The sequence below is a fragment of the Microcaecilia unicolor genome, unplaced genomic scaffold (assembly GCF_901765095.1).
Source record: "Microcaecilia unicolor unplaced genomic scaffold, aMicUni1.1, whole genome shotgun sequence".
Lineage (NCBI taxonomy): Eukaryota > Metazoa > Chordata > Amphibia > Gymnophiona > Siphonopidae > Microcaecilia > Microcaecilia unicolor.
Genome location: NW_021963283.1, coordinates 1,959 through 126,370, shown reverse-complemented (window position 1 = coordinate 126,370; position 124,412 = coordinate 1,959). Strand labels below are relative to the sequence as shown.

At 45.0% G+C, this 124,412-nt stretch overlaps 1 protein-coding gene across 1 annotated transcript; it reads left to right on the top strand.

The window, feature by feature from the left end:
- Positions 1 to 5,120: 5,120 nt before the first annotated feature.
- Positions 5,121 to 107,920, top strand: LOC115459145 (armadillo repeat-containing protein 4-like). The gene is made up of 7 exons (XM_030189019.1): positions 5,121 to 5,144; positions 18,270 to 18,411; positions 59,633 to 59,779; positions 73,837 to 74,046; positions 74,206 to 74,442; positions 81,525 to 81,635; positions 107,849 to 107,920. Exons 3-7 carry the CDS (start codon positions 59,672 to 59,674, stop codon positions 107,918 to 107,920), a joined length of 738 nt encoding a protein of 245 aa, XP_030044879.1. The 5' UTR covers positions 5,121 to 5,144; positions 18,270 to 18,411; positions 59,633 to 59,671.
- The last annotated feature ends 16,492 nt before the right edge of the window (positions 107,921 to 124,412 follow it).

Here is a 124,412-nt window from a genome sequence, read left to right as displayed (position 1 = left end):
GTTATAAAAGGTTGAGTGGAATCATGGATGTAGTTTGACAGTTTCATTGGAGGGGGGGGGGGAGAATGGGGTGTGGTATTAGTATATTCATTTGCATATATACATCTCATCCATATCCAGGTTATTAAAAAAAGACAGACTGAATAGGAAGCCAGTATATCAAAACAGTGAAGATATACATATCTATCTATCTATCTATCTATCTATCTATCTATCTATCTATCTATCTATCTATCTATCTATCTATCTATCTATCTATCTATCTATAGATGGATATAGCTATGGGAAATTTCTCTCATCATGCTCCCTCTCACAGTCACATGAATTAGCAAGGGGGGAGTACATTTTCCCTGTCCCCCTCCTTAGGCCTGACATCAGCACCTTCCCCTTTTTTCCCATTCTGCATAGATATGCTACAATGACAATGGATCACTGTATGTAGGTTGGTCTGTTCCACAGGATCAAAGTCTGTAAAGAACTGGATCTGCAGGCATTTTCAGTCAACTCATTGAATAGCACCAAACCTGTCTCATGAAGTAGGCAAAGGTCCTTCACTGTTTGGGACGAACGATGCAACAAAATCCTCAACAAAATAGCGCCTTTCATACAAAATCAGCACAAAAACGCAATAAAATACTCTGGTTTAATGAAGAACTAAAAATTCTAAAAACCAAACTAGAAAATTAGAATGAAACTGGAAAAACCCCAAAAACGAACAATCACTAAAGGCCTGGAAAGAAACTCAAACAAAATACAAATATAAAATAAGACAAATCAAAAGAACTTCTACAGGAACAAATAGGCACAGATTACAAACACACAGAAATTATACAAACTAATACAGTTACTTAACACCAAAACGGTAACTACACCGAATGCAAACCTCCCACATGCAGACAATCTTGCCAAATACTTTGAAGAAAATTACCAATCTACGCAAGAATCTGCATCAGGGAAATATTAATCCAGAAACCTTCATAAACTAACTAGATCTGAACCCAAGGGTACCTGGCAGACCGTATTTGGAATAACTTCACTCATCTAAGCACCGAAATAATAGCTCACGCACTCAGAAAATTCTCCTCGCCCTGCCAACTAGATACCTGCCCCAACTATATAATGAACCCCCCCCCCTCCAATCAATACATCACAGAACTCACCACCTTAATTATCTATTCAAAAAGGCCTATTCCCACAGGACAGAGGAAATATCCTACTAACTCCCATCCCAAAAGACAGAAACACTCGAATTACAGACCGATAGCATCCATACCCCTAACAACCAAATTGACAGAAGGCATAGTCGCCAAACAACTAACAGAATACCTCACTGATTTCAACATACTGCACGAATCTCAATCTGGCTTCAGACCTCAGCACAGTACAGAAACAATACTAACCACACTCCTGACCAGATTCAATCAGGAATAGCAAGGGTAAAAACATCCTCCTACTCCAATTTGACCTATCAAGCGCATTCGATATGGTCGACCCCCATAGTACTGAGAATCCTCGACAATAGGAATTACAGGAAAAGTACTCTCCTGGATCAAGATTTCTGACATCCAGAACATACCAAGTCAAATCAAACTCAGATATATCTCCACCTTGAAAGCGGAATGTGGAGTACCACAAGGATCACTGCTCTCACCTATATTATTCAACCTAATGATGACACCACTGGCTAAATCTCTAGCCAAACAAGGCCTAATCCATTTCTCTACGCAGATGACATCACCATCTATATTCCCTTCAAACAGAACCCACAGAAATCACCAAGGAAATAAAACATGACCATCATGGAATCCTGGGCATTGGCATTCAAGTTAAAACTCAATAGAGATAAAACCCAATGTCTCATTCTCTCGTCCCAATACAATAATGTTCTCCCTCGGCAATTAACGCACAGGGTTCATCCCTCCCAATCTCAGACCACTTGAAAATCTTAGGCATAACAATTGACCACAACCTAAGCTAGAAAGCTAAGCTAAGAACACACGAAGAAAATGTTCCACACTGTGAGAAGCTCAGACAATAAAACCTTACTTTCCCAGGGATTCATTCCGCAACATGATCCAAACCATGGTGCTAACCCATGTAGACTACTGCAATAGTATTTACGTAGGCTGCAAAGATCAAATCATAAGAAAACTACAGACAGCACAAAACACGGCTCCCAGACTCATCTTCAGAAAAACGCACTTCAAAGTGTGAAACCCCTCCTAAGAAGCTTACATTGGCTTCCTATTAACGCTTGCATAACTTTCAAAATATGCACAATAGTCCACAGAATCATCTACGGACTGCATCAGATTACATGACAGAACTTATCGATCTACCAATAAGAAACGTGACTAGAACAGCAAGAACCTACCTAACCCTTCACTACCCAATTGCAAAGGTATAAAATACAAATCTTCACATGCCACCAGCCTCTCGTTTATAGGCACACAACTTTGGAACTCACTACCCAAAGACCTGAAACTCACAGAAAACTACCTACAATTCAGAAAAAAACCTGAAAACACTCTTTTCAAGAAGTCTTTCCCCTGTGGATCTGCCTAATCCCACACCACCATACATCATGAAAAGTTCAGAAATGGAACACAATAATATTAACCTGTCTCACAATATGCTAAAATATCAACCTAAGCGTTTATTGTACTTCTGTACTAGACTTCTACAGATCTAAATTTTGTAACTGCCTTTTTAGCAATATGTAAGCCTCATTAAACCTGCCATATTGTGGGAAATGTGGGATCCAAACACAATAAATAAATATTGAAACAGCACCCCTCATAGGAAGGAATGTAGGTAAGGACTCCTGCACAGCTTAGAGGAACATTGCTTATCTCCCTATCTCCTCCCATCTCGTTCTTTCCCTTTACACCTTCACTTTTCATCTCTGTCCTTCATCTTCCTTTCTTTTAGCCTTCTTCCTCCATCCTTCCTCATCTCTTCCTCCTTTACTGTCTATGCTTCCTCATAACTCTCCCATCACCCATATTTCCCCTTTATGTTAGTACATAAGTACATAAGTAATGCCATACTGGGAAAAGGCCAAGGTTCCATCGAGCCCAGCATCCTGTCCACGACAGCGGCCAATCCAGGCCAAGGGCACCTGGCAAGCTTCCCAAACGTACAAACATTCTATACATGTTATTCCTGGAATTGTGGATTTTTCCCAAGTCCATTTAGTAGCGGTTTATGGACTTGTCCTTTAGGAAACCGTCCAACCCCTTTTAAAACTCTGCTAAGCTAACCACCTTCTCCACTTTCTCCGGCAACGAATTCCAGAGTTTAATATACACGTTGGGTGAAGAAACATTTTCATCGCATGCCCCCTAGTCCTAGTGTTTTTGGAAAGCGTGAACAGACGCTTTACATCCACCTGTTCCACTCCACTCATTATTTTATATACCTCTATCGTGTCTCCCCTCAGCCGTCTCTTCTCCAAGCTGAATAGCCCAGCCTCCTTAATCTTTCTTCATAGGGAAGTCGTCCCATCCCCGCTATCATTTTAGTCGCCCTGCTCTGCACCTTTTCCAATTTACTATATCTTTCTTGAGATGCGGCGACCAGAATTGAACACAATACTCAAGGTGCGGTCGCACCATGGAGCGATACAACGGCATTATAACATCCTCACACCTGTTTTCCATACCTTTCCTAATAATACCCAATTCTATTTGCTTTCCTAGCCGCAGCAGCACACTGAGCAGAAGGTTTCAGTGTATTATCGACGATGACATCCAGATCCCTTTCTTGGTCCGTAACTCCTAACGTGGAACCTTGCATGATGTAGCTATAATTCGGGTTCTTTTTTCCCACATGCATCACCTTGCACTTGCTCACATTAAACGTCATCTGCCATTTAGCCGCCCAGTCTCCCAGTCTCGTAAGTTCCTCTTGTAATTTTCACAATCCTGTCGCGATTTAACAACTTTGAATAACTTTGTGTCATCAGCAAATTAATTACCTCGCTAGTTACTCCTATCTCTAAATCATTTATAAATAAATTAAAAAGCAGCGGTCCTAGCACAGACCCCTGAGGAACCCCACTAACTACCCTTCTCCATTGTGAATACTGCCCATTTAACCCCACTCTCTGTTTCCTATCCTTCATAGGACATTTCCCCTATCCCATGACCCTCCAATTTCCTCTGTAGCCTTTCATGAGGTACCTTGTCAAACACCTTTTGGAAATCCAGATACACAATATCAACCGGTTCCCCTTTGTCCCCTTTGTTCCACACCTGTTTCACACCTCCCTGGGCCTCTCTCATTCTTCGTCTTTCCTGTCCCTCATCTTTCTCTTTCATCTCCTTAGCATCCTGCACACTCTTCTCTCCTCTTCCTCACATCCTTTCTGTCTTTCTAATCCTCTCCTCCCCTATGCCTGGTTAATGTTCCTTATCCTCATCAGGTCCCCAGAAAACCCTTTCCAGATGACCATGTCTCCTTCCACTCACCTCAGAAGACTTTTCTCCATCCTCTTCCCCTAGTCACTTTATGCCCTCCCCTTTCCTGATCTGCTAAGAAGTATGGCTGGCCTTCATTGACTTACTCCGTCTGAGGGGCTTGCTGGAGTAGCAGTGGTTCACACAAATCACAGTTCTTTGAACTTCAGGGTGTCAGTCTTGCAGTATTGCTCTGAGAACTGTGGGACCAGCTGTATGGCTCATATGGCACCACAAAACTGGTACCTAAAGCCCAGAAAACTGAATCTTTTTGAAGGTACCTCTTATACAGGCTGCATTAGAGTTCATCTCTGCTCATTGCCTCTCTGCCATTGCAACTTGCAGGCTGCTTCAGGACTGGAGAATTGAGGGACAGGGGGAGACTTTGACTTTATATGTTATTTATGTTTCTAGTCAAAGGGCTGGTGTGAAAACTGAGTAATCAAAACTACCTATGTTGATATTTTTAATGGATAGTATTAGACAATGAAAGTAAAACACTAAATTCCAGTAGATTAATAAATTGCTTTTTTGCAGTGTCAAGTGGAAAGCAAAGGAGAGAAAGATAAAAGGATAATGGAAACAACGAAACCTCTAAAGATGAAAGAGCATCGCAAGTCTTTCAGTCAGAAAGCAAACATAGAGCTAGTTGAGCACCTCAACTTCTAGAAAATATTCGAAAAGGTGTGTTTGATTTTATTTACACATATTATTTTGTAAGGTTTTTTATTTGATAGTTTTACTGAGGAAATGATTTAAGCATAATCTTCCCTTTTTAAAAAACATTCTTGGCACAGATGGAGATTAAAGTTGTATTAAAATTTAACATGTATTGTATAAGCTCTGCTTGGAGTGGAGGAGTAGCCTAATGGTTAGTGCAGCAGCCTGCAAACCAGGGGAACCCAGTTTAATTCCCACTGCAGCACCTTGTGACTCTGGGCAAGTCACTTAACCCTCTCTTGCTGCAGGTACAAAATTAAGTACTGTTTCCTTGTCATCAACACAGTGGCGTAGCCAGAAGTCAATTTTTGGGTGGGCCAACAGGTTGGATGGGTGGGCACTAGACAGTGGTGTGCTGGTAAATGTTTAACAACAGGCTCTCTCCCTGGTCCACCTCTGCGCCCCCCCCCCCCCCCCCATCCCACCTGTGCACCTCCCCTCAAGATTGCAGAGTTGCAGAGCTGGCTATAGCCGGGGAGAGAGCCTGGGGGGTGGGGGAGGCAATGCATTACTCTCTCCAGGAAAAAAAACATTAAATGATCCCAGGTTCAATCTAATTCATGTTTAATGTGGGATAAAATGCCATAAATAAGTAAATAAATATAAACTTTAATGTTGAGCACCTGATTCTCAAAGTGGACATGTTCCAATTATTATAATGAAAATAAAATGATTTTTTTTCTACCTTTGCTGTCTGGTGACTTTGTTTTGCTGATCATACTGGCCCAGTATCTGATTCTGCTGCTATTTGTCCTCTTTACTCCGTTTCCAGGGCTTCCTTTCCATTTATTTCTTTACTTTCTGCCTTTCTTCTTCATTTCTTGCTCTGGGTCCTCCGTAGACTTGACTGTCCAGTGGATCCAGCTTCTGCCTATTTTCTTCATCCATGTGCAATTTTCTCCTCTCTTCCTTTTCCCTCATCTCATCTCCTTCCTCACTCTTCCCACCCCTCCATCCATGTCCAGCATTTCTTCTCTCTCCCTTCCCTCTCCTCCATCCATATCCAGCAGCCTCCTCTCTCCTGTCCTTCCTTCCATCCATCCATGTCCAGCAACCCTCCTCTGCCCCTGCCCTCCCCTCCATCCACCCATGTCCAGCAACCTTCCTCTCTCCTCTTCCCTCCCCTCCATCCACCCATGTCCAGCAACTCTCCTCTCCTCTCCCCTCCATCCATCCATACCCAGCAATTCTCTTCTCTCCCCTGCCCCTATCAATCCATCCCCAGCAATTCTGTTCTTGCCCTGTCCCCTCCATCCATCCATTCCCAGCAATTCTCTCCTCTCTCCCTGCTCCCACCTCCATCCATCCATCATCCCCAGCAATTCTCCTCTCTCCCCTGATCCCCACCTCCATCCATCCATCCATCCCCAGAAATTCTCCTCTCTCTCCTGCCCCCCACCTCCATCCATCCATCCCCAGCAATTCTCCTCTCTCCCCTGACCCCCACCTCCACCCATCCATCCATCCATCATCCCCAGCAATTCTCCTCTCTCACCTGACCCCCACCTCCATCCATCCATCCCCAGAAATTCTCCTCTCTCCCTTGCTCCCCACCTCCATCCATCCATCCATCATCCCCAGCAATTCTCCTCTCTCCCCTGCCCCCCACCTCCATCCATCCATCCATCATCTCCAGCAATTCTCCTCTCTCCCATGACCCCCACCTCCATCCATCCCGTGACTCTCCTCTCTCCCCTCCCGCTCCCATCCATGTGTCCAGCGATTCTCCTTCACCCCCATGCATCCTTCCCTCCCATTCCACCTGCCTGCCCTCTCTCTGACAGCAGCGCTTCCCAGACGCTGCCTACCGCCGCCACGATCTACCTCCTCCCTCTCTGTCTCACTGTCAACAGCAGCGGTAGCGTCGCGATTCAAACACGCTACCTCCTGCTTCTAACCTGGAAGCGTCTCCTCTGCAAACGTACAAACATTCTATACATGTTATTCCCGGAATTGCGGATTTTTCCCAAGTCCATTTAGTAGCGGTTTATGGACTTGTCCTTTAGGAAACCGTCCAACCCCTTTTAAAACTCTGCTAAGCTAACCGCCTTCTCCACTTTCTCCGGCAACGAATTCCAGAGTTTAATTACACGTTGGGTGAAGAAACATTTTCATCGCATGCCCCCTAGTCCTAGTGTTTTTGGAAAGCGTGAACAGACGCTTCATATCCACCTGTTCCACTCCACTCATTATTTTATATACCTCTATCATGTCTCCCCTCAGCCGTCTCTTCTCCAAGCTGAATAGCCCTAGCCTCCTTAATCTTTCTTCATAGGGAAGTCGTCCCATCCCCGCTATCATTTTAGTCGCCCTGCTCTGCACCTTTTCCAATTCTACTATATCTTTCTTGAGATGCGGTGACCAGAATTGAACACAATACTCAAGATGCGGTCGCACCATGGAGCGATACAACAGCATTATAACATCCTCACACCTGTTTTCCATACCTTTCCTAATAATACCCAACATTCTATTTGCTTTCCTAGCCGCAGCAGCACACTGAGCAGAAGGTTTCAGTGTATTATCGACGACGACACCCAGATCCCTTTCTTGGTCCGTAACTCCTAACGTGGAACCTTGCATGATGTAGCTATAATTCTGGTTTTTTTTCCCACATGCATCACCTTGCACTTGCTCACATTAAACGTCATCTGCCATTTAGCCGCCCAGTCTCGTAAGGTCCTTCTGTAATTTTTCACAATCCTGTCGCGAGTTAACGACTTTGAATAACTTTGTGTCAACAGCAAATTCAATTACCTCGCTAGTTACTCCCATCTCTAAATCATTTATATATTAAAAAGCAGTGGTCCTAGCACAGACCCCTGAGGAACCCCACTAACTACCCTTCTCCATTGTGAATACTTCCCATTTAACCCCACTCTCTGTTTCCTATCCTTCAACCAGTTTTTAATCCACAATAGGACTTTTCCTCCTATCCCATGACCCTCCAATTTCCTCTGTAGCCTTTCATGAGGTACCTTGTCAAATGCCTTTTGAAAATCCAGATACACAATATCAACTGGCTCCCCTTTGTCCACATGTTTGTTTACTCCTTCAAAGAATTGAAGTAAATTGATCAGGCAAGAATTCCCCACACAAAAGCCGTGCTGACTTGGTCTCAGTAATCCATGTCCTCGGATGTGCTCTGTAATTTTGTTTTTAATAATAGCCTCTACCATTTTCCCCGGCACCGACGTCAGACTCACTGGTCTATAATTTCCCGGATCTCCCTTGGAACCTTTTTAAAAAATGGGCGTTACATTGGCCACCCTCCAATCTTCCGGTACCACGCTCGATTTTAAGGATAAATTGCATATCACTAGCAGTAGCTCCGCAGGCTCATTTTTCAGTTCTATCAGTACTCTAGGGTGAATACCATCCAGTCCAGGAGATTTGCTACTCTTCAGTTTGCTGAACTGCCCCATTACGTCCTCTAGGTTTACCGTGAAGTCATTAAGTTTCTCCGATTTGTCCGCTTGAAATATCATTTCCGACACCGGTATCCCATTTTGTTTTCTGTATTTGATGGCTGCTGAAGGGGTTAAGCGCTGCTCCCACTGTGGGAAACGCAGATCAGCAGCAGGGCTTTGCAGCACACGCTGCCTAGATGCTAATGCTGGCATGAGCATGGCAGGTGGTGATTCTTACTGCCCGATGGAGTTGCAGCGGCCGCCAATCTTGGAGGCGCTGCGTGACTCGACCCTCCTGGTGGAGGGAGGGGTCGCTTTGAAAAATATGCAGGACCGGCGGCTGTAATCTGCGCTGAAGTGGTCCTTTGAAATCTCGGGCCTTTCCTTACGGGTAGCTATTTGCAGTTCCTATGCAGCCCGGGCCTGCCTTTCCTCGTTGCAGCAGGTGGTTGAGCAGCCCGCCAATGGAGCAGGTTCCCTCGCTGAGGTCGGCCCGCATATGGAGTCTGCCCTGTCTTTTTTGGCTGATGCCCTTTATGATTTGGTCAGAGCTTCGGCTAAGCAGATGTCTGTGGCGGTTGCTGCCCGCCGCCTTCTTTGGCTCCGGCATTGGGCAGCTGACATGGCCTCTAAACAAAGGCTGGTGAGGTTACCCTTTTGGGGCCTGCTTTTATTTGGGGAGGATTTGGAGAAGATTGTTTAGGACCTAGGGGAATCTAAGTCCCAACGGTTGCCTGAGGATAGGCCGAGGCCTTCTTCCAAAAGTCCTTCTTTTCCCTCCTCTTCCAGGCCACGTTTTTGCAAAGCTCACAGGTATTGCCCGGGGCGCTCTGCGGGGTTTGGTCAACGTACCCATTTCCAGCAGAGGAACTCCTTTCATTCGGACAAACGCGCGGCGGCGTCCGGGCAACGTCCAGGAGTTCAGGGGCATCCTCCAAAATGATGGTACGCCGGTCTACTCATTGGTTCCCGCAGTAGGGGGTTGTCTCTCCCTCTTTCTCGAGGAGTGGACCGAGATTACTTCGGATCAGTGGGTCCTGGATCTGATCAGAGAAGGTTACCGACTAGAATTTGCTGCCCCTGTGGAAGACGCGTTTCTGGAGTCCCGATGTGGCACTGCCGCCAAGCGGGCGGCGGTAAACGAGACCTTGCAGGTGTTGCTGAAGCTCGGAGCGGTGGTTCCGGTTCCTCCCGCTGAACGCAGCTGCGGTCGCTACTCCATCTATTTTGTGGTGCCTTGAAAAGGCGGGTCATTCAGACCTATCCTCGACTTACGCAGAGTCAACGAGGCCTTAGGAGTGCGACACTTCCGCATGGAAACCCTGCGCTCCGTCATTGCAGCAGTACAGCCAGGAGAGTTTCTCAAGTCACTGGACCTCAAGGAATCGTACTTGCATATTCCCATCTGGCCGCCGCATCAGTGGTTTCTCCGGTTTGCGGTATTGAGCCAACATTTCCAGTTTCGTGCCTTGCCTTTTGGCCTGGCAACTGCCCCTTGGACTTTTTTCAAGGTGATGGTAGTGGTGGCTGCCTTTCTCAGGTGAGAGGGTATCAGAGTTCACCCTTGTCTCCACGACTGGCTCATCAGAGCGGATTCGGCAGATGAACGTCGACTTGCCACAACCAGAGTGTTGTTACAGTTCTTCAGACTCTGGGCTGGGTATTCAATATGCCCAAAAGTCACCTGATACCCTCTCAGTCTCTCGAGTATTTGGGGGTCCGGTTTGACATGGCTTTGGGGTTCGTTTTTCTTCTCGATAGCAGGAGGCTCAAGCTTCAGAATCAAGTCCGCCTGCTCCTGCGAATGCCTCGCCCTCGAGCTTGGGACTGTGTTCAGCTCCTGGGATCGATGACAGCCACCATAGAGGTGATTCCCTGGGCAAGAGCTCACATGAGGCCGCTGCAGCTTGTTTTGCTTCAGCAATGGTCTTTGATTTCCCAGGAATACCAACGCAGACTAAGGTGGCTTCCTGCGGCCCAGCACAGTATGGATTGGTGGCTTTCCGACAGCATGCTTTTTGGTGTCTGGTGATAACGGATGCCAGCCTTTCGGGCTAGAGTGCTCATTGCCTGGGATGCTGTGCTCAGGGTCTGTGGTCCACCGCGGAAGCGGGATGGTCCATCATTCGCTTGGAACTGAGAGCGATCTTCCAGGCTCTTCTGGCCTTCCACAGGATGCTGAAGAGTCTTCCTGTCCGAGTTCTGACGGACAACATGACAGCAGTGGCCTACATCAATCGTCAGGGCGGCACTCAGAGCAGGGCCCTGGTTGCGGAGGCGTCTCAGATCTGCAACTGGGCCGCGCGCAACCTAGAGCTGCTGTCCACGGCTCACATAGCCGGTCCAGAGCAACGTACAAGCCGATTTCCTCAGCAGACGTCAAATCGACCAGGCGGAATAGGAACTGGCAGAAGAAGTTTCTCTTCAGATTTGTGCCAAATGGGGGACTCCAGGCTTGGACTTCATGGCGTCAAGCGTAAATGCCAAAGTCCCTCGCTTTTTCAGCAGAAGGAGAGATCCTCGCTCGGCGGGGTTGGATGCTCTGGCTCAACCTTGGCCCTCGGGTCTCCTGTATGTGTTCCTTCTTTGGCCCTTGATAGGGCGAGTACTACTTCGGATTCGCCTGCAATGAGGATTGGTGATTCTCATCACCCTGGATTGGCCAAGGCGTCCGTGGTACGCGGATCTCCGGCGGATGCGCCTCTTCCTTTGCCTTAGGTGCTGAACTTGTATGTTCAGGGTCCGGTGACTATGGAAGATCCTTGCCGCTTTGGTCTTACGGCCTGGCTCTTGAGAGGGCAAAATTGAGGGACAAGGGCTATTCTAATAAGGTTATTGGGACGCTCTTGCAGGCTTGCACGCGGTCTACCTCTGTGACATGCTCGGCTGTGGCGCACTGTTGAAGCGTGGTGTACTCCAAAGTCTATCTCGCCGACTCTAGTGACATTCTTGCTCTTGCTGGACCTTTTGCAGGACGGGCTACGAAAGGGCCTGGCCTACAGTTCCCTTCGAGTTCAAGTGGCTGCGTTGGCCTGCTTCCGGGGGAAAGTCCCCGGCTTGTCCCTTGCTGCTCATCCGGATATTGTCTGATTTCTCAGAGTGGCGCTTCATCTCCGTCCTCCTTTGCGGTCGCCTTCTCCAGCTTGGAACCTGAGGCTCATGTTGAAGGCGCTCCAGCAATCTCTGTTTGAGCCTCTTAAACGGGCTTCTGAGAAGGATGTGACTCTCAAGACAGTTTGTTTTGTGGCAATGACGTCAGCAAGAAGAGTGTCTGAGCTTCAGGCTCTTTCCTGTCGGGATCCTTTTCTACAGTTCTCGGAATTCGGGGTAACTGTTTGTATGGTGCCTTCCTTTCTGCCTAAGGTGGTTTCAGCTTTTCACCTCAACCAGCCCATTTTTCTTCCTTCCTTCTGTAAGGAGGAGTTTCCGGACTCCTTTGGGCAATTGCGCCTTTTGGATGTCCTCAGGGCTCTGTGGTAGTATCTGCAGATGTCAAATGAGTTTAGGAATTCTGATCATTTATTTGTTCTGTTGGCAGGTCCCCGACAGGGGTTTCTGACGTCTAAGGCCACTATAGGCTGCTGGCTTAAGGAACTCATTTTTTCTGCTTATTTGCTTTCAGGACGGTTGCCACCTGAAGTGTTTAAAGCGTACTCTATGAGGGCAATGTCCTCTTCGTGGGCTGAAACAGGTGTCTTTTCTCTTTAGGAGATCTGTCGTGCGGCTACCTGGGCTTCTCATCTCTTTTTTGTGCGGCATTACAGGCTGGATGTGGCAGCGCAGCAGGATGCGCATTTTGGGGCGCAAGTGCTTGCTCACGGAGTTGCCTGTTCCCACCCTACTTAGGGAGTGCTTTGGTACATCCCATCAGTTAATGGATTCATCTGCTGTTGATGACAAGGAAGGGAAAATTAGGTTCTTACCTTGATAATTTTCTTTCCTTTAGTCACAGCAGATGAATCCATGATCCCTCCCTGTCTGACTTTAGTTTTTGTACAGATGTTGCATACAGACATTGTGCCTCATCAGGAGTACTTGAAGACAAGCTATCAGAGTTTCTACATGCTGTTTTTATTGCAGGAGGTTGATAACGTCCCTCCTTTGTTTGGTTATTGCTCCAGTTCTGGGGCGTTTGTTCTCTGTGAGGAAAGTTTATGTTACTTTGCCTTTCCTATTCACTCTGCTTTGAAAATTTTATATACTGAAGGCAGAGGGGGCTGGGCGTCCAGGAACACCATGTGCTTTCAGTGTTCTCTATCTCCACCTGCTGGTAGGCGGATACAACCCATCAGTTAATGGATTCATCTGCTGTGACTAAAGGAAAGAAAATTATCAAGGTAAGAACCTAATTTTCCCATATAATATGTAAATTGCTTTGATTGTAACTACAGAAAGGTGGTTTATCAAATTCCATTCCCTATTTAAATTTCCTGTATGCATTACATAGAACCAGAACATTTTCAGCCTACTTTTAAGTTTCAAATGTCAGCATGTGCAAAAGAGTGTCAAACACTTTGGGGTCCTTTTACAAAGGCACGCTAGTGTTTTTAGCGAGCGCTAATAAGGGCACGCTAAATGCTAGAGACACCCATAGGAATGAGTGTCTCTAGCATTTAGCGTGCGCTAAAAACCCATATAAATGAAACTTTTCAGATCATTCTCTTGAAATTAGAAGTGTCATAGGTTAGCGAGTGTTTTTTTCACAGAGCCAGAAAACTGTACCCAGAATTTCCCAGGAATATTCTCTAGTTATTTAGATGGCAGTTCTCCCTACAGCGCTTGTAGGGACTTTTTAACCACGGGACTGCAGAGACTTGCTAGTTTATTTTCAAATAGAAACTGCTCACACATGACTTAATGCATGATCTTTGCAAACGCTTCAAAGCAGACAGAATCAATGTAGGCAAATACAAAACCTATGTTTTTTATTGACCTGCATTTTCAATGGAAAACTCTGTGGACCTGCAAATTCACTGCTGAGGCTGAAAATTACTCTCTTTATAGTTGTTCACTTACAGTTTGTAAGGAAATAGAAAAGTAGCTATCACAGTAATAGCTTAGCTATGAAAAGTAAATTGCATGAGGAATGTGGATTTATATTGCATTTGAAAAGTTGATTCAGCATTTAGGCTCCCAGGGATCCTTTTAATAAGTTGTGGTAAGTGCTACCGAATGCTTACTGCAGCATAAAAAGGCTTACTGTAGGACAATCTAAGGCATCCTGCGGTGTTCCTGATCTGCACACATAAACTGCTTTCAAAAAATATTTTAATTTTATTGTTGAGGGAGCATTTCTGTGCTAATCAGTTAGTGCAGCTACATTACCGCATGCTAACTGATTAGCTTGGGATTATCGTGTGAGCCCTTAACACCTACAAAATAAGTGTCAGTAAGGGCTTACATGTTAATTTTTTTAATTGGATGAGCATTAATGTCAGCATTAGCGTATGGCCTTAATCGAAAAAATTGAAAATTTTACTCCTGCAGTAAAATGGCTTTAGCACTCAGGACATACACTAAGGGCCCCCTTTACAAAGTGGTAGTACACGTAATGCTGCTTTGCTGTTTGCCAATCTGGCACTACCGCAGGAGCCCAGCAGTAGTGCATGCCCCCAAAACACACCATTTCTGGCGCTGAAAAAATAGTTTTATTTTTTGAGCACCAGGGGCTTACCCATTGGTAATTGGGCAGCCTCACGTTCTGTCCAGTTACTGCCATGTTAGCGTGGGAGCTGGTAAAGGGCTCCCCCCGGAAATGACTGTGGTAAAAGGGGGCCTCGGCATGTGGCAAATCCACACATCGATTTTACTGCAGGGCCCCTTTTACCACAGCTTTGTAAAAGGGACCCTAAGGCCACTTTTTACTACAGTTTAGTAAAAGGGCTCCTTAGTTACTAAAGGTCAGAAGGTTTTGCAGGCACCATGTGTTAGTTACCAAACTTTATGCATGGTAATGCCAAAACCTCCGCATTAATTATTGGAGTCATTTCTAACATTTTCGGGGGAATTTTTGAAAGAGAAGGGCGCCCATCTTTCGACACAAATCGAGAGATGGGCGTCCTTCTCTCAGGGTCGCCCAAATCGGCATAATCGAAAGCCGATTTTGGGCGCCCTCAACTGCTTTCCGTCACGGGGACGACCAAAGTTCACGGGGCTTCAGCACCGTACTAAAGGCGGGACTGGGGCATGATTAAGAGATGGGCGTCCTCGGCCGATAATGGAAAAAAGAAGGGCGTCCCTGACGGACATTTGGCCAACTTTACTTGGTCCCTCTTTTTTCACGACCAAGCCTCGAAAAGGTGCCTGAACTGACCAGATAACCACCGGAGGGAATCGGGGATGACCTCCCCTTATTCCCCCAGTGGTCACTAACCCCCTCCCACCCCCAAAAAATTTTTTAAACATTTTTTGCCAGCCTCTATGCCAGCCTCAAATGTCATACCCAGCTTCATCACAGCAGTATGCAGGTCCCTGGAGCAGTTTTTAGTGGGTGCAGTGCACTTCAGGCAGGCGGACCCAGGCCCATCCCCCCCTACCTGTTACACTTGTGGTGGTAAATGTGAGCCCTTCAAAACCCACCACAAACCCACTGTACCCACATGTAGGTGCCCTCCTTCACGCCTTAGGGCTATGGTAGTGGTGTACAGTTGTGGGGAGTGGGTTATGGGGGGGTTGGGGGGCTCAGCACCGAAGGTAAGGGAGCTATGCACCTGGGAGCAATTTGTGAAGTCCACTGCAGTGCCCCCTAGGGTGCTCGGGTGGTGTCCTGGCATGTGAGGGGGACCAGTGCAGTACGAATGCTGGCTCCTCCCATGAGCAAATGCCTTGAATTTGGTCGTTTTTGAGATGGGCGTCCTCAGTTTCCATTATTGCCGAAAACCGGGGACGACCATCTCTAAGGTCGACCTAAATGTTGAGATTTGGGCGTCCCCGACCATATTATCGAAACAAAAGATGAACGCACATCTTGTTTCGATAATGCTAGTTTCCCCGCCCCTTCGCCGTGTTTCGAATTGGGGGGTCCCGAGCCCCCCAAGAAGGCTAGAGTGACCTCAATCTGACTCCATCTGTAAATAACACTAGTACTGGGGTAATCCAGGAGTTATGAGGTTTTGGAAGGAATTGCCACTGAGAGAGACGTTAGGTCTCAAATACCGGCATTAGTCCGCCTCTCAGCACTGGCAAGGAATAGATACCAGCCTTATGACAAACTGGATTTAGGCTACAGGTTATATAATGCAGCGAATGATAGCCTGATGTAGCAAAAGCATTTGTACTTACAGCCTTTCATCATTAAGTGAAGCCCACAAACCATCATTTAGAATGAAGAGTTTATTTGCATATCAGACTTTAATCAGGTACATTCATCAGACAAATTCTGGATTCAGCTGACCGGAGCTCTGCTGCTTCCGAGGCGTTGGAGAAAAGTTCTCTCGAGGGCTTGCATGCACCCTGCTTTTATACAATTTGGTCACTATACAAGTCTATGGAGAGGGATTTTTTTCTCTAATATTGCTTAATCTATGAGTCATGACCTCCGGCCAGGTGCTCTTCCGTTTTAGTATTGCAACTTGTTGTGCAACTTCCCTTTTTGTAAACACTTCCTTAGATACGGACATCCAAACATCAAAACATGAACAAAACAACTTTTTTATGAAGATATCTAAATTTGGATATATTAGGTTCATATCATTTTGTGATCTGGGTTAGGATTTTAGCCATCAATTCCTTGATCTTGGCTTTTGCACTGCTTTTGAATGTCACACCAAATTCTAATGAGGCCTAGTCAGTGCCTTTTAGCAGTTTAAGCTGTTTAAGGTATGTAAATTGACCCACCACTATTCCAGTGGATGGATCCCAAGCGGGGACACATATTAACTTACAGGTAAAGCACGTCCTTGCTCAGCCAGTCATAGATTTTTAAACCTAGCTGGTATTTTTACAGCCTGAGTCCTAAAATCTGGCCTTCCACCCTTCCGGTGGGCATCCAGTGAGGGCCTCTTGCTGTAGTATAATTATACAGCCGGAACGTCCTTAGAGATGGGCGCCCTTAGAGATGGTCGTCCCCGTTCGAAAATGCCCCTCTTTGCCATTTAATTAACATGGAAATCGTTCTTTACTGTGTATTAACTGAATGCCCGAATACATTATTCGTATTTGGCCAAGTAACTATTTGAATTTGAATGTGAATACTCCGAATACTACTGAAATAAACATTTAAAGCTCTGATTTCATGTTGCTTCTTTTATTATTTGTTATGTTAAAAGCTCAGTGCTCATTATTTGTATCCAGTATTGATTTGATTGCTTTGAATACATTATTTGTATTTGGCCGAATAGTGATTTATTTATTTATTTTATTTTATTTACATTTGTACCCCGCGCTTTCCCACTCATGGCAGGCTCAATTCAAATATGAATAATCCAGGGCTCTATTATTTTAAATCATACTGAAATAAACACTTGATCTCTGATTTCACGTTGCTTCTTTATTTGTTATGTTAAAGCTCAATGTCCATTATTCGTATTTGATATTTGGCTGAATAGTAAAATATGCAGTTCAGTACAGCTCTAACTCTTGCAAATTATGTTATTTGTGAACAGGTGGTCACTACCTGTTAATAGGCATATTTGCTCCCCTCCAAAAAAGAGGACACATGCCCCGCCCCGCCCCGCCACACCCTTCCCCACCCCATTTCATACCCCATCCCACCCCATGTCACATACTGCCCCACCCCTTTCACCCCCCCCTCCCCCCGGTCACACATCCACACATCCCTAAGGGTGTCCTATTTTCTCCTCTCCTTACCTTACTATACTGCCCTGGTGGTCTAGTGACCTCTTCGGGGCAGGAAAGAGCCCTTCTTTCTTGCCCGGAGTGCCTGCAATACTGTTCCTTGCTGAATCCGGTCCTGGCACCAATTCAAAATGACCACCGAGAGTTGAAGCGGCCTTGCGAGACTTCAACTCTCGGCAGCCATTTTGAATTGGCGCCAGGACCGTCAGCAAAGAACAGTATGCAGGGTGCTCCGGGCAGGAAAGAAGGGGCACTTTCCTGCCCCGAAGAGGTCACTAACCACCAGGGCAGTATAGTAGGGTAAGGGGAGTGGAGGATAGGACACCACCAGGTCCACCAGCCTGCCTGTTTGTCCGGAAATCCGGACAAACCGGCAGGCTGGCAAAACTCGCTCGGTTGCCCGGCCATGTCCTCAAAAAGAGGACATGTCTGGGTAAAACCGGACATATGGTAACCCTACCTATGCATCAGCTGTAAGAGACATTTCCCAACCATTCCATGCCCCCTTCCACATTAAGGGCCCTGTTTACTAAGCTGCGCTAAGGATGCGCTAGCATTTTTAGTGTGCGCTAATAGCACTTGCTAAACGCTAAGTTGCCCATAGGAACATATGGGCAACTCTAGCATTTAGCGTGCACTAAAAATGCTAGCGCATCTTAGTAAACAGGGTCCCAGGTGTTTAACACAAGAGTTACTGTATGCTGTTAGGATGCTGCATTAATAGATAATCAACTTAGTAAATAGGGGCCTTAATATAAGAGGTTTAGATTGGCATGTTCCATATCTTGTAAGCACAGTATTAATAAAACTGTTTCTGTTCAAAATTATTTTTTATTTATTTATGTGTTTATTTTTTTGCTGTTTATCATTTTACTGCTCTTAGAGCTTCTGGAAAGTCTGAAGAATTTAGTGAAAGCTCTACAGACAGTGAGGAAGATGAAGAGCAGCCTGAATGGCATCAGGAAACAAACACTGATTTGCCATCCGAATACTGGCAAATTCAGAAACTAGTGAAATATTTAAAGGTAAGAAAAATAGAAAATATTTTTTTCTGGAAACTGTCTCTTTTCAAAGAAAATGAAGGGATTGATATTCAAAATAATTAAGCTGGCAGGAGTGGCTTCTGCTTGCTTAAATCATGCTCTGTGGGCTATCTGCAAATATTTAGTGTCTCTTAACCGTTCAGTGCCACAGGATATCCCCAGAGACTGCAGATGTCAAGTCTAGGAAGAGTCTGGGTGGTCCAACAGCAGAGTCGAGGAGGTGCCAACAGTTAGGTGGACATGGATCATATTTGGTGCTGGTACCAGCGTAACTTAGAAGCCAGATAGGACTGCATATAAAGCAGTCCTAACTTTCACCACTTAGTTATGCGAGTGCTGGCACTGAATATTGGCTGGTACCTGCATAACTTCAAGGCCGCCGATCAAATATCTCCCCCCTTTCAGGCCCCCCTGTTCCAGTCTCCCTCCCTCCTGACTCCCCCCCCCCCAAAAAAAAAAATAGCACTGACACCTCTCCCTTCCAACTCCCCAGAGCAACATTAAAAAAAAAATGCTGACTGCCACCAGCTGAATGGTGAATGTTCTGTGTACGTTGATATGTTTCAGTGTACACCATGCTTCATATACAAAACAGATGACTGATTTTGTCTTTGCTTTTAACACACATTCACTCAAAAAAAACTCTTTCAAAACATCAGCTTGAAGTACTTAACAATCAATAAACCACTTGTGGAGTACAATAAATTTGGAAGGGAAAAAGCCTCAGTACCCTCACCCAGTCGCGTAGCCAAGGGTGGGCTTGGGTGGGCCCAGGCCCACCCACTTTGGGTTCAGGCCCACCCAGTAGCAGCATACCTATGATGTGGCTGGCAGGGATCCCCAAGCCCACCCAGCTGAAAACTCCCAACAAGTGTCCCTCCTGTATACCTTGTAAGTAGCAGATCTTCGCCTGCACTGAGCAGTGACATACATACTGCTTGCACCGGCCCCACAGCCTTCCCTCTGATGTATTTCTGCCTAGGCAGAAACAGGAAGTTGCATCAGAGGGAAGGGTGTGGGACCAACACAAGCAGTGTGTATTAGTTGCTGCTCGCTGGTGGTGAAAATCTGCTATTTAAAAGGTATACGGGAGAGGGGGGATGTTTGAGAGACCATATGGCATGCAGGCGAGAGAAGGAGAGACCAAATCACCTGTGGGACAGGGCGAGGTTCTTCTGCCCACCCACCTTGGGCCCAGGCCCACCCAAAATTGAGTGTCTGGCTACGCCCCTGCCCTCACCTCCACCCTTTTAAACTTACAAGGTGGCAGGACTTAACAAAAAGTCAATTCTCATCACAGGCATAAAACACTTCCAAAAATCAAATGTTAAAACTCCACTCATGTTCAATTGCACTGAATCCATAAAACTAATATGCCCAGCTGGAAAAGATGAACTGATGGGTCAAGATGGCATCGGGAGCAGACGCTTGAACGCGTTGCTCCTTCCTTAACATTGAAACTGGTTGACGCTTTCATCGGACTCAGCTGATTTTCAGTATGGGAAAACGGAAAGGAGCTCCGAGGATTTTTCCTCCAGCCTTGGGAGCTCCGTGGAGTCTAATTCACACTGCTCTGGCAGGAACAGTGACGCGCCATGCTGAAACAATGGCCCCTGCTACGGGAGGACTGCCGAGGGATTTGGCAGACCTTAGCTTGGATCAGGTCTTGCTGATCCCGGAACAGAGGCCAATCCCCCCCCCCCCCCTGCAACCCAGAAGTGAGCTCACAGTACCTATGGGCGAAGGTTCCCCTTCCAAAGTGGTTTCAGGGAACACTTTTCAAGGAGGGATTGCAGAGTTGGAGCCTAATGGAGCCTGTTTGGCAGTGGAGAGATCTGGTCTGCGAGAAGCTGGAGGACGTTCCTTCTGAAAGTAACATACTGGAGCTAGGGGAGGTTAAGAAACTGGCTATAGTGACTTTGGATACTCTTTGGTAGACTTTCAGAGCCATTGACACCAACCTAAAATAGGCAATGTTAGAAATTAAGTTGGATTATGGGACTATCTCTTCCAGGGTGGAGAAACAAGGAGATTTGTTAACCTCATAGGGGAAACAACTGAAGAAACAGGCAGAACTGGCTGAAGTGAAACAACTAGAGCTAACACTAATAAAGGAAAGATCCTTAATAGGAAGTTAGAGTACATGGAAAACCAATCTGAGGTTTTTAAATTTTCCTTATTTCACCTATGGAAATGGTGTGGAGATATTTTCAAGATGTTCTGCAAACACCATCTGAAACTATTCCTCCATTAGTAAGAACTCAATATTTGACTTTGGAAGGAAAACCTGGTAGTTCTACTCCTGTTGGTGTAAAGGGTGAGAGGCCAGAAGAAAGCTGACCCAGATGTTTAGGCGGGCAGCCACACAAATGGGCAGTGGCCCAGCATGGCAAAAAAAGAGGTCTGGGGGGGAGGAGGACAAGCAGGTAGGAGTGGGTAGGTTAGATATAAAGAGGGGAGAGGTGAGTTAGGAAAGACAGGGGGAGGAGGCAGGAACAGAAGGGGGAGGTCCAGGAGACAGGAAAAGGAATGGCTAGTGGAGGCAGCAAGAGTAGAAATCACCATTTTGCCCTGCTGCTCTAGCAGTTCAACAGCTCACCACATTTCTCTGTGCTGAGAGGTTCAAACGCCATCCCTATGCTCACAACCTTCCTGGGGTCAGCTTGACTCGTTAATGGCCTTGTCTGGCCCCTGCTCCTGAGGATCTCTATAGTCTCCTGGGCATGCCCGCTGAAATCAGTCCTCTCCTGTGGGCCTGCAATGGCATGCTAGTTGGCCTTGGCCACTGGTGACATGTGGGGCATGATACTTAAAATGGGCCCCTTATCTTTCGACTTTTCTCTGCTGCTGGAGCCTGGGTTGGTATGCAGGCTGAATTGGGCCACCGGTAGTCTGCCCATATTGGGCCTTCAGGTCTCTGGAGATCCCGAGGATTTGTGCTGGGGGGCCCTCTGGCGCCAGCCACTTTCAATTTGGGTGTGCCGAGTGGTGTGCTGAGGACAAGACTGACCTTTTTTCACAGTGTCAATATTTTGATGTCAGACACAGCTTTTAAAAGGATGTGTTGCCATTAGCATCTGGCTTGGTTGTGGGGGGTAGGAAATTACTTCTTGTGTTGCAACTAGTGGAGGTAAGCTATGACCCTGGGCGGAACAACACAAAAGAAGAAATAGGGTGATTTTGGATATGCAACCTCTATTCCTGGGTCGCATGGCATACTTTCAGCTTACACATTGTGTATTTGATGCAACTGTTCATACCTTGTATTTGTTCATACTGGAATCAGCCAACACCGTTTACGGTACATGTAAGCCACATTGAGCCTGCAAAAAGGTGGGAAAATGTGGGATACAAATAAAATAAAATAAATAAACATCCTAATTATTGGTAACCATATTCAGCATGTGTCTCCTATTGTGAAGTCAGATCAACAGTAGGTTTTATTCTTAATGGGTGCCATATGATTAATTAATTAACAACCTGCATAAGTAATTATTAACCTGTTTTTTTGTGTTTTACACGGAAAGTGGTGTTGCAATGGTGTGGAAAAACCAAGGCAGATGCTAGGCTGGCTAGTATGGCCTGGGTCATAGATATGGCAGTACAAGGGCTCCTATGGAAATTCAGGTAAGTTCTTCTGTGGTTTTACGTCCCAGAAACGCCCAAGAAAGATCATGGTTCTCCGTGAACCACGTCTCCGTGACCACCACTAAATTGAAAGTGGCTTCTACCATTACTGCCTCTGGATCCAGCCATTTGTTTCCCATATCACAGGCATTGGTATACAAGGCTCTCCACATATTACTGTTTTTTCCCTTACATTCCCGAGAGTTGTTAATGGCTTCGGGTCTTTTCTCAACATATTGAGTAATTGAGGCAGACTGGAGGGACAGTTCTGGTCTTGTCTGCAGTCACTTACTATGTTGGTACAATATGACGTATTAGGGCCCAAAGAAGTTTCCAATTATGTTATGCGCTTTGTAGGTATCCAGAGGTACTTAGCTGTCAGAACACTACTAAATAGCAATTATTCTGGACTCGTGTCTAGGGGAGCGTACCTCTTTAGTATCCCAATGACAAGCTAGCTGTGCTGGAAAAAGGAACAATGCCACAGATGGATTATATTATTATGTATTAAGTAAAGAAATATATATAAGTAGTTCTTCAGCAAAATGCCAAGCAAAATACAAAATACTTGCTATAAAAATAGATTATCACCAAAATAGATAGTGAAATATGATTATCCTAATGGACTAACTAAATGAGTGATTATACAACCAATCATAAAACTGATATCCTAATGATTAGCATTAGAAGTTGCACCACACGTCTTATGCAAAATACCGTTAGCAGCTAAATTCATAGACCATAAGCCATGACATAAAACCCATCTGTCACAGACAAAGCAAAGAACTAATTATCCCCATACCATAGGAAGTAAATCTTATCTCACCCTGCAGTCTGTAGCAGACTTCCAATGGTAGAAACGGAATCCTCTTCTTAGACTCGAGCTGAATTCTCAGCGAGTCTCTGGGTCAAGGGATTAAGTCCGAGATCTGTCTTCTGGACACAGATTCCACAGTCATAAGTAAGGCCATAAACTGTAGCTAAGCGAACCTTGTGAATTTGTTACAAGGTGTGCAGTTCACTGGTGTTTAGGACAAACAGTCTCTTGCTCTTACGAGCCTTCTATCCACCTGCCAGTCTTCCGGTCGTCTACCTTCTTCTTTCTTCAGTCCAAACTTTTGGTATCCCACGGTCAGGTGATCTGTGGGCCAATCACAGATGGTGTAATCATGTCCAGCCAGCTTCATGGTCAAGAAGCAAGCCTTTGTTCTAACAAGCAAACCTCCCCGTCTGCTCAGATAGTCCTGGAGCCATGTATGACTCTCTCCTCCAATCTTCCCAGGAGATAGCAGCCAGTTTGCAACACAGAATGTGTCCTTGGATGAAATCATCTTGCTATGCTCAGCAGTAATGTTCCTTTGACGTAGCTGGTACAGGCCACAAGCTGTAATCCATATTGTTAATGGCTGTATAGGCCAAGACCAGCAAAGGTGAGATCTCAGGTAAATACTCCTACAGCTTATAGTAATGTTTTTTTCAGACACAAAAATAGCTTCAGTGATGTGCTCCCGGACATCGGCCCAAGTGCAAAAGGCCCCCTTTGATGGTCTCCCAGGTATTTCCTCAGATGAAGCACCAGGTACTGACTAGTCCATTACCTGGAATGTGCCTAGGTTGCTCAGAGGACAGCTGTTGTGGGTGGCACCTCTAGGTCGTACAATCTCTATGAACAAATGTCCAGCTCATTTGTTTTCCCATTTCTTAGGTAGCACCAGCTTGAACCAGTCTTGATGCATTCATTGCCATCCCAGTTATAAATGAAGGACCCAGGTTTAATTGAGTGGAGGAGTGGCCTAGTGGTTAGGGTGGTGGACTTTGGTCCTGAGGAACTGAGTTTGATTCCCGGCACAGGCAGCTCCTTGTGACTCTGGGCAAGTCACTTAACCCTCCATTGCCCGCTGCACAGAGCCTGCCATGAGTGGGAAAGTGCAGGGTACAAATGTAACAAAAAATAAATAAAAAATTATTTGAGACTGAATAGATTGACCTATTCTAAGTAGCCTTTATGGCCTTGGTGTCTGTTTTTCATGGATAGTGGAATGGTCAGCTGTTATAAACTCTTGTGTTCAATATTGTGTCATAATACTACCAGATTTCAAGGCTGTTAGTTGAGGTCATTATCATTTTCATGGGTAATACAAGGAAATAAGAGGTTGTTATTCAAGGATAATTATTAAATTGAAATTTCTTCCCTGTTAACAAACAATGCAGATTATTAGAACCAGCATTACATGATTTTGGTTAAGTGATTCATCCCTGAAAGGATGTTTCCCCCCTTTCATACATGTCTTTTTATATGTGCCTGTTGTTGATGACATATGCTTACTAGCGCTTTACATTCAATTCACACTTTTTAAATCCTTGGTTTAGGATATAATCCATAATAGTCTATGCAATGCATTCTGTCCAATTGATCAGCATATCAACAAATTACTCATATCCATCTTTGCGTTGAATTTTTGGTATTTTAAGTTTTGTCGAATCTGTTTTATTTCACAACATAGTTGCTTTGACTTATAATTTTATATTCTTTTATTCATACAGCAAGCACTGTTTACGTTACTTACAAGCAACTGTCCGTGTTTTTGTTTTATTTTCACTCTTGATAAATATCTCAGTAGCACTTAGATTTCTGGACTATTTATTATACATTTAGCCTCAGATGTTGTATTTCTACAACTGAAAAGCTTTTAATGTATTTAATATATGCTACTTCATTCGGGTGATACATAATATTCAGTTTGTCCAGTATCAATGGCTTTTTACATATTGCCTGTCGATGTTCCTTTATTCATAAAATTCTCATATCAATGTCTCCCTTCGTTATTAATATGTGCTGATTAGGCTACCTTATATCTTCATTTTTATCGGACAAGTTCTTTGGTTTTAATGTAGAAATTACACTATTTATGCTCTTTCTTTTCATGTTCAAGATACGTTTGTGATGTATACCATGACCAATATACAGTTTATTTTCAAGTGATATTTTAGATATATCGGATCACTTTTCTACTTTCTTCACTTTTTTACTTTAGCATAGTCAGGTGACACACACTTTATTTACTGCCTTATCGGCAGCGTTTAGACCTTGATCATTTACAAAGTATGTAACTGTTTTGGATCTCATTTTTATATTGTTGATTTTGCTGCCATAAGATACTTACCTCACTGCATAGCTGCCTGTTTGCATCATTTTGAATTGTTTCATTTTTGACATTTTATATTCTTCAGTGCATTCTCACTCACTGAGTTTTGTGCAAGTTTGTGGTTTCATACAGTGGGGGAAATAAGTATTTGATCCCTTGCTGATTTTGTAAGTTTGCCCACTGACAAAGACATGAGCAGCCCATAATTGAAGGGTAGGTTATTGGTAACAGTGAGAGATAGCACATCACAAATTAAATCCGGAAAATCACATTGTGGAAAGTATATGAATTTATTTGCATTCTGCAGAGGGAAATAAGTATTTGATCCCCCACCAACCAGTAAGAGATCTGGCCCCTACAGACCAGGTAGATGCTCCAAATCAACTCGTTACCTGCATGACAGACAGCTGTCGGCAATGGTCACCTGTATGAAAGACACCTGTCCACAGACTCAGTGAATCAGTCAGACTCTAACCTCTACAAAATGGCCAAGAGCAAGGAGCTGTCTAAGGATGTCAGGGACAAGATCATACACCTGCACAAGGCTGGAATGGGCTACAAAACCATCAGTAAGACGCTGGGCGAGAAGGAGACAACTGTTGGTGCCATAGTAAGAAAATGGAAGAAGTACAAAATGACTGTCAATCGACAAAGATCTGGGGCTCCACGCAAAATCTCACCTCGTGGGGTATCCTTGATCATGAGGAAGGTTAGAAATCAGCCTACAACTACAAGGGGGGAACTTGTCAATGATCTCAAGGCAGCTGGGACCACTGTCACCACGAAAACCATTGGTAACACATTACGACATAACGGATTGCAATCCTGCAGTGCCCGCAAGGTCCCCCTGCTCCGGAAGGCACATGTGACGGCCCGTCTGAAGTTTGCCAGTGAACACCTGGATGATGCCGAGAGTGATTGGGAGAAGGTGCTGTGGTCAGATGAGACAAAAATTGAGCTCTTTGGCATGAACTCAACTCGCCGTGTTTGGAGGAAGAGAAATGCTGCCTATGACCCAAAGAACACCGTCCCCACTGTCAAGCATGGAGGTGGAAATGTTATGTTTTGGGGGTGTTTCTCTGCTAAGGGCACAGGACTACTTCACCGCATCAATGGGAGAATGGATGGGGCCATGTACCGTACAATTCTGAGTGACAACCTCCTTCCCTCCGCCAGGGCCTTAAAAATGGGTCGTGGCTGGGTCTTCCAGCACGACAATGACCCAAAACATACAGCCAAGGCAACAAAGGAGTGGCTCAGGAAGAAGCACATTAGGGTCATGGAGTGGCCTAGCCAGTCACCAGACCTTAATCCCATTGAAAACTTATGGAGGGAGCTGAAGCTGCGAGTTGCTAAGCGACAGCCCAGAACTCTTAATGATTTAGAGATGATCTGCAAAGAGGAGTGGACCAAAATTCCTCCTGACATGTGTGCAAACCTCATCATCAACTACAGAAGACGTCTGACCGCTGTGCTTGCCAACAAGGGTTTTGCCACCAAGTATTAGGTCTTGTTTGCCAGAGGGATTAAATACTTATTTCCCTCTGCAGAATGCAAATAAATTCATATACTTTCCACAATGTGATTTTCCGGATTTAATTTGTGATGTGCTATCTCTCACTGTTACCAATAACCTACCCTTCAATTATGGGCTGCTCATGTCTTTGTCAGTGGGCAAACTTACAAAATCAGCAAGGGATCAAATACTTATTTCCCCCACTGTAAATGCGATATCCATTATTCAATGTTCATGGTTCCTGACATGGACCATGTTTCACCAATGTATTGGCGTCTTCAGGGGAACTAATCTAAAAGCAAGGTAGGGAGCAAGGTAGGTAGTGCTATGATGGTGGCATTGGTGTTTTTACATATCTCGAGTCTTCAAGTTGCAGTAAAACACCAAAAACAACTGAGCACAATTTGAATTTTTATTCACATATACAGTGGTGGAAATAAGTATTTGATCCCTTGCTGATTTTGTAAGTTTGCCCACTGACAAAGACATGAGCAGCCCATAATTGAAGGGTAGGTTATTGGTAACAGTGAGAGATAGCACATCACAAATTAAATCCGGAAAATCACATTGTGGAAAGTATATGAATTTATTTGCATTCTGCAGAGGGAAATAAGTATTTGATCCCCCACCAACCAGTAAGAGATCTGGCCCCTACAGACCAGGTAGATGCTCCAAATCAACTCGTTACCTGCATGACAGACAGCTGTCGGCAATGGTCACCTGTATGAAAGACACCTGTCCACAGACTCAGTGAATCAGTCAGACTCTAACCTCTACAAAATGGCCAAGAGCAAGGAGCTGTCTAAGGATGTCAGGGACAAGATCATACACCTGCACAAGGCTGGAATGGGCTACAAAACCATCAGTAAGACGCTGGGCGAGAAGGAGACAACTGTTGGTGCCATAGTAAGAAAATGGAAGAAGTACAAAATGACTGTCAATCGACAAAGATCTGGGGCTCCACGCAAAATCTCACCTCGTGGGGTATCCTTGATCATGAGGAAGGTTAGAAATCAGCCTACAACTACAAGGGGGGAACTTGTCAATGATCTCAAGGCAGCTGGGACCACTGTCACCACGAAAACCATTGGTAACACATTACGACATAACGGATTGCAATCCTGCAGTGCCCGCAAGGTCCCCCTGCTCCGGAAGGCACATGTGACGGCCCGTCTGAAGTTTGCCAGTGAACACCTGGATGATGCCGAGAGTGATTGGGAGAAGGTGCTGTGGTCAGATGAGACAAAAATTGAGCTCTTTGGCATGAACTCAACTCGCCGTGTTTGGAGGAAGAGAAATGCTGCCTATGACCCAAAGAACACCGTCCCCACTGTCAAGCATGGAGGTGGAAATGTTATGTTTTGGGGGTGTTTCTCTGCTAAGGGCACAGGACTACTTCACCGCATCAATGGGAGAATGGATGGGGCCATGTACCGTACAATTCTGAGTGACAACCTCCTTCCCTCCGCCAGGGCCTTAAAAATGGGTCGTGGCTGGGTCTTCCAGCACGACAATGACCCAAAACATACAGCCAAGGCAACAAAGGAGTGGCTCAGGAAGAAGCACATTAGGGTCATGGAGTGGCCTAGCCAGTCACCAGACCTTAATCCCATTGAAAACTTATGGAGGGAGCTGAAGCTGCGAGTTGCCAAGCGACAGCCCAGAACTCTTAATGATTTAGAGATGATCTGCAAAGAGGAGTGGACCAAAATTCCTCCTGAGATGTGTGCAAACCTCATCATCAACTACAGAAGACGTCTGACCGCTGTGCTTGCCAACAAGGGTTTTGCCACCAAGTATTAGGTCTTGTTTGCCAGAGGGATTAAATACTTATTTCCCTCTGCAGAATGCAAATAAATTCATATACTTTCCACAATGTGATTTTCCGGATTTAATTTGTGATGTGCTATCTCTCACTGTTACCAATAACCTACCCTTCAATTATGGGCTGCTCATGTCTTTGTCAGTGGGCAAACTTACAAAATCAGCAAGGGATCAAATACTTATTTCCACCACTGTATATATTTTTTGCACAATAAGTTTGTTTTATAAGACAAACATTTAGTTTAGGTTGTGATTTATTTTTTTCTCTTTGGTTTCTGTAAGAATTTCAAGGAATTATTGAATACAGAGCCAGTTTTTCTCTTCATTTCTTAACATCTGACATTTTTCAACAAGGTATGCTATTTCTATTAGATTATCGTTTTTTTGGATGCACTTATATATATTCTATCATCTCTCTTTGTAAATCATATAAGAACTTTCTATATTGTATTACATATAGCAGCAATGGGATTATATAAATTGTTTTATTTTTCTCAAAATGTAATACCATTACTCTGAGTCAGTTTACAAGAAAGTACAAACACAGATACCTCGATCTATGCCTTTTTGTTTATATCCTTGTAGTTTTAATATGTCTGTTTTTAGATGTGTTTCCAGTTTTTTATGTTTCTTATGATTAAGATATTTTATCATATATTTATTTTATTTTATGATTTTAGAATTATCTGCCCCTGAGGCAGACACATGGAGGAGCATAATCGAAAGGGATGCCCAAGATTTGCTGAGGATGTCCTCACAAAACGTCCCGGTGGAGGGGCGGGGAAACAGGTATTATTGAAACAAGATGGACATCCATCTTTCGTTTCGATAATACGGTCGGGGACGCCCAAATCCTGAAGTTTAGGTCGTCCTTAGAGATGGTCGTCCCTAGACTTGGTTGTTTCTGATTTTTGGCGATAATGGAAACCAAGGACGCCCATCTCGGAAATGACCAAATGCAAGCCCTTTGGTCATGGGAGGAGCCAGCATTCATAGTCCACTGGTCCCCTTGACATGCTAGGACACCCACTGGGCACCCTAGGGGGCACTGCAGTGGACTTCAGAAATTGCTCCCATGTACATAGCTCCTTTACCTTGTGTGCTGAGCCCCCCAAAACCCACTCCCCACAACTGTACACCACTACCAAAGTGCTAGTCAGGGGCACCCTTTTTTTTCCATTATGGGTCGAGGACGCCCATGTGTTAAGCACGCCCAAGTCCCGTCTTCGCTACGCCTCTGACACGCCCCCGTGAACTTTGATCGTCCCTGTGATGGAAAGCAATTGGGGACACCCAAAATTGGCTTTTGATTATGCCAATTTGGGCGACCCTGTGAGAAGGACGCCCATCTTGCGATTTGTGTCGAAATATGGGCGTCCTTCTCTTTCGAAAATGAGCATGATAGTGTGCCGAATCAGAGTTGTGTCGGGTGACTCTTGTTTTAACCCACTAAGTACAATAAACAATTATCTGGTTTCAATCTTCATTGGCTGGCTCCACTTTTTTCTTTTACTTTTGGTTTGCCCCACATGTGGAGTTTTTTCCTTCTTCTTTTTATATTGATTATTTACAGGAAGAACAAAGGGGTCCCATGGGTAAAATAACAGATACTTTTCAGCCTGCTCTCAGTCAGGTCCATGTTACAGTTGATATGAATGAATCTGGCCATCATATGTGCTCTTCAAAGCAGCACATTGTAGCTTGCTTGCATCTACATTTACCCCCCAGGTTTACTAAAGCTTAGCTTGAGTTATCTGCAGCAGGGCCCATTTTATTCCTATGGGCCCTGCTGCGGATAACTTGAGCTAAACTTTAGTAAACAACCACCTTAGTTTTTATTCACACACTGATTAATTCCCCAACACAACTGCATCCTTAGGTGTATCCATGTAAGGGTCACTCATGAAAGTTTTGTTTTCTTTTGGTTTGGTGATTGCATGGCCTCTGGGCAGGAGTCATGCCTACCTTTTGATGAACAATTTTCTATACCAGGTTTTCTTTGCAAACCTTATGTCGGTCTAAGCTTTACATGGAGGTTTTATTGCATTCACATCAGTACAACACAGGCTAACCTGCATTCGTGGCTGATTTTTAAAAGTAACAATACACTATGGAGTTAGCTAATTCCAGTGGCAGTAAGAGAGGCTCCAAGGAGTATATGGAATCATAAGTCCGGACAAATTTGTTACACATAGGTGGATGGGGTCATTCACCAAGGTATTTGCTCACCAGATCAGGTTTCCAGTACACTGGCTGGTCGTTACTTGAGGACTACACATAGGGTATGATCTAAAGGGCTTACGGAGCCTTATTGTGTTGTCAGTGTGGACTGCTATCATTACTGGGTCAAATTCTACTACTACTATTTACTACTATTTAGCATTTCTATAGCGCTACAAAGCATACGCAGTGCTGCACAAACATAGAAGAAAGACAGTCCCTGCTCAAAGAGCTTACTATCTAATAGACAAAAATAAAGCAAGCAAATCAATTAATGTGTAGAGGAAAGAGGAGAGGAGGATAGGTGGGTCGAATGGTTACAAGTCAAAATCAATGTTAAAGAGGTGGGCTTTCAATTTAGATTTAAAGATGGTCAAGGATGGGGCAAGACGTAGGGGCTCAGGAAGTCTATTCCAGGCGTAGGGTGCAGCGAGACAGAAGGAGCGAAGTCTGGAGTTGGCAGTAGTGGCGAAGGGAACAGATAAGAAGGATTTATCCATGGAACGGAGTGCACGGGAAGGGGTGTATGGGAGGACGAGTGTGGAGAGATACTGGGGAGCAGCAGAGTGAGTACATTTATAGGTCAGTAGAAGAAGTTTGAACAGGATGCGAAAACGGATAGGGAGCCAGTGAAGCGACTTGAGGAGAGGGGGGTAGTATGAGTAAAGCGACCCTGGTGGAAGACGAGACGGGCAGCAGAGTTTTGAACCGACTGGAGAGGGGAGAGGTGACTAAGTGAGAGGCTAGCAAGAAGCAGATTGCAGTAGTCCAAACGAGAGGTGACAAGGGTATGGATGTGGGTTTTGGTAGAGTGCTCGGAAAGAAAGTAACCCCTACTAGGTTACTGGCATACACTGATGGGGGTAGTAATAATTACAGCTCAGCATTTCATTAGACAGTGGCTCTAAGTGCTCACGTTAGGGTATAGGAAGGATTTCAGGTCCAAGTGGTTTACTGTTGTGTTTACCTCAAGGCATAGGCTTTGATCTCAAGGGCTTAAGAAACCCTCATTGTTTTCATAAATTAATTCCCAACTGGTTCCTGACATTGATCACTTTTATTGTGTGTTTTCATTTCAGCAATATACATTGAATAAGGGTAATAGTAGTGACATCAGCACAGCATATTACAACTACTGGATTACACCTCATGCACCTCAGGATATCTAGTTCTTAATCCAGTACGCATTACATTTTTGTGCATTCATCAAGGCAGAAGATGGTGTTCCTCAATGGGTAGTTGCATAAACCATGCTTCTTACAAGAAAAGCACTGATGTGCATACTGCATCCATTGTTGTGCTTCTTGTTGGTAATAAGCATTGGCCATTACAAATTAAAGCTAAAATCACTCAGCATTTGCACATGCTGCTGCAGTTTTATTAAAGATACCGTTGCACACTACTAGGGACATTCTTACAATCCCAGGCATGGAATATAATTCCTGCACGTTCCACTCCTGCATGTGCAGGACACGCTAGATAAAGAGTATACTTGAGATTACTTTTTGTTCTGTTACACCCCACTTGACTACTGGCCCGTTTGGTTCTGCCAACCAATTTCATTCGAGGTGACACAGCAAGTGGTTTTCTCAATATAGAATGCTACAGGGTAGGTGATCCCCAACATTGGTGGAGGCGGCAGCGAGCACTGTATTCATGCTGTTAAGTAATTGACATAGTCGCAGTGGTAGCTGTAATATTTTCTTCGTGGGTTCATAACTGCATAGGCTAACGTGTTAGGGTTTTCAACACTGTTGTGATTCTCTGGACCATTAGGTCCTTGCCAGATATGAATAGTAAACAAGTCCTGTGCTTCCTCATTAATAAGGAATGGGGTGATGAACTGGCTTGCACGAACGTTCTGATTGCTATACACAGTAGGTAATCAAATTCCACATACCATTCTGGGACTCTACTATAGGAGGGAGTTATAGCGAGTGACATTAATCAGAGGTTTCAATGAGCAAGCTCATACCTAATATAATATGCAGAATAGGGAGAGGAGTATTTAACACATTTGTTTATTTCTGGCCTCTTTTCCTTCAGTATTTACGGCCACAAGTCCCCACAGTGGTAATTGCAATATTTCCTTCGCCGGTTAGAAAGCCACATAGACTACATATACTCCGTACTTGGGTTTTCCACATGGTTGTTGGTCTTAGGACCAGTAGGCCATTTTCAGATGTGCATAGTACACAAGTCCTATTTAATAAGGAAGGGGTGCTGAACTGTCTTGCACCCCATTCAGGATGCATTCTGGTGCATTCTAATATCTATTTAGAGTAGGTAATTGAAATATGCATACCATTTGGGAATCTACTTACATGAACACCAATAGGCCCAGTTCACGGTACCCTCATGAGTACACTCACAGCTGGAGTACTTTTATCCCAGATACAAGTTCACTTACCAAAATAAGTAAGATTATCTAAATGTGCATTTCCAGTGTTGCTTAATAATTCTAGAACATTAGTTACTTGTTGCCATCCGTGGTCAAGGTGAAGTGTGACCATATACACATATATAGAAATACTTGGGACCTACCCAGGTAGCAGACATATATATATATATATATATATATATATATAACCAGGTGGCAGCAATATAGAGACAAATAACTGGGACATGACCAGGTGCAGCCATAAGCATACATGCGCAAGCTTTTCTGCAGATTACTTCTTGGCAATGCTGTGTACAAAATAGCACTGGTTGATCTACAGACAAGGTAATGTATACAAAGATAGTTGCTATATATCCAAGGCACAGCTATCTATAAGTGAGGCTGTTCAATTTATATGGAGACCTTCCTGGTGATGCTTACCTAAAAAAGAAAGGGTATATTTACGCTCAACCATATGTACGGCACAGCTGAACCTTAACTGGGCTTACAGCTTTGTGAGTACAGCTTACTTTTATATGAGTTAAGGATATAGTACAGCGAGGCTGGACCTTGCACGAGTCAAGACTGTAGTTAAGTGACACTGACACTTAACTGGGGAGCAGATCAGTAGCTCTGGACTTTTTTGAGTACACAAGTCAAGGGATGGCTGACGCTAGGGAGGTTTCCCTGACCTGGTCTGTGGTGGTGGGTCCTAGCCTAATTGAGCACACAGCAATATGTGGCGGACCAATTCAAGCTGAAATAGTGGTCAAACATGAGTTGTTTTGTCATATGCTATTAGTAGCATGGGTGATGTCAAAACCAGGGGCAGTCCCTCTCTTGTACGGAAGAGAACCAGTGCCAGCGTAACTGAATGTCGATGGTGCCTACCTCAGACTTGGACGGGATGGGGAGGCATTTATGGCAACCCCTCATCAATGATGTTATAGTAGTGCATTGGCATGTCAACGGTACATGCATCAGACTGAGCATGAAAGTGCCTCATGAGTAAGGCGGAACTCAGTAGAGCTGTGTGACTCAGAAGGCTAGACACCCTGGCCAAAATACTCTAGACAGATGTATTTGATTGCTAGATATTTTTGACTGTATGCATGTATATTATTTACATGGTACTGTAAATGTCTTCATATATGTAAGTAAATGAATGCTGAGACCATAGTAAATTCCACTTTTCGACTTGGACAAGGTGTCATGTTGGACTGTGTTGGAGGGATGAAAGGAAAGTGCCACGGTGCCACCTGCCCTGTTTGTTAGATTTAACAACCTTTCTGGAAAGCTTCTTGGAGGTTATAAAGGCACGCTGAAAAATGGCCTGCGGTAGTGTAGACACGTGTTTTGGGCAGGCGCAGAATCATTTTTCAGCACACCTGTAAAAAACGCCTTTTAAAAATTTTTGCCGAAAATGGACGTGCGGCAAAATGAAAATTGTGGCGCGTCCATTTTGGGTCTGAGATCTTATCGCCAGCCATTGACCTAGCAGTAAAGTCTCACATGGTAACTGGGCGGTAATGACCTACACGTGTCAAATGCCACTTGACGCACGCCCCAAAATAAAATTTTTAGGATGCACATATTGGATGCGTGCCAAAAATGAAATTACCCCAAGATCCACGTGGTAGCTGGACGGTAACTCCATTTTGGCGCACATTGGGCATGCGTAGACACTTATTTGGCTTAGTAAAAGGGCCCTAAAACAGCTAGAATCACACTCCTAGTGACATTCGCCTTGGAACATGATAGGGATTATGTCTTGAAGTTATATTTTTGACATTTAAATGAGCAGTTTTGGGGTTCAAATATTCGTATATTTCCTAATTTGTCATAAGCTACGCTGAGGCGTAGAAAGAATATTTGACTCTCAGACCAAGAGTATTGGCTTTGGGAGCCACATTTATTTTGAAATTTCCTGTTTTAGTGTTGTATTTTCTTCCAATTTAAGAACGACCTTTTTTTTTAACCCAAACAATTGAATAACTTTATTGTGGACAGAGAAGGAATTGGTGTAGTTGTGGGTTTGCGACCAGCCTCAGAGTTAATGCGAACCAGCTGCAAGAGTTACTTTGTATATTTAGTCAAGCTGCTTCCTAGTGTGTGTGGGTGGGGGGGGCCTTCCCCTCTTCTTTTCTTTTTTCCTTTGCTATTTTTCTTCTTTGAACCCTAAATATGGTGGACTAAATAATTGATAGTTTGCTTTTGTATTTTTTATTTTCACATACATTTTTCTAATTCTATTCAGGTTTATGGATAATTATATACCTGATTAATAAATGTAATATATATATTTGCATACATGATGCGCGCACATTTATGCGTGCCGCATAATTATAGAAGTCTTTGGTGTCTTTTTAAATGTCACACTGGTGTTGACATTACTTTTTGCAACTCCTGTGCAGCTACACTTTGTAGAATATCAGGCTTATTTTCGAAAGAGAAGGGCGCCCATCTTTCGACACAAATTGGGGGCCAATTTTGGGCGTCCTCAACTGCTTTCTGTCGCGAGGACGACCAAAGTTCACGGGGGCGTGTCGGAAGCATAGCGAAGGCGGGACTGGGGCGTGCTTAACACATGGGCGTCCTCGGCCGATAATGGAAAAAAGAGAACATTGGCTGACTTTACTTGATCCTTTTTTTTTTTTTTTACAACCAAGCCACAACAATGTGCCCTAAATGACCAGATGACCACCAGAGGGAATTGGGGAAGACCTCCCCCCTACTCCCCCAGTGGTCACTAACCCCCTCCCACCCTAAAAACATTTTAAAAAATATTTTTTTAGCCTCTGTGCCAGCCTCAAATATCATACCCAGCTCCATGACAGCAGTATGCAGGTCCCTGGAGCAGTTTTAGTGGTACTGCAGTGCACTTCAGGCAGGCGGACCCAGGCCCATCCCCCACTACCTGTTAAACTTGTGGTGGTAAATGTGAGCCCTCCAAAACCCACCACAAACCCACTGTACCCACATGTACGTGCCCCCCTTTATCCCTAAGGGCTATGGTAGTGGTGTACAGTTGTGGAGAGTGGGTTTTGGGGGGGCTCAGCATACAAGGTAAGGGAAGCTTTTTCTGAAGTCCACTGCAGTGCCCCCTAGGGTGCCCGGTTGGTGTCCTGGCATGTGAGGGGGACCAGTGCACTACGAATTCTTGCTCCTCCCACGACCAAAGGGCTTGCATTTGGTCGTTTCTGAGATGGGTGTCCTCGGTTTCCATTATCGCCAAAAATCGGGAACGACCATCTCTAGGGATGACCATCTCTAAGGTCGACCTAAATCTTGAGATTTGGGCATCCCCGATCGTATTATCAAAACGAAAGATGACCGCCCATCTTGTTTCGATAATACGGGTTTCCCCGCCCCTTTGCGGGGACATCCTGCGAGGACGCCCTCAGGAAAACTTGGGTGCCCCGTTCGATTAAGCCCCTCTATGTGTCATAAAGGATTTTAAGCCAAGTTAAGTTTAGATTAGATTATTTTGTATCAATTATCTATTTTATTTTCTCTCTCCTCCCTTGAATGTTATATTTGGAGACTGATTTTAGCACCTGCTATTTTTGGCGTTTCAACATGGCAGACAATAGCAGGTTAATAGTCACTTTTATAATCAATTATATAGATCTTTTCAGTTTGAATCATTATGGCATCACATGCTTAAATTTGGTGCATTTGCATGCATGCATTTTTATGTGCCTGAGATAACAGTAAGGAACACACAATATATATTTTTTTAAGAGTGTAGCATTTAGCATGTAGGTTACTATGGGAATATATAACCAACTTTTCATGTCCCTCTAAGGGTTTTTAATGGATATGTGGATTTCATATTCTATTATTTTAACTTTGCTTGGATGTCTTGTATATATTTGTGATGGGTTAAAATTACATGCTACCACCAGTGTAAAAAGGCTCTTATTATGGCACTGCGTGTCATGTTTTGGCTCATGCATACACGCTTTCTTTAAGCGCTTGCACTATTGGTTTACAGTGCATTTAGGGGGTCTTTTACTAAGCCATGCTAAAAAGCAGCTAGCGCTGCTGTCAATGTGTGGGTTTCCCATGTGCTGCGGCCACTTTTAGCTTGGCAGTAAAATAGCAGCATTTTTTAAAAAATGGCTATGCGATAATTTTCCCATTAGCAAGTGGCCATTACTGCTGAGAGCCTTTACCACCACCTATTTAGGAGGTGGTAAGGACTCCCGCGCTACTCCTGTGCTGACCGGGCAGTGGATGATAATGTGCCTGCAGTACCCGATTAGCTCACGCATGCCTACTGCGGCAAAAAATAAAACATTTTTTTTTACTGTGGGAGTAGCACACGCTGATGGCCAAGCTACCGTATTAGGCCTAGTAAAAGGGTCCCTTAGTGCTTGGCCTTACATGCTAATATATTTAAAGTTTTTTTTAATGTTTTTTTTTTAATGTGCACAAAGGATTCTAGATTCTGTTTGGCGTTGGATGCCCTGTATACTTACGATGGGTTAATATTATGAGCTGTTTTATCGGCACATATTTTTACAAGAAGTTTTTGTTTCTTCTCTATATACTTTTTATATATGTGTTTTTAGGTCTATAGCGTGTTTGCTGTTTCTGCAGCGCACTTTTGGTTTGGCTGAGATATTGTTACGTAACATCTTTGCATAGACATATTCAGATCTTTACATCCATTGACATGGTGCTGCTCTTAGCAAAGGGAAAGTTTTGGAGTATTTCCTTGTGCTACTGCCAACACATGCAGGGATTTCTTGCTGATAAAAAAAACAACAGTTCAACAATTATCAAGTTCTTCTTGGTTGGTAGATATGGCCTTTCTAACTGATATTACAGATCATCTCAACCAACTCAGTTTGAAATTACAGAGTTCACATTTCATCACTGAACTGTATAGTTCTCTGAAGACATTTTGTTTAAAAGGTTGGACTTGTTTCACTCAGAATTAAGTGAAGGAGAAATGAAGTATTCTCCCAATTTAAATCAAATGTCTGTGAATATATCACTTCCTCTGAAAGAAGAAGAATCAAAAAATACTGTTGAGCGGGAATTTAAAACCAGGTTTATAGATTTTTCACAATCTGAACCCATGCTGGACTTTGTCCTGAATCCATTTGTGGCAGATCCAGAGTTAATTTCTAAAGTGGCGGTTGATTATGGGTTGGCAGACAGTCATTTTGAACTGGAGATCATTGAACTTCACAAAAACATTGAATTTAAGGAACGCCATAGAATTTGTGAAAGCTTCTGTGATTTTTGGTAAACTGTTCCTAATTATCTTGTGTGTTCAATAATTGCAGGAAAAGTTTCTTCATTTTTTTGGATCCACTTACCTTTGTGAAAAGAGATTTTCAACTATGTTATGTTTTAAAGTCAAAACTGAGGAATAGACAAACTGCAAACAATCTGTTAAGTCTATTATGAATGTTCAAGATGAATTATGAACCACAGTTTTGCTATGTTGGTAAACGATAATCAAATTCATGTGTCTTATTAGTGATATTTGCTCTGTTGACAAGCCACAGTAAAGTGAGTTCAAATATGTCCTAGCTGTGTTGTAAAATCAATATTAGTATTAGTACTAGTATTTAACTAGTATAGGCTTAACTGCAGTGGCGTAGCCAGACTGCAAATTTTGGATGGACCTGAACCTAAAGTGGGTGGGCACAAAATTTTCTCTCTACCCCTCTTCCCCAGCAAAATTTAGTCACACTAATCAGATGCATTTGTCACACAGGGGTAAAGTGCTGCTTTTCAGTGCATCAGGTTTCAGAAAATAATTTATTTAATAGCCTAACACCCTTTTCAATGAGCTTTCAGAGGCCAAAACCTCCTGCCTCAGGTCAGTATAATCATAGGAGCCAACTTTTCAAAATTATTGGGGGTGCTAAGCCCAATGGAAATGACCCCTCCCTGGACACATACAAGGAATTTTCTCAATATTGGGGGTGCTCAAGCACCCACAGAGTCGGCTCCAATGAGTATAATGCTGTTATGGTATCCTCTCCTGACCTAAGGAAGGAAGTATTGGTCTCTGAAACTTTATTAACACAGCTACCATATTACTTTATCCTAAATTAAAAATAAAATTATTTTCTTTACCTTTGTTGTATGGCCATTTACTTTTTTTCATTGTGTTGCTCCCAGTCTCTAGATTCTGCATCCCTTCGTCTTTCTCTTGCCAGGGTTTCCTGTCCATTCATCACCTATGGCTTTTCATCTTTTCCTCACCCTTGTTCTCCACATGCCCCTTCCTCTTATTCTCCAGTCTTTCCCTACTCTGTCCTCTTCCTCTTTCCATCCAGCAGCTCCCCTCTTTCTCTCCCCATCCTTCCAGTGCCTCCCCTCTTTCTTTTGCATCCAGCATCTCCTTTTTCTCCCTACCCTTCCATCCAGTGTCTTCCCTCTTTCTCTCCTCATCCTTCCACCCATCTACCCTCTCTCCTGATCCTTCCATCTAGTGTCTCTATCTCCCCTCTCCTTCTATCCAGTGTCTCTCTATCTCTCTACCCTTTTCTGTTCAGTCTCCCCTCTCTCTCTCCACATCCTTCCAGTCTCTCCCCTTTCTCTCTGCATCCTTTCATCCATCTCCACTCTTTCTTTCCCTATCCTCCCATGTCCAGCAGCTCTCTCCCTTCCCTCTAGTCCCTTCTTCCTCTTCCTCCCTTGTCCAGCAGCTCTCCAGCCCCTTCCTCCTCTCCCTCCCATGTCCAGTAGCTCTCTCCCTTCCCGCCAGTCCCTTCTTCCTCTCCCTCCCATGTCCCAGCAGCTCTCTCCTTTCCCTCCAGTCCCAGCAGCTCTCTCCCTCCCATGTCCCAGTAACTCTCTTCCTTCCCTCCAGTCCCTTCTTCCTCTCCCTCCCATGCCCCAGCAGCTCTCTCTCCCGTCCCTCCAGCCCCTTCCTCCTCTCCCTCCCATGTCCCACTCCCAGCAGCTCAGCCACTTTCCCTCCAGGCCCGCCCATCCACATCCTTCGCATGCTGTCGCTGCCCCTTTGTCCCGCGGAGGCAGCATTCAGCGTTTCCTTCCTGCCCTGTCTTCTCCCCAGGCTCCGCTGCATCGGTCCCTGCAAGTGAAATCCTTCTCCTTTTCGCCCGTTGCGCTGCGCTGCCATACACACAGGCAGCTTCGCTCCCCCCTGCCATGTTCATCCAGTCCTAAACAGGAAGTGCATCAGAGAGGGCCAGATGGACGCGGCAGGGAGGAACGAAGCTGCCTGTGTGAATGGCAGCGCAGCTTGACGGGTGAAAAGGAGAATGCACTTGCAGCGGAGCTTGGGGAAGACAGGGCAGGATGGATGGAAACACTGAACGCTGCCTCCGCGGGACAAATGGGCAGCGACAGCGCGTGAAGGATGTGGATGGGAGGACCTGGAGGGAAAATGGCTGGGCCTGGGCCCATCCTGGCCCCTGCTTAAATGTGTAAATCTGAAATCTTTTGGTGGCCATCATAGCTTTTTCTTATTCACATTGTGGCCCTTTATATGAAAATGGTTGGATACCACTGACCTAGGAGATTTAGCAGGTTACAGCCCACACTCCACTTTCAGCATAGACTTGTGATTTTGCCTATTTTCATCTGCACCACATTTGCCAGCAAGCTGTTATTAATGAGTAAAAAAATCAATTTGTAAATACATTGCATGTGACAATGAAAAATAAGGTGTACTCTGCGTTGGTGTGATGGAACATCCACCAAAGATCCACTAGTCTGTTAGAAAGTATGGAAGTTAGTACTTTCCAGGATCTCATTGTTTGACATGGTACTCTAGAAGGCCTGTCCAACATAGGGTATACTGCCATCTTAAAGTCACCACTTATTACTCTTCCCATCTTCTTAGATCTTTCCGTGGCATTTGATTTAATTGACCATTCTCTTCTTTTGTCCCATCTGTCTTATTTAGATATATCTGGTACTGTTTTGACTTGGTTTCATTCTTTTTTTAATGGATCATTTGTTTAAAGTACATACTGCTTCTGAAAGATCAACAACTAAACAACTCTATTCCAGTGTCCCTCAGGGATCTATTTTATCAACTACACTGTTCAACCTCTTTCTGAGCCCTTTGACCACACTTATACAAGAGGCTGGGGGAGGGCTTGTCAAGATGGCGGTGTGACTGGACGGTTTGTGAGACACTGCTACTCAGCTGGAATTAATGAATAATTCTTTACCTTTCAAAATTATGCCTCATACCAAATGGAAAGGGACGGTGAGGTTAGTGCCCCCGCCTTCCTCAACTTTGTCTCCGATCCAGCCGAGTTTGGAGCGCTTCTTCGCCGGGACCTCCCAAGTATTGAGGGAGCAGATCTCATAGTAAGGGAATCTGGAGAAGCGGAGCCCTTACGGGTAAATGAGACATCCCTCTTCTCTCCTTCGACGTCGCAGATTCCTCTGTCCCCAGTGTTAGCAGCTTCGCTAGAGGGAACCTGGAACGCCACCGGAAGTGTGACGGAGGTGGAACCCAGCAGGGGACTAGCGTCGCTACAGAAGTCGCTGAGGTCTGAGGCCCAAGAATCGCTTGGAGCTTCAGAGAAAATTCCGGAGGTTAATCTAGAAAGGATCTGGCTGATGTTAATCAAAATGGATTCAACCTTGCAGAAATCTTCAGGTGAAGTAAATCTTTTTATACTAAATTTGAAGATGTAAAAAATACAGTGGACTCAATTAAAGAGGAATTAGCCATGCGAGTTACACAGCTGCAGAAAGATGTTGAACATTTTCAAGAATTTAAAGTTGCTGTAGCTAAAGATAATCTGGATATTCGTAGAAAAATTGATCAGATAGAGAATTTCAACAGACGTTTGAATCTGCGCCTTCTGAATTTTCCCAAGCTCTCTGGGACTAGTCCACTGGAACTATTCAGAAGATGCTTAACAGAAAACTTAAAGATACCACTGGAAGCTATCCAATAAATAACATTTTCTATTTACCTAGTAGCCCCAGGGGGGAAGAAGGAGAAATAAGGGGCACACAAAATGGGAACTTTGATGTGAATAATATATCTGCCATACTAGAACAGTCTTTGGAAAATGTAACAGAGAGGGCTACACTCTTAGAGGCATATTTTCAAAGCACTTTGGGAGGCTAGGTTCCATAGGTTTCTATGGAACTTTGGGAGGCTAAGTGCTTTGAATTAGATTGAATTAGTCTCCTTTATTTTCGAACAGGATCTTAATTCTGTCCTGAGACTTTATTTTAAGAACACCAATTCTCATTTTGGAGGTGGGAAAATATGGATATACCCTGATGTAACAAAGTTGACCCAGCAGGAAAGCCATTTTGGCAATGAAACCAAGGACGGTGGAAGTGGGGGGATCCTTTTTTCTCGCCTACCCTTGTAAATGTATTCTCCGAGGACAAGCAGGCTGCTTGTTCTCACTGATGGGTGACGTCCACGGCAGCCCCTCCAATCGGAATCTTCACTAGCAAAAGCCTTTGCTAGCCCTCGCGCGCCGATGCGCACCGCGCATGCGCGGCCATCTTCCCGCCCGAAACCGGCTCGTGCCGGCCAGTCTTCTTTTGTCCGCGCTCGGTACGGTCGTGTTTCGCCGTTCGTGCCCCGGAAAGTTGACCTCGCGCGTCGTTTTCGACTCGTTTCTTCTGAGAAAGTGTGAAAGTGTTTCGGGAAGGCCTTTTTCCATTTTTTCCTTTCCCGTATTTTGAGCTTTTCGCCCCGGTAAGTTTTCTTTCGTCGTCGGGGTAGGCCTTAGTTAGGCCTCGGTCGAAATTTTCTTCTCCCTATTTTTGTGGTGCCAATTTTCGCCATTTCGAGTTTTGATCTCGCCGGCGTGATTTTTCCGCCCATGACAACGAAGCCTTCCAGCGGCTTCAAGAAGTGCACCCAGTGCGCCCGGGTAATCTCGCTCACTGACAGGCACACGTCGTGTCTTCAGTGTCTGGGGGCTGGGCACCGCCCTCAGGCCTGTAGTCTGTGTTCCCTTTTGCAAAAGCGGACTCAGGTAGCGAGGTTAGCCCAGTGGAACATTTTGTTCTCCGAGGACAAGCAGGCTGCTTGTTCTCACGACTGGGTGACGTCCGCGGCAGCCCCCACCAACCGGAAAAGGCTTCGCGGGACGGTCGGCACGCAGGGCACGCCCACCGCGCATGTGCGGCCGTCTTCCCGCCCGTGCGCGACCGCTCCCGCCAGTTCCTTTTTTTCCGCGTCTGGAGAGAGTCGTGCCTCGCCGCTCTCTCTGTTTCAGCCGCCGGATTTTGATCGCGTTTACGCGGATCGTGCTTTTTCTTTGTTTCACTTTGATTAGTTATCGTCCGGTTTCTTTTAAAAAAAAAAAAAAAAAAAAAAGAAACCCTGCGCGTGTGGAGCACGCGCTCCCTTTTTCCCTCGCTTCCAGCGGGGACGCCACATTGCGGCCTAGTGGCCGCACGGTCGTTTTCCTTTTCGTGGTGTGATTTCAGCCACCATTGACGACTTTGACTTCGCCGACGCGATTTTTCCGTCGATGTCCTCAAGGGTCCCGAGTGGATTTAAAAAGTGTGGTCGCTGCGGCCGGCCGATCTCGCAGACCGACACCCACGCTTGGTGCCTCCAGTGCCTCGGGCCGGAGCACAATATCAAGTCGTGTTCCCTGTGTCTCGGTCTCCGGAAACGGACTCAGGTTGCGAGGCAAGTTCTGCGGGACCGTCTTTTTGGAACTTGCGCCAGCCCCTCGACGTCGACCTCGACGGCATCGGTATCGACGCCCGGCCCTTCGGTACCGGTATCGATGCCCAAGACATCGGCACCGATGGCATCGACCCCAGGAGAACAGGTCCCGTCGGCCCGCCGGTCCGCTGGCGAGGGTAGAGGTGAGCGGCCGCGTGGGCAGTCGGCCCCGGTCACTCCCTCAGCCCGTGGCCCTCGGGACCGAACCCTGTCTGACCCGGCTCCCCGGGACCGAGGGGGATCGTCCTCCTCCTCCTCCATACCTCCCGGCACCGGTGACGCGCATCGGAAGAAAGACAAGAAGCGTCGTCACCGGTCGCCCTCGGTGCATCCGGACATCGGAGAGGAGGTGGCGCCGAAGCGTCATCGTCGAGAGGAGAGGTCCCCGTCGGTCGTGGAGGTACCGACGCGTCAGGGTTCCGGCACCTCGGTGCCGTCTCCTGGCCCCCATCAGCTTCTGGCACCGACACCCCTACCGGCCCCACCGCCTTTCCCGGCAGCGGGCCTGGACGAGTGCCTCAGAGCCATCCTTCCGGGGATCCTGGAAGGGCTGATGCGCCAGGCTGTGCCGGCGCCGGGGGTGCTTGCGCCCTCGGCGCCGATGTCTGTGGCGCCGGTGAGCTCTAGCCCGGCGCCGGGGCCGTCGACACCGCCGCCGCTTGCGGCGCCGGTCTTGACCGCCACGCAGGTGGAGTCCCCGTCGACGTCGATGGAGGGAGCTCCGTCCCCGCCGGCGCGGGAGTCCACCGCTCGACGACACCGAGACCTCGGTGCCTCGATGTCGAGCCGGGCCCGGTTCAGGACTCAGCTACATGAAGAGGAGGACCCTAGATATTTCTCCTCAGAGGAGTCTACGGGCCTTCCCTCGGACCCCACGCCTTCACCGGAGAGGAAGCTCTCACCCCCCGAGAGCCTCTCCTTTGCCTCCTTTGTGCGGGATATGTCTATCAGCATTCCCTTCCCCGTGGTCTCTGTGGAAGAGCCGAGGGCCGAGATGCTCGAGGTCCTCGACTATCCATCGCCACCTAGAGAGTCCTCCACGGTGCCGCTGCACAATGTCCTCAAGGAGACACTGCTTTGGAACTGGGTGCGACCGTTAACTAACCCCACCATTCCCAAGAAAGCAGAGTCCCAATACAGGATCCACTCCGACCCAGAGTTAATGCGGCCCCAATTGCCCCATGACTCGGCGGTCGTGGATTCTGCTCTCAAGAGGGCACGGAGTTCGAGGGATACCGCCTCGGCGCCCCCGGGGCGGGAGTCTCGCACTCTGGACTCGTTTGGGAGGAAGGCCTACCAATCCTCCATGCTCGTGACCCGCATCCAGTCATACCTGCTCTATATGAGCATCCACATGCGGACCTTTGTGCAACAACTGGCGGACCTGGTCGAGAAGCTCCCGCCGGAGCAGTCCAGGCCTTATCAGGAGGTGGTCAGGCAGCTGAAGGCGTGCAGAAAGTTCCTGTCCAGGGGTATCTATGACACCTGTGACGTGGCATCTCGTGCTGCGGCCCAAGGTATAGTGATGCGCAGGCTCTCATGGCTGCGTGCCTCTGACCTGGACAACCGCACCCAGCAGAGACTGGCCGACGTCCCTTGCCGGGGGGATAACATTTTTGGTGAGAAGGTCGAGCAGATGGTGGACCAACTGCATCAGCGGGAAACCGCTCTCGACAAGCTCTCCCACCGGGCGCCTTCAGCATCCACCTCAGCAGGTGGACGTTTTTCCCGGGCCCGGCAGGCTGCACCCTATTCTTTTGCAAAGCGTAGGTACAACCAGCCGGCCCGAAGGCCTCGTCAGGCACAGGGACAGCCCCAGCGCGCTCGTTCCCGTCAACAGCGTGCGCCTAAGCAGCCCCCTGCGCCTCCACAGCAAAAGCCAGGGACGGGCTTTTGACTGGATCCACGGGAACATAGCCGCCCTCAAAGTGTCCGTACCGGACGATCTGCCGGTCGGGGGGAGGTTGAAATAATTTCACCAAAGGTGGCCTCTCATAACCTCCGACCAGTGGGTTCTCCAAATAGTGCGGTGCGGATACGCCCTGAATTTGACCTCCCTGCCTCCAAATTGTCCTCCGGGAGCTCAATCCTTCAGCTCCCATCACAAGCAGGTACTTGCAGAGGAACTCTCCGCCCTTCTCAGCGCCAATGCGGTCGAGCCCGTACCACCCGGGCAGGAAGGGCAGGGATTCTATTCCAGGTACTTCCTTGTGGAAAAGAAAACAGGGGGGATGCGTCCCATCCTAGACCTGAGAGGCCTGAACAAATTCCTGGTCAAAGAAAAGTTCAGGATGCTTTCCTTGGGCACCCTTCTGCCAATGATTCAGAAAAACGATTGGCTATGTTCCCTGGATTTAAAGGATGCATATACTCACATCCCGATACTGCCAGCTCACAGACAGTATCTCAGATTCCGCCTGGGCGCACGACACTTTCAGTACTGTGTGCTGCCCTTTGGGCTCGCCTCCGCTCCACGAGTGTTTACAAAGTGCCTCGTGGTGGTGGCGGCGTACCTACTCAGGCTGGGAGTGCACGTGTTCCCATATCTCGACGATTGGCTGGTCAAGAACACCTCGGAGGCAGGAGCCCTCCGGTCCATGCAGTGCACTATTCAACTCCTGGAGCTGCTGGGATTTGTGATAAATTACCCAAAGTCCCATCTCCAGCCCACCCAGTCTTTGGAATTCATAGGAGCTCTGCTGAATACCCAGACGGCTCAGGCCTTCCTTCCCGAAGCGAGGGCCAACAACCTCCTGTCCCTCGCTTCGCAGACCAGAGCGTCTCAGCAGGTCACAGCTCGGCAGATGTTGAGACTTCTGGGTCATATGGCCTCCACAGTTCATGTGACTCCCATGGCTCGTCTTCACATGAGATCTGCTCAATGGACCCTAGCTTCCCAGTGGTTCCAAGCCACCGGGAATCTAGAAGATGTCATCCGCCTCTCCACCAGTTGCCGCACTTCACTGCTCTGGTGGACCATCCGGACCAATTTGACCCTGGGACGTCCATTCCAAATTCCGCAGCCCACGAAAGTGCTGACGACGGATGCATCTCGCCTGGGGTGGGGAGCTCATGTCGATGGGCTTCACACCCAGGGCCTGTGGTCCCTCCAGGAAATGGATCTGCAGATCAACCTCCTGGAGCTCCGAGCGATCTGGAACGCACTGAAGGCTTTCAGAGATCGGCTGTCCTACCAAATTATCCAAATTCGGACAGACAATCAGGTTGCAATGTATTACGTCAACAAGCAGGGGGGCACCGGATCTCGCCCCCTGTGTCAGGAAGCCGTCGGGATGTGGCGTTGGGCGTGCCGGTTTGGCATGCTCCTCCAAGCCACGTACCTGGCAGGCGTAAACAACAGTCTGGCCAACAGACTGAGCAGAGTCATGCAACCGCACGAGTGGTCGCTCCATTCCAGAGTGGTACGCAAGATCTTCCGAGAGTGGGGCACCCCCTCGGTGGATCTTTTCGCCTCTCAGACCAACCACAAGCTGCCTCTGTTCTGTTCCAGACTTCAGACACACGGCAGGCTAGCGTCAGATGCCTTTCTCCTTCATTGGGGGACCGGCCTCCTGTATGCTTATCCTCCCATACCTTTGGTGGGGAAGACCTTACTGAAGCTCAAGCAAGACCGCGGCACCATGATTCTGATAGCGCCCTTTTGGCCCCGTCAGATCTGGTTCCCTCTTCTTCTGGAGTTGTCCTCAGAAGAACCGTGGAGATTGGAGTGTTTTCCGACTCTCATTTCGCAGAACGACGGAGCGTTGCTGCACCCCAACCTTCAATCCCTGGCTCTCACGGCCTGGATGTTGAGGGCGTAGACTTCGCTGCGTTGGGTCTGTCTGAGGGTGTCTCCCGGGTCTTGCTTGCCTCTAGGAAGGATTCCACTAAAAAGAGTTACTTTTTCAAGTGGAGGAGGTTTGTCGTTTGGTGTGAGAGCAAGGCCCTAGAACCTCGTTCTTGCCCTGCACAGAACCTGCTTGAGTACCTTCTGCACTTATCAGAGTCTGGCCTCAAGACCAACTCAGTAAGGAATCACCTTAGTGCGATTAGTGCTTACCATTATCGTGTGGAAGGTAAAGCCATCTCTGGAGAGCCTTTAGTCGTTCGATTCATGAGAGGCTTGCTTTTGTCAAAGCCCCCTATCAAGCCTCCTACAGTGTCATGGGATCTCAACGTCGTCCTCACCCAGCTGATGAAACCTCCTTTTGAGCCACTGAATTCCTGCCATCTGAAGTACTTGACCTGGAAGGTCATTTTCTTGGTGGCAGTTACTTCAGCTCGTAGGGTCAGTGAGCTTCAAGCCCTGGTAGCTCATGCTCCGTATACCAAATTTCATCACAACAGAGTAGTGCTCCGCACCCACCCAAAGTTCCTGCCGAAGGTGGTGTCGGAGTTCCATCTTAACCAGTCAATTGTCTTGCCAACATTCTTCCCCAGGCCGCATACCCGCCCTGCTGAACGTCAGTTGCACACATTGGACTGCAAGAGAGCATTGGCCTTCTACTTGGAGCGGACACAGCCCCACAGACAGTCCGCCCAATTGTTTGTTTCTTTCGACCCTAACAGGCTAGGGGTCGCTGTCGGGAAACGCACCATCTCCAATTGGCTAGCAGATTGCATTTCCTTCACTTACGCCCAGGCTGGGCTGGCTCTTGAGGGTCATGTCACGGCTCATAGTGTCAGAGCCATGGCAGCGTCAGTGGCCCACTTGAAGTCAGCCACTATTGAAGAGATTTGCAAGGCTGCGACGTGGTCATCTGTCCACACATTCACATCACATTACTGCCTCCAGCAGGATACCCGACGCGACAGTCGGTTCGGGCAGTCGGTGCTGCAGAATCTGTTTGGGGTGTAAATCCAACTCCACCCTCCAGGACCCGAATTTATTCTGGTCAGGCTGCACTCTCAGTTAGTTGTTCTTCGTAGGTCAATTTCTGTTGTACCCTCGCCGTTGCGAGGTTCAATTGACCTGGGTTCTTGTTTTGAGTGAGCCTGAAAGCTAGGGATACCCCAGTCGTGAGAACAAGCAGCCTGCTTGTCCTCGGAGAAAGTGAATGATACATACCTGTAGCAGGTGTTCTCCGAGGACAGCAGGCTGATTGTTCTCACCTACCCTCCCTCCTCCCCTTTGGAGTTGTGTTTCATATTTTATTGCTTGTCATTCAACTGGCGGGAGCGGTCGCGCACGGGCAGGAAGACGGCCGCGCATGCGCGGTGGGCGTACCCTGCGTGCCGACCGTCCCGCGAAGCCTTTTCCGGTTGGTGGGGGCTGCCGCGGACGTCACCCAGTCGTGAGAACAATCAGCCTGCTGTCCTTGGAGAACACCTGCTACAGGTATGTATCATTCACTTTCTCGGGCTCTTTGTCGGCATCGGCACCGGGGGTATCGAGTGCATCGACGTCTTCAGCGTCCAGACCTTCATCCTCGGCTGCCAGTGCATCGAGTGTATCGAGGCATCGACCCTCTGCGTCGGCGCTGAGACATCGGACGACTGTATCGACGTCGGTGGTACCGGGACCTCGTCTGCTGATGTCGTCGGATGGTGGTGCTTCGTCTGGAGTGCAGGTGAGGGCTGTCCATTCCCCTGCTGGTGGCGGTGAGCCTTCGGGTGGGTCTCCCCCTACCCTGAGGGCTCCTGCGGTACAGCCCCCCCCGAGACCGACCTTCGGCATCGGCCCCGAGGAAGAGACGGCTGGATTCTACGTCCTCCTCGTCGGTGCCGGGACGCTCCGGTGACGTGCTTCGTTCCAAAAAATCGAAGAAGCATCGTCACCGGTCCCCTTCCCGTGTCGGCACCGAGAGCTCTGGGTCGCCGAGGGACTCGGCACCCAGCAGACATCGGCACCGAGAGGACCGCTCACCCTCTGTCCAAGAGGTGTCGATGCGCTCCACTCTGGACAGCCCGGAACAGCCTCCACGCCCGGAACAGAATCTGACATCGACGCCTGCATCGACCTCCATGCCTTTTTCTGCAGCCGCTCTGAACGAGAGCCTCCGGGCCGTTCTCCCAGAGATCCTGGGAGAGCTGTTGCGCCCTACCCCTCCGGTACCGGTGGTGCTTGCGCCACTGGTACCGTCGAGCATGGCGCCGGCTGGTCCATCGCCCGGGGTGAGGTCTCCGGCGTCGACTGCGGTCGCCTCCCAGGAAGGCTCCCCGACTACGTCAACGGAGGGAGCTTCGCCGGTGCGGGCGAGGGAGTCTACCTCTCGACGCCCCCACCGTGGCCGTGGTTCCACGGAGTCGAGCCGGGCACGGTTGCAGACACAGGTTCGTGAACTTGTGTCTGACACCGAGGGTGAGGCCTCGTGGGAAGACGAAGGAGACATCAGATATTTCTCTGACGAGGAGTCTGAGGGTCTTCCTTCTGATCCCACTCCCTCTCCTGAAAGACAGCTTTCTCCTCCCGAGAGTCTGTCTTTCGCTTCCTTTGTCCGGGAGATGTCTACGGCCATCCCCTTCCCGGTGGTTGTGGAGGACGAGCCCAGGGCTGAAATGTTTGAGCTCCTGGACTATCCTTCTCCACCTAAGGAAGCGTCCACAGTACCCATGCATCATGTCCTAAAAAAGACATTGCTGGCGAACTGGACCAAGCCTTTAACTAACCCCCACATTCCCAAGAAGATTGAGTCCCAGTACCGGATCCATGGGGACCCAGAGCTGATGCGCACTCAGTTGCCTCACGACTCTGAAGTTGTGGATTTGGCCCTAAAGAAGGCCAAGAGTTCTAGGGAGCATGCTTCGGCGCCCCTGGGCAAGGACTCTAGAACCTTGGACTCCTTTGGGAGGAAGGCCTACCATTCTTCTATGCTCGTGGCCAAAATTCAGTCTTACCAGCTCTACACGAGCATACACATGCGGAACAATGTGCGGCAGTTGGCGGGCTTGGTGGATGCGCTCCCCCCTGAGCAAGCCAAGCCATTTCAGGAGGTGGTCAGGCAGCTGAAGGCGTGCAGAAAATTCCTGGCCAGAGGGGTGTATGACACTTTTGATGTTGCGTCCAGGGCCGCTGCTCAAGGTGTGGTGATGCGCAGACTCTCATGGCTGCGTGCCTCCGACCTGGAGAATAGAATCCAGCAGCGGATTGCGGACTCGCCTTGCCGTGCGGATTACATTTTTGGAGAAAAAGTCGAGCAGGTGGTAGAGCAGCTCCACCAGCGGGACACCGCATTCGACAAGTTCTCCCGCCGGCAGCCTTCAGCCTCTACCTCTACAGGTAGAAGATTTTTTGGGGGAAGGAAGACTGTTCCCTACTCTTCTGGCAAGCGTAGGTACAATCCTCCTTCTCGACAGCCTGCGGCCCAGGCTAAGCCCCAGCGCGCTCGCTCTCATCAGCAGCGTGCGCCTCAGCAAGGCCCCTCGGCTCCCCAGCAAAAGCAAGGGACGAGCTTTTGACTGGCTCCAGCAGAGCATAGCCGACATCCAAGTGTCAGCGTCGGGCGACCTGCCAGTCGGAGGGAGGTTGAAAGCTTTTCACCAAAGGTGGCCTCTCATAACCTCCGATCAGTGGGTTCTCCAAATAGTCCGGCAAGGATACACCCTCAATTTGGCCTCAAAACCTCCAAATTGTCCACCGGGAGCTCAGTCTTACAGCTTCCAGCACAAGCAGGTACTTGCAGAGGAACTCTCCGCCCTTCTCAGCGCCAATGCGGTCGAGCCCGTGCCATCCGGGCAAGAAGGGCTGGGATTCTATTCCAGGTACTTCCTTGTGGAAAAGAAAACAGGGGGGATGCGTCCCATCCTAGACCTAAGGGCCCTGAACAAACATCTGGTCAAAGAAAAGTTCAGGATGCTTTCCCTGGGCACCCTTCTTCCCATGATTCAGGAAAACGATTGGCTATGCTCTCTGGACTTGAAGGACGCCTACACTCACATCCCGATACTGCCAGCTCACAGACAGTATCTGCGATTTCAGCTGGGCACACGTCACTTCCAGTACTGTGTGCTACCCTTTGGGCTCGCCTCTGCGCCCAGGGTGTTCACGAAGTGCTTGGCTGTAGTAGCAGCGGCACTTCGCAGGCTGGGGGTGCACGTGTTCCCATATCTCGACGATTGGCTGGTGAAGAACACATCCGAGGCAGGAGCCCTGCAGTCCATGCAGATGACTATTCGCCTCCTGGAGCTACTGGGGTTTGTGATAAATTATCCAAAGTCCCATCTTCTCCCAGTGCAGAAACTCGAATTCATAGGAGCCCTGCTGGATTCTCGGATGGCTCGCGCCTATCTCCCAGAGGCGAGAGCCAACAACTTGTTGTCCCTCGTCTCGCGGGTGCGAGTGTCACAGCAGATCACAGCTCGGCAGATGTTGAGATTGCTGGGCCACATGGTCTCCACAGTCCATGTGACTCCCATGGCCTGCCTTCACATGAGATCTGCTCAATGGACCCTAGCTTCCCAGTGGTTTCAGGCTGCTGGGGATCTAGAAGACGTGATCCACCTGTCCACGAGTTTTCTCAAATCCCTGTATTGGTGGACGATTTGGTCCAATTTGACTCTGGGACGTCCTTTCCAAATTCCTCAGCCACAAAAAGTGCTGACCACGGATGCGTCTCTCCTGGGATGGGGAGCTCATGTCGATGGGCTTCACACCCAAGGAAGCTGGTCCCTCCAGGAACGCGATCTGCAGATCAATCTTCTGGAGTTGCGAGCGATCTGGAACGCTCTGAAGGCTTTCAGAGATCGGCTGTCCCACCAAATTATCCAAATTCAGACAGACAACCAGGTTGCCATGTACTACGTCAACAAGCAGGGGGGCACCGGATCTCGCCCCCTGTGTCAGGAAGCCGTCAGCATGTGGCTCTGGGCTCGCCGTCACGGCATGGTGCGCCAAGCCACATATCTGGCAGGCGTAAACAACAGTCTGGCCGACAGGTTGAGCAGGATTATGCAACCTCACGAGTGGTCGCTCAATTCCCGTGTAGTGCGACAGATCTTCCAGGTGTGGGGCACCCCCTTGGTAGACCTCTTCGCATCTCGAGCCAACCACAAAGTCCCTCAGTTCTGTTCCAGGCTTCAGGCCCACGGCAGACTGGCATCGGATGCCTTCCTCCTGGATTGGGGGGAGGGTCTGCTGTATGCTTATACCTCCCATACCTCTGGTGGGGAAGACTTTGTTGAAACTCAAGCAAGACCGAGGCACCATGATTCTGATTGCTCCTTTTTGGCCGCGTCAGATCTGGTTCCCTCTTCTTCTGGAGTTGTCCTCCGAAGAACCGTGGAGATTGGAGTGTTTTCCGACCCTCATCACACAGGACGAAGGGGCACTTCTGCATCCCAACCTCCAGTCCCTGGCTCTCACGGCCTGGATGTTGAGAGCGTAGACTTTGCCTCTTTGGGTCTGTCAGAGGGTGTCTCCCGCATCTTGCTTGCTTCCAGGAAAGATTCCACTAAGAGGAGTTACTTCTTTCTGTGGAGGAGGTTTGCCTTCTGGTGTGACAGCAAGGCCCTAGATCCTCGCTCTTGTCCTACACAGACCCTGCTTGAATACCTTCTGCACTTGTCTGAGTCTGGTCTCAAGACCAACTCTGTAAGGGTTCACCTTAGTGCAATCAGTGCATACCATTACCGTGTGGAAGGTAAGCCAATCTCAGGACAGCCTTTAGTTGTTCGCTTCATGAGAGGTTTGCTTTTGTCAAAGCCCCCTGTCAAGCCTCCTACAGTGTCACGGGATCTCAATGTCGTTCTCACCCAGCTGATGAAACCTCCTTTTGAGCCACTGAATTCCTGCCATCTGAAGTACTTGACCTGGAAGGTCATTTTCTTGGTGGCAGTTACTTCAGCTCGTAGAGTCAGTGAGCTTCAGGCCCTGGTAGCCCAGGCCCCTTACACCAAATTTCATCATAACAGAGTAGTCCTCCGCACTCACCCTAAGTTTCTGCCAAAGGTTGTGTCGGAGTTCCATCTGAACCAGTCAATTGTCTTGCCAACATTCTTTCCCCGTCCTCATTCCTGCCCTGCTGAACATCAGCTGCACACATTGGACTGCAAGAGAGCATTGGCCTTCTATCTGGAGCGGACACAGCCCAACAGACAGTCCGCCCAATTGTTTGTTTCTTTTGATCCCAACAGGAGGGGAGTGGCTGTAGGAAAACGCACCATATCCAGTTGGCTAGCAGATTGCATTTCCTTCACTTACGCCCAGGCTGGGCTGGCTCTTGAGGGTCATGTCACGGCTCATAATGTTAGAGCCATGGCAGCGTCGGTAGCCCACTTGAAGTCAGCCACTATTGAAGAGATTTGCAAAGCTGCGACGTGGTCATCTGTCCACACATTCACATCTCATTACTGCCTGCAGCAGGATACCCGACACGACAGTCGGTTCGGGCAGTCAGTGCTTCAGAATCTGTTCGGGGTTTAGAATCCAACTCCACCCCCCTAGGCCCATGTTTGTTCTGTTCCAGGCTGCACTCTCAGTTAGTTGGTAAATTTTTTAGGTCAATCTCAGTTATGTCCTCGCCGTTGCGAGGCCCAATTGACCATGGTTGTTGTTTTGAGTGAGCCTGGGGGCTAGGGATACCCCATCAGTGAGAACAAGCAGCCTGCTTGTCCTCGGAGAAAGCGAATGCTACATACCTGTAGAAGGTATTCTCCGAGGACAGCAGGCTGATTGTTCTCACAAACCCGTCCGCCTCCCCTTTGGAGTTGTGTCTTCCCTAGTCTTTGTCTTGCTACATATGAGACTGGCCCGTACGAGCCGGTTTCGGGCGGGAAGACGGCCGCGCATGCGCGGTGCGCATCGGCGCACGAGGGCTAGCAAAGGCTTTTGCTAGTGAAGATTCCGATTGGAGGGGCTGCCGTGGACGTCACCCATCAGTGAGAACAATCAGCCTGCTGTCCTCGGAGAATACCTTCTACAGGTATGTAGCATTCGCTTTGTTCGGTTGGGTCAGATGAAATATGTTTTCTTTTCTCCTGATCAACTGAAATCCTTTCTAGATTTAAAACAGCGAAAATAATGTCTGTTTAAATTGTGTTGGAGGATTGCACGTAGCCTTAATTAAGTTATAATTATTTTTCTTTGTAATCTTCTCTAATTCATTAATGCCCTCACTCAGTGTGTGGTCTAAGAAAGCGGAATAATTGTGGTCTAAAAGTGAACTAATATTCTTTGATTTTTCTCTTTTGTACTTATTTTCATTTTACTTTTCTTGTATCTTAATATTACCTTGCTGTATTTCAGTTGACAAGTGTACTCTTGTTAAAAGAATTTAAAATCAATAAAAAATAAAATAAACAAGAGGCTGGAATTTCTTTCCATATCTATGCTGATGACATTTTAATTCTTTTTCACACTGATTTTGTCAATCCAGACATTTCACCCCTGAATTGTGATAAGACTGTAGCCTGCTGACTTCTGGCCATCTTCCTTACCCAGACGACATCTTATCTTTGTTTAGTACATCAGTATTTCCAGAATATACTTTTCGTTATCTCGGTGTCATTCTAGACTCTCATTTGACTTTTGCTTCATACATTTCTGCTGTTTGCAAGTCTGGTTTTCTCATATTAAGACAATTACAGTCTATTAGAGCTTTCTTTACTCATGACGCTTTTCATTCATTCTTGGGGGCCCTTTTACTAAGCTGTGTAGGTGCCTATGCACGCCCAACGTGTGCCAATTCGGAACTACCGCCCAGCTACCATGTGGCCCTGGCAGTAATTTCATTTTTTATGTGCCCACTACGTGCACTGGAAAATATATTATATTTTTGGGTATGCATCGCTAACCGGGCAGTAATTGGCATTGTACGTGCATTGACAATTACTGCTGGTTAATGCGTGAGACCTTACCGCTAAGTGGTGGTGTTAAGGTCTCAGGCCCAAAATGGATACGCACCAATTTTCATTTTGCCACATGTCCATTTCGGCCCCCCCCCCCAAAAAAAAGCCTTTTTTGCAGGTGCGCTGAAAAATGGACTTGCACGCGTCCAATACACATGTCTACACTAAGGCAGGCCACTTTTCCGCACACCTTAATAAAGGACCCCTTGGTCTCTCTTTTCACCACCAGGCTGGGTTATTGTAATATCAGTTACCTTGAGGTATCCAGCCATGTGCTTAAGAGATTACAAATGTTACAAAACATTGCTATGCTCCTTCCATGCAATTTACAAAAAATGGATCACATTAGTTATGCGTTAAAACAGCATCGCTAGATAACGGTCACATTCCATATTACCTTTAAGCTTTTATTACTGACTTTTAAAGCATATCGGTTAGGTTCCCCTGTTTATTTGTCATCTCTTACGATGTACAAAAAAAAACAGAGGAAAACTATCTTCACAAAAATCAACAATACACAAAACAGCGAAGATGACTCTAAAAAATGAGGTAAACAAAAATGATGAAAAATGAAGACGGTACTCCGATGGTGAAGATTAAAAAATTTATTAATCATAAAAGATATACAAAATAGGGGAGAACAGGACTCGACACAGCTGTGTTTCGGCCAGCAAGGCCTGCGTCAGGAGCGAATATAAAACAAATCAAATCATAAATATTAAAATGAGAAACAATGTATCTCCGTTTCGGTGTTGGTTGATCAAGACGTGAAATCTAGCATGATCACCCGGATGAGTTATGCTTATCCATACAGTTTATATAAATACATTCACACTCGTTTTATGCTCTCCACTCCGTTTTTGCTTACAATTATATTGTATTTTGCTATACAAAGGGTGTATATATCGTTACACAACTGAGAATATGTACTTCTTCTAATTTCAGACAACCGGAGACTTGCTTTTAAAGACGCATTCAATTTAATCTAAATCTACGTTTTAATAAGGTGATATTTAATGTTTCTATCATTCATAAAGTTCATAAAAATCTTCCTCATTTCAGTTTTTTATCATTTAATCCATATTTCATTACACTTTCTCTTAGATTTAATATATCCAATGTAAAACAGGGAAAGATAACCGATGTAGTGAGAAGGTAATATATTTTCATGTTGTTTTATTTTATAATTTCATCACTACACACCCCCATGCCACTAATGCTGCATTTGTTTTAATGTAGATAGCAGCTAGAGAAGATTATTATATAAAAAAAATTTTAATATATCAATAAAGGTAAATTGTCTTATGTATCTTACATTTATGCAAACTTTTTTTTTATTATTTATAGACTGTCTAATTGAAACGTTTTGCATTACTTGTTGCTACATATTTTTTATTTATTATTCTCTTTATACTCATCCACATTTCTTCTGCAATGTATAACGTTATTTCCTGTATTACATTCAATTTGTTTAATTTTCATTACTGTTGCTCATCTGTAAAACTTTTTTAGATATCCAGCCCTTGCTTTATTATTATGGTTTGATACCTAATTTTGATATGAGAAATACTATATTGCTAGACTTCTTTGATGCTGCTAATTATGTTCATAATTTTTATATATCCAGTCCTTGACTTACTATTATGGTTTGATACCCAATTTTGATATGAGAGATACTTTATTGCTAGACCTCTCTGATGCTATTAATTATGTTCATTATAAATGTAGTCCTTTTCTGGTTTCATACAAATATTCTTGTTTCATACTATTTCATTAATCATTTCTAATTGCATATCACTTTCATATATAAATTATGGTTCCATATTATTTCATTAATCATTATTTTAATTGCATATTATTTTTATCTACTATGCAATCATGTTAATGTACAATCATCATGCTTTTGAAATATTCTCAGGTTCAAAAATATTTTTCTCTTTTCTCTTTGTAATTTTGAATATTTGGTTTCTTGTGTCTTCAGTTGTATATGTTCTGTTACCATTTAAGGGATTTACACAGTTATCAGTCTGTTTTATCAAACATTTTGTTAGTCATACATACTGTTTTCTCATTTTAATATTTATGATTTGATTTGTTTTATATAGACTCCTGACGCTGGCCTTGCTGGCCGAAACACAGCTGTGTCGAGTCCTGTTCTCCCCTATTTTGTATATCTTTTATGATTAATTCTTTTTTTAAATCTTCACCATCGGAGTACCATCTTCATTTTTCATCATTTTTGTTTACCTCATTTTTTAGAGTCATCTTCACTGTTTTGTGTATCATCTCTTATGATCCCATATTTACCAACCTGGGTTCTTAGATCTCTAAATGATCATTGTTTTTGCCCAATCCTCGCGCAGCCCAGTTAGAAAGTACACGTCACAGTTCATTTTATTTTAAGGCCCCTGTAATATGGAATGCCCTCCTTCTGGCCATTAGAGGAGAATTACCTCTCAAACATTTTAAGGGTGCAGTGAAGGCCTGGATTTTTGAACAGACATTTACAAATTGACTGACTGGTGTGATCAAAATTGAGTAGCACTATCTGTGATATGTTTTCTACTATCTCTTTGTTTATACTGAGTGGTCACAATCTATACCATCTCTAAATGGAGTTCCTTTTCTACATGTCTCATTTTTAACATTGTCCCTTAATTCTAAATTAAGCATTCCTCTGATTTTGATGCTTGGAACACCAAAGTGATGTCAGGATGATTCTTTACTAATGTAACTCCATTGCGCTTGCCCATTGCTGGGGAAAAGACTGGGTACATAGACCATTTAGTCTTAATCTTCTGGGATTCCCTATACGAAAGATGCATTCCTTAGAGTAATACTATATCTGGAGGAAAATGATTTGCATACAGTAATTCTATATTTTGATGGGATTATCAAAACCTTAACCACCTAATATTCAAAGCGATTTAAGTGGGCAGAAGAAGCTCCTGCCCACTTAAATCACCTGTGGCTGTCTAACTGCTGATATTTAATAGCACTTAACCAGCTAGTGCTGCTGAATATCGGCACAAAAGGGTGAAGTGGGCAGGTCAGGGACAGCGCAGGGGGGAGTTGGAGAGTTATTAGGGGTAAAGGGTCATGGATTTGATATACTGTCTTTCTGTGGTACAACTAAAGCAGTTTACATTGGTTACATGCAGGTACTATCTCTTGTCCTAGTGGACTCACAATCTAAATTTTTTGTATCTGGGGCAATGGAGGGTTAAATAACTTGTCCAAAGTCACAAGGAGCTGCAGTGGGAATCCAACCCAGTTCCTCAGGTTCTCAGCCCACTGTACTAACCATTAGGCTACTCCTCCACTGCACTCCTCAGGTAATTTTATAAAGGCTTTTTTGCACATAAAGGCCATTTTACACATAAAAGAGCTTTTATAAAACAATGGCAGGGGTTACATATGTAAAAGTGCATGCGGTGGTGAGAAGGCCTGTATTTTTATGCAATCTTAATATAGGAGTGTTCAGGATGGAGTTTGGGTAGAGTCATGATTTACACAAATATTTTATAAAATAACCACATACTTTAAATGTTAACATTTACAACTGCCCCTGAACAGGCATAAATGCTTGCAGTTTCAATCTAGGTGAGATTTTTACTGTTTACCCCAGTATTGTGTCTAAAGATACTTAGGTGCCCATGTGTCATTTTTAAATAGGCTTAAAATAGGCGCCTACATGGCCTCACGCATAGGCAGCCTGTTATAAGATAAATAGACACAACATACACAACTTTCTAATTTTCTATAACTAAATAGTTAATATTGTAAACATTGAATATCCGAGTCTTTTGTAAGATTGTTCAGAATATATATGATTCAATATTTAATAAGAACTTCCATATCTAGAGTAAGGAATATTCTTGTTTCCCCTTCCATCATCTTAGGTGTAATAAAAATATGAAATTCACACTTTGATGAGTTCTCATTGGTCCATTTGTAGCATTATACTAAGAATAAAAGAGCACCAGTGTAAAAATTGTATAGTAATAAGGGTCTCACACAGAGATTGATTATCGTTTTAGGGTGGTAACCAGACTGCTACTGTAATTGCCTTGTGCTCAATGAAAGATTTTAACTTGGCTCAGGAAACATGTCAGTGGGCAATCAGAGATGTTGGAGGCCTTGATGTGCTCATTAACTTGCTTGATACTGAAGAAATCAAATGCAAAGTGAGTATTTTTATTTCAGTATGAACATACTTTTTGTGGCACTGAAAAATGTGTTTATCATTAAGTGGTTATGATTCTAAGATTAAAAGAGAACTATGGTGTAGGTTTTTTTTCTGCTTCTAATGGTGCCCCTTACAATAAGACAGGACTGCTCTAATAAACCTGTGATACCTAATTTGATAAGTGGCATCATTTATAAGTTTTCTGTGTCCAGCCTTAATGAATCTGTCGAACTGTAGGGGTCCACACATACTTTATTTTCTCCATAGAAGAGCAGGATGAATCAGCCACATTAATGAGGTGACCTTAACTGACTGTGCTTTTGTGCTAAAGCATTTTCTGAAAAGCTCTGAAAAAGCCAAGGCTTTTCTGGGCATGCACAGAACTTTGCACACAGCTGCTTCGGCATGGGACTTCCTCAATCTATTTTTTTGCATAGTGATGCTGGCCTTTTTTTTTTCTTCCTCTCTGCCATCTTCAGCACAGGTTTCTCTTCACATTATGGGTATCCTAAGCTTCTCCAAAAACCTGGTAATTTTCTTAATTAGTTTACTGGTTTATATTAGATTTTATAGTTTATTTTATCATTTGTTACTTGGCCGTGAAGATTGTTTTTGTTGGGGGGGGAGGGGTGTTGGGTTTGGGGGAGGGTTGGATAATGTTGGTAGACAGCCTGTTTTCAGTAACCTCAACCTGCCCACTTTTTTCTACAAATATTTCTCATTTTGCCTTAGCTATTTTCCTTCCAGTGACTGAAATGAAGGCTAGTATCTTCAAATGTTGCTCTGTGGATTATCACGAGGCCAGAACATGATATCCTTGTGTGTTTATCTGTTCATGTTTTCCACACATGGCCATCAAGTTCAGTGTCAGACTAGGAATCTCTGCAGTCATCAGCTACTAACAATGTTTGATAAAATGCTGATTTATTTACATGAATGCTTGAATATAAGTAGAACTTAGATTACACTTACTGCCAGCACAAAAGAATAGGTAACTAAGAACAAGACTACAAACATTCACAACTGAGGAAGGCTTTAATGGAGCCCATAAATCCAGTCCAGGGTTTAAGTTAATGTCAGTCTTCCTTTTCACACACAATAATTTGATAATTCTTCACTTTATGATCAGCTTCAGACTAATGTGTCAACATAACACCTTGAAATCAGAGCTCATGCGTCTGCACCAGGATCCATCCAACTATTTGACCTCTTAGCCTTCTAAATGTTAGGAATGCCTTCCTGGCATCCCAGCACCCTTTTTAATTTTCTAGGGGTCAGTCTCTCTCATCAGGGGCATAGCCATGTAGCAGGCTATCAGCTGCCTAATATATTTCTTTGTGAACTAATATGTGGCTCTAATCATATCTCTGAACTGAGCAAAGTTCAGTTCAGAACCAGTTGTCACTTTTTGTTCTACCATTCCATCATTTGAGAGTTCAGGGAATCATTACTGTAAAAGAGTTGTAGCTATAGTCCATCAGCTGTGTGGTACCAGAAAACCTAGGAGTGCCCTACTTGGCAATGAGATTGGAATGCAGGATTAGAAAGCTCTCACTGCTTTAGTGTTGTGGTTTCTTAGACTTACAATCAACTCTGAGGAAACCATTCCAATATTGAAAGAAGACCATGAAGCATTTACTCTGATCTCTGTCAGTGTGTTAATCTGAGAGCAGGGAGAATGAGAAATTGTCATATCCATCTCCAAAATGGCTGTGTCAAGAGCAAAGCTCATCTTCCCTTTTAGAGTGGTAGCTGTGACAATTTTCTATTTTTCAATTATCAACTGTTATTAGTTCTCCCTTGGAGGACCCTAATAGCCAAAGAGTTATGAGGCCATAATTCTAGAACTGATGCCTTCAGCTCCATTCTTAGAATATGATTCTAAATCTGAATAGTCCTTGTAATCCAAACATAGATCTGAAGGATTTGATCTAATCTGAAGATTATTTTCCTGATCTCAGGCTAGTGGGTGCATCCTCTTGAAAGGGCCTGTACATTTAATTTGGATGTAACATCATAAAAGTTCCAGTGATCTGTGCTGTCTGAATTATCCTTGCTATGCAGAGTTCATTCAATGTCAGTGTTTTCTTTTCTGGTCTCTGTAGATTGGCCAGCCAGTAGGAAGAGGCTGTCTGCATTTTGCAGCAGCAATTTTCTCTATCCCCCTAGCACTCAGCAGATAGACAAGTTAACTTGGAGCTATTCCATTTCATCATGCTGATCAGTCCATAGACTGGTGGGTTGTGTCCATCTACCAGCAGGTGGAGATAGAGAGCAATCCTTTTGCCTCCCTATATGTGGTCATGTGCTGCCGGAAACTCCTCAGTATGTTCTCTATCTCAGCAGGTGGTGGTCACACACAGCAGCAGCTCTGGCTAGGTCTCCAAGCCTAATTTTTAGGTTTTGTTGAGTACCTGGGGTTGAGGGCTCTTCTTGAGCAAGTGCAAACCTGGTGGCGCCAGGTCCCTCCTTTTCTCCCCCCTCCCGCTGGCTCCGTTAAAAAAAAAAAAAAAAATTTTGGACGTCCTTAAGGGCGTTTATTTCGACGTTTATTTAAATGTTTATTGCAGCTACTCATTGGGACATCAGGTCGTTACAGCTCGGAGTGAGAAGCAAGTAATTTTTACCTTTTTATAGCGGGCAGGGGGTTCCCCGATCGATTTCCACGTGGCCTATGGTGTCGGAGGGCGAGGGCACGAAGAATCGCTCCCCGGACCGCGTGTGCGCTGTTAGCGGGGATGCGGGGGTCTTAAAGTCTGATTCGCCCTTGTTGGGTGTCAGTTCGGAGGCCGGTCAGTGTCCCGGGTCTTCCTCCGGTGCGGCGGTTTTTCCCGCCATAAACGCCCATCCCCCGCTGCTCGCCTCCGCCATCTTGGCCGGCCACTCTGCTCGGACGGCTTCTTCTTGGGCCGCCCTTGAGCTGGGAGACGTTAATGCCATGGCCGCCCTTGATTTGGGCGACGGCAAAAAAGCGGCTAAAGTTAAGCGCCGTTCTTCCCGCGCGGCTCCTTCTCGGAGTGTCGCGCCGGACGCCATCTTGGATGCGCAGCATGTTTCTCCCCCGCTCTTGCGAGCGCCGGTTGAGGGTGCGTCTAGGGCTGTGGCCCAGGCTGCTGAAGTGCACAGTCTGGGGGGTTTCTCCCCCGAGTTTATTTTGCTGCTGCATCAGGCCTTTCTTATGCAAAACGCTGCCCCTTCTCCCTTGTCCGATAAAGGGGTTGAGGCCCACGGAAGTAAACGCCCTCGGGTGGATTCCCAGGCCTTAGAGGACTCTGTTTCCTCTGATGTAGATGAGGGCAGCTTATCTGAGTTCTCCCAACGGTCCTTTGGGGATTCATTGGAGGAGACGGATTCCCGCTCGGATGGAGCGGATGACCCCTCTGCAGCACGGATCTTTCGCTCAGAGGATTTGCCCAACCTGTTACTGCAGGCCATGAGCATTTTGAAGATTTCCTCTCCAGAGGACGTCTCTCCCTCAGCCCCTGTTGGCTCCGCCATTATGCTGGGGACGAAGTGCCCGCCTAGAACCTTCCACGTGCATGATGCCATGCACACCTTAATTTCGGCTCAATGGGATGTCCCAGAAGCGAGCCTTAAAGTGGCTAGGGCTTTGTCCCGCCTCTATCCTTTGCCTGAAAGTGAACGGGAGGCCTTTCTTTGGCCTACCGTGGATTCTTTAATCACTGCGGTGACTAAGAAAACGGCGTTGCCGGTGGAAGGTGGCACGGCCCTAAAGGACGCCCAAGACAGAAGATTGGAGGCGGCCTTAAGGTCGTCCTTTTGAGGCGGCTGCCTTAAGTTTGTAGGCCTCAGTTTGCGGCTCCTACGTGGCCAGGGCGTGCCTGACGATTGTGCAGCGGGCTTCCCCCTCGGATCCTTCCTTGAGGGCTGATTGGCCGGCCCTGGAATCGGGCTTGGCTTATTTGGCAGACTTACTGTATGATGTCTTGAGAGCCTCGGCTAAAGGTATGGCTCAGACAGTCTCTGCGCGGCGGTGGCTTTGGCTGAAACATTGGTCTGCGGACCACGCCTCTAAGTCCCGCCTGGCTAAGTTGCCTTTTAAAGGCAAGCTGCTCTTTGGGGTCGAGCTGGACAAAATTGTGACCGATCTCGGCACGTCTAAGGGCAAGAGGTTACCAGAGGTCAGGGCTCGGGCTAGTGCTCGCCCCGGTAACTCCAGAGGACGGTTTCAAGAAGCCCGTCGGTACCGCCCGGGCAAGTCGGGCTCCTCTGCCCCCTCTTCCTTCAAGAGGAACTTCTCCCCCAAGCAGCATTCCTTTCGCAGAGACCGCCGTCCCGGAGGTGCGCCCTCCGGTCCTCCCCCAGGGTCTCGCACCCAATGACGGGGTCCTGGTCCATGGCCCAGTGCAGGTTGGAGGACGCCTGTCCTCGTTTCTGGGCGAGTGGACCAGGGTAACTTCAGACGCTTGGGTGCTGGAAGTCATCAGAGACGGCTACAAGCTAGAGTTCTGCCGACCCTTAAGAGAAGGGTTTGTACTCTCTCCCTGCAAGTCTCCGGTCAAAGCTGTGGCAGTGCAGCAGACCTTGGACAATCTGATCCGCCTGGGCGCGGTCGTTCCGGTGCCAGAAAATCAGCTTGGCAAGGGACGTTACTCCATTTACTTTGTGGTACCAAAGAAAGGAGGTTCTGTACGGCCTATCCTCGACCTCAAAGGGGTCAATCGGGCCTTGAAAGTTCGGCACTTTTGCATGGAGACTCTCCGCTCTGTTATAGCGGCAGTGAAGGCAGGGGAGTTCCTGGCATCCTTGGACATCAAGGAAGCGTACTTGCATATTCCCATCTGGCCTCCTCATCAACGCTTTCTGCATTTTGCAGTCCTGGGCCGACACTTCCAGTTCAGAGCCCTCCCGTTCGGGTTGGCTACTGCTCCGCGGACCTTCTCCAAAGTAATGGTGGTCATCGCGGCCTTCCTGCGAAAGGAAGGAGTACAAATCCATCCTTATCTGGACGACTGGTTGATCCGAGTCCCCTCTTATGCAGAGTGCGGCAAAGCTGTGGACCAGGTGATTGCTCTTTTGAGCTCCCTGGGGTGGATCATCAACTGGGAGAAAAGCCAGCTGCGCCCGACTCAGTCCCTGGAGTATCTGGGAGTTCGATTCGACACCCAAGTGGGCAGAGTGTTCCTGCCGGACAATCGGATTGTCAAACTTCAGGCTCAGGTGGACCAGTTCCTAGTAGCCTCTCCTCTTCGGGCTTGGGACTATGTGCAGCTGTTGGGCTCTATGACGGCCACGATGGAAGTAGTGCCCTGGGCCAGGGCTCATATGAGACCACTACAACTCTCTCTGCTGCAGCGCTGGACTCCGGTGTCGGAGGGTTATACTGTGCGCCTTCCCTTGGACCCAGCAGTGCGCAAGGCGCTGAGCTGGTGGATGAAGACAGATAAGTTGTCTGACGGGCTGGGGAGCCCACTGCATGGGAAGGACAGCGCAGGGGCTCTGGTCTCCTGCAGAGGCAAAGTGGTCTATCAACCTCCTGGAACTCAGAGCCATTCGGTTGGCGCTTTTGGAGTTCCTCCCGGTACTGGCGTTGAAGCCAGTACGGGTCCTGTCGGACAATGCCACGGCTGTGGCCTATGTCAACCGCCAGGGAGGTACCAAGAGCGCCCCTCTAGCCAAGGAAGCCATGAATCTATGCCAGTGGGCGGAAGCAAGCCTGGAACAGCTGTCAGTGGCCCACATTGCCGGAGTCATGAATGTCAAGGCGGACTTTCTCAGTCGCCATACCTTGGATCCCGGAGAGTGGCAGTTATCGGCTCAGGCGTTCTTGGACATCACGAAGCGCTGGGGCCAGCCGAGCCTAGATCTGATGGCGTCATCGGCCAATTGCCAAGTGCCGCGCTTTTTCAGCAGAGGACGGGACCCTCGATCTCTGGGAGTAGATGCTCTTCTCCAACAGTGGCCGACACAAGAGCTTCTCTATGTGTTCCCGCCCTGGCCCATGTTGGGCAGGGTACTAGACCGGGTGGCAAAGCATCCGGGCCGGATAATCCTGATGGGTCCGGACTGGCCCAGACGTCTCTGGTATGCGGACTTGATCAGGCTCTCAGTGGACGACCCTCTGCGACTGCCAGTGGAGCAGGGCCTGTTGCATCAGGGTCCCGTAGTGATGGAGGATCCCTCCCCCTTTGGTCTTACGGCCTGGCTATTGAGCGGCAGCGTCTGAGGAAGAAGGGCTTCTCAGACAAGGTCATCGCCACTATGCTGAGAGCGAGGAAGCGCTCTACTTCTACTGCTTACGCCAGGGTTTGGCGTACCTTTGCAGCGTGGTGTGCAGCAGGCTCACTTTCTCCCTTCACTGCTTCGATTTCTTCAGTGCTGGCGTTCCTGCAAGAAGGTCTGGAGAAAGGCCTGTCGCTCAGTTCCCTTAAAGTCCAGGTAGCGGCTCTGACTTGCTTCAGGGGCCGCCTGAAGGGTGCTTCCCTGGCTTCGCAGCCAGATGTGGTACGTTTTCTCAAGGGAGTTAATCACCTGCGCCCTCTTCTGCGCTCAGTGGTGCCTGCGTGGAATCTCAACCTGGTGCTAAGAGCCTTGCAGAAGCCGCCTTTTGAACCCTTGTCAAGGGCATCTCTGAAAGACCTGACGTTGAAAGCAGTCTTTTTGGTGGCTATCACTTCAGCCAGAAGAGTTTCCGAGCTCCAGGCACTCTCATGTCGAGAGCCTTTTCTGCAGTTCACTGAGGCAGGAGTGACTATTCGCACAGTGCCTTCCTTCCTGCCCAAGATTGTTTCTCGCTTCCATGTGAATCAGCAGCTCTGTCTCCCTTCCTTTCGTAGGGAGGACTTCCCAGAGGAATACTCTGCTCTCAAATATCTGGATGTGAGACGAGTCATCATCAGATACTTGGAAGTGACCAATGATTTCCGGAAATCGGATCATCTGTTTGTCCTGTTTGCAGGTCCTCGTAAGGGTCTGCAGGCTGCTAAGCCTACAGTGGCAAGATGGGTCAAGGAAGCCATTGCAGCGGCTTATGTGGCCGCGGGGAAGGTGCCGCCTATTCAGCTGAAGGCTCACTCCTCTAGAGCTCAGGCGGCCTCGATGGCAGAGGCCGGGTCCGTCTCCTTGGAAGAGATTTGCAAGGCGGCAACTTGGGTATCGGCCCATACCTTCTCCAAGCATTACCGCTTGACTGTGGCTGCTCGGGCGGAGGCCCGGTTTGGAGCTTCAGTGTTGCGGTCAGGGATTTCAATGTCCCGCCCTGGGTGAGTACTGCTTCGGTACATCCCACCAGTCTATGGATTGATCAGCATGATGATATGGAAGGTAAAATTATGTATCATACCTGATAATTTTCTTTCCATTAATCATAGCTGATCAATCCATAGCCCCTCCCAGATATCTGTACTGTTTATATTCTGGTTGCATTTCAGATTCAACTTTAGTCTTTAGTTCCTGTTGAGGAGGACTTCGTGTTCAAGTTTTTTCAATTGGATTCTTCAAGAGTTGAGACGAGTTTGTGTTACAGTGAGCTGCTGCATTCCTCTCCCCTCCGTTTTACGGGGCTGGATTGAGACATAAATTCTGCCGGCGCTCCCTCCCGCTTCGTGCGGCTGTAGGGCAGCTTTGTACCCCTCCCGCTTCGGCGGTGTTAGGGTCAGTCAGCTCCTCCCGCGGTTGCGGTTGCAGGATAAGCCAGATCCCCCCGCATCGGCGGGGTGGTGTCCCTCCCCCGCTCCGCGGGGATGAGCTGGACGGATTCCCTTCCCCCACTTGTGTGGGGATGAGCTGGGTTAATTCCCCTCCCCCGTTTCGGCGGTGGTGAGCTGGGCAGAGTGTCCCTTTGTGGGTGTAATTCTCTAAGTGCTGAGTCCTGCGGATGGAGCTTGGATATCGACATACTGAGGAGTTTCCGGCAGCACATGACCACATATAGGGAGGCAAAAGGATTGCTCTCTATCTCCACCTGCTGGTAGATGGACACAACCCACCAGTCTATGGATTGATCAGCTATGATTAATGGAAAGAAAATTATCAGGTATGATACATAATTTTACCTTTCTTCTGTGGCCTTTCTGTGAACTCACTGTTTCCAGTACCTGTCAGGATATGACTTGTTCTGGCACTAGAAGCTTCCAGAGAGGGAGAGAACTAGGGGGGAAGTGGAAAAGTCTCTGGAAGCTTGTGGCACAGTAAGAGGGTTTGTAGAAATAGGGGGAAGGAAGCCTTCTGTTTCCCCACCTAATTTGTCTTGGGTTCCATCTCCCACCTTTGACCCAGTGCTATGAGGGAGATCCCTCCTGCCCAGCCTGATGATGTAACCTGAGAGCAGAATCAGCCTGCTATACCCCCACCCATTGGCACTCTGAGGACACTTGCTGCTGAGCAAAGATTCATTGGACCAAGGGATAAGCATCAGATCTGAAACTCAGTTGCTGGCTTGTTTTAGTGGGGAGTATGGGGAATCTTCCCATCCAGGTAAAGGAGAGAGGATTAATTCAGAGTAGGTGCTGTGCCATCTAGGCATCCTCCTGTTTTCAACAAGAGCATGCAGGAGAATAAAGAACTGTTTGTAAATGTGATAAAGTAATCACTGCAGAGCCACTGTGTCTATCTTCTAGATACATAGGAGCTTAAGTGTTGACCATCTGATTAACCCTTTGTAACAGCTAACATCTGCTTACCAAGAACAGCAAGCGTAAAGAACTGTGCATGCCATGCCCCTCACCTATCTGGTGAGCTGAATTGAATACCAAGGAGAACAAGGAGTGTCTGTTTTGTTTGTGTTTTGTGTATGACTTGCAGGGAGGACAGCATCTATTGTATATAGTTGGCCATATTTTTTCAACAGTTGTAGCTATAGCTTCATCAACTGAAGGACAGTAAAGAATCTGGTTTCAGCAAAAGAACTGGTGTGGTCTCACTTATTCAAAGAAGTGTGAAATCTGATGCAGAGCTTGCTTGGCCTCCCGGGGAAATCTTGGTCCTGCCCTGGGTTTACAACCAATAAATAATAATGTGCACCCCCCTTGTCCAGCTATCCCAGGTATAGCCTAGGCAACCACCTCAGAGCAGGGGTTATATGGAGATAAAGGATGAGCCAAGAGCAGGTTTACTCAACGTCCTTAGATTTTGCACTGTTCCTAAAAAATAGATATCAGTGCCTTTCCATGAGCTTATAGGATCTACAGATTAGAATGTGGGAAAATCCACTCTCAGTACCACTTGTAGATAAGAAGACACTGACACAAAGTACTGTTTCTAATCAGCTCCCCTGGTCAACAAGTTTCAGTTGCTACTAGAGCTGTACCGAATAGCATATTTTACTATTTGGCCGAATACAAATAATGAAAAATATTATTCGGTCAAATACAAATACCAAATATGAATAATGGGCATTGAATTTTAACATAACAAATAAAGAAGCAACATGAAATCAGATATCGTGTTTATTTCAGTAAGATTTAAAATAATAGAGCTCTGGATTATTCATATTCGAATTTAAATCACTATTCAGCCGAATACAAATAACGTATTCAAATCAAATCAATTCTTGTATGCTACTAATATCCCCTTTCCAGGGTTCATTATGGTTTACATTCTAGGTGAGACAAAAGCCGATAATGTTAGTATGAGGTATGAGAACAGTTAGAGACCATTGGTATAATGCATGAGACCTATTCAGGGCTGAATTGAATACAGATATTCGGTACAACCCTAGTTGCTACACTAGTCTGTGGTTGTTGAATCTGCTGTGGAAAGCGCATCTGGGTTGTTGATCTGAGCCTGGATCTTTCCAGGAGGAGGTTATTTCAGAATGCTATGCTCAGCTCTCACATAGCAGCCTAACAGATCATCATGGTTGAGTATATGAATGTTGTACTGGAAGGGGCAAATAAATTCTTAGTGTGTCTCCCTGAGGAGAAATAAGAGAAATGTCATTGTCTGTTAAACAGCAAAGAAAAGTTTTGAGAAACATCTAGTCTGACCTACAATAATTTTGACATGACATCAAGAGCTTCCATATGGCTGTTGGTGCCCACAGATTCTTGTAGTTGTAGACTTCAGATAGAATGTACAAAAAAGAGTCATAAACATGCTCTGCAATAGAGAAAATGGATCAAAATAGCAGTGAATTTGATAAAAGCCCATTGTTTGATACTCAAAATGTTCTCTCCAGCCAGCCATCATCAATCTACCATTCAACTCAGGGAGGTTTGAGAATGGATCCATGAGGAAGACCCTGACCTCCATCCACTCATTCAAGTCTACCACTGAGCAAGATTATGCCCTTGTGATCTAAGAAGCTCAGAACCCTACATGGTGACTCTGCCAACATTAGGGATGGGTTTAAACTGGATCTAAAGCACATTGCCAGTATTCCAGGAGAAAAGTTTGGGGTGGTGACATTTTATGCAGAAGATTCACCCTTAATATAAATCTATCTGTTCATTAGAATTTATAATTTCTGACACTGGATTCTAAATTGAAAAGAAAAGCTACAAATTAAATTAATTAAGAACTTGGAAAATTCTCCACTGATAGGGTGTTTAAATCCTTTTTTGCTTTAGGGCCTGCTGTAAAGGATATATCTTCCCATTTACTGACATATGAAGTTATTCCTGTTCCATACAGAAATAGAGGCATAGTTGCCGATCAGGACACAGATCCACTTCAAGCTGTGTACTATGGTTTTTAAAATTTTGACAGAGGAAGCCCCTTTAGATGTGATGAACTTATTAGTATTGCTGCAAGATTGTCATCTCAAGGTATGACACTTGGAATCCTGTTGCATTTTCCGAAAGCTACTAAGTTAAACTCAATCAAACACTTTACTGCATCATTACAGTACCAAACGGCAGAAATTTGGAATTCATTACCTTTATTTCTTAGGGCCTGCAGACATTATCTAAGTTTCAGGAAAAATCTGAAGGCTCTGTTTTTTTTGACAAATTTGGCCTCTCAAATTCAAATCTTGATTAATTACTGATTATATATTTTTTATTTCACTGTGTCATAGTATAGTGGTCCTCTTGTCTATTTTGTGATGTAATTCCTGGACCTAGTGGTTCAGCATCTTGTTAATGTAATCTGCTCTGAACTGTGGAGGTAGTGGCAGAATAGAAGACATGATATAACATAATATAACATAACAGTAATTACCCTGCTCCCAAAAAAGACCAAATGATTCCATTCCATCCTAGCTCCAGGAGGCTTGAACAAATTTCTGTTAAGCAGAATGTTCAAGATTATTTCACTGAGCATCATTATTCCAGCCTTTAATAAAAGAGATTGGCTGTTGCGGTCATTTTAGAAGTGCTGTTTGTGCTTTAAACATCCCAATCTCAGCACAATTATAAGCAAAAGCAGCCAGAATGTATAAGCTGATATTTTACAAAAGGGCAAGACAAAACGTTTAAGCCACAAAAACGTATACGACCAGCAGTGATGTGTTGAGGCCCGTGCTGGAGAGTGTTGCTGTGTCAGCAATGTCTCTTCCCGATTCCGAATAGCATGTCGACGTACATCTAACATCAGATGAATGTCAAGAATTAGACCACCTTTAAAGCTCAAATAAGTTCTGCCTCCGCATGTTCCTGTGCTGACTGCGAGAGAGCTGAGAGCGTCTATAAGCCTGATTGCCATTTCTGCTCACCAGGTCTGTCATCTGAAACCTCTCCGTCTCTACACCTGCTACCTCCCAAGTGGTTCCCTTCTGTGATCCTGTCTAATTCTCAGCGTGTTGATCATTCTGCTCACAGTCCCTTGTACTATGAGGCACTGGAACAGTCCTCTATCACCATGGCAGATCCTAACCTTTTGTGTGGTGTAAGTGCTGAGCCTTTGCCCTGCCACAACAAAAAGATGCGTGTGGTGTAAGTGCTGAGCCTTTGCCCTGCCACAACAAAAAGATGCTTACAGTGTGTCAACATTCCCCCCCCCCTTCCCCCTGTGCACACACATATGTTCACCTTATCTGAGGTGAGGTTTTCCTTGTGGAACATGAACTGCTGCTTTGAAGTCCTTGTGAGACAGGAACTGCTGCTTTCAAGCCTAGTGTTGTTCAAAGTACTATGTTAAAGTACTCAAGTAAAAGTAAAAATAATATATATTTTAATACTTAAGTAAAACTACAGTGAAGAATACACAAAATAATTTACACTTAAGGTATTGCCTAATACAGTGGTTCCCAAACCTGGTCCTGGAGGCATCCTAGCTAGTCAGGTTTTCAGGATATCCACAATGAATATTCATGAGAGAGATCCGCATGCAGTGAAGGCAGTGCATGCAAATCTCTCTCATGAATATTCATTGTGGATATCCTGAAAACCTGACTGGCTGGTTTGCCTCCAGGATCAGGTTTGGGAACCATTGGCCTAATATACTACTTTTTGAGTAAAAATTAAAAGTACTGCAACTACATTGAATACAACAATTATTAACATTTTTCTTCCAACAACTTTATTGTTCTACAATTCAATGCGCTTTGCTTTTAGTAAAACTAAATTTTGAAAATGACTGTCACTCATGAGTGTGCTTGTGAGTCATGTGGATAAAGGTGAGGTGGTCAGTATTGTGAATCTGGATTTTCAAAAGGCATTTGACAAAGCCCCTCATGAAAGACTCCTGAGGAAATTAGAAAGTCATGGAATAGGAAGTAATGTCCTTTTGTGGATTAAAAACTGGTTAAAAAATAGATCCCCAGGGGTCTGTGCTAGAGCCACTGCTTTTTAACATATTTATAAACGGGCAGTGCTGCTGAATATTGGCTCTGCTGCCCAGGCACAATATGGGCTGTGCTGGGATGGTTCAGTGGTGGAGTCGGGAGACTCAGAAGTTATACAGACAGATATAAGTGCATAAAAAGCAGTCCTGTCTTTGCCCGGTTAGGTATGCAGGTAGGTGCACTGAATATCAGCCGACAGCCTGTGTTACTTCCTTCCGAAGGAATATACAAGCCACTTGATTTCTGGGTCTGCTGAAGACCCGGATATTCAGGAGCATAGTTATCAATGTGGGCTACCATTAAGACATATTTTTTTACCTCTAACTTGTACTATTTTAGCATAGGTTCCATTTTATGCAATGAGACCTAGTTACTAATAACTGGGGTTAACAGTCAAATAACACATCTTAATGGTAGCTCCCTCAATGCTGCTGTCAGGACATGGCCTGGCATTGAATATCTAGGTGTAACTCAGCATACAACTGTCAGCAGCTTTAAAACCGCTGTCTGCTGTGGCCTGAATATCACCAATTAATTTGTTAAATCAGAGGCTTCTTATTGAACCTGAAAATAAAGCATGTAAATAGTTCACCAGTGTCTTCATTTAAGGTAAAGGAATTTAGTGCTGAGTTGCTATCCCACAGAGCTAACCCTGAAGAAACCTTTAACTACAATATGTTAAATCTGAAACCTGCCCAGGGAACACCTTCAGAGATACCCCTTTTCTATTCAGCTAAATTTATGTACCTTAAAATTTTAAAGTCAAAGGTTTAGGGAAAAATTGTAAAAGACATTTCAACGCATAAAATAGTGTTTTACACAAAGATATGGTCTTTTCTAAAATAGTATCTAGCATATGTTAATAAACTTATACACATACACTATGTACATGTATGAGTTTGTCCAATCTAGTCAAAGCATTCCTGGGGCACAGTTTGGATGAGATTTGTACAGATAGCACCTGTGCATAATATGTAAACACCTTTGATTATAACCACAGAAAGGTAGTATATCAATTTCCATCCTCCATTCTATTTTATAATGTAAATTCATAAGTATGAAAAAATAAAACGGCAAATATGTGCATGTGCATCTATTTCCCTTTAAAACTGAGATATCTTTTGCACATACTGGCTGCATAAATTAGGTGGCTTGTTAGCCAACAGGGAGGGTAACTGTATACTTCTCAGGTTAACCAGATTAAGCATTTAAAAACTGACTACATTATATAACCACTACATCATGTAATATATATTATCTGTTTATGAAGTATGCATTATATATTTACAACGTGCATGTTATGGGTACATTCAACCTGAAATGAATATAATGCTATTTTTTCTTGTATGGTAATATTTTTCTGTATTTAGATTGGTTCGTTAAAAATCCTAAAGGAAATAAGTCGTAATTCACAGATCAGAAGTGCTATTGCTGACCTCGGGGGCTTACAGACTATGGTCAAAATCCTTGATTCCCCAGCTAAAGATTTGAGGAGTTTGGCAGCTGAAACAATTGGCAATGTTGCCAAATTTAGACGAGCTCGACGAACAGTAAGACAATATGGAGGAATAAAGAGGCTGGTTAGTACACATTGCAATCAATAAGTTAATTCGTCATATAAGTGTGTTGTGTGAAAATCTAATTTAACTGTTATTTGCTAATTAGGTAATTATATTTAACATACTCTGTTTTGAAATTATTTTTGAGTTAAAATTAGTCATTTTTGTGAAATATTTTAGGTTAGGTTATTGGACTGTGCTCCAATAAGATCAGCTAATCTCACTGCAGACCAGGAAAAAGATATTGAAGTTGCACGGTGTGGAGCGCTGGCCCTCTGGAGCTGTAGTAAAAGCACCAGGAATAAAGAAGCAATTCGTAAGGCTGGAGGAATTCCTTTGTTGGCTAGACTACTAAAGTCACCTCATGCCAACATGTTAATTCCAGTGGTGGGGATATTGCAAGAATGTGCATCTGAGGTAAATAAAACTAAGGTTCTTCTGTTTTAAAATTCTCACTTTATTTATTTATTTGCTGCATTTGTATCCCACATTTTCCCACCTATTTGCAGGCTCAATGTGGCTTACATTATATAGCAATGTCATCACCATTAACAGAGTAAGAGGTTCAGCATATTGTTACAATTAATGTACAAGAATAGCAGGTAGGTAGGGTAAATAAAATGATAATACATAACATACAAGTGAGAGTAGGAAAAGATGTAATGTTCAATTATGATAATATGATAAAATAATCAAATCAGAAGGGATCAATATTGGTTGGTTCTGGTATAGATTAGGAAACAAGTCATTAAGGAGGATTCTTTTTGTAAGTCTCTTTGAACAGGTACGTCTTCAGTAACTTCCAGAAGGTTGTCAAGTCGTGCGTAGTTTTTATAGTATTCAGTAGTTTATTCCATAATTGTGTGCAGAGGTAGGCGAAGTTAGATGCATGTATTGATTTGTATTTAAGACCTCTGCAATTGGGGTAGTGGAGGTTTAGGAAAGTACGTGATGAACTTTTGGTATTTCGTGTCGGTAAGTCAATTAGGTCTGACCTATATGATGGGGCCTCTCCATGAATGATTTTATGAGTTAAGGTGCAGATTTTGAACGCATTTCGATCTTTTAATGGAAGCCAATGTAATTTTTCTCTAAGAGGTTTGGCGCTTTCATATTTCTTTCCGAATATGAGTCTGGCTGCGGTGTTCTGGGCAGTCTGGAGTTTCTTAATGGTTTGCACTTTGCATCCTGCGTAAATGGAATTGCAGTAATCCAGATGGCTCAGTACCAATGATGCACCAGCTTGTGGAATATCTCCCTTGGGAAAAAGGTTTCACTCTTTTAAGCTTCCACATTGCATAAAACATTTTCTTTGTAACATTTTTCACATGGCAATCAAGGGTAAGATTTCAGTCAATAGTAGCACCCAGGAGTTTCAGGGTATCCTCAACAGGAAGAGTGTGGCTTGGTGTATTTATATTGGTGTAATTGGTCTTGTTATACTGCGATGAAAGGATAAGACATTTACAGTTGAAAACTATCTAAACAATTATTTACCTTATTTATTATTTACAAAACTACATCTTTATTCTTCTTCAATATAATTAACAGTACAACAGAGTACATAGCTGTACACTGCCTTGGGTGAATCTCTTCATAAAGGCTGTTAAATAAACATAACATTTTTCTGAAAGAAAAGCAGGATGATGAACTACTCAATTGAGATGTCATCCTATGGTGTCAATGCAGAATATTTCTAGAATTCTTTGGAAAAGCCTAGACAGCTTTTTGGGATATGCATAGGACTTTCCACACAGTTTAGTTTTAGCATAGTTTATTTAGTTTAGGGGTTAATATTCAAAAACATTTGGTACTGTTATAAATACCACTGAGTAAGAAATTCAGTAGCACTTTGTGGATAGTACCGCTGAATATCTTTACAAATCATTGTGACACTATCTAGATAGTGCTGGGGTGGTCCATGGGCTAAGAACAAAGCTATCCAGGTAGTGATGATTTTCAACGCTGCTGCTCAGATAACTATCTAGATAACTTAGGATGTCAAAAAGGCTGTCCTAAGTGTAACTGGATAAGCTATCCTGGTAGCAGCTGGATATCGTGGCTACCCAGATAGTGTCAAGCAGTCATACCAATATCTGGACATTCAGCAGTAGCCACTATTTGGGTACTACCAATGAATATCTGGATTTTTCCCCCCCACAGAACATCTTTAAAAAAATAAAACACACTGACCACCATGGATTATATCTGTAGTTACTTTCTAAACTTCCCTTCACTGAGGCAGAAGAGTGATTTGCAACATAATAACATAGAATGAAAAGCACAACAAAATAAAAAAGTGAATAAAATCAAAATAACTATTCACTTAAATAAAATTAACATTTTTAAAATATAGGTGCTTATACAACTAGGCTAACTGTTCATGTTAAATTGTATGTCATGCACCTAGAGCCTAGTTTTCAAAGGGTTTAGGTGCCTAGATTTTAAGAGTTACAGGCTTATTTTCGAAAGGGATCGCCGGCGATCTTGTGACACAAATCGGGAGATCGCCGGCGATCTCCTGATCCTGGCCAAATCGGTATTATCGAAAGCCGATTTTGGCCGGCTTCAACTGCTGTTTCGTCATGGCGCCAGCCAACCTTCAAGGGGGTGCATTGGTAGGGTAGTGAAGGCGGGACGAGGGGCAGGGCGGTGGCGTGGGTACGAGATGGCCGGCTTCGGCTAATAATGGAAAAAAAGAGACCGGCTCAAACGAGCATTTTGCCTGCCGGACTTGGTCCATTTATTTTTAGGACCAACTCTGGAAAAAGTGCCCCAACTGACCAGATGACCACCGGAGGGAAGCGGGGATCATAGTTCTTAGGGGTGAAGGGGGCACCTACATGTGGGTACAGTGGGTTTTGGAGACCTCCCATTTACCAGCACAAGTGTTACAGGTAGGGGGGGATGGGCCTGGGTCCACCTGCCTTAAGTGCACTGCGGTACTCACTAAAAGTGCTCCAGGGACCTGTATACACGCAGGCCTCTAGGACTTGTTGCTGCTATATAACATTGGCACACCAGTTGACACCTGAATACTAATCTCTCCGAAAACGTTCTTTATTGGAATAAGCACGCTTACTCACAGTTAACTGCAGATCAGAGGTTGTGCCCCACTGGCAAAGAGTCTTCCTGGTACTGAGATGAGCAGTAGGTCAGAGCTGGCAGAATGCTGTACAATGCCCTCTTTCAGCCACATTCAAGGTAAGAACTAAGTTCTGTAACGTGGCTTACACGTGAAAGGGATCTAAAACTGGCTTACAAAAATGGCCACTACCTCATGGACTACCGGAAACAAAACAGGGCACACTCTGACCCAGTAAGCAGGGGGAAAAGCACCATGGGAGTAGAGCCTACCAACTACCAACATTGTTGGGTTTAGAATAGGGTCAGTTACACTCATAACCTAATTTGCTAATTGGTTTCTAAATTTATTTATTTATAACATTTGTATCCCATATTTTCCCACCTATTTTCAGGCTCAATGTGGCTTACATAATTCCGCAAGTGGTGATTACCAGTTCCGGATAGGAGAAATACATAGTTGGGGCAAAGAGACAGATTAGGTTAGGTTAGAAGAGGAAAGTTCGTCCTATGATAAGAGTTAAAGGTAATAGGTTAAACTTCAATCATGACAAAAAAATAGCTTGAACAATTAGGATCATTAAACTGGAAATCAAGATAATTAGCAAAACAGTTGAGATATAGATTTAGGTGGCAGAGATATAGATATAGATTGGGTGGCAGAGCCGGTGGTGGGAGGGGGGGGGGGCTGGTTGGGAGGCGGGGATAGTGCTGGGCAGACTTATATGGTCTGTGTCCTGAAAATGACAGATACAAATCAAGGTAAGGTATACACAAAAAGTAGCACATATGAGTTTATCTTGTTGGGCAGACTGGATGGACCGTGCAGGTCTTTTTCTGCCGTCATCTACTATGTTACCTCCCCTTACTCCCCCAGTGGTCACCAACCCCCTCCCACCCAAACAAAAACTAAAACTTTTTTTGCCAGCCTGTATGCCAGCCTGAAATGTCATACCCAGCTCCTTGACAGCAGTATACAGGTCCTTGGAGCAGTTTTTAGTGGGTGCAGTGCACTTCAGGCAGGTAGACCCAGGCCTATCCCCCCCCCCCCCCCCCGCCTGTTACACTTGTGGTGGTTAATGTAGAGCCCACCAAAAAAAAAACCCCAAAACCCACTGTACCCACATGTAGGTGCCCCCCTTCACCCCTTAGGGCTATGGTAATGGTGTAGAGTTGTGGCGAGTGGGTTTTGGGGGGAATTTGGGGGGCTAAGCACACAAGGTAAGGGTGCTATGCACCTGGAAGCTATTTTTGTTTTGTTTTTTTAATTTTTGTAAGTGCCCCCTAGGGTGCCCGGTTGGTGCCCTGGCATGTCAGGGGGGCCAGTGCACTACAAATGCTGGCTCCTCCCATGCCCAAATGCCTTGCATTTCGCTGGGTTTGAGATGGCCGGGCCCGGTTTCCATTATGGCTGAAAACCAAAGTCGGCCATCTCATATAAACCTGGCGATCTGCTGGCGATCCTGTTGTAAACCCGGCGAGCGATTTGGCCGGCGCCAAGCGTATTTTGAAAATACGCTTGGCTCCGCCCGCTTACGGCACCGGCCCCGAAGATGGCTGGCGCCGTTCAATTATGCCTCTCTTAGGCACCTAAACTGACTCCTTTGAAAATTTACAGGAGTAGAATTTCATAAAGGCTCATTTTACATAGAACATTGAGATCATAATTCAGACATTCAGGTCAGAATGTGCTCTATTCCAGCATCATTTTACAAAAGGCTGTGCTGAAAATAGAGCCTTTTATAAAATACCTAGATATTCTGTTAGAATATCAATGAAATGCTTTGATGTCCCCATGCATACCCCCACCCTCCCACTCTGTCAGACTGTCAAAGTAATGCTTTGATGTTTCTCTTATATATACTATCTGCTACCACATTTGCTTATTTCCGATCTGACGAAGAAGGGCAACCTTCGAAAGCTAATCAAGAAATGTATTAAGTTATGTCCAATAAAAAAGGTGTCATCTTATTTTCTTTTCCATGTTTTATTTTGTTTGATTTCTATTGATAGCCTTGAAGAGTGGACTAACACGGCTACCACACCTCTCTTCATAAAATACCTATAAGGACATTTAGGAGTTGCATGTGTATTTGCCAGTATATGCAGCAGGAGCAGCCATTTTACAGACATACACATGGAAAAATAAACAGCATGGAAGTGTCCCCATTTCCATGTGAGCTGTCCAATTTCCAAACCTAGACGTGAGTGCAGCCAATTTAGTAATGAGGCTGCAATTTTTGTTTTTCTTCATTTTGGAGGCAGAAATAGACAACAGTGAATTAAGGAGAATTACTGCCTTAATCCCTTGTATTCAGCCTTGGACAAAGTGAGCATGTAAACATTTTTATGCATGTTTTTGAGCTGTGTAAACCCAGCAGAAACATTTTTTCCCCAAAGACGTGTATTTCTCTTGTAAAATGAGGAATATATTTATAGATACTTGTCCTGCCCAAGGGATGCCAAAACCACACCCTCGCTATTCCCCCTTGAAATATCTCCATGTTGTAGATCTCCATCTTGAAATAGTAGCGTTCTGAAATCACCATGTGCACATATATGCAATCTATATGTGTACATAAGTACATAAGTACATAAGTAGTGCCATACTGGGAAAGACCAAAGGTCCATCTAGCCCAGCATCCTGTCACCGACAGTGGCCAATCCAGGTCAAGGGCACCTGGCACGCTCCCCAAACGTAAAAACATTCCAGACAAGTTATACCTAAAAATGAGGAATTTTTCCAGTCCATTTAATAGCGGTCTATGGACTTGTCCTTTAGGAATCTATCTAACCCCTTTTTAAACTCCGTCAAGCTAACCGCCCGTACCACGTTCTCCGGCAATGAATTCCAGAGTCTAATTACACGTTGGGTGAAGAAGAATTTTCTCCGATTCGTTTTAAATTTACCACACTGTAGCTTCAACTCATGCCCTCTAGTCCTAGTATTTTTGGATAGCGTGAACAGTCGCTTCACATCCACCCGATCCATTCCACTCATTATTTTATACACTTCTATCATATCTCCCCTCAGCCGTCTCTTCTCCAAGCTGAAAAGCCCTAGCCTTCTCAGCCTCTCTTCATAGGAAAGTCGTCCCATCCCCACTATCATTTTCGTCGCCCTTCGCTGTACCTTTTCCAATTCTACTATATCTTTTTTGAGATACGGAGACCAGTACTGAACACAATACTCCAGGTGCGGTCGCACCATGGAGCGATACAACGGCATTATAACATCCGCACACCTGGACTCCATACCCTTCTTAATAACACCCAACATTCCATTCGCTTTCCTAGCCGCAGCAGCACACTGAGCAGAAGGTTTCAGCGTATCATCGACGACGACACCCATATAGGGATGCTTCTAAAATAACCCCTTACATTTAGATTCCTAGTTTCACTAGGGTTATAAATTTTGCATCCTAAAAACTGAGCTGCTACAGGGGTTAAGACAGAGGGAACAAGACAAAGGTTTAGCAAAGATAGAATTGGGCACCTAACTTAGGAGCCTTAAAAAATGATTTTGGAAGGTTTACACATGTAAATACACCAACATATACTTATAAAAAGAAATGTTATAGAAAAGCAGGATCAGCTTGATTTAACAGCAGTCTTTGATACTGTCCACCACAGAGATTATCATTTCAGCTCCAAGAAGTTGGGTTGGGCATACTTATTTTACAGTAGTTTTTTTGTGTCCTTCATGAAAAGGTTTAGGGAATATATTAGAACCACACCTTGTTCAGTTTAAGAATTGTTGGTGTTGGCTCCCTTTTATACATCTCCTATTCTTTTTCATTTGCATTTGACTCCCTTGGCTTGAATCATGGAAGACTTTGTACAGTTTTATACTTTTGCAGATGATGTTCAGTTAGTGATGTCTATGAAGATGATCAGTTTGAAGCTATTGCCTTCCTGAACACCATTTTGAGTATTATTAATGATTGGATTGGCCAGCAGAGATTAGTATTAAATGCTGACAAATCAAGTACTATGTGGCTGTCAAAGACGGACAAGCCCTTGTTAGTATAGCCATCACTGAGTCTGTTAAAACTTTTATAATGAGATTCTAAGTTTGGGAGTAAACTTAGACAGGACCCTGAGTATGTCCTCTCATATTGGTGGTGTTGTGAGGCGATGTTTTCACAAAACATTTCCTTACTCTAGCTAACTTAGGTGCCTTTTACTAAAGTGCAGTGAAATCTGGGCTTAACGCATTTTAACATGGGACTAAGCCCAGATTTAATGCAGCACTTAGGGGGGGGGGGATATTTTAAAATATTTTAATGTGTGTGCAAATGTCATTAACACGCGGCACCTGCATACAGTTAACAGGGAAGCACTTTTATTGCAGTCAATATTATACTGTATTGCTTTGCTGAATTTTTTTTTAACTGAACACATTTGACTTGTAGCCAACCTACAGGCTGGCCATTAAAACAGAGAGGATGATTGAAGATATTGTGAAAAATCTCACTAGTGAAAATGAAGAACTTCAGATGCATTGTGCCAGTGCAATTTTTAAGGTAAAAATGGAATGAAATGTCATAGAGTAAGTAATCTTATTTTTATTTTTGTATGATGTACTCTTGTATTCAGTTTTGTCAGACTTGTTATCTTGATCATTCCTCTCTGATTTTCCCTCCTAATCCCATAACTTTCAACCCACCCTTTATACAACAAACTGTTATCGAGAATTGCCAGCGTGATAATAAAAAGCAGACCAAATCATATTTGTCACTGTTAGACCTTTATGACCTGGTGTAACTATTCATGCCTACATTTAGGCATATCAGTGCCAGCATATGCTAATATTCTATAATGGCTTTGTGGTTCACAGATGCCATTATAGAATTAGTGCCCAGCATACCTAAATTGTGGCCAGTTATAAAATTACTCACATTGATTATAATTACTCATTCACATGGGACATTCTGAAATTAACTAATAAAAACTACCAGCAACAGTTACGGAGCAGAAATAGAATTACAAAAGCATTCTGTTCAAACTCTGATGTCATATAAGTGAGAGCAACAGAAACTAAAAAGTAACACAAAGCCTTGCAAACAGACACTCAAACTGCACTAACCCTACCTATATAAAGTCAGCACTGCAAATGTTCTGGAACAGCAGTACACTTCCACGTGGTAAAAGAGAACAAACGTACACATAATCTACAAAAGGAAAACACACTGTCACTTAGTAAAAGAAGAGAGACTACTGATTAGAAACAAATATCTAGACAAGAACTGAAATTGAAAATCTAAGAAACTACACTATCAGGCTCATTTTTGAAAGAGAAGGACGTCCATCTTTCGACATAAATCGGAAGATGGACGTCCATCTCCCAGAGACGTCCAAATCAGTATAATCGAAACCCGATTTTGGACATCTTCAACTGCAGTCCGTCACACAGACGTCCAAATTTCAAGGGAGCATGTTGGAGGCGTAGAGAAGGTGGGACTTGGGCGTGCCTAACACTTGGACGTCTTTGACCCATAATCGAAAAAAGCAAGGACGTCCCTGACGAACACTTAAGATGTTTTCACCCGGACGTGTTCTTTTTACAAATAAGGCTCAAAAAGGTGCCTAAAATGACCAGATGACCACTGGAGGGAATCTGGGATGACCTCCTGTTACTCCCCCAGTGGTCACTAACCCCCTCCCACCCTCAAGAAACATCATTAAAAATATTGCGTGCCAGCCTCTATGCCAGCCTCAAATGTCATACTCCGGTCCATGACAGCGCATGCAGGTCCCAGGAGCAGTTTTAGTGGGTACTGCAGTACACTTCAGACAGGCAGACACAGGCCCATACCCCCCTACCTGTTATATTTGTGGAGGAAACAGCGAGCCCTCCAAATCTTAACACAAACCCACTGTACCCACATCTAGGTACCCCCTTCACCCGTAAGGGCTATGGTAGTGGTGTACAGTTGTGGGGAGTGGGTTTTGGGAGGGTTTGGGGGGGCTCAGCACACAAGGTAAGGGAGCTATGTTCCTGGGAGCATTTTATGAAGTCCACTGCAGTGCCCCCTTGGGTGCCCGGTTGGTGTCCTGGCATGTCATGGGGACCAGTGCACTACAAATGCTGGCTCCTCCCACGTCCAAATGGCTTGCATTTGGACGTTTTTGACATGGACATCTTTGGTTTCAAAAATCGCTGAAAGTCAAAGGAAGTTTTTGGATTTGGACGTCTCTCACAGTATTTTCAAAATGAAAGATGGACATCCATCTTGTTTTTCGAAAATACGGTTTTCCCCGCCCCCGGATTTTGACGTTTTGCAAAGACGTCCAAATCGCAACTTGGACATCTTTTTTCTAAAATGCCCCTCTATGTCTTTGACAAAATATGAGCAGCAGACCCCTGAAGAAAGAGAAACAAAGACATTTCGTCCTGTGCAGAACATAATACAAGAAATCCACATTTTCAAAGCTCACATGTTATTCTCTAAATATAAAAAATCAACTTTGTTGTGTCTTTGTTCTCTGACCATTTTGTTTTTCCACTTGGGTTGGTCCTGGTCTCTCTTTACTACACCCTTTTATTGGATTTTTCCTTTTCCACGATCTAATCGCCATATTCTGCTTCTTCACTGTCTATCTTCTTCCCTTCCTCCTTTACATTTAACTCTGATCTCGCTGTTTCATTTCTTTCCTCCGTTTCTGTGTCTATTTTTTAAAAATCTACCTGTAGCTAGATTTCATTCCTCCTCCTCCCCCTCTCCCCCTCCCCCTCCTTACCAGCTTTTTCTCTTACTGCCCTAGTTCTCTTATTCCTCCTACCTGCGTCTTTTTCTTCCCCCAGCTTCCTATTTCCTGTCTTTCATTCATTTTCTAGTCTCCCATTTCCTCCCTATGCATTCATTGCCTCCCCAGCTTATCTGTCTCTCTGCTTTTTATCCCCTTACCAATCCCATGTACTTCCCTGTAAGTCATGCCCTCTCCAGCTTCACTCCCTTTGTCTTACCTCCATAAGACTCCCATTTCCCTTTCTTATCTCCTTCAAAGATCTTCTCCTTCCTTTGTTCCTCACCTTCTTCATAGCATGCCTGGCACACCCTCTTATTTTTTTTTCCATTCCCCCCACATCTTTTGCCCTTGCCTCTTCTCCCATTCGTCAGTATTCACCCATCTCCTTCTCCAATAATCATTTATGCTTTCTTTCATCTTCAGTACCCATCCCTCGGCCCATCCATCTTCATCTTCCCCTTCGTATTGCTTTGCTTCTCCCCTCCCCCACACAGTATCTGTCCTTCTCTTCCTTCTCCTAGCTCCTGCATCAGCTTCCAACCTCCATCTCCCATGTACCGCTTGTCAGACACCATCCCTTTTCTCTCAGGGATAACATTGGATCTCTTCTGCCACACGATCCCTATCCCAATCCCCAGTCTGATAGCTCTAAGTTCCTCTTCTCCCTACCCTCAGCCTCCTTTTGACATCTGCCCCCAGTATCAAAACATTTCTGTCACCCATTCCATCTCCCAAACTAAGAAAAACAAACTCAAAACATAAAAATTCATCCACAAGATTGGTTTGTGTTTAATGAGTGAATCAATACACCAGACTTTCTTAAAGGGGAGGAAAAGACCTCAGTAGGCCGCCTGCTCGCCTACTTCAGCTACCAAATGGCAGCATTTATAATGGTGGCTTCTTTTTCAATCGTTGGTCTCCAAAAACCTCCCCTAAAATTTTCAAAAAGTGCAAAAACCTGAGCTCACATAAAAGATTCAGATATATTCATGATAATATAACTTGTTCCGTACTGTATAAATTCAAGCTTATCCTGTTATTATCCTGTTAAAACAAACCAGAAGACTATTAAAAAGTCCTTTATATCTATGTCCCTACAGTGGCCATACTGTTTCACACAGTGGTTTCTTCAGGGGACTAATTTTCATTCATCAGCATTTCAATTCATAACTTGGCTCTGTTTTACCTGCAAACAATACAACTCACTCAATAATTCATACGGCGATATCATATACCATTAACTCTATATCGAGCAACATAGTTTAAATACCCCATGGGGATTTGTTGATCCAAAAATTCCATCCCTTGTATCCATAAAATACTCAACAATATATATACAATTCCCTTGTATTCAAAACCATTTAACTGGCCAGGAACAGCACTTGGCTGGTTAAATTGTACATAGCTGGCTATCTGGCAACATTTAGCAGGGGATAACAGGCTATCTCCTGTTCAATATTGCCAGTTAGCTGCTAGCAGATAGCCAGTTATATCGCCTGATATAACTGGCTATTCACCGATTTTTTTTAAGCCGGTTTAGTGGCCATATCTGACCACATGAAAATGTGGGATTTCTTTGGCCAGTTTAAAGAGAACCAGCTAGCGCTGAATATCAGTTTAGCAAGTTATCTTTAAACCACCCAGAAATAAACTGTATATTCAATGCCGATCACTGGAAACGGCCTGGCTTTGAATATCCGGGCTTAGTGCCGACAGTGGGATTTAGCCGGTCTAACTCCCACGGTCTAAATATTGGCCCCAGTGTGATTTGTTAAACATAGGGAACATGCACACACATTTTTTATTTACTTCAAAGTAACAAATATGGGAATACTCACTCCGTTCTATAATTTAGCATTTTTCCACTGTTAAACATAGACTCCGATGCCTAAAAAAATGGCATTCAGAGGCTGATCTTTTATACTGCCAACATTATGTGCAAACAGATGTGATAATGTCATATTCACCAGCAAACTATTCAAAAACATCAAAGTAACAAACAAAAGTTAAATAATCCCTCAGAAGTGACATATTTCTAAACTTTGAAGTTGACAGCAAAATTAATCCTTATACCCACTTTGAAATGCAATATATTTTTATTTTCAGTTTAGGGGAAATATCAATACAATCATCGGTCCCCCCAAATTTGATTATTCTCAACAAAAAATATATACATGTGTAGTATGTACAAGCCGTTCTAAGCCCTAAATTAATTAGATTGGAAATTGCCATAACAATTATTTTAATTTAAAAAATGCTGTCATTATCTAATGACAGCATCAGTCTAATGGTGGTCAACTGTGGGAAGGCTGCCTAAACCAATAATACCTAACTGATGCAACCTAACTCTTATATAGTAATGAAATCAAAAGGCAATTTCACTTCACAATCATATAACATTGTGTAAACCTGCTTTCATATATCACATGCATATATATATTTGCTGCTAAACATACGTGGAGGGGCATAATCAAACGGGGCTTCCAAGTTTTCCTGAGGACATCCTCGCAAGACGCCCCGCGAAGGGGCGGGGAAACCCTATTATCGAAACAAGATGGGCGTCCATCTTTCATTTCGATAATACGGTCGGGGACGCACAAATCTCAACATTTAGGTCGACCTTAGAGATGGTCATCCCCGGTTTTCGGCGATAATGGAAACCGAGGACGCCCATCTCAGAAACGACCAAATCCAAGCCATTTGGTCGTGGGAGTTGCCAGCATTCGTAGTGCACTGGTCCCCCTCACATGCCAGGACACCAACTGGGCACGCTAGGGGGCATTGCAGTGGACTTCAGAAAAAGCTCCCAGGTGCATAGCTCCCTTAACTTGTGTGCTGAGCCCCCCAACCCCCCCCCCCCCAACCCCACTACCCACAACTGTACACCACTACCATATCCCTTAGGGATGAAGGGGGGCACCTAGATGTGGGTACAGTAGGTTTGTGGTGGGTTTTGGATGGCTCGCTATTTCCTCCACAAGTGTAGCAGGTAGTGGGGGGGGGGGGGGATGGGCCTGGGTCCGCCTGCCTGAAGTGCACTGCAGTACCCACTAAAACTGCTCCAGAGACCTGCATACTGCTGTCATAGAGCTGGGTATGATATTTGAGACTGGCATAGAGGCTGGAAAAAATATATAAAAAAATTTTTTTTAGGGTGGGAGGAGGTTAGTAACCACTGGGGGAGTAAGGGGAGGTCATCCACGATTCCCTCCGGTGGTCATCTGGTCATTTAGGGCACATTTTTTTGGCTTGGCCGTAAAAAAAAAAAGGACCAAGTAAAGTCGCCCACATCCATCTTTGTTCCTTCTGCCAAGGATTCTTACCATGGTCGCCACCTTTCATCCCAGTGGGGACCTGCTCCAGAACAAACCCTTTTAAAATCTTCAAAGCTGTGTCCTTTTTCAATACAATGTGCTACCAACAGAGCTTCCGTTCTTTTTCTCTTAATATTAGATTTATCTTGTGCCTGGCGATTTAATGGTTTTACCTTCATAGACCCTGAAACATGTACATCATAAGACAAATTTAGATTTACAATTAATAAACCCTCTCAGTTCAAATGTCTTAATATCTATGGGATTAATAAATTCATTTAGGTGCAAGGTGATGTTACATACTTGACACCCACCACATTTGAAGTGACCAACTACCTTGTTACTGTCGTACTTATCACTGGATGATGATATTCCAGGCAATGATATTGTGGGACTCAAAATTTCTTTTAAAATTTTATACCTGGAAAAGGCAATTCTATGATTTTATCTTGAAAATGTGAATGAGTCCTAATAATGTCCTAATGTCCCCGGGGAGCCGGTTGATATTGTGTATCTGGATTTTCAAAAGGCGTTTGACAAGGTACCTCATGAAAGGCTACAGAGGAAATTGGAGGGTCATGGGATAGGAGGAAAAGTCCTATTATGGATTAAAAACTGGTTGAAGGATAAGAAACAGAGAGTGAGGTTAAATGGGCAGTATTCACAATGGAGAAGGGTAGTTAGTGGAGTTCCTCAGGGGTCTGTGCTAGGACTGCTGCTTTTTAATATATTTATAAATGATTTAGAGATGGGAGTAACTAGCGAGGTAATTAAATTTGCTGATGACACAAAGTTATTCAAAGTCGATAACTCGCGACAGGATTATGAAAAATTACAGAAGGACCTTACGAGACTGGGAGACTGGGCAGCTAGATGGCAGATGACGTTTAATGTGAGCAAGTGCAAGGTGATGCACGTGGGAAAAAAGAACCGAATTATAGCTACGTTGTGCAAGGTTCCACGTTAGGAGTTATGGACCAAGAAAGGGATCTGGGTGTCGTCGTCGATAATACACTGAAACCTTCTGCTCAGTGTGCTGCTGCGGCTCGGAAAGCGAATAGAATGTTGGGTATTATTAGGAAAGGTATGGAAAACAGGTGTGAGGATGTTATAATGCCGTTATATCGCTCCATGGTGCGACCGCATCTTGAGTATTGTGTTCAATTCTGGTCGCCGCATCTCAAGAAAGATATAGTGGAACTGGAAAAGGTGCAACGAAGGGCGACTAAAATGATAGCGGGGATGGGACTACTTCCCTATGAAGAAAGTCTAAGGAGGCTAGGGCTTTTCAACTTGGAGAAGAGACGGCTGAGGGGAGACATGATAGATGTATATAAAATAATGAGTGGAGTGGAACAGGTGGATGTGAAGTGTCTGTTCATGCTTTCCAAAAATACTAGGACTAGGGGGCATGCGATGAAACTACAGTGTAGTAAATTTAAAACAAATCGGAGAAAATATTTCTTCACCCAACGCGTAATTAAACTCTGGAATTTGTTGCCGGAGAACGTGGTGAAGGTGGTTAGCTTGGCAGAGTTTAAAAAGGGGTTAGATGGTTTCCTAAAGGACAAGTCCATAAACCGCTACTAAATAGATTTGGGAAAAATCCACAATTCCAGGAATAACATATATAGAATGTTTGTACATTTGGGAAGCTTGCCAGGTGCCCTTGGCCTGGATTGGCCGCTGTCGTGGATAGGATGCTGGGCTCGATGGACCCTTGGTCTTTTCCCAGTGTGGCATTACTTATGTACTTATGTTTACACACAGTAGCAACCGGGACATTATTTGAGAAATGCCTTAACACACACATGAAGACATTATACTCATTAACCTCCTTGGCCTTCAGCAATAAATCTCTGTTGTTATATTTAGCTCACTTGTATGTACTGTCTCTTTCTAGGTAACCCCTTTGCTTCAACTCCTTTCTAAACATTTTATCATGTGTTCTATCTTCTTCTTTACTGCAGACCCTTTTAAATCTTAAAAAATTGAGAGTATGGTATGCTGTCTTTTAATTTCTATGGATGGTTACTATCATAATGATATCAATAGAAATCAAACAAAATAAAACATGGAAAAGAAAATAAGATGATACCTTTTTTATTGGACATAACTTAATACATTTCTTGATTAGCTTTCGAAGGTTGCCCTTCTTCGTCAGATCGGAAATAAGCAAATGTGCTAGCTGACAGTGTATATAAGTGAAAACATTCAAGCATTACTATGACAGTCTGACAGGGTGGGAGGATGGGGGTGGGTCGGAGGTATGCATGGGGACATCAAAGCATATCATTGATATTATAATAGGATGGGTGTGGATAGGTGAGGGGTGGGGTGATCAACAGAGACATACAGCTTTATGGTTTATAATGGGCTGGGAACCCCAGGTCCTTGTTAAGTCCTTTCTGTTGGGTGTTAAAATATTCAATCATTCTGACTTCAAAGGTCTTACGTTCTTGTATGGTTTTAAAGTTACCTTTCAGTATTCTCACTGTGAAATCACTGGTACAGTGTCCTGGTTCTGTGAAGTGCTGTCCCACCGGGGTGGGGGCCCTACTGGCTGTATTGTTCATGTGATGTCTATGTAAATTGAATCTTGTCTTAAGCATCTGGCCTGTTTCTCCAATATAGCATCCTTCGTTACATTTTTTACACTGAATGATATATACCACATTGGAAGATGAGCAAGTGAAAGATCCCTTTATGTTGAATATCTTTCCTTTGTGGGTAACTGTGGGGTCCTGTGAAATATTTTGGCATAGTTTGCAACTGGATAAATTACAGGGACGTGTGCCCTTCTGTTCCTTTTCAGTCTGTGATGGAAGTTTACTTCTGATTAGCTTCTGTTTTAAGTTGGGTGGTTGTCGGAAGGCCAGTACTGGTGGGGATGTGAATATCTCTTTCAGTAATTCATCCTCCTGGAGTATAGGTTGTAGATCTCTTATGATTTTCCTCAGTTTTTCCAGCTCTGGATTGTATGTCACTACAAGGGGAATTCTGTCTGTGGATTTTTTCTCCTTGTACTGTAGCAGATTCTCCCTGGGTGTTTTGAGGGAGGAGGCAATATTCTTGGAGATTATTTTGGGTGTGTAGCCTTTCTGTTTGAAGGATGCACTCAGGCTTTTAAGGTGTCTGTCTCTGTCCCCTGGGTCAGAGCAGATACGGTGGTATCTTGTGGCTTGGCTGTAAATGATGGATCTTTTTGTATGTGAAGGATGGAAGCTGGAATTGTGGAGGTAGCTGCATCTGTCTGTGGGTTTCTTGTATATAGATGTTTGTATACAGCCATCACTGATTGAGACCGTGGTGTCCAAAAAATTGACTTTTTCTGGGGAGTAGTCAATTTTGAATCTGATTGTAGGATGGTATGTATTGAAGGCAGAATAAAATTGTTTCAGAGTTTCTTCACCCTCCGTCCAAATCATAAAAATGTCATCGATGTACCGGTAGTATTTTAGAGGTTTGGTCTGGTGTGTATTCAGAAATGTCTCTTCCAGCTCAGCCATAAAAAGGTTGGCATATTGGGGTGCTGTCCTGGTGCCCATCGCAGTGCCCATTATTTGCAGATAGATATCATTGTTAAAGCGGAAGTAGTTGTGAGTTAAAATGAATTTGATTAATTTTGTAATAGTTTCTGGTGAGTATTGATGGTCCAGTGTGGATTTTTTTAGGAGTCTTCCACATGCAGCTATGCCATCCGCATGTGGAATGTTGCTGTATAGTGATTCTACATCCATCGTGACCAGAAGGGTGTTAGGTGGTAGTTGCTTGATATTTATCAATTTATTCAGAAAGTCTGTGGTGTCTTGTATGAAGCTGTTAGTTTTGTGTATGAGAGGTTTCAGAATACCCTCTATGAATCCAGATATTTCTTCCGTGAGTGTGCCAATACCTGATATGATTGGTTTGCCAGGGTTTCCCGGTTTGTGGATCTTATATGTCTCTGTTGATCACCCCATCCCTCACCTATCCACACCCATCCTGTTAGAATATCAATGATATGGGGGGGTGGGAGGGGGCAGGGATTGGATGGGGAATTATTATACTCTGTTAAAAAAACTCTAAAAAATTACTGAAGTTTGGTAATGTACTTGTAGGCCAGTTGATACTGTTACTCGTTACAATATAGGCAGTACTATTAGACTTCTTGTATATGTAAAGCAGAAGTGCTTGCCTGTTGCTTGTATTATGTAAACTTTGTTCAAGTTCACTGATAATAAAGACTTCTTGCAAAAAAAAAAAAAAGAATATCAATGATATGCTTTGATGTCCCCATGCATACCTCCGACCCACCCCCATCCTCCCACCCTGTCAGACTGTCATAGTAATGCTTGAATGTTTTCACTTATATACACTGTCAGCTAGCACATTTGCTTATTTCCGATCTGACGAAGAAGGGCAACCTTCGAAAGCTAATCAAGAAATGTATTAAGTTATGTCCAATAAAAAAGGTATCATCTTATTTTCTTTTCCATGTTTTATTTTGTTTGATTTCTATTGATAACCTTAAGAGTGGAATAACACGGCTACCACACTCCTCTACTTATCATAATGATAGAAAGTATTTGTATCAGTGGGCTTCTTAAAAAGTTTAGTCTCAAATCCGTCTTTGTGCAGATATATTGATGACTTGGAATTGTGACATTGATGAACTTTTGGCATTTCACGCATGTCTAAACACCAGGGATTGTAATCTCAAATTTGATTTGAACTATAGTAGGGATGAGATCTCTTTTTTAGATATTATGATCAGATATGTGAATGACAAATTTGAGACTACCCTGTATCGCAAACCCACAGACATCAACAAAGTGAATTGCACTACAAAAGTTGCCAAGCATGGCATTAAAATATAATTTGCCTTATAGCCAATTCTTAAGAATTAAAAGGATATGAAGCAGGATTGAGGAACCAGAATTCTCATTGCTCCCTTTTGGTTGAGGCAGGTGTAGTTCCCTCTGTTTCTGGAGGTAGCCTCCAATGACCCATGGAGACTGGACTCAGGGCCGTGCCAAGGGCCTCTGGTGCCTCCCTGCAGACTATCAGTTGGCGCACCCCCCCCCCCCCCCGTGTGGCACAACAGCGCTTATTTTCCTTTCCTGTGCCCTTGTAGTCTCCCCTCCTTCCTCCCTGATTCTAGCTTGTTCTCTTCCCCCCCCCCCCACAGAAATTTCCTTGCCTTGTCTTTCCTTTCTTCCCGAATCCCAGCTGGTTCACTCCCAGTTCCCCCAACCTGCAGGGCCTTCAAATGCACTTTTTATCCCCATAACAGGCCCAGGCCATTACAGTAATCAAAAACAAGGGGCGATCATGTGACTTTCATGTCTTACCAAATGATGTCAGCAAAAAACAAAATATATGCGGATCCTCCAAGCCGCGCAGCGGCTCTCTCTCCTCCCAGCACTCCAACGGTGTCGGCAACACCCAGTCCTTGGCCTTCGAAGTTCGGTCAACGTCGACTCGAAATAACTCGACGGGACGGCGGTCGGAGACTCGGACTGCCTGCGAGGCTCCAAGGTGCGTGCCATGCGTGGAAGAGCTGGGGCCGGTGCCAAACAGCTGAGCGCTGTGCACGGGAAGGCAGCAGCGCACGCGCATAGGCGCCAACACGGTACAGAAGAGGTTTATTTTTTAATTTTTCATAACACTTGACCGGCGCGGTGGCGCCCTTGAAGGCAGGCGCCCCCCTGCCATGCTTACCCCGCTTACTGGGTTGGCATGGCCCTGACTGGACTGCTTTCCGAATCTCATCATTCAGTATAAGGGGTCTCTTTGGCATCCCAGCCTTCAATCCCTAACCCTCAGGGCTTGAATATTGAGAGAGTATAGAGCTAGCATCCATGCATCTGCATGAGAGTGTCTCCCGGATCCTGCTTTCTTCCAGGAAAAACTCCACCAGGGCCGCCGAGAGACTGAGCCGGGCCGCGGCTGCCTCCCCTCCACTCAGGATCGCCGCTACTGCAGCTGAGATACCTTGGGGCTGGCGGGGATCCTGAGGTCCCACCAGTGGAAGACTCCAGCGCTGCTCTTCACTCCATGCCTGCCCTGCCCTTGCGGCTGCTTTGGTGCCTGAGGAGAAAAGCAACCGCTCGGCACATTGGTAGAGACAAGTGAAGAGCAGAACTGGAGGGGGGCCCGGCACCAGAGTTTGCTGTCTCTTGCTCCTGTCAGGACACAATCACTGGGGCCTGTCAGAAACAGGAGAGAGAGAGACCCCGGCACCGGGCCCTCTTTGGAGTCTGGGCCCAGGGAATTTTACCCCCCGGCAGCCCTGAACTCCACTAAGAGGTCATGTAATTTTAAATGGAAGAGGTTTGTCATCTGGTGTGAGGGCAAGGTCCCTAGATCCTTTGACTTGCCCTACACAAAAGCTGCTTGGATACCTTCTATACCGTTGAGTCTGGTCTCAAAACCAACTCTGAAAGGGTTCACCTCGGTGCACTTGGCGCTTTCCATCACCATGTAAAGGGTAAACCCATCTCTACAGCCTCTAGTTTGCTTTTGACTGTTCCCAATCAAATCTCCTATAGTGTCATGTGACCTCAGTTTCATCCTCACCCAGCTGATAAAAGCTAGACTCTTGCCATCTGAAGTTCTTGACTTGGAAAGTTGTATTCTTGGTGGCGGTCACTTCAGCACACAGAATCAGCAAGCTTCAGGCCTTTCTAGCTGACCCACCTGATATGAGATTCCAACATAACAGAGAAGTTCTCTGCACGCATCCTAAGTTCCTTTCAAAGGTAGTGTTAGATGTCCACCTTAATCAGTCAATAGTTCCAGTATTTTTCCAAAAACCTCACATCCATCCCAGCGAAAGTGCACTGCACATTTTTGACTGCAAGCAAGCCATATCCTTCTGTCTGGAGTAGTCTAAAACCCATAGACAGTCCACCCAGCGTTTCATTTCTCTTGACCCAAGCAAGATGGGGACAGCCATTGGTAATCGCATTCTAATTGACTTGCAGATTGTATATCATTCACTTATGCTCAGGTTGGTCTGGCTCTTGAGGGTCGTGTCACAGCTCACAGTGTCAGAGCCATAGCTGCATCAGTAGCCCACTTGTGATCAGCCTCCATTAAAGAGATTGGCAAAGCTGCAGTGTGGTCTTCAATCCACACATTCACATCTCATTACTGCCTTTAACAGAATACCTGATGTGACGGTTCATTCAGACAGTTCTGCAGAATTTGTTTGGTGTCTAAAATCCAACTCCATCCTCCTAGGCCCATTTTTATTCTGTCCAAACTGTATCCTTAGAACAAGACTGTTTATAAGTTCAGGTTGATTGGTTTCTAGTTGGCTTTGCTGTTGTAAGTCCCTGTTATCCTTTGTTTTTCAGTGAGCCTGGTAGCTTGGAATTCCTATATATGAGAAACAGTTAACTCACTTGTAGAAGGTGTTCTTCAAGGACCGCAGGACATATATTCTCACATCCTGTCCCATCTCCGCTAGAAGTTGTATTCTTTTAGCTGTGATATTGTATTGCTGGTTCTGTGTGCTCATGCTGTGTGAGAAGGCACTCATGCATGCGCAGCGTGATGCTGCCAAAGGCTTCTTAAAGTAACAGAACACTGGGTAGCATCCACACCAGACTCTGTTGGACAATGTCATCCATATGTGAGAATACATGTCCTTCTATCCTCGGAGAACACCTGCTGCAGGTGAGTAAATTCACTTTATGTGATTCTTCATAGCCGATTAAGTGCCGAATATCGCACTTAACTAGCTATGTTTTTGTCATCTCCATATACCCAGAAATTCAATGCAGGAGCCCAGACATGACCTAGCAGTGACCTTCCAGGTATAATGCTGGCAGCAGTCAGCAAAACGCTGATTGCCGCCAGCTGAATATCATGCCCTTTTTTAAAAAATTGTGAACTCTCCAGGGACAGAAAAATATCTACTGTACCTGAATGTATAAGAAACTTGCAAGCCTGAAGGCAATTGAAGTGGTGTACATTCAGATACAATAGGTATTTTTCTGACTCCAAAGGGCTCACAATTAAAAAAAAAAAAAAAATCAAACCCACAAAAGCAGCTGAAGTAGGATTTGATCCAGGGTCCACTGGTTCTCAGCCCACTATTCTAACCATTAGGCTACCCTTCTCCTTGTGTGGCCATTTTGTAACATGGGTGTTCTTATGCTGCCACAAAGACAGCTATGTCCCTTGTTTTGCCCTGTTCAAAATTTGGGCATTTTCAGGATGTTCATGATGGATATCACCAGCATATGGACGTCCATTTCTCATGTGTTTTAGATCAAGCTGTATGTTGACAGCACTGTATTCATCTAGTAGCAATATAGAAATAAGTAGAATAGTAGTAGTAGTAGTAGTAGTAGTAGTAGTAGTACATGAGAAATGGGCATCCATATGTGATGTACAGACTTGGACATCCATATTCTGAGTTGGATATCCCATCAAATATTCTGGTTTATGGCACTGATTTTAGAAGCACTCTTCATGTTTTAGATTCATTCATTCATTTCAGTATTTATATGCCACATAGACCTAAGCAGTTTACAGTTTCATTTTACAGGTATTAGGTCTGTCTCTAGTGGGTTCACAATATAAGTAGTGCATTGTACTGCTGTTGTACCTAATGGTATCAAACTGGCATTTAGATATTTATATGCATAGATGTTTAAATCTCAATTTTACAAAGTCAGGATATACACATCTAAAACTCAAAAACATGCGTATAGCAAGGGGGCATGTTTTCGGTGGGACTAGGGTGGGCCTAAAAATATAAATCGTGTTCCCCCATTTCAGAAGGGGAATGCAGGTCTGGGTCCAAAAAGATTGAAGTTAGGATTTACATCTGCAACCTGGGATGTCTAGGTTTCTGAAAAGTGCTCCTCTTGAGCAATGCTCAACTGGGAGATAACTCCCTTAATTCCCTCCCCCCCACCCCCCCAAGCAAAACTGGCAGAGGATAATGAGCTCTGTGACGGCTTCAGGAAAAATACACATGTATGTTTCTAAAATGACAAATATAAATGTGTGTGTTTTGGCACATACTTGCTATTTCAGACAAAAATCATAAAAGGTGATGGTTCAGAAAACAATTTAACTTAAATAACTTATTCAGGTTTACATTTAACTAGTTTGTTAAATGGATGTTCATGATGGACATCACCAGCATATGGACGTCCATTTCTCATGTGTTTTAGAACAAGCTGTATGTTGGCAGCACTGCGTACATCTAGTAGAAATATAGAAATAGAGTAGTAGTAGAAGTACATGAGAAATGGGCATCAATATGTGACGTACAGACTTGGACATCTATATTCTGAGCTGGACATCCCATCTAAAATTCTGTTCCTTGACACTGATTTTAGAAGCACTCTAGATGTTAACAAACTGGCATTTAGATATTTATATGCATAGATGTTTAAATCCCAATTTTACAAAGCTAGGATATATACACATCTTAAACTGAAAAATATGCATATAGCAAGGGGCATGTTTTGGGTGGGACTAAGGTGGGCCTGTCATATGCGTTCTTGAAATCAACACAATTTATTGACATTGGTGTTTGGAATTCTATGCTTTGTTCAGTGATGTTGCATAATGTTTGATAGCTGATCATCCTTTACAGAATCCAGCCTTTTCCCCTCATTATATTATGCCATATCTCAGGCAATGGCATAATATCATGCCAAAATCTTTGTGTGGGACTGATAAAAGCATGATGTCCTTCCAGTTATTGCACTCGGTGGTATCTCCTTTCATAGAAGCTTGTTCCTTAAATGTCAAAAAGCCTTCAATTTGAGCTTCCTCCATTACTTGTAATATGAATGACTGAACCTCTCCCCTAGGATCATGATCCAGTAAGTTCTAAAGATTGATATCCAAGAATGCCGTTCCTATATATATGTCAGGTTCTCAGGTTCAGAGCCCGCGGGGCCGGGCTCTGGAGCAAACGTGAGCCCTTGGGCTGCTGCCGAGGAGCGACAGCAGCAGGCAAAACCCACCAACCAACACTGGGTAAGCACACCGGCAGGGACTGCAGGCACTGCCCAGCAAACCGGAACACATGGACTGGAATCCCCTGGACTGGAGGACACAGGACTGGAACACTGGACTGCAATCCCCCGGACTGGAGGACACAGGACTGGAACACACACCGGACCGGAGCACACTGGACTGGTCTGCACAGCTTCACCTGCACTTAGCTACTAAGCCCCCCCAGGAGTTGAGCTCCTGGGTTCGAGTAGCCGGCAGGACTTACTGGATACCGGATGACACAGGGACCAGGACTGGAAACAGAAGTGCTCCTAAACCTAAACTGATCTACGTGCTCCCAAGCCCTAAACCAGCAGGAGTGTTCCTAACAGTAAACTGACAAAAGGACTTCCTAAGCCCTATACTAAACAGGAGCTCCTAAGCCCTGCTCAACAAAGGGACTTTCTAAGCCCTAAACTAACAGAGCAGGGAACTAAACACAAAGCTAACACAGGTGCTACTAAGCACCAAGCTACAAGCAGAGCTCTACACTAAAAAGCTAAACACAAAACTAACAAGCTACCTAAGCACTGCTCTAGCCAGCTAGATACAAAACTAACAAGGTGCTTCCTAAGCACTACTCTGGCAAGCAACCAGAAGAGCTCCTAGCACTAAAAGGGAAGACAGGGGATCAACAAGGAAAAAGCAGGGAAGCTAACACATAAGCCCAAAAGTGCTTCTAAAGCACCAAACACCAACAGCAAAGACTGCAATGCTCCCAATAGCACAGACACCAGAAGTACTTCTAACAGCAAACTCTGCAGTGTTCCTAACACCACCAAACCCTGAAGTACTTCTATCAGCAACAGAGCTTCCAAAGCCCTACACACAGCAATGCTTCCAAAACCAAGAGGGGAAAGCAGGGGAACCATAAGGGAAAAGCAGGAAAGCTAAACACACAGTCACCAGTGCACATTGCACTAACACTAACCTGGACCTTAGCAAAATCAAGCAGGGAAACTAGACACAAAGTCAGAAGTGCACACTGCACCACCCTACCTAAAGCAAACACCACTGTTGCAAAGGCTCTGAAGGAAACAACACCACTTCCTTATCAAGGCCCTCCCTGATGATGTCACACTCCCTAGACCTAGGCAAAAGCACACTGACCCAGAGAGCACACTGAAACCCATAGAGGCCCAACCCACACCAATGCAAAACCGTGAAGCACTTGAAGCCAGTACACCCAAAGAGAGGTAGAGCTAACTCAGTCCACCCACCCACACAGCTGTAGTAAAGTGAAACAATTAGCTCCATGCTGCTGGAAGCTGCCAGCACAGAGAGACAATGCCAGCAGCTCAGAAAGGACAGACAAAAGAAACAGAAGCCAGCAAAGAAGCTGACCCCCAGGAAAGAGGTAAGTTTGAGAGGGGTTCTGACCCCAATCATAACAATATAGTTCTAAAGATTCATAAATTTTGAACAACCCACCAGGGTGTCACATTATTTCTGCTAAGGGATCTCTATTAGAGCCACTGTTGAGATTTGTAGATGTTTTATGACCTTTTAGTCTGAAAGAAGACTCATTTATTGAAGATTCGGATCACGTTATCACAATACTAGAGCAATTCACCATCCCCTCTACTTAGTTGTTTTTAGTGGTATCTAATATTGAATCATTATACACCAATGTCTCTCAGCAGCAAGTTTTGAAAATAACTTTTCAGTTATTGGAAACATGGCCTCATCCTTGTCAAGTTACCTCATTTTTGCTTTAGTTGGCTAAGATTGCGTTGCATATAAAACATTTTCAGTTTCAAGACAATTTGTACTATCAAATCAAAGAATCAGTGATAGGGACCACAGTTGCCCCAGATGTAGCCAATATATATGTGGATTTTTTCAACCTAATCCTTCTGTGTTCAGAAGAGGCCTAAATGTAATAATTTAAGTCAATTTCAGGCTGTTTCATTGGATGACCTTATTAATTGCTTCCTTGTGTCCTTCAGTTTTAATTTTTGATCCTTCATGTTCTTCAACTTTACTATTGGCTGTGAAAGATGTAACACTTACTGTAAGTCTGTTATACCTTTGATTAATGAATCTTTGAGGTTGGGAATTGTACCTAAGGCTTGGAAGACTGCAGTAGTTTGACCAGTATTAAGAAAACCTACATTAGAAACAGGTCTGCCTGGTAACATGAGACCGATGTCTAATTTGCCATTTTTATCTAAAGGTTTATTAATAGAAATCAAACAAAATAAAACATGGAAAAGAAAATAAGATGATACCTTTTTTATTGGACATAACTTAATACATTTCTTGATTAGCTTTCGAAGGTTGCCCTTCTTCCTTACTTTGTTTGATTTCTATTGATAACCTTTAAGAGTGGACTAACACGGCTACCACACCTCTCTATCTAAAGGTTTAGAAATGGTGATTTTAATATAATGACTTGATTTTTTTGAAAAGGAGAGGTTTCTTTTTGAGTTTGTCTGGTTTTAGGAAGTTCTATAGTATGGAAACTATTTTGTTAGATATTGTTGATGACTATTGAAAATATTTAGATAAAGGGAATGATGCCTTATTGGTTATATTGGATTTAAGTGCCACCTTTGATAGACTTGATCACATAATTTTATTAACTAGATTAATGGAAATTGGAATTTGTGATGTTGCGCTACTCTGGTTGAGAATAGGTCTCAGAGTGTGTTGGTTGAATCTGAACTTTCTAAACCTAAATTTTTAAAATATGGTGTACCACAAGATGCTCTATTGTCTCCATTGCTTTTTAATCTTTGTGTCCCAGTTATTGATATTGCGTTGAGACATGGAATTCATATCCATTCATTTACTGATGATATTTAATTATATGTTTCGCTGGGATCAGCCCAAGAGGGCCAATTAGATTACAGATATGTTTGACTGAATAAAAGGAATGGATGATGCTGAATAAGTTACAATTGAATGTGTCTCAAACCGAATTCTTATAGATTCATAGAGGTATTTGTTAAGTTTCTTGTCCATCTTTATTATGGGAAGGGTCTAATATAATGGCAAAAGACCAAGTACATAGTGTGGGAGTTTTGTTAGATTCTGGACTAAATTTTGATCATCCATATTTCTCAATATATCAACTATGCAGGATTTGTACTTATTTCACAGAGTCTGATTTTGGTCAGTTGCTTTATACTTATTGTTGTTTCACGCATTGATTATTGCAACGCATTGTTTGTGGGGTTACCTGAAGACTCCAGTGTGTTCAAAATGCAGCTGCTCAGCTTTTGAAGAATTTAGATATGCATGAGCATATCACACCTACTCTTTCTTCTTTGCATTGGCTTCCATTTAAGAAACAGGGCCGTGCCAAGGGTCTGTGGCGCCCCCCTGCAAGGGATCGGGTGCCGTGGCGCCCCCCTGCAAGGGATCGGGTGCCGTGGCGCCCCCCTGCAAGGGATCGGGTGCTGCCACGCCCCGCAGACAAGCGGTTAGAGCGCGCCCCCCCCCCCCCCCCGTGAAGATGATCGCTGTCCTCTCTCCCCTGCCCTCCCACTCCTATGTCCCAACTGCCTGCCCTCTTCTCCCCCCAACAAAATCTCTTTTAAATTTACCTCCGTCCGGCTGGCAGGGCAGCGAACGGCGCAGCGTCAGTGAAGGAGGCGGCGCTCCTGACGTCTCTACTAGTCTTCCCTTCGCTCAATGTCCCGCCTTCTTCTGATGTCAAGGAAATGACGTCAGAAGAAGGCGGGGCATTGAGCGAAGGGAAGACTAGTAGAGACGTCGGGAGCACCACCTCCTTCACTGACGCTGCGCCGTTCGCTGCCCTGCCAGCCGGACGGAGGTAAATTTAAAAGAGATTTTGTTGGGGGAAGAAGAGGGCGGGCAGTTGGGACATGGGAGCGGGAGGGCGAGGCAAGCATGGCGCGGTGGGGCGCCCCCAGAGGATGGCGCTCCCCTGCCACGCTTACCTCGCTTACCGCGTTGGCACGGCCCTGTTGAGAAACATATTTTTAAAATGCTGGTGTTGGTGTTTAAAGTGTTTCAGGGTATGGCACCACAATGTGTTTCCGATAAACTGCCAATTTATACTCCTAAGCAATTATTACATTTTCGGCATGAGAGTTGTTTTCTTTTACCACTTGCCATGCTTTTCACTTGACGTTTGCTCGAGCTTACTCTTATTTTATGACCTGGTTGTGGAATAAGGTTCCTCCCTCTGTCTGATCTATTAATGATCTTGTAGGATTTTGTACGGCTATTATAACTTGCTTGTTTTAATTTAGCAGTATGATAAGTTGTAATAGAAATTGTCAGGTTGTAACTATTAAATTTAATATTGTTTTGTTTTATATTGTATTGTTTTATTATATTTTGAATGCAATTCTGTAACCTGTTCTGGGCACTATGGGAGAACGGGCTAAATAATGGAATAAATAAATAAGGGCCCTTTAACTAAGCCAAGTTAGCGATTCCCGGCGCATCAAATGAGAGGAAACCTATTCAATTCCTATGGGCTTCCTCTCATTTGCCATTCAGGAATCGCTAGTGCGGCTAAGTAAAAGAAGTCCTAAAGTGACTATAGCATTATGGTAGCAATTTATAGATGACATTCTTATTCTCTGGACAGATACGTAAGAACAGTTGGATCAGCTTTTTGTGTGGTTGAATGGATGTGACTGATTTACAGTTTACCTGTACTTATAGTACTAAATCAATAACATTTCTAGATATTCTGATATCTAAAGCAGGAGATAATTTTGACTATTCTGTTTGTTGTAAACCATTGGCGGGTAACACGTCGCTACATTTTTCAAGTTTTTATCCACATCATTTATGGACTAATATACCGGTGGGACCATTATCTTTTTCAAAGAGGATGTCCATCAAGAATAACTAAACAGGCATATACATGAGCCAAATATGCACATTGACAACTACTTATATCATATCAACATCAATCAGATAATAGAATGGCATTTTTACCTATATGTCATAAATTCAACATTTTATTTTTATTTTGGTTGACATAGAATGTTCATCCTGAGTTGTCTGATTATTCTTTATTTGCTTACAGAAGAACACATAATTTAAAGGATTATACTTGATTTCATCTTCTGAAGTTTAGACATCAATTTGTGAACATCAGCCCTGTGGCAATTGTGTCTGCAATCAAGTTTTGACAAACAATGAATTTAGCATCAGTAGACTTAAATTAATTATTAAGGCATTCTCCGAGGACAAGCAGGCTGCTTGTTCTCACTGATGGGTGATGTCCACGGCAGCCCCTCCAATCGGAAACTTCACTAGCAAAGGCCTTTGCTAGTCCTCGCGCGCCCATTCGCACCGCGCATGCACGGCCGTCTTCCCGCCCAAACCGGCTAGTGTTCGTCAGTCTTCTTTTGTCCGCGCTTGGTACGGTCGTGTTTGCGCCGTTCGCGCAACTTAAGTTGACCCTCGCGCGTCTTTTTGACTTTTCGCTTCTTTGAAAAAAAAAAGGGATTTCGGAGAAAGGCCTTTTGGTCTTTTTCCCCTTCCTGTATTTCCAGTTTTTGCCCCGTTAAGTTTCCTTTCGTTTTCGGGGTAGGCCCCTTTGAGGCCTCGGGTCGAGATTTTTCTCCCCCTCTTTTTGGTGCCTAACCGCAATTACAAGTTTTGATTTCGCCGGCGTGATTTTTCCGCCCATGTCATCGAAGTCTCCCAGCGGCTTCAAGAAGTGCACCCAGTGCGCCCGGGTAATCTCGCTCACTGATAGGCACGCATCGTGTCTTCAGTGTCTGGGGGCTGGGCACCGCCCGCAGGCCTGTAGTCTTTGCGCCCTTTTACAAAAAAGGACTCAGGTAGCGAGATTGGCCCAGTGGAACGTGTTGTTCTCGGGCTCTTTGTCGGCTTCTGCACCGGGAGTATCGAGTGCATCAACGTCAACAGCGTCAAGACCTCCGACCTCGGCGGCAACTGTATCGATTGCATCGAGGCATCGACCCTCTGCATCATCGGTGCCAAGACATCGGAAGGCGGCGTCGGTGGTACCGGGACCTCCACTAGTGCTGATGTCGTCGGACGGCGGTGCTTCGACTGAAGTGCAGGTGAGGGCTGTCCATTCCCCTGCTGGTGGCGGTGAGCCTTCGGGTGGGTCTCCCCCTACCCTGAGGGCTCCTGTGGTACAGCCCCACCCGAGACCGACCTCCTTTGGCCTCGGCCCCGAGGAAGCGACGGTTGGATTCTACGTCCTCCTCGTCGGTACCGGGAAGCTCCGGTGACATGCTTCGTTTGAAAAAATCAAAGAAGCATCGACACCGGTCTCCTTCCCGCATCGGTACCGAGAGCTCTGGGTCACCGAGGGAGTCGGCACCCAGTAGGCATCGGCACCGGGAGGACCGCTCACCCTCTATTCAGGAGGTGTCGATGCGCTCCACCTTGGACAGCCCGGAACAGCCTCCACGCCCGGAACAGACTCTGACCTCGACGCCTGCATCGGCTTCTATGTCTTTCTCCACAGCCGCCCTGCACGAGAGTCTCCGGGCCGTTCTTCCAGAGATCTTGGGAGAGCTGTTGCGCCCTTCCCCTCCGGTACCGGGGGTGCTTGCGCCACCGGTACCGTTGAGTGAGGCGCCGGTTGGCCCCTTGCCCGGGGTGAGGTCTCCGACATCGGTGCCGCTTGCGGTACCGACTGCGGTCGCCTCCCAGGAAGGCTCCTCGACGACGTCGGCGGAGGAAGCTTCGCCAGTGCGGGTGAGGGAGTCTACCTCTCGATGCTCACACCGTGGCCATGGTTCCACGGATTCGAGCCGGGCACGGCTTCAGACACAGGTTCGTGAACTTGTGTCTGATACCGATGGTGAGGCCTCGGAGGAGGAGGAGGACATCAGGTATTTCTCTGACGAGGAGTCTGATGGCCTTCCTTCTGATTCCACTCCCTCCCCTGAAAGGCAGCTTTCTCCTCCTGAGAGTCTGTCTTTTGCGGCCTTTGTCCGGGAGATGTCTATGGCCATCCCCTTCCCGGTGGTTGTGGAGGACGAGCCCAGGGCTGAAATGTTTGAGCTCCTGGACTATCCTTCTCCACCTAAGGAAGCGTCCACAGTACCCATGCATCATGTCCTCAAAAAGACATTGCTGGCGAACTTGACCAAGCCTCTAAGTAATCCCCACATTCCCAAGAAGATCAAGTCCCAGTACCGGATCCATGGGGACCCAGAGCTGATGCGCACTCAGTTGCCTCACGACTCTGGAGTTGTGGATTTGGCCCTAAAGAAGGCTAAGAGTTCTAGGGAGCATGCTTCGGCGCCCCCGGGCAAAGACTCTAGAACCTTAGACTCCTTTGGGAGGAAGGCTTACCATTCCTCTATGCTCATGGCCAAAATTCAGTCTTACCAGCTCTACACGAGCATACACATGCAGAACAATGTGCGGCAGTTGGCGGGCTTGGTGGACAAGCTCCCTCCTGAGCAAGCCAAGCCATTTCAGGAGGTGGTCAGGCAGCTGACGGCGTGCAGAAAATTCCTGGCCAGATGGGTATATGATACCTTTGATGTTGCGTCCAGGGCCGCTGCTCAAGGTGTGGTGATGCACAGACTCTCATGGCTGCGTGCCTCCGACCTGGAGAATAGGATCCAGCAGCGGATTGCGGACTTGCCTTGCCGTGCGGACAATATTTTTGGAGAGAAGGTCGAACAGGTGGTAGAGCAGCTCCACCAGCGGGATACCGCTTTCGACAAGTTCTCCCGCTGGCAGCCTTCAGCTTCTACCTCCACAGGTAGACATTTTTATGGGGGAAGGAAGACTGTTCCCTACTCTTCTGGTAAGCGTAGGTACAATCCTCCTTCTCGACAGCCTGCGGCCCAGGCTAAGCCCCAGCGCGCTCGCTCTCGTCAGCAGCGTGCGCCTCAGCAAGGCCCCTCGGCTCCCCAGCAAAAGCAAGGGGCGAGCTTTTGACTGGCTCCAGCAGAGCATAGCCGACATCAACGTGTCAGTGCCGGGCGATCTGCTGGTCGGGGGGAGGTTGAAAGTTTTTCACCAAAGGTGGCCTCTCATAACCTCCGATCAGTGGGTTCTTCAAATAGTCCGGCAAGGATACACCCTCAATTTGGTCTCCAAACCTCCAAATTGCCCACCGGGAGCTCAGTCTTACAGCTTCCAGCACAAGCAGGTACTTGCAGAGGAACTCTCCGCCCTTCTCAGCGCCAATGCGGTCGAGCCCGTGCCATCCGGGCAAGATGGGCTGGGATTCTATTCCAGGTACTTCCTTGTGGAAAAGAAAACAGGGGGGATGCGTCCCATCCTAGACCTAAGGGCCCTGAACAAATATCTGGTCAAGGAAAAGTTCAGGATGCTTTCCCTGGGCACCCTTCTTCCCATGATTCAGGAAAACGATTGGCTATGCTCTCTGGACTTGAAGGACGCCTACACACACATCCCGATACTGCCAGCTCACAGACAGTATCTGCGATTTCAGCTGGGCACACGTCACTTCCAGTACTGTGTGCTACCCTTTGGGCTCGCCTCTGCGCCCAGAGTGTTCACGAAGTGCTTGGCTGTAGTAGCAGCGGCGCTTCGCAGGCTGGGAGTACACGTGTACCCCTAGCTCGACGATTGGCTGGTGAAGAACACATCCGAGGCAGGAGCTCTACAGTCCATGCAGATGACTATTCGCCTCCTGGAGCTACTGGAGTTTGTGATAAATTATCCAAAGTCCCATCTTCTTCCAGTTCAGAGACTCGAATTCATAGGAGCTCTGCTGAATTCTCGGACGGCTCGTGCCTATCTCCCAGAGACGAGAGCCAACAACTTGTTGTCCCTCGTCTCGCGGGTGCGAGCGTCCCAGCAGATCACAGCTTGGCAGATGTTGAGATTGCTGGGCCACATGGCCTCCACAGTTCATGTGACTCCCATGGCCCGCCTTCACATGAGATCCGCTCAATGGACCCTAGCTTCCCAGTGGTTTCAGGCTGCTGGGGATCTAGAAGACGTGATCCACCTGTCCACGAGGTTTCTCAAATCCCTGTATTGGTGGACGATTTGGTCCAATTTGACTCTGGGACGTCCTTTCCAAATTCCTCAGCCACAAAAAGTGCTGACTACGGATGCGTCTCTCCTGGGGTGGGGAGCTCATGTCGATGGGCTTCACACCCAGGGAAGCTGGTCCCTCCAGGAACGCGATCTGCAGATCAATCTTCTGGAGTTACGAGCGGTCTGGAATGCTCTGAAGGCTTTCAGAGATCGGCTGTCCCACCAAATTATCCAAATTCAGACAGACAACCAGGTTGCCATGTATTACATCAACAAGCAGGGGGGCACCGGATCTCGCCCCCTGTGTCAGGAGGCCGTCAGCATGTGGCTGTGGGCTCGCCGTTACGGCATGTTGCTCCAAGCCACATATCTGGCAGGCGTAAACAACAGTCTGGCCGACAGGTTGAGCAGGATTATGCAACCTCACAAGTGGTCGCTCAACTCCAGAGTAGTGCGCCAGATCTTCCAGGTGTGGGGCACCCCCTTGGTAGATCTCTTTGCATCTCGAGCCAACCACAAGGTCCCTCAGTTCTGTTCCAGACTTCAGGCCCACGGCAGTCAGTGCTTCAGAATCTGTTCGGGGTTTAGAATCCAACTCCACCCCCCTAGGCACATGTTTATTCTGTTCCAGGCTACACTCTCAGTTAGTTGGATAAGTTGTTAGGTCAATCTCAGTTACGTCCTCGCCGTTGCGAGGCCCAATTGACCATGTTTGTTGTTTTGAGTGAACCTGGGGGCTAGGGATACCCCATCAGTGAGAACAAGCAGCCTGCTTGTCCTCGGAGAAAGCGAATGCTACATACCTGTAGAAGGTATTCTCCAAGGACAGCAGGCTGATTGTTCTCACAAACCCGCCCGCCTCCCCTTTGGAGTTGTGTCTTCCCTTGTCTTTGTCTTGCTACATACGGGACTGACGAACACGAGCCGGTTCGGGCGGAAAGACGGCCGCGCATGCGCGGTGCCTTTGCTAGTGAAGTTTCTGATTGGAGGGGGCTGCCGTGGACGTCACCCATCAGTGAGAATAATCAGCCTGCTGTCCTCGGAGAACACCTTCTACAGGTATGTAGCATTCGCTTTCACCACATTTGCTTCAGCTGGAGTCATTTGATTTTTTTGACTGTGCTCTCTGGCATTCATAGGGAAAACCATGCACCCATTAAGGACTCAATAGAGCACAAGAATGGTATCAACAAGGCCTGATTGGAAACTCAGTTGTCTCCCACAGTATTTGACATCATACATTTAAAGGATTGTATGTCACAGTAATTAAACAGCTAACTTTAGACCTCTTTTACTAAACTGCACTAGCGATTCCTGGGTGGCAAATGAGAGGAAGCCCATTCTATTCCTAAAGGCTTCCTCTTATTTGCCGCACCGGGAATCACTAGCGTGGTTTTGTAAAAGGCTGTTTATCTCCGGGGGGGGGGGGGGGGGGGGGGTAAATGCTTTGTTATTGCATCAATGCTTGATTTACAAATATAACACAGTTACACCCACAGCACTAAATTGTGAGATAGAATGGGAGGTATGTATGCATGTAGTGTGCATACCTTATGACCATGGCATTTGAGGAGAAGAACAGTCATTTTTGTAACAGAGTAATTTATCAGAGATTTTTTTTTTAGTTCATGTGAATTAATTTTTCATTTTGTGTTCCCAGGTGCTTGATGTTTTGAAAGAACATTATAAATTATTGTTTGCAAATTCTCTTGATACAGGCATTGTTCATGCCGAAATGCTGGTGTTGGGACTTGAGCTATCATATTGCTTCAAACAAGTCATGCAGCTAAGTGCACTGTTTTTGTTATAAAAATGTAAAAATTGGGGTAAATGATTATAATATCCCCTTGAGTCAGCCACAATTTTGATGGAGCTGTAGTGGAGCATGACTATGATACCCCATCTTTATTTCAATGGGATTTAATTCAGCAGGCAATTTTTTTGGTTAAAAAGTTGAGCAATTATTTAAGTTAAATTTGTTTTCTGAATCATCACCTTTTGATTTTTGTTATAATGCACTATCGGTGAGTAGAATAAGTAAAGTTATGTTGATTTTACATTTTGTTGCTATTTCAGAACATACACATTTATATGCCTCTTTTGCCTCCATTGATATTTTAGATAATTATAGTTCTAAAATAAAGGCTTCTACTGCACGTAACTTGCACATAAGCATCCATTTCTTAATAGAACAGGGTCTACATTTATAGACCTTGGCCTAAAATACTAGCGGAACTTGAGATGTTTTGACCTCAATGTCTTAATTCTGGTTTGCACATCCTTCCTAAAATGCAACTCCACACCTTTTGGAAGTGGAAGGGTAACCTGATGGTTAGAACAGAGGACTGAGAACCACAGAAGCCAGGCTTCAAATCCAGCTGATGCCCCTTATGACCTTGGGCAAGTCACCTAACTCTCCATTGCCTCAGGTACAAACTTGAAAGACAATTTTATAACTAGATACCTACAGTATCTACATGTGCATGTAAGTATCAAGAAAACTGGCAGTTACACAAGTGTAGTATGCACTATTCCATAAGGGCACATGTTATTTAAGGGAGGTGTACATGTGGGCAGGGCTCCTATTTACATGCCTAACTTATAGAATACTAGAATTTATATGTGCTAACAGTCATGCCAGTTGTATGGCTGGTGTAACTGCTGGAGCATACATTTTAGGTGCATTAATGGTAAGTTATGCTAGTATTCTATAATGACATATTGGCACACAGATGCCGTTATAGAATTGGCACACCACTGGGACGCCTAATTATAGAATTGCCGTCTTACATTATAAATTCTCTACCAATAGGGAAATAACTACTGTAGTTGAATTCAGTTTGTCCTTTGCTACTATTGAAAAGATGTGGACTGAATCCTAAAAGTCCCTCCAAATTGCTTTATCACAAAGACATTCATATCTTTACTTCCACAGGGCATATGAGTTTGGGATTGTCAGGAACTAGTGATCATAGGACAATTGGTCCATCCTGGAGGTTCAGGACAAATATATTCCACGTATTAGAAAAAAGGGAAAAAAGACTAAACGTCAGCCGGCGTGGCTAAACAGTAAGATAAAGGAAATCATTAGAGCCAAAAAACAATCCTTCAGAAAGTGGAGAAGAGAACCAACTGAAAGTAACAGGATAGATCATAAGGAATGCCAAGCCAAATGCAAAGCGGAGATAAGGAGGGCAAAAAAGGACTTTGAGAAGAAATTAGCGTTGGAAGCAAAAATACATAGTAAAAATTTTTTTAGATACATTAAAAGCAGGAAACCGGCCAAAGAGTCGGTTGGGCCGCTGGACGAAAATGGTGTTAAAGGGGCGATCAAGGAGGACAAAGCCGTAGCGGAGAAATTAAATGAATTCTTTGCTTCGGTCTTCACCGAGGAGGATTTGGGGGGGACACCGGTGCCGGAAAGAATATTTGAAGCGGGGGAGTCGGAGAAACTAAACAAATTCTCTGTAACCTTGGAGGATGTAATGGTTCAGTTCAGCAAGCTGAAGAGTAGTAAATCACCGGGACCTGATGGTATTCATCCCAGAGTATTAATAGAACTAAAAAATGAACTTGCGGAGCTACTGTTAGAAATATGCAATCTGTCCCTAAAATCGAGTGTAGTACCGGAAGACTGGAGGGTAGCCAATGTTACTCCGATTTTTAAGAAGGGTTCCAGAGGAGATCCGGGAAATTATAGACCGGTGAGTCTGACGTCGGTGCCGGGCAAGATGGTGGAGGCTATTATTAAGAATAAAATTGCAGAGCATATACAAAAACATGGACTGATGAGACAAAGTCAGCACGGATTTAGTGAAGGGAAGTCTTGCCTCACCAATCTAATGCATTTTTTTGAGGGGGTAAGCAAACATGTGGACAATGGGGAGCCGGTTGATATTGTATATCTGGATTTTCAGAAGGCGTTTGACAAAGTGCCGCACGAAAGACTCCTGAAGAAATTGCAGAGTCATGGAATCGGAGGTAGGGTATTATTATGGATTAAGAACTGGTTGAAAGATAGGAAGCAGAGAGTAGGATTGCGTGGCCAGTATTCTCAGTGGAGGAGGGTAGTTAGTGGGGTCCCGCAGGGGTCTGTGCTGGGTCCGTTGCTTTTTAATGTATTTATAAATGACCTAGAGATGGGAATAACTAGTGAGGTAATTAAATTCGCCGATGACACAAAATTATTCAGGGTCGTCAAGTCGCAGGAGGAATGTGAACGATTACAGGAGGACCTTGCGAGACTGGGAGAATGGGCGTGCAAGTGGCAGATGAAGTTCAATGTTGACAAGTGCAAAGTGATGCATGTGGGTAAGAGGAACCCGAATTATAGCTACGTCTTGCAAGGTTCCGCGTTAGGAGTTACGGATCAAGAAAGGGATCTGGGTGTCGTCGTCGATGATACGCTGAAACCTTCTGCTCAGTGTGCTGCTGCGGCTAGGAAAGCGAATAGAATGTTGGGTGTTATTAGGAAGGGTATGGAGTCCAGGTGTGCGGATGTTATAATGCCGTTGTATCGCTCCATGGTGCGACCGCACCTGGAGTATTGTGTTCAGTACTGGTCTCCGTATCTCAAAAAAGATATAGTAGAATTGGAAAAGGTACAGCGAAGGGCGACGAAAATGATAGTGGGGATGGGACGACTTTCCTATGAAGAGAGGCTGAGAAGGCTAGGTCTTTTCAGCTTGGAGAAGAGACGGCTGAGGGGAGATATGATAGAAGTGTATAAAATAATGAGTGGAATGGATCGGGTGGATGTGAAGCGACTGTTCACGCTATCCAAAAATACTAGGACTAGAGGGCATGAGTTGAAGCTACAGTGTGGTAAATTTAAAACGAATCGGAGAAAATATTTCTTCACCCAACGTGTAATTAGACTCTGGAATTCGTTGCCGGAGAACGTGGTACGGGCGGTTAGCTTGACGGAGTTTAAAAAGGGGTTAGATAGATTCCTAAAGGACAAGTCCATAGACCGCTATTAAATGGACTTGGAAAAATTCCGCATTTTTAGGTATAACTTGTCTGGAATGTTTTTACGTTTGGGGAGCGTGCCAGGTGCCCTTGACCTGGATTGGCCACTGTCGGTGACAGGATGCTGGGCTAGATGGACCTTTGGTCTTTCCCAGTATGGCACTACTTATGTACTTATGTACTTGGCCATAGGATAGTTGGTCATAGGGTCTTTGATTATAGTATCTTTTGGTGATATGGCTTTTGGTTATAGGACCTCGCTCATGGTCATATGTATAATGGACACATCTACTATTGGTCATAAGGCCATTAGGTCACTGATATATTGGTCAGAAGAACTTATTCTCGTGCAGAACTTTGGTTTTATAGATTTAATATTGTTACATGGACTTCAAAGATTAGTAGGAATTAGGTTATTTCTTTGGTCTTATTGCAAGTAAATCTCTTTTATGCAAGTTATTGTTTATAATAGAGTCCAAATTGTAAATGAATTTGAAGTCTTTCAGGAGTGCTGATAAGGCACACACTGTTGTTCCAAGTACTAGGTCAAAGTACTTAAGTATAAATAAATGTTTATCTTAATACTTAAGTGAAAGTACAGTGAAGAGCATAGTAAAAAATGTACTTACTGTAAGTGAAAGTAAAAAAGTTATTGCCCAATAAAACACTTTTTGAGTAAAAAGTAAAAGTACCATAACTACAATGAATGCAATTATTAATGTTTTTATCCTAACAATTTTATTGCTCTACGATTCAATATACTTTGCTTCCAGTAAAACTACATGGAGGGGCATAATTGAACGAAAACGCCTATCTCCATGGGCGTTTATCTCCGAGAACGGGTCCGTGAAGGGGTGGACCGAACCGTATTTTGGGAAAAAATAGACGCCCATGTTTTATTCAACAATGTGTGAGCTGGGCGTTTTTGTTTTTCAGCGATAATGGAAAATGAAAGCGCCCAGCTCAAAAACGAATAAATCCAAGACATTTATTCGTGGGAGGGGCCAGGATTCGTAGTGCACTGGTCCCCCTCACGTGCCAGGACATCAACCGGGCACCCTAGGGGGCACTTTTACAAAAACAAAAAAACAGGTAAAAGAGCTCCCAGGTGCATAGCACCCTTCCCTTGTGTGTTGAGCCCCCCAAATCCCCCTCAAAACCCACTGCCCACAAGTCTACACCATTACTATAGCCCTAAGGGGTGAAGGGGGGCATCTACATGTGGGTACAGTGGGTTTGGGGGGGTTGGACGACTAATAAGCATTAAGCAGCACAATTGTAATAGGTAGGGGGGATGGGCCTGGGTCCACCTGCCTGAAGTCCACTGCACCCCCTAACAACTCCTCCAGTGACCTGCATACTGCTGCCAGGGAGCTGGGTATGACATTTGAGGGTGAAAATAAAAAGTTGTGAAACATCATTTTTTTGTGGTGGGAGGGGGTTAGTGACCACTGGGGGAGTCAGGGGAGGTCATCCCCGATTCCCTCCAGTGGTCATCTGGTCATGTAGGGCACTTTTTGGGGCCTTATTCGTGAAAAAACAGGGTCCAGGAAAAGTGTCCTAAATTCTAGCTAAAAACGCATACTTTTTTCCCATTATCGGTGAAATGCGCCCATCTTTGTTCGGCAGATAGCCACGCCCCAGTTCTGCCTTCGCCACACCTCTGACACGCCCCCATCAACTTTGTCCGCATCCGCGACGGAGTGCAGTTGAAAACGTCCAAAAATCGGCTTTCGATTATACCGCTTTATTCATTTTTGTGAGATAAACGTCCATCTCCCGATTTAGGTCGGAACTTGGGCGTTTTTCTCGTTCGATTATAAGCAGGATAGTAACCTAGAGGGGAATAATCGAATGTCGCCGGCCAAATAGATCGCCGGTGATCTATGTTGGCGGCGGCGCTACAGCTGGCCGGAACCATATTATCGAAAAAGATGGCCGGCCATCTTTTTTTTCGATAATACGGTTTAGCCCGGCCAAAAGCATTGAATTTGGCCGGGGTTTGAGATGGCCGGTTTCGTTTTTTAGTGATAATGGAAAGTTATGTCGGCCATTTCAAATCCGGCCAAATTCAAGGCATTTGGCCGTGGGAGGAGCCAGCATTTTTAGTGCACTGGCCTCCCTGACATGGCAAGACACCAACCGGGCACCCTAGGGGTCACTGCGGTGGACTTCAGAAAAGCTCCCACGTCCATAGCTCCCTTACTTTGGGTGGTGAGGTCCCCCAAACCCCCACCAAAACCCACTAGCCACAAATGTATTGCACCCACTAAAACTGCTCCAGGGACCTGCACACAGCCTCTAGGACTTATTGCTACTGTATAACTTTGGCACACCAGTTGACACATGAAGACTAATCTCTGTGAACAAGTCCTTTATTTGAATAAGCACGTTTACTCACAGTTAAGTGCAGATCAGAGGTTGTGCCCCACTGGCAAAGATTCCCCTGGTACTACGATTAGCAGTAGGTCAGAGCTGGCACAATGGTGTACAATGCCCTCTTTCAGCACCATTCAAGGTAAGAACTACGTTCTCTAACGTGGGTAACACAGGAAAGGGCTGTAAAACTATCTTACAAAAATGGCCACTACCTCATGGACTACCGGAAACAAAACAGGGCACACTCTGACCCACTTAGCAGGGGGGAAAAGCACCATGGGAGTAGAGCCCAGTACCCTACACCCACCACAATGCATTGCTGATGTGACTCTGCAGGGCACCTAACAGAAAAGGTGTCATACTCACCGGAGAGCCACATCACAGCCATGGAAAGGCTGTCAGATGATAAAACACATTCTGCTGTCATGGAGGTGGGTACGGCATTTGAGGCTGGCATACAGGCTGGCAAAAAAAGTTTTTACTTCTATTTGGTTAGTATGGGAGGGGGTTGGTGACCACTGGGGGAGTATGGGGAGGTCATCCCCCATTCCCTCCAGTGGTCATCTGGTCATTTCGAGCACCTTTTTGAGACTTGGTCGTGAAAATAAAAGGACCAAGTAAACCCGGCGATATACTGCTTATCGCCGGGTTTATTTTTTCCATTATCGGCGAAAGCCGGCTATCTGGTAGCCACACCCATGTCCCGCCTTTGCTTCGCTGCCAACACGCCCCTTTCAACTTTGTCCGGCGCAGCGACGGGAAGGCGGCGATGCTGTCAAAATAGCGGTTTTCGATTATACCGATTTGGCTGCTTTTCCGAGATCGCCGGCCATCTCCCGATTTATGTCGGGAAATGGCCGGGTATCACTTTCGATTATAAGCTGGATAGTAACATAGTAGATGACGGCAGAAAAAGACCTGCACGGTCCATCCAGTCTGCCCAACAAGACAACTCATATGTGCTACTTTTTGTGTATACCCTACTTTGATTTGTACCTGTGCTCTTCAGGGCACAGACCGTATAAGTCTGCCTAGCACTATCCCCGCCTCCCACCACCGGCTCTGGCACAGACCGTATAAGTCTGCCCAGCACTATCCCCGCCTCCCAACCAACAGCCCCGCCTCCCGATCTCGACTAAGCTCCTGAGGATCCATTCCTTCTGCACAGGATTCCTTTATGCTTATCCCACGCATGTTTGAATTCTGTTACCGTTTTCATTTCCACCACCTCCCGCGGGAGGGCATTCCAAGCATCCACTACTCTCTCTGTGAAAAAATACTTCCTGACATTTTTCTTGAGTCTGCCCCCCTTCAATCTCATTTCATGTCCTCTCGTTCTACCGCCTTTGCATCTCCTGGAAAGGTAAAACTAAATTTTGAAAATGACCATCACTCATGCAAGTGTGCATGTGAGTCATTAATCCAGCACAGCTAAAAAGGTGTTCAACAACTGCACTAGCAGAAAGTGGATTGTTCAGTCTTATAAAAAGTTCCTTCAGTTTAGGCAAGCCTTCAGTATTACTGATGTCTTCTGACTGAGTCTACAAGTATTCATCAAGGGAATCTTTGTCTGAAATCCTTGACTTTCTCATAGCAAAGAGTACTTTATCATCATTATTATCATTATCATCTGCATTAGAAGTAGTGCTATCGAATTCATCACTTGCGTCTTCACCTTTATCTTCATTATTATTGTCATGCTGTCCAATTACAGAGAAGGCTTTCACAAAGTTAGAATCATTGTCTGTTCTTATTCTAACAATTTTTCATCTGATGGCAAAGTCTGTTTGAATATCTTCGAAAATTGATGCAGGAACATCAAATGTGTGCAAACCCTTTAATCTTCTTAAGGCCAGACAAGAGACTTCCTCTCTAAAGACTGTATCAATCCAGTGGACAGTCACTCCAATGTAAAATTTTCCATGGAATGACTAGCAGTCTGTTGTGATAGACACATATGTCTGTTCACTAAGAATTGCAATCAGTTTCACCTTCATCTCTACTTCAAAGTGACCCACTTCATCATTAATATGTTGGGCGGAGACCAGTAACCAGTTCAACAAGCACAGGTAACTCTACTGTTCTCATAGGCTGTATTGCCTGAACAGCAAAATATAAGATGAGATGAACCACTGTCTGCTTGACAAGGTTTGCAATGGTAAAATCCTGTTCGATGTGTTGCTGTTTCATTTGGTTTACTGAGGAATCATCATTTACATCTCACTTCCGCTTTTACTTTTTATTTTTAACTGCAAGCATCAGATGTAACTCAGTAAAAGTAGTAAAACTTGGTGAAATTATTACTTCAGTAAAAGAAACAAATGTTATTCTGTACTTCTTTACAAGTAAAAGTAACAAAACTTTTACAAGTACAGTGACTAGTTACATTTACTTAGTTACTATAGCAACTGTTAGTTGCTTCTTTATAATGCTAGTTGCATAATGTTAACAGGAAGTAGCTAGTGTGATGTGCATGTTTGTGCTTGATGGTAAGCTACAAAATTTAGTTATAGCATCAGATCAAATTATTAATTTACAATTTGGTATAAACTTTGTTAAAAAAAAAAGTATGACTGAGAGTGCTCATCATAAATGGAAGTCATGGGAGAGTATGGTATTTTGCAAAAAGGCAAAACAACGTTCATCTATAAAGGGCAAAAATGCTGCAAGCATTTATGTCAACCAACTTAGACACACAACATGGCATTGCAGCAAAGTGAGAACTCTGAGATGCCATGATTCGTTAATTAGCAATGGATTACATTTCTTCCATGATGATAAAGCGAAACATAACTGTGAAGGAAACATTGCCAAAGTGTGTGCCAAAAAAGCCGTAGGCGACATGAAGAAGATCATCACAGAAGTAAGTGTTGGACAAAAAGAAGCTCAAGGCAGAGTTTCTGAGACTCTGTTGCCACACATACTTATGTCACTGCCGAAGAAGTCAATGCTGAGCTGTGCACTTTGTCGACACAGACAGAAGATTCGCGTGGAAGGAAATGTAGGTGTTTTACCCAGCATTCCAAATTATCTTACTTTTGAAGTACCCATTCATTTCAAGGAGTTCATGCTATTTGACTCTGGACCTGGAGCTGATTGCATACTCATCTTTGGATCAAATGAACGATTAGGCTCGTTCAGCACTATGGGTTGTAGATGGAACATTCAAGGTATTACCTGTGGTAATTTTCAAACTGTTTTTCATTTATTTTCAATTTACTGAATGATGTAATCCAGCTGGTTTATATTGTCTGCTACCCAATAAACAGCATTCAACATATAATTATCTATTGCAAGAGGTTAAACGACTGATTCCTTCTGCTTGTCCAACATGTTTACTGAGGGACTTTGAAACTGGAGTGATGACAGCATTCAAAGAAGCCTACGCATCAGCACAGATAACAAGATGTTATTTTCATGTAAGATTAGTGAAATAGGCATGAAGACTGCATATGAGAGCAACAATGTTGTCTGTGGATTTGTTACTTGTCTTGCTGCCCTTGCATATGTGCCTGTAAGCAATGTTGAACAAGCGTATGACCTCCTCATAGAAACTATGCCTTAGAACATATGGACAAATTCTTAACTTATTTTGAACACTTACATCAGAGGCACTCCACATTTTAGGACTGAAACATGGAATCAATACAGATCAGCAGCGGAGGGACTGGCTCACACAACTAACATTGTGGAGGGCTGGCATTTTGGTTTACAAGCTCTCTTCCACTGCAGTCATCCAGCACTTAGGATGTTTGACTGGATTGCAGAAGGATCATTTTCAACAGAAAGCATCATTTTTGCAAGCATCATCAGGTGTTGAGCTGGCACCAGTGAAGTGCTGTCATTTACTGAAAAAAGTGAGTGCAGAGAGCAGTCCATGCTGAAAGTACTAGACATCATTGGGGCATTTCTATAAAGGGCACCAAAACAGGCATCAAGAGGCAGCTCACTAAACGCTAATTTTATTATGGCAAATTAATGTTGCCACTAGCATGCAGCCATCTTTTCATATTTCCACATGAACACTTACTGCCACCAATTTTATAAGAGCAATAAGGGCTCCTGTGTTATCTGTATGCTAACCAGTTAGTGTGTGGTAATGTAGATGTGCTTTATTGCAGGACACCTGGGCACATCCTGCAGTACTCCATTTTTTTTTTGGGGCACACCTTAGTGCCTAACACAACTTAGTAAAAGGCCCCTAAGTGAGTTGCGTGCATATGTTATAGAATAACATTAAGCGTACATCTAGTAAAATGCACATAACTATAACAAGAAAGTAAGTGCTAGTATTCTATAACTTACATGCACGATTGGCACCTACCTTTAAGCAACCTGTTGTAGATTGAGGGGGCATGACCATAAGACTTACAACCAATCTTATGTTACACAGTCATATGAGGCAATCTCAATGGATGTTCAAGACTATGTATTTTCAAAACACCAAGAGCCTGCAGATTGCATCCAAGTTGCTGATGTGATTTCTGGTAACTTTCCCTTTCCAAGGGGTCATCAAATTTTCCTGATTACAGATGCTTCCAACTTAGGTTTGGAAATATCCCCAAGGACCTAAAGAGGGGCATAATTGAACGAAAACGCCTATCTCCATGGGCGTTTATCTCCAAGAACGGGTCCGTGAAGGGGCGGACCGAACCGTATTTTGGGAAAAAATAGACGCCCATGTTTTATTCAACAATGTGTGAGCTGGGCGTTTTTGTTTTTCAGCGATAATGGAAAATGAAAGCGCCCAGCTCAAAAACGAATAAATCCAAGGCATTTGTTCGTGGGAGGGGCCAGGATTCGTAGTGCACTGGTCCCCCTCACATGCCAGGACATCAACCGGGCACCCTAGGGGGCACTTTTACAAAACCAAACAAAAAGGTAAAAGAGCTCCCAGGTGCATAGCACCCTTCCCTTGTGTGTTGAGCCCCCCAAATCCCCCTCAAAACCCACTGCCCACAAGTCTACACCATTACTATAGCCCTAAGGGGTGAAGGGGGGCACCTACATGTGGGTACAGTGGGTTTGGGGGGGTTGGACGACTAATAAGCATTAAGCAGCACAATTGTAACAGGTAGGGGGGATGGGCCTGGGTCCACCTGCCTGAAGTCCACTGCACCCCCTAACAACTCCTCCAGTGACCTGCATACTGCTGTCAGGGAGCTGGGTATGACATTTGAGGGTGAAAATAAAAAGTTGAGAAACTTCATTTTTTGTAGTGGGAGGGGGTTAGTGACCACTGGGGGAGTCAGGGGAGGTCATCCCCGATTCCCTCCAGTGGTCATCTGGTCATTTAGGGCACTTTTTGGGGCCTTATTCGTGAAAAAACAGGGTCCAGGAAAAGTGTCCTAAATTCTAGCTAAAAACGCATACTTTTTTCCCATTATCGGTGAAATGCGCCCATCTCTGTTCGGCAGATAACCACGCCCCAGTTCCGCCTTCGCCACACCTCTGACACGCCCCTATCAACTTTGTCCGCATCCGCGACGGATTGCAGTTGAAAACGTCCAAAAATCGGCTTTCGATTATACCGCTTTATTCGTTTTTGTGAGATAAACGTCCATCTCCCGATTTAGGTCGGAACTTGGGCGTTTTTCTCGTTCGATTATAAGCAGGAAAGTCTCTTTTTTTTTAATTTCATATTTATTCAAATTTCCAATAATATTCAAGAATAGACTTAATTAATGAAAATACACTCGTCCCAAAGGTAATAAGAGAAAAACAAAAAGGAAATACCTTTAAAAACACATGTCATTAGGAAGAGCATATTACGAACCACATTTCAAGGAATTAGGGGGCCATAAAAAAATGAAAAGGCAGGGGTAACCTTACATTATAATAGGAAAATATAGGAAATCTCTTCAATAGCAGGACACAACAGTTAACATCAAAAAGAGACTGGAATCATGTGGCATCTGTCACTAAAATGGGAGAGGACATAGCAATTGAAACTAACAGAATTCTAGCTTCTAGAAAATTCTTTAGATTCAGGTCCATAAAGACAAAATTCTTAGTCTCCAATTTTATAATAAAGTTTTGTGGGTATTAAAGGAAAAAAGTACCTCCCAGAGCCAAAACTTAAAATTTGAAAGCCAAAAAGGCTTTTCTTTCCCCTTTCTTGGCTCTGGTTAGGTCAGGAAATACTTTGCCCCAAAACACTGATCTTTATAAGGGGAACATAGATGTAGAACTCAAGCCATGTTGGGTTATAAGGCAAAGGTGGCTATTCAGGTAGCTCTTGATATCACTTCAGAAGAGCTTTCCAGGAATTCTGTGAAATTAAGAACCCCAGGAACACTTCAGAAGAGCTTTCCAGGAATTCTGTGAAATTAAGAACCCCAGGAGACTTTTTCCTGCCACTCTAAAAGCCTGATTCACTTTACCCACATAGTATGCGTGATTCAGTGCTGGCATATTGTCCATGATATATTCAGAACGTCATTCAGATATTTCTTCACCACTTCCAAAGGAGACCACAAAGGGGATCTTAGAAAATTCAGGAAGCAAAGATTTAAATGTCTCTCATAATTCTCTAAAGCCTTGAGTTTACTTATTAGTTATATTATCTTTAAACATTCCTCCTTGGACAACATTCAGTTTTTTAACAGGCTGTTCCACTTCTTTTAAGTTTCTGATCTTGTTCAGCAACAGTCTGACCTTGTGAGCACACTTGAGTTTGAAGAGAAGCAGTACCTTCTAAAACTATGTCAATTTTATTAAGCAAAGACTTTTGCAAAGATCCAATTGCTGCCCAAACGTCTTTTAAAGAAATAGAGCCACATATCTCTCCCGAGTGAACAGTACTTCCAAGATCTTGTTTCACTAGGATTGCTTAACGGAACAACTCTTAAGTTACTCTCCAGGAGCCTTCACCTCCTCCAGAATCACTCGAGGGGGTTAATGGAAGAACAGCACCAGCGTTAACCACCCCATCTTCCAGGGGAGCTGTAGCAGCCACTCCAGTAGCTCCTGCTTCCTCCTGTGCTTCAACGCTGCCCATTATTCCAGTTCGGAGAGAAGCCTCTGTGGGACTGGAACTTAACAGAAATAGGTCCACTTTCACCCATCTCTCTATTCTTCTGGTCTTGGACATTGCTACTCAGGGCAGCAAAACTCAATTGACTGCTACAGCAAAGCTGAAGAGGGTGCGTCCCCAGACTGGTAAGAACGCACCTTTCCTTTGTGTTTAACTATGGTATTCCTGGAGGCTTGCATAAGTACATAAGTACATAAGTAGTGCCATACTGGGAAAGACCAAAGGTCCATCTAGCCCAGCATCCTGTCACCGACAGTGGCCAATCCAGGTCAAGGGCACCTGGCACGCTCCCCAAACGTAAAAACATTCCAGATAAGTTATACCTAAAAATGCGGAATTTTTCCAAGTCCATTTAATAGCGGTCTATGGACTTGTCCTTTAGGAATCTATCTAACCCCTTTTTAAACTCCGTCAAGCTAACCGCCCGTACCACGTTCTCCGGCAATGAATTCCACAGTCTAATTACACGTTGGGTGAAGAAAAATTTTCTCCGATTCTTTTTAAATTTACCACACTGTAGCTTCAACTCATGCCCTCTAGTCCTAGTATTTTTGGATAGCGTGAACAGTCGCTTCACATCCACCCGATCCATTCCACTCATTATTTTATACACTTCTATCATATCTCCCCTCAGCCGTCTCTTCTCCAAGCTGAAAAGCCCTAGCCTTCTCAGCCTCTCTTCATAGGAAAGTCGTCCCATCCCCACTATCATTTTCGTCGCCCTTCGCTGTACCTTTTCCAATTCTACTATATCTTTTTTGAGATACGGAGACCAGTACTGAACACAATACTCCAGGTGCGGTCGCACCATGGAGCGATACAACGGCATTATAACATCCGCACACCTGGACTCCATACCCTTCCTAATAACACCCAACATTCTATTCGCTTTCCTAGCCGCAGCAGCACACTGAGCAGAAGGTTTCAGCGTATCATCGACGACGACACCCAGATCCCTTTCTTGATCCGTAACTCCTAACGTGGAACCTTGCAAGACGTAGCTATAATTCGGGTTCCTCTTACCTACATGCATCACTTTGCACTTGTCAACATTGAACTTCATCTGCCACTTGCACGCCCATTCTCCCAGTCTCGCAAGGTCCTCCTGTAATCGTTCACATTCCTCCTGCGACTTGACGACCCTGAATAATTTTGTGTCATCGGCGAATTTAATTACCTCACTAGTTATTCCCATCTCTAGGTCATTTATAAATACATTAAAAAGCAACGGACCCAGCACAGACCCCTGCGGGACCCCACTAACTACCCTCCTCCACTGAGAATACTGGCCACGCAATCCTACTCTCTGCTTCCTATCTTTCAACCAGTTCTTAATCCATAATAATACCCTACCTCCGATTCCATGACTCTGCAATTTCTTCAGGAGTCTTTCGTGCGGCACTTTGTCAAACGCCTTCTGAAAATCCAGATATACAATATCAACCGGCTCCCCATTGTCCACATGTTTGCTTACCCCCTCAAAAAAAATGCATTAGATTGGTGAGGCAAGATTCCCTTCACTAAATCCGTGCTGACTTTGTCTCATCAGTCCATGTTTTTGTATATGCTCTGCAATTTTATTCTTAATAATAGCCTCCACCATCTTGCCCGGCACCGACGTCAGACTCACCGGTCTATAATTTCCCGGATCTCCTCTGGAACCCTTCTTAAAAATCGGAGTAACATTGGCTACCCTCCAGTCTTCCGGTATTACACTCGATTTTAGGGACAGATTGCATATTTCTAACATAATGTTCAGAAAGAGAGCTCGGTGCCTCAACCTGCTCATACTGCCATCTTGTCCTCGATTTGGACCTAGAATTTCATGTCATTTCCCTGGAGTTCCTTATAGACCCTCAAAAATAAGATGTCCAATAAAGTCGTGCTAATAAATTAGACACAGATGGACCATCTCCTGTATTGGGATGTTGCCAATTGGTAGAATTAGGCTGACAGTTGCAGATTTTCTTAGCACTGTTTTTGTGAAAGCTAGATGTGACAAATGGATAAAAGAAGTGGGAGAAAATAGAAAGTGAAGAGGGAAATTTTAAAAGCCATTTATATGCATAAAATAGTGTTCTATGCAGAAATAGGCACTTATTCGGCCCAGAATACATTATTTGTATTCAGCCAAGTAGTGATTTAAATTTGAATAATCCAGGACTCTACTGTGCTAAATCCTACTGAAATAAACACTTTTTTTTGTTACATTTGTACCCCGCGCTTTCCCACTCATAGCGGCTTACATGGGGCAATGGAGGGTTAAGTGACTTGCCCAGAGTCACAAGGAGCTGCCTGTGCCGGGAATCAAACTCAGTTCCCCAGGACCAAAGTCCACCACCCTAACCACTAGGCCACTCCTCCTTGATCTCTGATTTCATGTTGCTTCTTTTATTATTTATGTTAAAGCTCAGTGCCGATTAGTCGTATTTGTATTCAGCTGAATAATATTTTTCATTATTCGTATTCAGCTGAATAGTAAAATATGTTATTTGGTACAGCTCTAGTACATACAACTTGCACACTTGTTTAACCTTACTTTAATTAATTGGAAGAATTACTGGAGATGGGATTCTTGAGCGGTTTGTGTTTATGCGCATTAAAAACATTATTTTTGTAGGGTAAATAGAAGGTGTAAAGCAAGCCAGATTAATACAAAGGCCCATCCTGACTCAATGTACTCAGTGAATACATTTTTTCTGGTCAAGAAAAAGCAACACCAGGGACATTCCCAGGGTGTGATTTTACTTTGGCTGGTCAGTGACTCAGCCCTTTAACTGAAAATATTGCAGTACAGATTCTAATGTTGTGCATGTTACTGATAATTCATAAGTGTGTGAGGAATTGCTACAGATTTTTGAAAATTGTGCCATAGAAGCTTTTAGCTTCTCATGCAGAACCTACCTTTGAACTGACACTAGAATCCTGAAGCCTTTACTATCAGCAGTAGTAGCACTAGTACTGCGGAATTTCTCATGGGTTAACAATCTCATCTTTTGTGCACAACTTTTCTATCCATATATGCTAAATGTTTGTCAGAAAAAGATAAGTATGGAATTGATACTAAAAATGATTTAAGCGGGCAGGAGAGGCTCCTGCCTGCTTATATTGCTCTCTTTGGGGTGGCTGCCGGTATTCAGTGGCACTTTAACCATGCAGTGCTGCTGAATATCAGCACTAATTGGCAATTTTGGTATGGGGCTGCACAAGGGTATTACAGGGCAGAGTTGGAAAGAAGCCGACAGTTATGCAGGTGCAGACCATATTCGGTGCTGTTACCTGCACAGCTAAGCGGGCATATAGGACCACACGAAAAGCTGTCCTAACTGTGACCACATACAGTGGGGGAAATAAGTATTTGATCCCTTGCTGATTTTGTAAGTTTGCCCACTGACAAAGACATGAGCAGCCCATAATTGAAGGGTAGGTTATTGGTAACAGTGAGAGATAGCACATCACAAATTAAATCCGGAAAATCACATTGTGGAAAGTATATGAATTTATTTGCATTCTGCAGAGGGAAATAAGTATTTAATCCCTCTGGCAAACAAGACCTAATACTTGGTGGCAAAACCCTTGTTGGCAAGCACAGCGGTCAGACGTCTTCTGTAGTTGATGATGAGGTTTGCACACATGTCAGGAGGAATTTTGGTCCACTCCTCTTTGCAGATCATCTCTAAATCATTAAGAGTTCTGGGCTGTCGCTTGGCAACTCGCAGCTTCAGCTCCCTCCATAAGTTTTCAATGGGATTAAGGTCTGGTGACTGGCTAGGCCACTCCATGACCCTAATGTGCTTCTTCCTGAGCCACTCCTTTGTTGCCTTGGCTGTATGTTTTGGGTCATTGTCGTGCTGGAAGACCCAGCCACGACCCATTTTTAAGGCCCTGGCGGAGGG

Coding starts and splice junctions, on each gene's coding strand:
- LOC115459145 (XM_030189019.1), top strand. CDS start 59,672: ATGAAAGATTTTAACTTGGCTCAGGAAACATGTCAGTGGGCAATCAGA. Junction 59,780..73,836: donor CTGAAGAAATCAAATGCAAA/GTGAGTATTTTT, acceptor TTCTGTATTTAG/ATTGGTTCGTTAAAAATCCT. Junction 74,047..74,205: donor ATGGAGGAATAAAGAGGCTG/GTTAGTACACAT, acceptor GAAATATTTTAG/GTTAGGTTATTGGACTGTGC.